Genomic DNA, 121,896 nt, shown 5'->3' with positions numbered 1-121,896 from the left:
AGCTATGGAGATTCAGCACTCGATTTTGATGGATTTGGAGAGGCTTAGTATCAAATTGGTGGAGGAGAGTCCTCAGGAAGTTATTGCCAGCCTAGTGATTCAGCCTACACTATACAAGAGGATTAAAGCAACCCAGGGTGATGACGTAGAGTTGGCAGCAGTGATGGTTAGAGTACGTGATGGGCAGGCTGAGGAGTTCAACATATCAGATAATGGAGCTCTGCGATTTCGTACTAGGCTATGTGTGCCTGTAGATACCGAGATCAGGAGGACTATACTGGAGGAGGCTCACAGATCCCTATACACGATCCATCCCGAAAGTACTAAAATGTACAGGGATCTACGAGAGTATATCTGGTGGAGTGGAATGAAGAGGGAGATAGCTTAATTTGTTCAGTAGTGTTTGACGTGCTAGCAGGTTAAAGTTGAGCACCAGAGACCAGTAGGACAGTTGCAGCCGTTGTTTATTCCGGAGTGGAAGTGGGACCACATTTAGATGGATTTTATTATGGGGTTACCACCGATACTGCAGGGATTGAATGCAATTTGGGTAGTTGTTGATCGTTTGACGAAGACTGCTCATTTCATCCCTATTAAAATTGGTTACTCCATGGACAGACTGGCAGAGATATATGTTCTGGAGATAGTTCGTGTTCATGGAGTACCAATGTCCATAATCTCATACCGAGATCTTCGGTTTACTTCACGATTCTGGAAGAGTTTTCAGGAGGCTATGGGTACGCAGCTAGCTTTTAGCACTGCTTTCCATCCCCAAACTGATGGTCAGACGGAGAGGACCATTCAGATATTAGAAGATATGCTTCGTGCTTGTGTGCTTGATTTTGGAGGCAGTTGGATCCATAACATGCCGTTAGTGGAGTTTGCTTATAATAATAGCTATCAGGCTAGTATCGGCATGGCTCCATACGAAGCATTGTATGACAGGACATGTCGTTCTCCTCTTTTCTGGGATAAGGTAGGTGAAAGGCGAGTTTTGGGTCCAGATATAGTACAACAGACGTCCGACAAAGTCTGGTTAATTAGAGAAAGAATTAAAACAACACAGAGTCGGCAGAAAAATTATGCAGACACTCGTTGCAGAGAATTGGAATTTGATGTGGGAGATCGAGTATTTTTGAAGATAGCTCCTCTGAAGGGAGTTATGAGGTTTGGAAAGAAGGGAAAGTTGAGCCCTAGGTTTATTGGCCCTTTTGAGATACTTGAGAGAATAGGGTCAGTTGCCTACAGGCTAGCTTTGCCACCAGCTTTGGCTCGTATTCATGACGTATTTCATGTTGCCATGTTACGGAAATACGTCCCAGACCCATCCCACATCATCAGTTATGCAGAGATAGAGCTTAAAGATTCGTTGGCATATGAAGAAGTGCCAGTATAGATTTTGGACAAGAAGGTTCAGACTTTACGCACTAAAGAAATACAGTTGGTAAAAGTTTTGTGGAGGAACCACGCTATAGATGAAGCTTCTTGGGAGCTCGAGGAGCATATTAGACAGAGATACCCGCAGTTATTTCCAGAGGTATAGAGGTACTTAGGTAAAGTATAATAGTTAGATAGATTTCCTTTTTGCAGGTACATGTATAAGATTTTAGCTAGTAGATAGTTTTTAATTTTATATGTGTAATCTCCCAGAACATAATATGTAACCACGGTATTCCTCCGCTACAAGTGAGGGCAGGTAATAAAATAAGTAGACCATTTTTCCTCTACGAAATGATAGAGCGTATTGGCAGGGATACAGATAGCAAATTTCGAGGACAAAATTTTATAAGGAGGGGAGAATGTAACGACCCAGAAAAATATTGATATTCAAATATTAAGAGAAAGAGAAATGAACGCAAAAATAGAAAGGAAGCTGCCAAGTTTCGTCGATGAACACAGGGTTTCGTCGACGAAGGCTTTAAGCATTTCGTCGACGAACACAGGACTTCGTCAACGAGAAAATACCAATAGGGGTTCTAAGGCAACCTGAATTTCGTTGACGAATATAGGGCCTCGTCGACGAAATTTGTGAAGGACTCGTTGACGAACACAGGGTCTCGTCGACGAAATATATGCGCAATCCGAGAAATATCTCATTTTAAGAAGTCTCTCTCTCTCTCCTCTCTCTCCCTACGACTTTCTCTCCCTTCTCTCTTCTTTTCCGGCCCCACCAGTCGCCGGATCGACGATCCGAGGCTACCACGACGCTCCTAGTTTAATTCCCTACAAGTTTGCAGGAGCGGATCGTCAAGAAAACGAAATTGGATTTCGTCCCAAATTCTGGATAAGGTCTTTTATTGAATTTTTGGCTTTATGGTAGTTGTAAGAAATGACGTAGGCGGAAAAATAATAATATTTTGTTCTGGGATATTGTGTTTCAGGAGGTTGATCTAAGAATCCTACGGGTATAGAGCCAGATTTTTATAGGAGCTTTTTAAAGTTGAGATAAAAGAAATATGCTATGCTAGGAGTTTTTGTAATGATATTAGAGATTTTATAGATGCATAACTACACCATTTTACTATACAGAATTTTCAAAATATGAGTTTGAAACAATATTTGTTTTAGAATATAAGTTTAAATGCTTGTGTGGCTTAAGTAGATTTTTATAAGATGAAGAAATTTATACAGTTATTATAATATATCATACTATACTGAATTGAGGGACGGTGATATGTAACGCCTCAATCTTAGTGAGAGATTATATAGATTATGCAGATAAGGATACATACATATATATATATATATATATATATATATACAGAGAAATTTACATACATATACTGTTTTTATACGAGTAGTTTCATGAATAGATATTTATATATATGCACATATACATGTATGCATATTTATTCAAATCAGTATGTGTACCACAACTTTATACAGAATTTAGTATACCATGTTTTCTATTACCGTAATATACAGACAGAGATACAAAGGTAGCATCAAGATGCTACAGAGGCAGTATACAGTTTTACAATATATATATAAAATGATAAGAATTTGGAGGTCGTTACACTTTTTCTTGCATATAAAGATGAATCATGTGAGCAATTTATTAAACTTTGTAAGAGAATTCAAAATGAAAAGAGCTATAAAATTACACATATTAGAAGTGATAGGGGAACTGAATTAAAAAATGATGACATAAAAACCTATTGTGACTTAGAGGGTATATCTCATAATTTCTTTACTCCAAGGACCCCACAGCAAAACAGTGTTATAGAAAGAAAGAATAGGTTCTTGCAAGAAATGGGTTGAACAATTAATGAACATAAATTACCCAAATATTTTTGGGCCGAAGCAGTGAACACTGCTTGTTATGTAATGAACATAGTATTAATCAGACCCTCTCTTAATAAGACACCCTATGAATTATGGAATGGTCATACACCAAATATTTTGTATTTTCATGTCTTTGGTTGTAAATGCTTTGTACTTAAGGATAATGAGCACTTAGGAAAATTTGACTCTAAATCTGATGAAGGTATTTTTCTAAGTTATTTACTTAAGAGTAGAGCATACATGATATTTAATAAGAGAACATTAACTGTTATTGGATCTAATCCATTTTCCAAAAGAGACGATGAAGATGATATTGAAATTAGAAAATGATTAGATAAGCTCTCAATTGAAAATAATGTAGACAACAATTCAAAAGTAAATGATAAATCAATTGAAAATGATAAAGTTGAAAGTGAGGTTCAAGAGTTGCCTAGGGATTGAAAATTCATTAGGAACCATCCTTTAGATCAAATCATAGGTGAACCTTCATGTGGTGTAGCCACCCAGTCTTTCGTAAGAAACTTGGTTAGTATTTTTGCATTCTTATCTTAAGAAGAGCCCAAAAATATTAAGGAAACCATAGAGGATGAATCATGGATAATGTCTATGCAAGAAGAGTTAAATCAGTTTGAAAGAAGCAAAGTATGGACCCTAGTTCCTAGGCCCGACGATTGCACTATAATCAGAACTAAATGGGTTTATAGAAACAAAAAGGATGAGAATGGTGCAGTCATTAAAAACAAAGTTAGACTAGTTGCCCCGGGATATAATTAGGAAGAAGGGATAGATTTTGAGGAAACTTATGCTCTCGTAGCTAAAATGGAAGTCATTCGTATGTTACTTGCTTATGCTGCTTTTAAGAACTTTAAATTGTACCAAATGGATGTCAAAATCGCTTTCTTAAATGGTTATATAAATGAAGAAGTATATGTAGAACAATCGCCAGAGTTTGAAAATCATAAATATCCTAATCATGTTTACCGGTTGTCTAAAGTTTTGTAAGGATTGAAACAAACTTTGTAAGGATTGACACTATAATTTTCATCAAATCTAAAAATGATCATATGCTCCTTGTTCAAATATATGTAAATGATATTATCTTCGGAGCAACTAATGATGAATTGTGTAATGAGTTTGTCAAATGCATGCATAGTGAATTTGAAATGAGCATGATGGGTGAATTGAGTTTCTTCCTAGGGCTCTAAATTAAACAAGCTAAACATGGAACCTTTATATGTCAATCTAAATATGTTAGGGACTTAAGAAATTTAATATGGAAGATGGTAAAATTCTGGGAACTCCTATGAGTTCTTCCACAAAACTTGATAAAGATGAGTAAGACATCCCCGTTGATGTGAAACTTTATCATGGCATGATTGGTAGTCTCCTGTACCTTACAGCTAGTCGACCTGATATCATGTTTAGTGTGTGTGTATATGTGCTAGGTTTCAGGTCACTCCTAAGGAGTCTCATTTGTTAGCTGTTAAGAGAATACTTAGGTACTTAGTTGGGATTATTGAATTAGGTTTGTGGTACTCTAAGCATACGTCATTCCATATTGTTAGCTACACGGATGCTAACTTTGCCGGTAGTAAAGTAGATCGAAAGAGTACTAGTGGCACTTGTCATTATTTAGGACAATCTCTGGTTTCTTGGTTCTTTAAGAAATAGAAATTAGTTGCCTTATCCATAGCCGAAACTGAATATATTGCTGCTGGAAGTTGTTGTGCTCAAACGCTGTATATGAAGCAACAACTTATGGATTTTGGGTTGCACTATGATACGGTTCCAATTAAATGTGATAATACTAGTGCAATCAATATTTCAAAGAATCCAATTGCAATCAATATTTCAAAGAATCCAATCTCACGTTTACGAATCAAACATATTGAGATTAGACACCATTTTATTCGTGATCATGTGCTGAAAGGGGATGTGACTCTTAAGTTTGTATGCACTAATGAACAGTGGGCTGTCATTTTAACAAAACCTCTTCAGGAGGATAGGTTTATACAGATTAGACGTGAGTTAGGTCTAATGCATAGTAGAGAGGTCACTTAGAAATATGATTGAGTGCATAATCTTAGGGGGAGCTACTCATCTTAGAAAACTAAGGCTCTGAAAATTTAAATCTATCATGTTATATTTCATACTTTATAAGATTCTCTTTGTTATTTATTGTGCATTGTATGATTATTTTATTGTTTTGAATGCTAAAATTCATATTTTTTGATATGCTAGACTGTTTGAGTTCATTGATGTAGAGTATTGTAAGATATATTGTTGCTATCAAATATATATATATATATTAGAAATGCTCCATTTTCAAAAGGCATGTTGCCAAAATTTCTAAAATTCCGTTTTTTTGGCTATTGCCAAAAGAGGGAGAAGTAAGCAAAACTGGGTAATTGGGCAAATGCTTGAACTTTAAATTTACATTATGCATATTTTCAATGGGAGCCTTTCTTGGCTGTACCTACTTTTGTATAAAGTATTTGTCATCATCAAAAAATGGGGGATTATTAACCTTATAGGTCATATCCCGTTTTGATTATGACAAATACCTTGGTATTTAAAGTTTGCCCTGAGTTTGCATGCAAGATCAATTGGCAGTATCATATGGTGCACATGGACTTGAAGGGAAATGAAGACACAAAGTATTTATTGTTGTAATTTATATTTCAATTAATTCGAGTTGGATTATTAATTATTCAAGGACTGTAATAATTTATGCATGTCATGCATGCTAGGAACTACAAGCTCAAAATGACCTTGGATAGACCCTAGGTCCCTGCACGTAACAATTTAAATTTCCTTTATGCATATTTTCAGGGGGAGCCTTTCTTGATTGTACCACTTTTGCATAAAGTATTTGTCATCTTAAAAAAGGGGGAGATTGTTGACCTTATAGATCATATTCCGTTTTCATTATGACAAATACCTTAGTATTTAACGTTTGCCCTGAGCTTGTGTACATAATCAATTGGCAGTATCATATGGTGCACATTGACTTGAAGGGAAATGAAGACCCAAAGTGTTTATTGTTGTAATTTATATTTCAATTCATTCGAGTTGGATTATTAATTATTCATGGACTATAATAATTGATGCATGTCATGCATGGTAGGAACTACAAGCTCAAAATGACATTAGATAGTCCCTAGAGCCTTGCACGTAACAATACTCAAAATCAGGACCAAAATCTTAAGTGTAAACGAGTTTCAGTCGACCGAATTCAGTGCGTTATAAACGCCTCGATTGACTGAACTGGCCAAAATTCAACTTGTTGACTTCGTTTGGTCGACTATATCTTTTTGAACATGTCTTCCTCAGTCGACCAAACTCGCTCGTGTCTGACACCCAACAGTTCAGCCTACTGAACTTCCAAGTTCATTTATGATTGAGTCGACTGAATCAGATGAATAGCAGACCGAACTCAAATACAGCCGACCGAACCTCAAAGGATTCGTAAATCGCCCTGATTCAGTCGACTATATTCTGTAGTTCAAAAGTGGTTCAGTCGACCGAACTTATAAATATAGTCGACCAAAACTCTCGGGTTATTATATTTTTAATTATGGTAACACGAGATTATTAAGGTTAAATTGGTTTAAAACAAATTTAATAATCCCCTTTGTATCCCAATGGTTATTTTTTTGGGTGAAGCTATATATATGTGTTCATTTGCAAAGATTAACATCTGATTAGCAATTTGATTAAGAAAAATTTTCTCTGAAATATTGAGAGCATTTTCTTCGCATATAAGCCATATACTCTTCCCTTGGTCATCCTATTGCAAAATATTTTTGAGTGAGAGTATTCTAAGTGATCCTACAAGTCTTACCGTTGCTTAAACTCTCATACTTGCAAATTGCTTGTTGATTTTTTTATTGAGAGTTAAGCCCAAAAATTTTCCCCCTTGAGGTAATCAATATTCATTTTGTGGGGAAATCTTTTTATTAGCTTGTGAGTCTTTGCATTTTTTATTGCAAGACTTTTAGGCTTGTCTTGTGCTTCGTAGAAAACTTTTTAACAAGCTTGCTTTGAAAATATTTCTTGTGCTCAATCTTGTGAAAATCATTTTGAGATATTTTTTATTATATTCTTGAAAATTTTTGAAACCCTATTTGTGATTGATATATATTAATATATTGTTTCAAAGATAGATTGATAATACACTCTCACATTTCATTGATTATTGACATTACCTATAGTGTTATTTCACATATTTGCACCGAGCTTCTAGTTCTTATCTATTTGTTGTGCATTGGTTATACTGGTATAAATCTACTTGTTGGAGAAGTACATATTTTATATACGAAATTTATATTGTGAATCTATTGTATTTCAAGCGTGGCATTAGAGGGTGATAATCCAACCCAGAAGGATTGTTTATAAATGTTGAGGTCAGTCTTGAGAATTTGACATAGTTGTATTTGGTGTTGTTCCACTCGTTAAGTGAGTCGTGGTAGAATCCTCTAACTTGTGAGTTAAGGCGGGGATGTAGGCATATTTGCCAAACCTCAATAACACATCTGGCGTCATCTTGCTTTACTGTGCATGCTTGATTAATTTATTTGGACGATTTAATTAGAGCTATATTTATCAATTTATTTTATATTTGCTCTAAATTGACCCTAAGATTGTGAAATACTACTGCTGGATAATTGACATAGGAGAGAAAATTTTCAAAAATCCAATTCACCTTATTCTTGAGATTACACTAAAGTCAACACCATCTCATAACCCTTCTCCCCCTCTTTCATGGTTCCAACTTGAACCTCTCATTAAAGTTTCTCTATTCGTCGGGACGTTCTTTATGTAGTAAAATATTTAAGTTGCATCCATTTGTTTAGAAATGAAAATAATAAAGATATATACTTATTAATTTTGAAACTATTGTAATTAAAATATCCTAGCAAAATTTATTTTTATTTGATGATTGGATTTATTTATTTTTTTTTAATTTTCTTTACTTTTTTTTTTCTCAAACAATCTTATTCAAAGTGGACTATTCACATTCTCTCTCTTTTTGTTTTTTTTTCTTTGGTAGTTGTTAAGGCCCTTTGGAATTTAGAAAATATTAGGGAAAGAAAAGAAAAATATAATTCTCACTTTTATATTTGGTTATCAAGAAAAATGAAAAAGAAAATAAAAAATATATCAAATCTATAAAAAAAAATATTTAATTTTACACATCATTAATATTTTATTTTATTTAAAAAAAAATTTTAATCATTTTAAAATAAATTTTCATTTTTTATAGTTTTTAATATAGAAGGAAAATATAACTGAAAATAAATTTTCTTTCTTCTCTCTCTCCCCCTCCCCCTCCCCCTCCCCCGGTGCCCTCTTTTCTCATATAAAATCCTTAATCCTAATGATCCGGTGTGAAAGGAATCACAGGTCATTGTATGCTCCATTTTACTGTTGCTTTAAAACCATCAGAGTCTACAGATCGACCAAGTTGTTGCCACCATGAAAGTCTCATGTATGTCAAACCATTAAGTGTCCCAGAAAACAAATTATTTACGCATTGACTAATTAAATATCACTTTTACTTCAAAACAATGCCCTTTTTTTTTTTTTTTTGGTAAAAGAGGGTGAGACCTCCTAACTTTATAAGAAAACCCCTCACTTATGGCAGAGGAAAACCGTGGTTACAATTTTGAGACTTTAGGACAACAAAAGCAAATTCCAAAACCCTAAAATTAACTTAACCAACATAAATCAAACCAAAAAACCAAATACCAACAACCAAAAAAACTAAGAAACTAAACGACTAAAAGTATAATAACACAAAACATCATGAATGCAAAGAAGGAAAACCCAACAAGTCCAATCGAATCATTTTCCGAAAAAATAAACATATATGAATTCCATAATATAATATTAAGTGTTCTGTTTCATAATTCAAGGCCTTAAGCATTTGTCTGTTCAAGTGTTCTGTTGCCCTTTTAAAAATAAGGAACGAGCAGAGATAGAATCAGATACATTCCCCAAATGCCTTTTTGAATATTTCTTAATGTCCTGGCTACACACGAAAGGTGAGAAGCAAATGATTCCGGAAGAAATTAAAGAACTTGGAAATCATATAAGATCCATTCCTTCTCTTTCAAAACAAGGAAGATAAATATAGCCCATCAACAATAAATTGTAGTTTGGGCCGTGGATCAACACTAGGCAAACCAAAACCAGCGCTTATTTAATATGCTGTGAAATCATATTCATACCTCACTCCTCATGTCTTCCTTGCTAAGCAAACCACTAGCTACCTGTAAAACAAACGCTCCCCCATACCCATTTGATAATCAGATGCAGGGTGTTCTCCTGCCTACTTGGATTTCGCCCTCTCAACCCACTCCCTCTGAACTTCGCATCTCACTCCCCTCTCAGCCTCACCGTCTCATCTCTCCATAAAACCCACTCTTCCTCCCTCTCCAATCCAACAAAAAACACCCCTCCTCTCCTAGCTCTCAAACCACCAGCCGGCCCACAAGATGCAACACTACAGAAATATGGCAAACCCCCACCTCCTCTCCTCATTTTCAATCCTGCTGCTGGCCCTTCTCCATTCCTCTACAACCCCCGCACAGTCGCAGGCTCCGTCTCCAGCACCTGTTGTGTCTTCCCCACCTCCCCTGGCACCCCTGGCTCCGGCACCTCTGTCACTAGTGCCCATCTCCCCCGTACCCTCCTCAGACTCCACAAACATCACTGCAATTCTTGAGAAAGCTGGCACATTTAACTCCCTGATCCGGATACTTAAAACAACCCAAGTTGACGACCGAATATCCACTTTGCTCAGCGACTCGAGCAACGGCCTCACACTATTTGCACCCACTGATAAAGCTTTCTCCAACCTCAAAACTGGCCTTCTGAACTCTCTCACTGACCAACAGCAGGTTCAGCTTGTGCTATACCACATCCTCACTTCTTATTTCCCTCCCTCACAGTTTGAAGCTGCCAGCAACCCACTAAACACCCAGGCAGGCGACACTGCCAATGGTGAGTACCCTCTCAATGTCTCGACAGCGAGCAAACAGGTGAGCCTACGGACAGGGCTTGTGAACACCACAGTGGCAAAAACAATATATACAGATGGGCAGCTGGCTGTGTACCAGGTGGACGACGTGCTTCTTCCCATGCGTATCTTTACTCCTTTACCCCCTGCTCCTGCACCATCCAAGCACAAGAAGCCAGTAGGTGGCGCTTCAGGTTCTGCTGATGGAAGTCTAGCTGAACGTTCTGAAGCAGGGGCAGCGACCTGGCATTTTCTGGTTTGGTTAGGAGGCGCATTACTGCTTGCTGCAATTTCGTTATGATGAGGAAACGAGGAAGGTGGTTAAGTACTTGGTTTTTGAAGCATCAGTGGTGGCATTGAATTTCAGGGGGTAAAATTAAATGGATTGTGATTATCCATTGTAATGTACTTAAAAGTCTTTGTTTTTGTGTGTTTTCCTTACTCAATGAGAAACAAAAATATCAAAGCTTTTGTCATCTTATTGTTTTTCCTTCAGAAAAATAATGGCAACAGCTTCTCATCTAAATTACACTTGAAACAAAACATTGCTTCACATACTCATCAATTTGTTTATATAATTGTTCCATGCTCTTCTTGATTTACAATGCAAGTTAAACCAACACATTGGTTGATTTGGACAACCAGCTCAAGAATATGCATACCATTTCTGTAAACTAATATTTAATTTGAAATCCCCAACTGCAAGGGCCATCAGGGCAGGGGCAGCCAGGCAAAGGATGTCCCAGAGCAAGCCCATACAGAAATAACTGGTCTTCGTTCTCTATTAATTTGCTAATAAAAGAGAAACCTATACCCACCAGGTACAGGAACACGAGCTGAGAAGCCTATTTCCAACACCATTGTCTATCAAAAATCAACACCACGTGCACCACCTAACAAATTCAAAGTGGAAGTATTAACCTGTCTCTCCTACCACACTGGAGGTATGTATTCAGTCATTTGAAAAACCATGACTATATCATTCTCTATTCTCAGTGCATCTGATATTGAGATGGGGAAACGACTCCATCATGTCAGCAAGCGCCAACTGTTAGTGTTTTCATGTGAAACATTTGATTTTTGTGCCTTCAATTTCTATATCCAAATGGGGCATTTGTTGCAGAAGTTCCGATGTTTAGCTGCAGTGTTGTTCTATGGTGCCTTGTATAATATGTTATTGTCAAAGATATATTGTATTTAATTTCATTTCAGCATGTTGGGTACATGGATTTCAGGGGATTAAAAATAAATGGGTTGCGTTAAGTATTGTAATGATTTTCATTATTTTGTTTACATGTGCTTCCATAACATGTTTGGTAATGAGAAACATGAGGCCAACCAGGCTAAGGCTTTTTTGTCACTTTAAGCTGTTTATTTTATTTTATTTTATTTTATTTTTTTGGGCTCTTTGAAAAGAAAATATTAGCCCCCATTGGATAGAAGCTAGCATGGCTGTATTGTACACCATGTTGATGCTGTTGCTTTATTGTCTGTATATGATTTGTGCAAATTGGCTCTGCTCTAATTGTCTGTCAATGAATTGAGTAAGGTTTTGTTTCATTTTCAAAGCGACCAGCTTAGCATTATGAGCAGTGTTCCTTTGGATATTGTGCAGGTATATTGATCGTAATCCCTAATACTTGAACGGAGATTGCTCAAACTTGGTCTGGTATTTAAAATACCTAAAACAAACCATTGGAGCAACGAAAAAAGAAGTCAACTTATATGAATTCTTAGCAAGAAATAAATACTATAGACTTCATCTTTAAAAGGAATTTCATTCATACGGATGCTTGAAAAACAGTTGATTTTTAACTTTTAAAATTATGATAAACTATTAAACTTTATTTCTAAGAAACTGAAATCATCAATGCTACTTTTTGACTCAAAGCCACTACCAAAACTTGAAGTCAAATTAAAAAGGAGGAGCTAATTTAATAAGTAGATTTTAGGTTTTTTTAGGGTTCCGGACCTTGTAAAGCTCATGTGCAACATGCTACTTTTGACAGTTAAATAGCTCATGATGGCTTCCACAAGATTTCTCTAGGTATTTTGGTGGCGTGCTCGCTAATTATAAGTAATGAAGAACCGTCACTAAAAAGTTAATGAGAAACATCAGTAGCATGTCATTTTTGCTGCTGCTTATCACAGTACATCACATCAGTGTTTTTCCATTTGCACAAATATGTCAATAAAACAGAGCATCAGATTTCTTGGAAAGTGTAAATATGGAGAGTTTCTTCAAAATCTATTTTCTTTACAGAATAACTTCCAGAGATGCTTTTAAATTTAAAAGGTACAGTTGAAACTACAAATGAAATTTAATATAATTTTTTCCCAAATCAAGAGTAGTTTTTGCTTCCAAGGGTGCTTTTGATTTGAACGTTAGATCTGTAAACAATGCATATCGAGGATTTTCCTAATTGAATTTAAACAGCTGGAAAGGCATCATATATTCAGAAAGTATCACTGTCTACAAATTTCAAGTTGAGATATGCTCCTTACCCCTCTTTCTGGTGCCCTTTGTAATGTGCATTAGTTGTCATCTCTGATGCTGCTGCTCTCCACGACACTAGGCATTTTCGCAATAGAGAGCTGCAATCCATCCAAATTCCAATCCTAGTTTTTGGCAATTATGAGGCAAGTAGATGCAACAGCTGCAGCCAACAATTCCCAATTTGTGACAAATTTGTTAAAACAGAAGATTATAACTACTGAAATTATCCAAAGACTTGTGTATTATCCGAATGAAAGCAATGAAATCAATTAAACTGTTGGGCTACTATAGAATTGAAGGACAAAGTGAAAAGTAATTATAAACATACATTTTAAAGAATTGACAAGTAATTACGTGTAGACATTCCCAAAGGCATGTCCACTATTAATGTAAATAAAACAATTCATTATATTTCAGTAACACAAAAACCTCTCCTTCAAATGAGCTGGGACAAGTCAGACAATCAAAAAAGCCATGGCTCCATCCACTAAATTTCCCTCCCTCTAGTCCTTCAATTCAAATCAAAAGTGGAAAAGTAATTAACAAAATAAAAAATTGTGTTCCATTTAAGTTTGCATGCTGTTTTTAAGTAGAAATCATAAGAAATACTATGTTAAATAGAAGTGGCAAAACTCAAATGAAATAATAAAACTCACCTTCGAATTGATACACATTAATTTCAACATGCATTGCGTAATACCAGCAGTCACACACAGAAACTCAACCAATTTCAACTGACAATCATACATTTCAATGACAAAACCAAAAAGGGGCAAGGAAGAAAGCTTGGAATAAGGGCCAGAGACGGAGAAAAGAAAAAACATAGGGGACAAGAACAAGTGAACGATGGGGTTCAAGCGTCAAAGAGAACAATACGGACAGCAGCAAGACAATCTTCATTTCAATTTAGAACCACTGAAATTCATATAAGCATTACTCAAAAAGGAAAAATTATTATGATAATTTTTACAGTATATATACATACATATATATATATATATATATATATATATACACATACATATGATGTGGTAAAAAATTGCACAATTAAACGTCAATTTACTCAATTTTCTCATTAATCAAACTGGAAGTGTGTGGAGGCTCTTTAAACTGGGGATACACTAGGTATGCGCAGAGGGGGAAAAAAAATGCATCCTTTGTCTGTTTACCCTTCTATTAACAACATCAGATATTATAAAATCTTTTTTTGGAAAGGTGGGAGGGGGGGAGAGGAGGTTGAGAGAGAGATAATATCGGCAAGGATGCTGGCGCCTTGGTTCATTTTTCAAGAGAACTAGCCAGCCACCAAACTTAACTAAGAGTAATGAAAGCTCCACATGATTAATTTGGGTATGTTGGAGTGATCCATGCCACACTGAATAAGATCAATTTTCAATTTTGGGGATCCACATTTGAGTTTCACCAGCAGAGCTATAATATACTCTTATCTCTTCAAAATTTAAAGATCCCTTGACCTTATAATTCAAGTGCAATCAACGCTTATTTAAATAAGAGAATTTTGCTAACACTGAAAATAGTAAGCTAAAAATAAAATTATCCCAGGTAAATAATTTTTCAGGAATAAAAATGAAGCAAAATAAAAATGAACAAGAATATAAGCAAGGGAAGCAACAGTGCCCTAATTTTGCACATCAATCAGAACCTCCCACCACAAACACTCAGTAATATGACATACTGTGATATCATACCTTAAAGGCTAAAAGCACTTTCCTGTCTTCCTCCCATGCTAAGCAAACAAGTAGCTGTAACCCCATCCCTCTGTCTCTCTCTCACACTTCAAATGAAGATCAGACCTATATCCAAGTTGTTTTCTTGAAAACTTGGATTTCACCCTCTCAACCCATTCACTCCCACTTCCCACCTCACCACCTCTATATAATGCTCTGCCCTTCAACCACCATAGAATCATCAACAAAAGCCACTTGATCTCCTTTACCTCTCTAAGGACAAAGTTAAGCCTGCCAGAAAACCCCACAGAGACTGCAAAGATGAAGAGCAACCTTCTCTCCTCACTTTCACTCCCACTTCTTGTAATAATCCTCCTCAATTACATTGCAACTGAGTCTCAGGCTCTATCACTGGCAACAGCAGGTGACAGAAACATTACTGCAATCCTTGAAAAAGCTGGTCCATTTAGCAACCTAATCCGGCTACTCAAGGCCACCCAAATGGATGACAGGATCAACACACAGCTCAACAAGTCAAACCAGGGTTTGACAATATTTGCACCCTCCGATGACGGCTTTTCTGGCCTTGCAACTGGCACTCTAAACTCCCTGACATACCAGCAGCAGGTCCAGCTGGCACAGTTCCACGTACTCACCTCATACATCTCTTCCACACAGTTCCAAACTGCGACCAATCCTCTTCACACGGAGGCTGGTGATAGTACTGATGGGCAGTTTCCCTTGAATATCACCACATCCAATGGTCAAGTAAACCTTACTTCAGGGGTTGTTAACGCCACAGTGGGTAACTCTGTGTACACTGATGGCCACCTTGCTGTGTACCAAGTGGACCATGTGCTGCTTCCACAGCAGATTTTTGCTGTTGCAGCCCCTGCCCCAGCCCCTGCTCCTGTTCCTGCTCTGGCTCCTGCACCATCCAAGCACAAGAAGGAGAAGGCAAAGGCAAAGGCAAAGGCATCTTCCCCTTCAGGACTATTATCGTCTCCCCCTCCAAAACAAAGCACTCCGTCAGTTTCTTCAAGTAACCCTTCAGTTGAAGCTTCTGGTGCAGTGCCTTTGGGCTGGAATTCAATCATTTGGTTTGGAGGTGCACTGCTTGCAGCATTTTCCATGTGGTGAGAAAATGATGATAGTGGCGGCGTTTGATGCTCCAATGTTGCTGGTGTGGACTTATTGTGAATTATACAGCCGATGCATTAAAAAGAGTTCCCTTTCCATGTCTGTGTGTGTTTAAAGGAGATGTTTGGTAATGATCGAATATATATAATTTTTTTCTTTAATTTTTTAACATAATGGTATTTCTGTGCACGAATTAGTTGGTTAGCTAAACTATCCTGAAAATGTCAACTTCATCAATTGGAAAATAAAAGGTATTTACAAATTGTATACAATCATCGTGCGTGATGTTTTCAAATTCTAAGCTTCACTCCGATGTTAGAGAGTTTCACAAGGAAAAATCAGCTCACAGGGCACATAGTACTTCTAAAGTAAAACAATGTTCAACTTTATTTCACCCTCAACATTAATGCTTTGATTAAATGTGCTGCTGCTCCCAATCAAAGAATTGTTTGAGTCATCACCCTAGCCTTCAAATGTAGTTCTTCTCATTAATCTAATTAATTTCACCCTTCCTCCCTTCTGACACCTTCACTTTTTTGTCTTCTATTCGGTGACCAAGAAGCTGACAGGTAGAATTTAGAATCATTTTGCAATTTTTTTAATTTATTTTTGTTCTCTCCCCCTACAATGGCTACCTAATGGTAAAATAAAAATCCAAACTGGATTGTAAGCTTAGCAAAGCTGCAACTTGATTAATAGGTGAACTGTCATCCCCTTTCCTTGTACTCGCACCTTCATTAGTCTGAATCCCCCCATCTCCTGGGCCCTAGCACATGGTTCCTATGTTGAGGCATTTAATTTATTAGTATCTATCATCGTTCGTGCAACTTGTTTGATCAAAATTCTCCTAAATACATTAAAAGAGGCACTTTTACTTGTGCAGTTTTATGTCTTTGTTTCCCTTGTTTGATCATCTTTAGAGAACAAAAAACTTCATTTGATCATTTTCTGCAGTACCCTCAGGAAGGATCAACAGTGGTGACAGTGTTGCCATCTCTCTTATATTCTGTTATTCATCGCACCAAGATTCATCATCACAGAGTAAGCCACATGCTTTCCAACCTTTTTGGCACAAACATGAGCCACATTTACCTTAGATGTCAACATAAAGAAACCATAAACAAAGATTGCATATGAATTCAAATTCTTAATGTCCCAAACATGGGAATTTCTCTGCTCTTGGCAGAGATCTCATTAAAGATGCCTGTTCCACAGTTAATTTACAGAGGTTCGTCTAAATAAACTCTCTCTAATGGTGTTACCAAAATGGCAAAAACTCCCTGATGTGACCTCCTGGTTGCACCGGATCTGGTCCCTCAAGGATCAACTAGTGCTAGTTTAAACTAAACTACATGGGGAGTTCAACAAACATGAAACATAGACCATGGCTCTTAATTTACAGTGAAATTAATCAGGATGGACACTAATATTCCACTAATCCAACAAACATTACTGTGTTTAAATAATCAGTACAGCCATCATGGCATCATATATAGAGGTGCCTAGTATGTTGCAAAGGGAGACAAACTGGATAAAACATGCCTTGTTTCCATTTTGTATGTCGTCTACTTGTCCTTAAGGTCCAGTTTTTGCTTTGGGGATGAAATTCATATAGGAATAGCATAAGACACTGGCAAAAAATAAAAGGAATGGACAAGGTGGGGGCAGTGTTTCCTTTGTCACTTGTTAGATCAATTTTGAGAAGCCACTATTGGGTTTAACAGTTTCACCGCCGAAACTGTAATTCTAGATGTATGTCTTTAAATTTAGAAATCTCTTACCCTGACAACTCATATGTGCCAACTCTCATTAAGGAGGAAAATTGTCCCACATATAGTTGCTGATTACCTTCAAAAGTTCAGCTAGAAATTGTCTCAAGCAAACTAGTTTTTCAGGAACAAAAATCAAGAGAAAAAACTATTGAGAAAAGATAAGCACAAGCAAAGCCATAATGTTTGAGGTTTAACTTATCAATTAGTGACTCCTTACCACAAACAATGAATCATGGGAGTTAATATGAAACCATAACACTTCACTTTCCTGCCTATCTACCTTGCCTAGCAAGCCAGCATCTGTAATCCCATTTCATCAATCATTTCCACATCCACATCAAATGAAAGATCAAAGTCATCAGACACAAGGTTCACCTGCCAACCTGGATTTCACACTCCCAGCCCACCTAATCTCATTTCCTACCTCACATCTCCATGAGCTCTATAAAATCCTCTCTCTCCTGTACCATCAGGCACACACATCAAAAGCTACTCTGCCTTCACCTCTCAAAGCCCAAGTAAAATCACATTGAACACTACACTAACAAAAGACATGGAAAACCACCTGTTCTCCACTTCTTCATTGATATTGATCACCACTCTCTACCTCTCAACAACCCAGGCTCAGTCTCAGGCTCCATCCCCAGCACCTGTATTTTCAGCACCTCCAACTCCATTGCCCCCAACTCCAGCACCCCTGGCTCCATCACCTCTGTCTGTAACACCTCTGTCTCCAGCACCACCAGGCCCGACAAATATTGTAGCAATCCTCAATAAATCTGGCATGTTTTCTGCCCTAATCCGACTACTCAAAACTACACAAGTGGATGATCGAATTACGTCACTGCTCAGTGACTCAAAAGGAGGCCTTACACTGTTTGCACCAACTGACAAAGCCTTTGCCAACCTCAAATCTGGCACTCTAAACTCCCTCGATGATCGGCAACAGGTCCAGCTGATCTTATACCATATACTAACTTCATATGTTCCTATCTCCCAGTTTGAAGCTGCTAGCAACCCACTTCACACACAGGCAGGTGACACTGCCAATGGCGAGTATCCTCTCAATGTCACCACTGCTGGCAATCAGATCACCCTAATGACAGGCCTTGTTAACACAAAGGTAACTAAGACAGTTTATACAGATGGCCAACTTGCTGTGTACCAGGTGGATGATGTGCTTCTTCCAATCCGTATCTTTGCCCCATTACCACCTGCTCCTGCACCATCTAAGCACAAGAAGGCAGCAGCGGAAGGTCCTTCAACTCCTTTAAGTTCTTCAGATTCTACCACGGGAGGCACTTCAGTTGTTCCTTCTGGTGCAGTGGCTTTGATCTGGCATTCATTTGTTTGGTTTGGAGGAATAGTAATAGTAGCAGTAGTTTCATTGTGATTGTGATTGTGCAACAGATGTCCTGCAACGATTTTCATTTTTTTTTTTCCCGTTTGTATTTTCAATAAGATGTTTGGTGCTGAGAAACAAGAATGTCAAGGTTTTTTTTCTCTTTTTTTGTATTTTATTTTTTAAATATCAAGGCATTTTGGTGTGCCTTCTTGCCAGTTAAACCATTCTTCAAATACCTTACCAAATTCAGAAATTGAGCCATCAACAAATTAAGTACCATGCTTCCACTATTAAAAGTCTCTTAGATGATGCTTCACTATTCATTTTTTTTTTAATTATGGCTGCTTTTAACTATTTCGGGTACTCTTTTTTTGCCCCCCAAATATAGGGTACACTGTTTTTTCCTTAGCCTTTACACACTTGTGTTTGACTGTATTTAGACTTTTTGATTTTTCTCTTTTACCTTTTTAGGTTTTGGGTGGGTGGTCCGGGTGGGCGGGTGTGGGGGGACTCTGTCAAAACCCGCTTTTATATAACACCAATTAATGATTTTTAGCTTTTCTACAATTTTACCCTCTTTCCTCACAAAATAAAATTATAGTTGCCTCCCACCCCTTCCAAATTTAACCTTTTATTTTATATTTGGGAAAATTACACAAACCTCCTCTGTGGTTTAACTCAAAATACGGAGATACCCTCTGGTTTTATTACTAACATTAAATCCGTTAGTGTTCTTCAAACCTACATTAAGGCACAAATCTCATCAATTTTTATTGAGGATATTAATTGATTTTGATTAATATTCATACAAATACAAGGTTTCCTACTTCCTCTTTAAGGCAAGCACGCCAAAAATCCAATGAAAATGCAGTCAACAGAGTGAGTCCACGAAGAGTGAGGCAACAACAAAGTCTTGTTGATGGAACCATGAGCAATTAATAGACCCACTAGTGTTGTGATCTAAGGTAATGAGGATGCACTCAAAAGGTGGTTAGGGGTTAAACAAACCTTCAAATTTTGCAAATATTAATTTAATAAATTAATATTGTAATTTAATTAATTGTTTTTGAGATTTGGTTTTTTCAGCCCCTTTTGCTAACATAAACACAGCGTGTTACATGGTTTTGGAAAGCACAAGGGGTTCTAGTAATTGTAATAAGATCACATAGTACCTCCTTGCCTTTGAGGCAAAACCACAGGTGACTCTCTCTTTATATTTTGTGTAAATTTTCGATGTGATATTTATTTCGCCCCTACAAGGCATAAACCCTTCGTCCATCACTGGTGTTGATCATACTGTTTTGGGACTGGCATTGAACCCTTCGAGGTTGCTTGGTTGGCATTAAGCAAACATCCCTCACCAAAGTGCACCACATCAACAGTTACATAGCAAATTTCTAAACAAATCAGATCAGATTATAACTTTCTGGGAGATCAAAAGGTTAGAAGATAAGTTCTTTAAACTTTGGAAATTTAAAATTTTAATCGAAGGATAATTTCTTCAAATTCACAGCTACATTTAAAACTAAAAGTAAAGTTTAAAGCAGCTTTGGAGGGTATTTTTGTTCAAAATTACTTTTTCAATCATTTGTTCATCTCTTTTCTACCCCATTTTTAGGCCAAAACAATCAATAATACATTTCTAAATAATTTGAAGAAAAACAAATATTAACATGCAAGCAACCTGGGATTGTAATTCCTCAACCAAAATAGGTGAACAGGGCTCAAGAATCAGGAAACAATTGCTCAAATAGCTTTGGATTTTAAAAGAAAAATGTATACCTATTGTAAACCTTCAACTTGAACTGTTTATGCCAAAGGTTGGTCAAACTAAAATTCATTGGCGGCAAAATATTATTCTTCTAATACATATATGAAGCATTATATTAGTATCATTAATATAAAACCAAATTGCAGATCCATTATCAAGAAAAAACAGTACATTGGTATCATAAATATAAAACCAAATTACAGATCCATTATCAAGCAAGCCTGTTTATATCTCATCAAACTCATCTAACTCTCAGAATTTCATCCTGCTTCTGTTTTGAGTACCCACACGGTATCATGCACTGCAATGATGCAAATCAGATCATATCCTAAACCTAAGGATTCATCCTCAATTCAAGTCAGGACTTCTTGAACTTCTTCTATATTTGTAGTATATCTTCTAGATGAACTTCAAGATTTTTAATATTGTTAACAAAAATTTCTCATACTTGCATAAATTTTCAAAAAATTGGGGTTTACATTAATTTGAAGTAGATATTTAAAAAGCAGAAGTATCTCCAAAGAGAACCATTTATGTGAAGTGTCGATTAACTGCTCACTGAGCCTAAAACATGTGACTTACATGTAAATTGAGTTCTGTAGCTACTAAAATCAAATAGCTACAGGTATAAAATTCTAATTTTGAATTGAGGCGTGTAATAGTAAGTTCTTCCCATTGAACAAAACTTTTACTTGCAATAAGATAACATGTTTCATCCCCATGGTGAATGAAAACCATGAGTAAAAATGCGTCCAAAATCCTTAATGACTCTGTAAAGACATCTCTGCTTTTTCTTGTTTTCCTAAATCACTTAAAAAAAAAATTCATCTAAAGAATGACAAATTCTTCCCAGAAATCAGTTATTCAGGAAGAAAAAGAAAAATAATGCAAGAAGATAGACAGAAGGAGTAGCAACAATGATGAGAATTTTGCTTATTGATCAGTGGCTGCAACGGTCTAGCCACAAAATCTTAATTATTAGGAGTTACTGCAAAATCATACCTCACTTCACTTTCTTTCCTTCCTCCACTGCTAAGCAAACAAGAAGCTGTGATCATCCCATATCTCTCTATTTCTCCCTCTCACATCAACCAAAGATAATTAGATGCAGGGGGTTCTCCAGCCAACTTGGATTTAACCCTCTCAACCCATTCATTCCCACTTCACACCTCACTGCCACTATAAAATCTTCACTCTCTCAAGCTCCATAAGCACAACAACAAAAGACACTTTCATTTCATCTCTCTAAGTGACCACAGAGAAGATACTGCACTAACCAGAGAGATGGAAAACCGCCTCCTTTACTCATTTACGTTACTACTGGTTACCCTTATCCATTTCACAACAACTCTAGCTCAGTCCCAGGTTCCATCCCCAGCACCTCTGTCACCAGCACCACCACTTCCATCACCACCGACTCCAGCACCCTTGGCTCCATCACCGCCAACTCCAGCACCCTTGGCTCCATCGCCGCCAACTCCAGCACCCTTGGCTCCATCGCCGCTGTCCGTGGTACCCCTGTCTCCAGCACCACCAGGCCCCACAAACATTATCACAATCCTTGCTAAACCTGGCATGTTTTCTGCTTTAATTCGGCTACTTAAAACTACCCAAGTGGATGATCGAATCACTTCACTGCTCAGTGACTCAAAAGGCGGTCTTACACTATTTGCACCCACAGATAAAGCCTTCGCCAACCTCAAATCTGGCACTCTAAACTCCCTTGATGATCGGCAACAGGTACAGCTGATCTTATACCATATACTAACTTCATATGTTCCTGTCTCCCAGTTTGAAGCCGCTAGCAACCCACTCCACACACAGGCAGGCGACACTGCCAATGGCGAGTATCCTCTCAATGTCACAACAGCAGGCAATCAAATCACCCTAATGACAGGACTAGTTAAAACCACAGTAAGTAAGGTACTATACACAGATGGCCAGCTAGCTGTGTACCAGGTAGACGATGTGCTTCTTCCAATGCGTATCTTTGCTCCATTACCACCAGCTCCTGCACCATCTAAGCATAAGAAGGCAGCAGAAGGTCCTTCAAGTCCTTTAGTTTCCTCAGATTCTTCCACTGGTAGTGGTGGCACTTCCGTTGTTCCTTCTGGCTCAGTGGCTTTGGCCTGGCATTCAGTTGTTTGGTTTGCAGGACTGGCTGCAGCAATTACTTTGTGCTGAGGAAATAATGGTAGTTGGTTTTCATTAATGCACCAGTGATGCAGTGGTCCTGTGGACTTAAATCAATTGATCACGATTGTGAGGGAAAAATGCTTGTAATGATTTTTATCAATTTGTTTATGTGTGTTTTCCATGACATGTTTGGTGATGAGCAACAGACTTTTTTGTTTTCGATTATTTCTTTGTTATTTCTTTTGGTAACATCATGTCATTCTGCGAAGACTGGATACCACCTTGCTAGCTAAATTATCCAGAAAATACCTACATCAATTGGACAATAAAGCATGCACACAATTTTTACCTGGGAATTCTTCTATTAAGACTAGTTAAAAATTAACGCTCCATTTGGAAGTTGTAAAACATGAAGGAAAGAAAAGGAAAGGAAAGTATAAAGGAAAACATTTTTTCCTTATTCCATTATCAAAGAAAATGAGAGAGATAATAGAAAATAGAGTAAATCAATGAAAAATACATTTGCTTTAACTCTTCATTTTTCTTCATTTTCAGCTACTTTTGAATAATTTTTTTTCATGATAATATTTGAAATAGAAAGAAAATGAAATGGGAAATTATTTTCCTTCTTATTTTCTTCTTTTCATTTCTCTCACTAAATCCTTGATCCAAACAGAGCCAAGAAAAAGGACCTAAAAATGCTATGAAGAAACCCAGGATGCTTTAGTTGGATCAGAAACCTGAATGTCACAAATGTATATAGGAAGCTTTTCATGAGATGGTACAGTTTTGTCCATCAATGCTTATGACAATGTTTTGCAAAGAAACGCAGAAATTTTATTGGTATCACAGCCTTCATGAGCTAATCAAGGATTCAAGATCATGGAGAATTACGTGTTGTAATGCAAACAGCCCTTCTTAAAACTTAGCTTAATTTTCTGCCTATAAGTTAAAGCACATTGCCTTTTGGAAATATCATGCATCTACATTAATTATCCAAATCTCAAGGGATGCTTAGATTTATGACATTTGCCAGATATGCTCATCTGTCGAATAGTCAAAAACTTGCCTTAAAGTAGGAGAGGTAGGCACTTAAAAGAACAACGCCATATTCAACAGAATTTTGGTGCAAAATTCCTAGAACTACAGACTCCGGAGACATGTGGGATATAAAATAACATTATTTTCAAAAATAACAAAATTAACATGAATCAATTGTATGTAAACTTTTTGTAGAAAATTTCTGTAAGAGATCATTTCTCTGTCAAATGTTGAGACGGGCTTTTCTTTGCTTCAGGGGTACAGTACTTTTTCTTCTTTTTATTCTTATTTTTGTTTTTCTTTTGATAAGTAGGCTGTAGGCTGAAGAAATCTGGTTAATGGAAGAAAACCAATCCAAATTCAAGAGGACCATCTAAATTGTGCATTAGACCATGGATTATGATTCTCGTGCTACAAGAAAGAAAATATTAAAGCTCTCTAGAAAAATGTCTCTATAGGGTATTTTTAATGAAAGTAGAAAAAAAAGTTGTTTTTGTCTCTTTTTCCCTTAGGCTAGGGTGGTCTTCTGCTAGGACAAGGGTGGAAGCAGCTAGGAACAGTTGTTCTGTTAAAAAAAAATTCGGCTGTTTTTCTTACAGAATATATTAGGAAATCAAATGCTGATCCACCATTCTTCTCAGAAATATTCTTAACACACTGCTTTCCACTTTTTGCAGGAACTTTTGTGGTTGTCCATTCGCATTATGCCTGTACCCAATACTCTAGGACACTATTCCTATGCAGGGACTGGGTATGGAATCAGCTGATTATGTCATGGAATAAGTTCAATTGCTTCCTTTTCTTTCATGGAAAAAAGAGTAATCTATAATTTAAGCTAGGCCATTGAAGTGTTGTTTGGTGAAAGAGAAAAATGCATACTGAAGTAGTTTTTTACAAAATTCTCCTTGTGAAAGGGAAAGAAAAACAGTTTGCTGCAGTATAGTTTTAAATAACAACAACAACAACAAACCAAAACTTAAGTCCCACTATGTAGGTTCAACTACATGAATTTCCGCCAATTTATACGATCTTAGACAATCTCCTTCAACAAATTCAAGACTATTAAATCCTTATTCACTATCTCATTTCAAGTTATTTTAGGTCTATCCCTACCCTTTCTACTGCCCAGTTACTAACTCACTCTTTCTCACTGACACACTATATGGCCTACATTGGAAGTGGTCAAACCATCTTAATTGTCCGTCCCCTATCTTCTACAAGAGCTAATCTTTGTATCTATTTACATGGACATAGTAGCACTAATCCAATATTTTTGGTTACTCATGCAATTAAGATTATGGTAATAATATATTTTTTTGTATAAAGTTTATAAACTATAAAATTCTTCTATTATAACTATTCTAATGCAATCTGTGAACTAAACGTAAACTTAGACTTTTATAGCTTCATAGAGAAAAATGGCATGAGTACAAGATCATAATAGTTCATTTAATAATTTTTTTTTTTAATTTTTAGAGATAGTTATTTAGAGTGAGCCTAAGATGCCCTCATATCGGAACCTCTTCCATTCATCCTTCTCCAAAGAGAACAAGGTCCTTGGAAACAAAACCAATTTTGGCCTTTCCCATAGCTTGGAGATTATTGAGCTTCATAATTTCCTGGTGGCTCTTAAAATGTTTTTGTTTTTTTTAATGTTATAAGGGAGTCAGCCCAGAGATGTATTTATTAATCTTTTCTTTGTGCTTTTGGCTTTAGCCCGAACGTAAACACCCAAAAATAAATAAATAAATAAAAGAAGAAAAAGAAGAAGCACACGACTCAACAACAAATGCAGCATGCACCCCAATTGATCAAGTAGCTAGGCAGAATATGTTGATTTAAGATTAACCCCAAAAAAAAAAAACCAAAACAAAACAAAACAAAAACAGGAAGAATAAATAAATAAAATAAGTAGAAGAACAAACTGCAAAGATATTTGCAATTTTGCTTATCCATTAGTCACATTAGTGTCTCCAACCTCAAATTCTAAACTTCTCAAATTAAAATGGCATACTGCAAAATCAGACCTCACTCCTCTTTTCCTTCCTTCCTTCCTAAGCTAAAAAAATGTACCTGTAATGCCAATATCCAATCTTCCCCACCACCTCCCCTGCACATAACCCCTCTCTCTCTCTCTCTCTCTCTCTCTCTCTCTCTCATGCACACGCATCAAAAGGGGGTCAGGTGCAGGGTTCCCCTGCCAACTTTTTAGATTTCACCCTCTCAACCCACTCACGTCCACTTCCCCACCTCACCCACCTCCATAGGAACGCCAATGCTATCATCTCACCGTTCTCTCTACTGTTATCCTATCTAGTCCCTAGCACCGTAAACAACTGTGGGCAGGGAGGGGAAGGGAATGACTTAATGGTTTATCCGGATCAGAAAGCAAGAGCAGCTAGGTCTTTTGCACCCAATCAGAAGCATTATAAAGGGAAAATTATATATTGAGAAACACTTTTTTGATAAAAAAAAAAAAAAAACGAAAACAAGAACTAGAAAATTTGTAAGACGCGCTAGCAAATTAAACAGAATAATACAATCCACAAAAGAATATAATTAAGATCACTTGCTTGAGAACTAAAGGTGCTGTGAAGTCAATACCAACGAGTACGTGTAGAGAGAGAGAGAGAGAGAGAGAGAGAGAGCCGCGAATTCGTACCTCACTCTCTTTTCTTGCCCTTCCTCACTTGCTAAGCAAAAAGTACCTGTAATCCAAATGCCTATTCTCCCCTTCCCACCCCCTGTCACCGTCCAATCCATATATCTCCCGCTCTCTTTCTCTGTCAGTCTCCGTCGTCTCAACCGCATATCAAATGAAGATCAGAGGCAGGCAGTGTTCTCTCAAATCTCAACCCAATCATGCATCGCTTTTAGTCATTCACATTCCCCACCCCAGCGCATCTATAAATTCTTCAATTCATCCTCAACCCAAGCACCATAACCCAATCTAATCAAGCTCCAAGTGATCGAACTTCAAACCACTCCAATTATTAGATTCACTTCACAAAATAACCAGCTCAAACATGGAAAACCACATCTTCTCCTCATTCTCACTGCTACTGCTGATCCTCCTCCACTCCATCCCAACCCCATCTCAGTCCCAACCTCCATCTCCGGCGCCCCTGTCTCCGGCACCTCCTTCTCTGGCTCCTCTGCCTCCCACCCCTCCTTCTCTGTCTCCTCTCCCCCTCGTATCCATTTCCCCAACGCCCCTGTCCCCGTCTCCCCTGTCTCCGGCGCCGTCGGCCCCCGCCATTAACATCACCGCAATCCTCGATAAGTCAGGCCGATTCACATCCCTCATCCGATTGCTGAAAACCACCCAAGTGGACGACCGAATCTCCACTCTGCTCTCCGAGTCCAAGCAGGGCCTTACCCTGCTAGCCCCCACCGACAATGCCTTCTCTAAGCTAAAATCCGGCACTCTGAACTCGCTCTCCGTTCAGCAGCAAGTTCAGGTGGTTCTCTTCCATCTCCTCGCTTCCTATTTCCCCATTTCGGATTTCCAATCTGCGAGCAACCCACTTCGCACCCTGGCCGGAGACAATGGCAACGGCGATTACCCTATCAACGTGACCACTTCGAGCAATCTGGTGAAACTCACCTCAGGGCTCGTCAGCACAACAATTGGCAAGACCATATACACTGATGGGCAGCTGGCGGTGTACGAGGTGGACGATGTGCTCCTTCCACCGAGGATCTTCGCCAATTTGCCGCCGGCCCCTGCGCCGACCAAACGCGGAAAGGCGGCGGCGGCGACTGCAGATGATAGTTCTTCGGGGTCTTCCGGTGACGGTGGCTCCGTGGAATTATCTGGCGCGGAGGCTCCGGTCTGGCGCTCCTGGGTTTGGTTTGGCGGCGCAGTGGCTGTGGCAGCGTCTTCTGTGTTCTAAAGAAAAGAAATGAAGTGATGGGCGGAGTGGCAACGTCCCAGGGTTGTCAAAATGTTTAATTTTTTTTTTTTTTTCGTCCTTTTTATTCACGCGTGTTTTCCATTTTACACATGTTTCGTGATGAGAAATTAATGAAAATTTTTTTAAACTTTGTTTAGTTTAAATTTTAATTTTAGAAACAATAATAATAATAATAAATCACCGGAATAGTCCGTTTTTATTTAAATTATTTCTTAATTTAAATTAAAGATAATTAACATAAAATCTCTATAAGTATTATTATTGTTATGATAAGGATTATTCTATCTTCTAATTTAATTTAATCCCATAACCTATAATTTAGATGGCTCCAACGCATGTTTGTCCTAACTACAATTTAAAATTTTTAGGTGTATAGTTTTCTTATTTTATAATTATTTTTATTAAATTTACATTAAATTTTATTTAAGTTTACACAAATCTTAAATTCTAAAACTAATTTTATGTCTCTAAATCAAACTAATTTCGTTAACAAACAACATTCATATCATTCCTCTTTAATCTGTTAACTAAACTCAAGTTTTGGTTTATTAGAAAATACAAAACGAAATCAAACCATTTAAAATGATTTTATTGAAATTTGGTTATCTGATTTTCAAAACAGTATTCAATGGTTAGTTGAACCAAACTATTAACATATGCTTTATAATTTTAAAACTACTAGAAATTATTTTTTTTAATAATAATTAACATGTAAATTTAAAATATTCATCATTCAAATTTGAGCATCAACTTAATATAATACAAAACGGTTTATTGTGATTATTGAATGGATCAAATCAAAATCAAACCGATAAAGAATAAAATTTAAAAATTTGAAAGGAAACCGAATCAAAGAAATTGTTAGCCGATTTTTTTGGCTTGGTTGAATTTGATTTTGTGATTTTTCATGCTTGCCCCTAATTATGATAGTGACTTTTTTTTTTTTTTTTTGTTGAGATTTAGCTCCTTAAAACCAACACCAGAATAACAATTTGGGAATAGGGAGAAGTCACAGGAGATGGTAATGGGCTGGGGCGAGGGCGGCCCGCCGGTCGGCCTACAGCCCAGTGAAAAGGTGGCTAAGGCTTGTGAGCCTTAGGCGTACGCCCATGAGGCTATTCCAATTTCCAGGCCAGAATTTGCAAGCCGAAATTGCCCCACTAATGTATAACCAAATCTACAGCCATTTGAACTCAAATAGAGTTAACAATTCCCCTCACAATATCTGCCTTCGGAATTTAATTTAATGTTTCATTTAGCAATGTTATATACTATATGGGACTAAGCCCTAGCAATCCGAGGTTGGCCTTCTCCTGTATCAATTTATTCTTCATGCATAGTATGAGTTGGGTCAATTTGTTTTCGTTAATTGGGTCTCATAGTTTTGTTTCATGAAAAAATTGAGAACCAATTATTTTTCTTTATAATATAGTTGAGATATTTATAATACACATACTCGATGCGAGATTGTTATTTGATTCTCTTATCTTATCTTAAATGCACTGGTTAGATTAGCCCATACTTTTATGCAAGAGTGACATTTTTATGCAATATCCATCTACATAGAAGTGCAAGACTCACGTCACATCTTTGTGCAAGATCCATCAACGTAGTAATATAGGGTAGTTGAGATATTAAATATAACAGGCTCAACCAAATTTTATCGAGACATTGTTTAAATTTGCCCATTGAATGTTATTTCTTATTGTGATGTAGCTTGAACTTGAGTTTAATTTTATTTTTTTAAAATTTGACTATTGTGGACATTGTTGGGGGAATGAAAGATAGAGAGATCATTTTTTTGTTTGTTTGAAAGATTTAGAGTTCTTAGCACCTTCTATTCTTTCGGTTTTGTAGGAAGCTAAAAATTGCAACTGGAAATCTATTATCATATTTTGTGAACGACATCAAGAAAGGATGGAGTTTTCTTTTGGGAATCTCTTACTACTATTGAGGACACTTATTTGCTCATGAAACAATTTATATTTTTGTCAAGTTGTTTACATGGAAAGGAAGCTAATAGATTGGCTCACTAAGATGCAAAGTGTGCATTGAAGGCTCTTTGCAATTACATTAAGCTTAAGCTCTTTCATCTTTTGAGTTGTATGATACTTCCAGCCTTACCTTTGGGTACAAGCAGTAATAAGAAGTTTTTTACTTTAGTTTCCATTGTTATAATAAAAATGTTTTGTTTCTCTTTTTTATCCCTCAGGCACATTTTCTCCACATCATCCATGCTTGTGACTTTTCAACAAGACAAAAGTCTTTTATGGTTGAAAGATCAATATCACTTTTTTCTTCTATTCTATTTTCCAATTGTAAGATATTATTTGCATTCTAATTAATAGTTTATTTGTTGGATATTTAGAGGCCAAAGTAAGACTCATAAATATGAATGTTAATAATTATCCAAAAGCAATTAGAAGTATAAAACATCCTACAAAGTTGTGTAATCTATAATTTTTTTTGTACCATCATTCTACAACTTACTCTATTAAGTGCGCTCTTTTCATTAGTTTACTTAAAATAATTTAATTTAGGTGAAACTAGTTTTTTTCGTTATTCATTAATTTTTTTAAAGAAAAAATATAAGATGTTTATTGGTTTCTGTCCCATACTCATCTAGTGGGAAGTGTCAATTACTTTCAACTTTCATTGTACTTAATTAAATTCTGAATCTATTTCCTTACTAATATTAGAAATTAGTAAATGCAGTATCGTTGGCATAATCTATTGTAAGAAACTACTCATAAAAATATAATAATTTTTTTACCTGTGCAAGTATGTAGCATAAGACAATGACAATGAATTTAGCTATTTAGAAATTACACACAATTAATGCATCCTCACCACTTCTCCTATGCACAATGACTATATAGAGATGCATGAATGAGATTCTAAATACTAATTAACATATATATTTATGTAAAAATATTAAGTAATATTGTATGCATGTGAGATGTTTAAAAATTATATATTTTTATTAGATATTCAAAAATTGCATTACATGGAAAATAAAGAGAGTTGCAACTCGCAAAGGATCATCCCAATGTGTAACAAATCTGAGCTTGTTCCTGTGTTTATGGTCTGTAATAATGGGGATTTATGACAGGTGATGGAATGAAGTAGAAAAGAAATAAGAGGAATGATAGAATTGTGGAATGATTGTGATGAATTAATGCCAAAAGATTGAAACTATAGGAACTGAGAAAGAGAACAATCAGAGGAGAAAGGAACCAAGCTCTTTCGAGGGAGCATCCTCTAGACCCAGATTTAGCTTAGCCAATTCTAAATGTCGAACGAGTTGGTTCAATTCCCTTGATAAAGGGAACTAACTTTCTCTCTCCTCTAATTGCTGCAAACAGGAAGATTCGTTCTACGTAACTACTAGATGAAATATGGAATATGCATGGGCTAAATTAGGCCAAGGGTTCCAGGTCTGCTTAAAGCATGACCGGCCCAACTGGTCTTTAACAGAGGCCCAAAATAGACACAAAACTAACAAGCCTACTTGTGACATTACCCTCCCCATCAAAACACCTTGCCCACAAGGTGAGGATATTTTGCTGCAATATGATGATAGGGTACCCATGTAGCGTCTTCTTCTGCCTGTCCAACCCACTGTATGAGCACGTCTGTTACGGCCACATGCCCTTGTTTCCTCAACCTTCGATTTAGAACTTTGGCTGGTTCAGGTTTCCGCTGACCCTACGAGTCCACCAGTGGTAAATGCTTGAGTGCTTGCACTGAAGCTCCTATGTGCGGTTTCAGTTGAGACACATGAAAAACTGGGTGAAGTAGAGACCCAACTGGAAGTGCCAACTTGTAAGCGACAGCCCCGATGCATTGAATGACTTTAAATGGTCCATAGAAACGTGGGGATAGCTTCAAGTTCTGCCTCATCTACATAGATAGCTGTCGATACGGTTGGAGCCTCAAGTAGACCATGTCTCCCACACAAAAAAAATCTCTTTCTTTCCTCTTTAAATCAGCATATCGTTTCATTCTATTCTATGCTTCCTGCATGTGCTACTTGAGAGAGTGGAGGAGCTTGTCACGATTCAGCAGTACTTCGTCTACTGTAACTACTTAAGAGAGGCTAGCCGAGTACGGCACAATTCTTGGAGAAGGACTGCCATAAACAGCTTCAAAGGGAGTAATCTTAACGGATGTGTGGAATGATGTATTTTAAAAATATTCTACTATTGCAAGCCACTTCGGTTTGTCACACACATAGCACCTTAGAAAACTTTCTAGGCACTTGTTAACAGCCTTGATCTACCCATTAGTTTGTGGGTGATGTGTAGTACTTAGCTTTTGTTCGGTACCCTGGAACTTGAACAATTCCTGCCAAAACCTGCTAGTAAATGTAGGGTCCCTATCTGACACAATGGAGAGGGGCATTCCATGCAATTTGAACACGTGTTGAATGAATACCTCAGCAACCTTCACAGTTGTATAAGGGTGTGCTAAAGGCATGAAATGAACATATTTGGACAATATGTCCACCACTACAAAAATTACCTCATAGCCATAAGAATTAGGAAGACCGTCCACAAAGTCCATTGAAATATCTGTCCAAACCCTCGGGGGAATGGGTAAGGACTGCAGCAAGCCCGAAGGTAGTGTATGCTCAATTTTAGTTTGCTGACAAACTTGACATTCTCTAATATACTTCCTTAGGTCAGACTTCATACTTGGCCAGTAGAAATTAGCACGAGCCTTCTGCACTAACTTGTCATACCCTGCGTGACCAGATTGTGGTTCATCATGTACCCACTGTAGAACTTGCAATTTTAGGGTAGGGTTTGAGCTGATGTGTAATCTATCTTTATAGTATAATATGCCATCTCTAAAGTTGTATTTGGTAGCCTTTGCATCTGGTTGTTGTAATTTTTGGAGTATCTCTTGGATGAATGAGTCGTGTGCATGAGAGTCCTTCAAATCCTCAAGTTATCCCAGTATTGGATAAGATAGAACCATTAGGGAAGCTTCAACCAGATCTGAGTCCCTTCTACTTACTGCATTTGCCACCTTATTTTCCTACCCCTTCTTATATTGAACAATAAAGTCATACCCCAGGAGTTTGGTGACCCATTTCTGCTGCATTGGGGTGCCAATTTTCTGCTCTATGAGGTATTTTAGGCTCTGCTGGTCAGTTTTGACTATAAAGGGCTTTCCAAGTAAATAGGGTCTCCATTTGCGAATTACCGATACTAGGGCCAGCAGCTCATTTTCATTTGTAGACAACCCTAAAGCCTTCCCCTTTAAGGCCTGATTGTAAAAAGCAATTGGCCTTTTTTCCTACATTAACATAGCTCCAATTCCCACCCTCGATGCATCACATTCAATCTCAAACCTCTTGTTAAAATCTGGTAGTGCCAGCACGGGGGGCTAGTAACAGCCTCCTTTAACCTCTTAAATGCCTCTTCAGCCTCCATATCACTTAAAAGAATTCTTCTTCAATACTGCCGTTAGGGGGGCAGCTATGGTGCCATATCCCCTAATAAACTTTCTATAATACTCGGTAAGGCCTAAAAAGCCCCTCAAGGACTTGAGTGTGGCGGGGAAAGGCCACTCCACCATTGCTCTCAACTTTGAGGGGTCGACTTGCACTCCCTCCTTAGACACCAAATGACCCAAATATTCAACTTGCTTGCATCCAAATCTGCATTTGGATCGTTTTGCATACAGTTGGTGCTATTCCAGCAGCTTCAAAGTCACTTCCAAGTGCCTATTCCTCCATGCTCCTACTATAGATTAGAATGTCATCGAAGAAAACCAAGATAAACCTTCTTAGGAAGCGCCCAAATATCTCATTCATCAACGATTGGAAAGTGGATGGTGTGTTGGTCAACGCAAACGGCATCACTAGGAACTCATAATGACCCTCGTGTGTTCTAAATGCCGTCTTGTGAATATCTTCATCCCTAACCCTAATTTGATGATAACCGAACCTTAAATCCAGCTTAGAGAAAATCTCTGCCCCATTCAATTCATCCAACAATGGGTATCGAAAATTTGTCCTTAATCGTGACTAGGTTCAAGGCCCTGTAATCCACACACATACGCCAAGTACCATCTATTTTCCTTACCAGCAAAACGGGGGAAGAAAATGGGCTTTGGCTTGGCCGAATAGTGCCTAATCCCAACAACTCCCGGACAATCTTCTATATCTCTTCTTTTTGAAAAAATGGGTAACGGTAAGGTCGAACACAAATTGGTTGTGCTCCCTCAATCAAAGGTATGGCATGATTTTAAGCTCTTCTAGGGGGTAACCCTTTAGGTTCTTCGAAGACACGCTGGAATTTGGTCAAAACTGCAGAAATAACATCATCTTTAGCTCCTTTCTCTTCCTCTTTAGCTTGGTCCAGCAACTGTAACGTCACTCCCCTTCTCTCCATGGGATTCTTTTTGTAGAACAAATGATCCTCCAACAAGTTTTTTTATGTTAATCCCTGTAGCACCATCGGTGTATCATTCCAAGTAAACCGCATAGTCCTTTTAGTGAAATCCCATATAATAGGACCCAAAGTGCTAAGCCATTGTACTCCCAGCACCATATCACAACCAGCATATACACATCCACTTTCCCCACGTACCCTTGAAAGGTTATGGGAAGATTCAAACACCTTCCTTCACTAGTCACTTCTTGCCCATTAGCAACCCTCACCTGAATCTGCCCTTGTGCTTTAAATGGCCAATTCAACTTCTCAATGACAGCTAAATCCACAAAATTATGAGTGCTCCCACTATCAATGAGAATTACCACTTGCTCCCCCTTAATTTTCCCCACAAGTCTCATGGTTTTGGGACTAATAGAACCAACCATAGCATGAAGAGTAATTTCAGGTGTGTTTCCTTCATTCGGATCAGCCAGCAATTCATCATGGTTTTCCATTACTCCTTCATCTCCCTCATTCAAAGTTTCCTCCAACATATGCACCTGATCATTCAAGACATTGAGCTCATTGCCTTCCAGAAAAAATAATTTGGGACCCCCACATTTATGACCCGGGTGCCATTTGGCATCACAATTGAAACATAGGCCCTTATCTCTCTTTTCCTTCAGCTGATTTGGAGTCATTTTGGTAATTTGGTGGGTGGTCATGGGTTTAGGCTGTTGTTTTGGGTAATTAGGAGGGTTGTAAGGCTGAGAGTGAGTTGTGGTTGCTGGCTGACGGTGAGTTTTGGGGAATAGTGACTTTTTGAGAGCCCATTGATGCGCCTCTTGTAACTTAGCAATGTCATAGGCTTGTGGAATAGTAAGGGGGTTGAGGGTTTTGACATAAAATCGAATTTCATCCTTCAATCCACCAATGAAACAGCTCAACCTATAGTCCTCGGGTAATCTTCTTAACCTATTAGAGAGGAATTCAAATTGCTCCTTATATGGTTCAACACTAGAGGTTTGCTTAAGTTTGGTCAAAGCCTCTATCGGGTCATCATAATATTGAGGACCAAACCTAGCCAACAAAGCCTTAACAAAAGCCTCCTAACTAGTAAGTAATCTCGAATCCTCCATATCTTGGTACCATACCAAGGCTTTTCCCTCCATGTGAACAGAGGTTAAGAAGAGCTTATGATTCGGAGGGGTTTGCTGAAATTTAAAGTAGTGATTAACCTTGAAAAGCCAACTGGTAGGATCCATACCTTCAAACTTAGGAAATTCAAGCCTAGCTGGTCGGATTTGCACCAAATCATTGTCATCCTTAGTGTCATCATAAGTTGGTGGTGGTCTATAATTGCTTTTGGGTGGGTCTAGCATAGGTGGTTCACGGTGAAGGGCCCTTATCTCAGCTACAAATAAGCTGAAATGTGCAGCCATTTCTACTATAGACTGCCTTATTTCAGCTGTCAAATCTGCTATTGACTTCCTTGTTTCCTCATGTTGTCGATGTTGTTGCTGACTTAATGCTTCTTGTTGCTTCTGCAGGTTGGCCATAGTAGTGCTAAGATCCTTGAGGCGTGTATTATCTGCCATGAGTGGATGAAATACAATCTACTGCCGAGATGAATTGCTAGTGGGTTGAATTGTTGATGAAGATTATTGCCAAGATGAGTGGCTGAATGAAGGTCTGATGATGAAATGGAATGCTGGGAATGGTGGAACTGGCCAGAGAACCGCCGGCTCTAATACCAGTTGTAACAAATCTGAGCTTGTTCCTGTGTTTATGGTCTGTAATAATGGGGATTTATGACAGGTGATGGAATGAAGTAGAAAAGAAATGAGAGGAATGATAGAATTGTGGAATGATTGTGATGAATTAATGCCAAAACATTGAAACTACAGGGACTTAAAAAGAAAATAAGCACAGGAGAAAGGAACCAAGCTCTTTTGAGGGAGCATCCTCCAGACCCAAATTTAGCTTAGCTAATTCTGAATGTCCAGCGAGTTAGTTCAATTCTCTTGATAAAGGGAACTAACTTTGTAATGACCCGAAGAATAATAGCATTTTAATAATAAGAGGGAGAGAAAATGGATACAGAAACAGAAGGAGGTCGTAGACTTCATCGACAACATTGTATTTTGGAGATAATATTAAATAATCAAAATTTCAGAAAATTGTCTAGCTTCGTCGACGAACACAGAGCTTCGTCAACGAGAAAATACCGAGAGAGGTTTCCGGATGCTCTGAATTTCGTCAACAAATTTTATGAAAGACTCGTCGACGAGGTGAAGTGTCTCGTCGACGAATCTGACAGTATATAAGGAGGAAAATCGGGATATTTCTCATTTCTCTCGCCGCTCTCTCTCTCTCTCTCTCTCTCTCTCTCTCCTACGACTCTCTCTCCCTTCTTTCTTAGTTTTCGGCCCCACCAGTCGCTGGATCGACTATCCAAAGCTACCACGACGCTCCTGGCGGAGTTCTCTGCAAGACTGTCAGAGCGGATCATCAGAAAAATGAAGTTAGATTACATCTCAAATTCAGGGTAAGATCTTTTAGTTAGTTTTTGACTTTCTAGTAGTTATAGGAAATGATATAGACGAAAAAATACTGATATTTTGTTCTGGCATATGTTGGTTTCAGGGTGTTTTGTAGGAGGCCCTACGGGTATCGGGTTAGAGTACAGTAGGGGGTTTTCAAAGTTAAAGTAAGGGAAATATGCTATGTTAGGAAATTTCTAAATATGATAGAATTTATTTATTTACAAAAATTATGTATTAAAGTATGGTGTGGCTTGTGAATACGTATGTAGTACGGGGATATGTTTTATGAATTGTAGTTTTATGATTTTTATGAATTTCAGTACCATGATTTTACGGATTTAAGTACTATGATTATGTGAACTTCAGTATCTTTTACAGATTTTAGTGCCATGATTATACAAATTTCAGTATTACGAATATGCAGTTCCATGTTATGATTATTTAGATTTCAGTACGTTTTGCAGCATCATGGTTATTATGATTACTTCAGAATCATGGTAAATCAGATAAATATGTATAGAAATATATTATATGATATCAAACCCTATTAGACGTGCAGCTACAGAGCACGGTACCGTTGCTATAGATACTATATTACTTTATGAGTGCAACCACATATTCGGATAATAAGTGGTAAGGTCGACCACCTAGGCCCTTGAAAAGGTTAGGCTCCCTATCCAGATATGGGTTGAGGTGGGCAGGTTGACTGACGGAGTTCAGTGATTTATTCCTAATTGGCCATCCAGGGTAAATCCAGCCTACGGGCCGTACAACCTTGTCATAAGGGGGTATGTCATGACACACAGATAGCCACAGGGAACAGTTTTAATTACTATTACTTACGTGCGGATTTACAGAAACAAGGACCATATTTATGTACACTAGAAGTACTTTGAATTATAACCATAATACTGTTATGTTAAGCAACAGAGAAAATGGGTGGTGTATTTTATTATTTGTACGGTACTATAGTATTCAGTTATTCATATTTATATGAAAACAGATTTCATGATATATAGTAGTTCATTTGTCACACACTAATAATAGCATATTTCTTCTTACTGAGCGTTGGCTCACCCTAGTGTTGAAACATTTTTTTTCAGGTGATCCATGTAGGCGAGCAGATCAGGCTTGCAAATAGAGGGGCGTCTGTAGTGCCCTATCAGAGAGTGAGTATCATTTTTGGGAACATTTTGTATAGCCCTCACCAGTTGAGGATATTTTGGGAATACAATTATATTTGTAAATATTGGAAAATATTTCAGAACTCTGGTATTGTATATAATGGTTATGATTATGTTTGTATGATTTCCGCTTCTTGCTACTTAGGTTTATGAATGGGTTTTTCCTCAATATGGTATCAGAACATGTAGAAATATTATAATATGGAAAAAAACCAGTTATTTAAGCAGGTTGCTACAGTTTGGTATCAGAGCCTAGGTTTGCTAGGTTCTATAGACTTTAGAGTGCAGCAGAAGTAATACCAGAGTATAGGAAAAGGATTCGAGGTTTATTCTGTGTCTGGGTACAGGATTACGATGGTGGTTTCTATGTTTTTCCTGGGGTGACGATTTCAGGAAAATCATAGTAAACTATTGTCGGGTCATGTGTCTAGGTGACAGAACTGGATATTGGTTAAGGTTAGGGAAGGAAATTAATTGTGAGTTGATACGGGATAGGTCCGTATAGGAGATAAAGTGTTTAAGTGTGTTCTTGTTTTCAGGATGGATCCAGAACGCAGCGGCACGAATGCTGGGGAATACAGGCCAGGACCTTCCAGCATAGGTGGAGGAGATACTAATGTTGTGCTGCACAATGTCACTCAGCAGGTGATGGCTGAGATGGCTAGGAGTTCTGGGGAGTGTGGCTGTTCGATTGAGCAGTTTACGCGTATGAAGCCCCCATCCTTTGTTGGGGGAGATGACCCGACTGTAGCTGAGAATTGGGTCCAGGATATCAAGGAGATATTGGCGGTGCTTCCATGTACAGATGAGCACAAGGTAGCATTTGCCACTTTTAAACTGATAGGGGAGGCGAAGCACTGATGGAGAGCAACGCGTCTGATAGAGGAGCAAAGTCCAGTTCTAGTTCCAGTGACGTGGGATCAATTCAAGGATATGTTTTTCGAACGGTATTTCCCTACTATCGTTCGGAGTGCGAAGGCAGCAAAGTTCCTACATTTAGTACAGGGGCAGATGACTGTATCTCAATACGCGGCTCGGTTTGTTGAGTTGTCGCGTTTTGCTCCACATCTAGCACTTGATGAAGAGAAAAAAGGTGAGGAAGTTTAAAGAAGGATTGAGGCAGAATCTGTTTGAGCAGGCGATTGGTTTCAGGGCTCAGACATTTAAAGAGGTTGTAGAGAGAGCTGCGATTATTGAGAGTGGCATTCAGAAGGGTGTAGCAGCTCAGAGTCAGAGGAAGAGGCCTGCGCCTCAGGGTTTTCAGGCTGGCTCCAGTAGGGGTCCATGGAGAGGTGGTCGCGATAGGGGAGACCAGAGGCAGATGGCAGGACCTCGTGGGAACCAGGGTGCACAGACTTACCCAGTGTGTCAGACATTCGGGAGACATCATTTGGGTGAGTGCCGGGTGGCAAGTGTGTATGTTATCGTTGTGGGAGACCAGGTCACGTGATGCGTGATTGCCCAAGTTAGCAGGACCAGGTCCCAGCACCTAGGCTTTATTAAGGAGGACATCAGGTAGCTCGGGGAGGATACCAGGCGCCCCGGGGTGGCCAGCAAAGGAACATTGCTCCAGCGCGAGTTTATGCCCTAATGCCAGGTGATGCAAAGGCTGCTACGGATGTGGTGATAGGTACATTTATCGTTTTATCATACCCAGTTATTGTTCTTTTTGACTCGGGTGCTACTCATTCTTTCATTTCTACATCTTATGTTAAATTATCTGAAAGTAAGACCCAGTCATTAGATATATCACTGTCTGTAGCTACACCATCAGGGTCAGTGATCAGATGTCAGAAGTTACTTAGAGGTATCCGATAGAAAGTCAGGGAAAAGTATTACCAGCAGATCTTGTTGTGTTTGATATGTGCAGGTTCGATATAATACTTGGTATGGATTGGTTGGCTGCCAATCATTCTAGCATTGATTGCTTCCAGAAAGAAGTAATTTTCAGACCTCCTGGAGAGCAGGAATTCAGATTCGTTGGTTCACGGGTACGTGCTCCAACACAACTAGTGTCCGCCGTGCAGGCGGGCAGGTTACTCTTGGATGGAGCTCAGGGGTTTATAGCATTTGTGAAAGAAGCATCTGAAAATGAATTGAAGATTGACAGCACCTCATTGGTACGGGAATTTCTAGATGTTTTTCCAGAGGAGCTACTAGGGTTGCCTTCTGTGCGCGAGATAGATTTTCCTATAGATTTACCTTCAGGGACTGTGCCGATCTCTAAGGTCTCGTATCGTATGGCTCCAACAAAATTTGGAGAATTAAAGTTGCAGTTGCAGGATTTATTGAACAAGAGATTTATACGACCCAGTGTATCGCCATGGGGAGCTCCAGTGTTGTTCGTAAAGAAGAAAGACGAGTCCCTGAGGATGTGCATTGATTACAGGGAGATAAAACAAAGTTACTATCAAGAATAAATATCATCTACCCCGTATAGACGATTTATTTGATCAACTCCAGGATACACGGGTATATTCAAAGATCGACCTCAGATCTGGGTATCATCAGGTGAGAGTAAAAGCGGAGGACGTCGCGAAGACAGCCTTCAGGACTAGGTACGGGCACTATGAATTTCTCGTTATACCTTTTAGTTTGACGAATGCCCCGGCTGTGTTCATGGACTTGATGAACAGAGTATTTCACCAGTATCTAGATCATTTCCGCTTCTTGCTGCTTAGATTTATGAATGGGTTTTTCCTCAGTATGATATGAGAGCATGTAAAATATTATAATATGGAAAAAAAATCAATTATTTAAGCAGATTGCTACAAACTTTCTCTCTCCTCTAACTGTTGCAAACAGGAAGATTCGTTCTACGTAATTATTAGATGAAATATGGAATATGTATGGGTTAAATCAGGCCAAGGGTTTTAGGTCTGCTTAAAGCATGACCGGCCCAACTGGTCTTTAACAGAGGCCCGAAATAAATACAAAACTAACAAGCCTACTTGTGACACAATGCATGATTAAGGTATAAAACATTTACATTGAAGGAAGAAGTTTTTAATTGGAGATACGGGGTTCGATGGGGAAGATGTTTGATATGATATCGGGGGTGTGCCTAGCTTTTGTAGCACAAGCCAGCTAGCCTATTAAGTGAATCTAATTCCCAATTCAATAAAATAAAATAAAACATTATCAGAGGAGTAAATGTGTGTGTTAATTAAGCAGATTAATTAATTTATGTCTCGTCAGGTCCAACCACAAGCACCCAATCATGAAACAGATATCCTGTGAAATCACACCTTATCTCTCGCCCCATTTCATTTCCTGCGTTGCCCGCTTCCCAAGCAAACTACCTAGCAGCTGCAATCCCATCTCGTCCTCTCTCTCTCTCTCTCTCTCTCTCTCTCTCTCTCTCTCTCTCTCTGTGACACACACACACACACACACACGCCCACGCCCACATCATCATCATCATCATCTGATGGAGATTATTACATGCTCTCTCTCTCTCTCTCTCTCTCTCTCACACACACACACACACACACATTATCACCATCATCATCATCATCATCATCTGATGAAGATTATTGGATTCTCCTGCCAACTTGGATTCCTCCATCTCAACGCACTTCGATCACTTCTCATTATCACTTCCCACCACCACGATCCATGATCCCCCCCCCCCCGCCTCCCACCCCCCAAATACAGTACATGCATGCATGCATAGATATATATATATATATATATATATATATATATATATAACCCCCATCTGCAAAATCCCATTCATTAATATCTTCTCAGTTCGCCACTTGTATATCCATCACCACATACAGCGCACAACTCAATATTACTTCAAACCACCATAACACAAACATGAAAAGCCATCTACTATCCCTGCTCCTCATATGCGTCCCCCTCCTCCACTGCACCAGTACCAGATATTCAACTACTCTAGCCAAGACCCACCCCAAGGCGCCCCACGCCCCCTCCCCCGCTCCTGTCTCTCCGGCTGCCCCCTCTCCCGCCCCCGTCGCCTCTCCCCCTTCCCTTGATACATCCTCCTCCACGGCGTCCTCCCCCTCCGCCCCGCCCGACATTGTCGCTATTCTGAAGAAAGAGGGCGGCTTCTCCGCCTTCATCCGCCTCCTCGGAGCCACCCAAGTCGACGACAGAATCACCAAACTCCTCGGCGACCCCTCCCAAGGCCTCACCCTCTTCGCCCCCAACGACGACGCCTTCTCCCACCTTAGGTCCGGCGTCCTCAACTCCCTCTCCGACCGAGACCAGGTCCAGCTGGTGCTCTTCCACATGCTCAGCTCTTACTTCCCCATGGCCCAGTTCCAGACCTCCAGCAACCCACTCCACACGGAGGCCGGCGACACCGCCAACGGCGACTTCCCTCTCAATGTCACCACAGGCGAAGACCAGGCGATGAACCTCACGACGGGGATCGACTCCGCGGCGGTCACCAAGACGGTGTACACCGATGGCCAGCTGGCGGTGTACGAGGTGGACCAGGTGCTCCTCCCTGCGCAGATCTTTGCGTCTCTGCCGTCGGCATTTGCGCCGCCCAAGCGCCAGGAGGAGGCGCCGGAGCAGACGGCCCCGACTTCTTCCGACGCTGCTTCTGTTACGTTTTCTGTTGCGCTGGGTGTGCTCTGGCATTTGCTGCTTTGTATATAAAACTTTGGTTTGGGGGTGCTGTACGTGGTTGAATGCAGCTGGGCGTAAGTTAGCTGTGTGGAGTTCGACGGAAGGGAACAAGTCAATGGAGTGGATTAATGATTTTCACCTCTTTTGTGTGTCTGACCTGAAAAAAAAAAAAAAAACTTGATGATGTCATTGTTTGATGGGATTTTTTTTCTCTCTTACTTTGTACCATTGTTTGATGTCGTTGAGGATTTGTCTCTCAAAATAAATTTTGTTAAACAAATTACGATGATGCAGTTGCAAAAGCATTTTCTCAAAAGGAATATTGAGAAAAAGATTGATTCTCAAGACCTTGTTTTTGGTACCAAAGCCAAATGAGTTCTAAAACTCAAAATGACTAGTCAATGGAGCATAAATCTAATTTCTAAAATAATATAATAAAACAAGCAATAAGTGCTTCTTTTTTTTTTATATCACATGCATAATATGATTTTTTTTCAAATCTAACAATCTATAACTAATACAAGATTTGTGATCATCGATTTGATTAGTATGAAAGCTTTCTATCAAAATCTTTTAAATCAGAAATTTGAATGAAATTAAATAAAATTTATATAAAATTATATTAGATTGCATCCAAATTCACAATCTCAAAATTGCATTACCAAGAAAGTGAATGTTAGTAATATTTGAATTATGATGACCGATTTACCCTCTAAGTCTTCTCTTAATGATAGTTTACTAAATCACGTTAATTTCGTTGATTTTTATCTTTATATGTGTCAAGTCTTTTTATCAATATAGAGTAAATTTTATGGGTGAGTTTAGATTTATGTAATTCTAGTTAATTGTTAGATCACTTTTAATTTATATTAGTTGCCACCAAAAGCAAAACATTTTAACTCATTGACTTGTTTTACATAGGGATTAAATTTAACACAAAAATCATGTGTTCCACAAGATTTTTACTACAATAAATTGGTATATGAGGACAATAGAATAAGACAACCAAACTTAATTGTGCTCTTAATTATTGAATAAGTAATCCAAGGGAACATGCACTTTTAATCCCCCAGTGTGGTTATAAGAAAAAATAAGGAATGGCTCTCCAAAAATTTTCCATTTGCATGCAACACAAAATTTTCTATCCCATTGTAAATCAATTTCTTTTTTCCTTAGCACAAGACTCTTCCTATTCTTTCTCAGTCATATGGGTTTTTTCATTTCTCACAAATTGCCGGAGGCGTAATTGCTGCGCAAATTGTTATTGAGCAAGCTTTATGCTCAATTTTCACTCAATCTGTAACCTAAGAATAATTTTTCATTTGAAACTATCAAACGATCATTCTCACTCGCTTTCGGCCATAAATTGTTATAAATTGTTAATAATCAAATAAATATCCCTCATCAAGTGCCTAACACACCACTCTCCTCGTCCTTCTCGCTTGTAATGGTGCTCCCCGCCGCCCCCCCTTAAAAAATCAAACTTCATAAACAACGACCGTTGCACTTTCGAAATGTCTCTTATTCCCATGTCTCCCTTTTCCACAGGAACACACAATTTTTTCCAAACCCTCCATTTCATTTTTTATTTTCCATCCTTAAATCTCTAGAAAAAGGAGGCAAACGAGTTACTAAAATTTTAAAATATGATGCTAAGACTTTTAAACTTGAATGAACCCTCTCTCTCTCTCTCTCTCTCTCTCTCTCTCTCTCTGTGTGGCATTATATATACCCGGAACCAAAAACCACATCCAATTCACTCTTCTTCAATTCGTCTGATAGTTGGTGAAAGCCACACATTAATTGTAAGCTGAAACTTGAAAACATGTGCATGGAAGGAGTTTTTTCCCCGTTCATTTATATATATATATATATATATATATATATATATATACACATATATATTAAATAATACTTTTTTGGGAAAAATAATGCACGGAATGACTCTGACGTAATCTCGCTACTTGGTCCAACGAGATTTAAACAAATCTCATTGGACTAAGTAGTGAGATTTAAAAGACAAAGGGAATTCATGTGTTGACGCGTGGCGGCCAAATCTCACTGAATGGAGTAGCGAGATTTAGCAAATCTCGCAAATCTAGCTACTCCATCTAGCGAGATTTGTATTGATTAGAAGAATAAGGTAGTTCATGTGAAGTCAAGGTAAGGTGGTGTACTAGGGGGTGTGTGTGTGTGTAACGACCCGAATAATAATATTATTTGAATAATAAAGAGGAAGAGAATTTTTCAGGGACCTCGTCGACGACACAGGGGATTCGTCGACGAAGGCATAAGAGGATCTCGTCGATGAAGGCAAGATTTAATCAACGAGAAAATACCGAGAGGGGTGTTGGGCCGTCTAAATTTCGTCGACGAGGAGGCAAGGTTCGTCAACGAAATTACTTTAGGACTCGTCAACGAGGTGATGTGTCATTGACAAATCCGGCCCTATAAATAGTGAAAACTCGACTTTTTATCCAATTTTAGCGCCTCTCTCTCTCTCTCTCTCTCTCTCTCTCTCTCTCTCCTACGGTCTCTCTCCCTTCTCTCTTTGATTCTGGTCCCGTCAGTCGTCAGATCGACGATCTGAAGCCACCATGACATTCCTGGCGGAGTTCTCTTCAAGTTTGCCGGAGCAAATCATTGGTGAAACGAAATTGGAATTCATCCCAAATCCAAGATAAGGTCTTATATTCAATTTTTGGCTTTCTAACAGTTATAGAAAATGATGTAGGCAAATAAATACTGATATTATGTTCTGCCAAATGTTGTTTTCAGGGTGTTGTGAAGGAAGCCCTGCGGGTGTTAGACCAGCATATCATAGGGGCTTTCCAGTAGTCAGGTAAGGGAAATATGTTATGTTAGGTAATTTTAAAATATTGTACAGTTTATTAAATTATGAATATTATGTATTAAAGTATTGTGTGGCTTGAGAATATGAAAATAGTACGAAAGTATGTTTTACAGTTTTCAATACCATGATTATACGAATTTTAGTACCATGATTATACGAATTTCAGTACCATGATTATATAGTTTTTAGTTTTATGATTATACAATTCTCAGTACCATGACATACAAATTACAGTTCAATTCAGAGATACAAATGATACAATTACAGTTCATTATAGTTTATTTCATTGTCATGGTTAATACAACTATTTCAGAATCATAGTAAATCATACAGTTATATATATATAGATGTATTATATAGTATCAGACCCTGTTGGACCATACAGTTACAGAGTACGGTACCGTAACTACAGATATTTCAGTTATAAGTGCAACCACCTATTTAGATAATACGTGGTAGTAGGTCGATCGTATAATGTCCTAAACGTGGATAGGCTTTCCATCAGATATGGGTTGAGGAGGGCAGATCAGACCGAGGGACTATAGTGGTTTACCCTGGTCAGCCAGCCAGGGTAAATCCCGCCTACGGGCTACACAACCCTGTCATGAGGGGTTAAATCATAACACACAGTTATCCATAGGAAAAATTTTCAGTTACTATTACGTATATACAAATTTACAAAAATAGGGAATATACTTACGTACATTAGAAGTATTTCGAATAGTAATCTACAATACTATTATGTTAAGCAGCATGGAAAGGGTGGTGGATTTTATTACTTGTACTGTATTTACATATCCAGTTATACATGATTATTTAGAAACAGATTTTCATGGTATTCTACTTATTTGCTACACTAATAATAACATATTTCGTCTTACTGAGCGTTGGCTCATCCCAATTATTTTTACATTTTCAGGTGATCCAAGTAGGCGAGCAGATTAGGCTCGTAGGTAGAGAGGCTTTAGTACTACCCTGTTAGTAGATAGTGAGTATGTATTTGAAGTATTTTTGTATGTCCCAGCCCAGTTGAGGGTATTTTGTGGAACAGTCGCACATGCGTATTTTTGGGAAACAATTTAGCACTCTGATATTATATATATTTACATATGGTTATGTTTATGTGATTTCTACTTCTCGCTGCTTAGGTTGATGATTGGGTTTAACTAGTATGGTATCAGAGCATGTCAAATGTCATAATATATACAAAAAAAAAAACCCCAGTTAAATAGCAGGTCGTTACAGTTTAGTATCAGAGCCTAAGTTGTTAGGTTCTGTAGACTTTATAGTACAACAGAAGCAATACCAGAGTATAAAAAAGGATTTGAGGTTTGTTCTGTGTATGGATACAGGATTACTGTGGTGGTTTTTATGTTTTTCTTCGGGTGACGATTTCAAGAAAACGATAGTAAACTATTGTCGGGTCGAGTGTCTAGGTAATAGAACTAGATATTGAGTTAAGATCAGGGAAGGTAATTAATTTTGAATTGGTACAGGATAGGCCCGTATAGGAGATAAAGTGCTTAAGTGTGTGTCTTCTTTTCAGGATAGATCCAGGAAGTGGTGGAACGAATGTTGGGGAGGATAGGCCAAGACCTTCCAGCATAGGTGGAGGAGATACGAATGTCATTCTACGCAGTGTCACCCAGCAGGTGATGGCTGAGATGGCCATGAGTACTGGGAGCGTAGTTGCTCGATCGAGTAATTTACACAGATGAAGCCCTCATCCTTTGCTATAGGAGATGACCCGATTGTAGCTAAGAATTGGGTCCAGGATATCAAAAAGACATTGGTGGTGCTTCCATGTACGGATGAGCAAAAGGTAGCATTTGCAACATTTAAATTGGGAGGGGAGGTGAAGCTATGGTGGAGATCAGCGCGTCTGATAGAGGAGCAGAGGCCGGTTCCAGTTCCAGTGACGTGGGACCGATTCAAGGATTTGTTCTTCGAGCGATATTTTCCTTCTGTCGTTTGGAGCGCAAAAGTAGCAGAGTTTATGCATCTGGTACAGGGGCAGATGACCGTATCCCAATACACAACTTGGTTTATCGAGTTGTCGCGTTTTGCTTCGCATCTAGCACTTGATGAAGAGAAAAAGGCAATGAAGTTTGAAGAGGGATTGAGGCAGAATTTGTTTGAGCAGGTGATTGGTTTCAGGGCTCAGACATTAACAGAGGTTGTAGATAGAGCTGCGATCATTGAGAGTGGTATTTAGAGGGTTTTAGCAGCTCAAAGTCAAAGGAAGAGGCATGCGCCTCAAGGTTTTGAGGCTGGCATCAGTAGGGGTCCATGGAAAGGAGGTCCCGATAAGGGAGACCAGAGGCAAATGGCAAGACCTCATGGGAACCAGTGTGCACCAACTTACCCGGTGTGTCAGACGTGCGGGAGACATTATTTGGGGGAGTGCCGCGTAGGCAGAGGTGTATGTTATCATTGTGGAAAACCCGGTCACGTGGTACGTGAATGGCCAGGTCAGCCAGATTAGGTCCCAGCTCCCAGGCCCTATCAGGGAGGACATTAGGCAGCTCAGGGAGGATACTAGGAGCCTCGTGGTGGCCAGTAGAGGAATGTGGTCCCAGCGCGAGTATACGCTCTGACGCAAGTGATGCAGAGGCTGTTACGGATGTGGTGACAGGTACATTTACTGTTTTATCATATCTAGTTATTGTTCTTTTTTACTCAAGTGCTACTCATTCTTTCATTTCTACATCTTATGTTAAATTATCTAAGAGTGAGACCCAGTCATTAGATATAGTGCTATCAATAGCTACACCATTAGGGTTAGTGATCAAATGTCAGAGGGTACTTAGGGGCTATCCGAATGAAATTCAGGGGAAAGTACTACCAACAGATCTGATTGTGTTTGATATGTGTGGGTTCGATATAATACTGGGTATGAATTGGTTGGCTGCCAATCACGCTCGCATTGATTGTCGTAAGAAAGAAGTAATTTTTAGATCTCCTGGAGAGCAGGAATTCAGATTTGTTGGTCCACGGGTACGTGCTCCAACGCAGTTGGTATCTGCCATATAGGCGAGCAGATTACTCTTGGATGGAGGTCAGGGATTTATAGTATTTGTGAAAGAAGCATCTGAAAATGAATTGAAGATTGACATCACCTCAGTAGTACGAGAATTTCTAAATGTTTTTCCAGATGAGCTACCAGGATTGCCTCCTATGCGTAAGGTAGATTTTCCTATAGATTTACCTCAAAGGACTGCGCCAATCTCTAAGGTTCCCTATCGTATGACTCCAACTGAATTGAGAGAATTGAAGGAGCAGTTGCAGGATTTGTTGAATAAAGGGTTTATACGACCTAGTGTATCGCCATGGGGAGCTCTAGTGTTATTCGTAAAGAAGAAAGATGGGTCCATGAAGATGTGTATTAATTACAAAGAAATCAACAAGGTTGCTATTAAGAATAAATATCCTCTACCCCATATAGATGATTTGTTTGATCAGCTCCAGGGTACACGAGTATATTCCAAGATTGACCTCAAATCCGGGTATCATCAAGTGAGAGTAAAAGTAAAGGACGTCGCAAAGATAGCCTTCAGGACCAGGTGTAGGCATTACGAGTTCCTCGTTATGCCGTTTGGTCTGACGAATGCCCTAACCGTGTTCATGGACTTGATGAACAGAGTTTTCCACCAGTATCTAGATCAGTTTGTAATAGTTTTCATTGATGATATATTGGTGTACTCGAGGAGTTTTGAGGAGCATGAGGTGCATTTGAGGCAAGTGTTGCAGACTCTCAGAAAGGAGAAGCTCTATGCCAAGTTCAGCAAGTGTGAGTTTTGGCTTGAGAAGGTAGCATTTTTAGGCCATGTGATTTCAGAGACAGTATTTCAGTGGATCCCAACAAGACCGATGCGATGGTAAGTTGGTCTAGACCGAGGAATGTGCAGGAAGTTAGGAGTTTCTTAGGACTGGAAGGTTATTACCGTCGTTTTGTAGAGGAATTTTCAGCTTTGTCAAGACCTCTCACGCGGTTGACTAAGAAAAACGCCAGATTCGTGTGGGATGAAGAATGCAAGCATAGCTTCCAGGAATTAAAACAGCGGCTCGTCACTGCCCCAGTACTGACGATTCCATCGGGAGGTGATAATTATGTTATCCACAGTGACGCGTCTTTGAAAGGGCTCGGTTGTGTGTTGATGTAGCATGGTAGGGTGGTGGCGTATGTGTCTAGGCAGTTGAAGGAATATGAAAAGAACTATCCTACTCACGATTTGGAATTGGCTGCGGTTGTACACGCACTGAAGATCTAGAGGCATTACCTTTATGGTGAGAGGTGTGAGATATTTTCGAATCACAAGAGCCTAAAGTACTTCTTTATACAGAAAGAGTTGAATATGCAACAGAGGAGGTGGTTGGAACTTATTGAGGATTATAACTCTACCATCAGTCACCATCCAGGTAAAGCAAATGTGGTAGCTGATGCTTTGAGACGTAAATCAGGAGACACAGCACAGCTAGCAGCAGTAGTTCAGCACCCGATTCAGATGGACTTAGAGAGACTCAGTGTGGAATTAGTGGAGGACGATCCTCAGGCATTTATTGCCAATTTGATTGTACAACCTACACTTTATGAGAGAATTAAAGCTTCTTAGAGGGATGATCTCGAATGGGCAGAAGTGATAGCTAGAGTACAGGATGGTCAGGGGGAAGAATTCAGTATTTCTGATGATGGGGCTTTGAGATTTCGCACCAGATTGTGTGTGCCAGCAGATGACAGCATGAGGAGGACGATTTTAGAGGAGGCACACAGATCTCTATACACTATTCATCCTGACAGTACGAAAATGTATAGGGATCTACGAGAGTATTTCTGGTGGAGTGGCATGAAAAATGAGATAACAGAATTTGTGCAGCAGTGTTTGACATGCCAGCAGGTTAAGGTTGAGCACCAAAGACTAGTTGGTCAATTGCAGCCATTATTCATTCGCGAGTGAAAGTGGGACCATGTATCCATGGATTTTGTTACTAGGCTGCCGCCGGCGATGTATGGTCAGAATGTCATTTGGGTAATAGTTGATAGGTTGACGAAAACAGCACACTTTCTGTCTATTAAGATTAGCTACCCTATGAACCGGTTAGTAGAGATATATATACAGGAGATTGTTCGACCCCATAGAGTGCTGGTATCCATAGTCTCGAACCGTGATCCACATTTTACATCACGATTTTGGAGGAGTTTGCAGGAGGCATTGGAGACTCAGCTAGCATTTAGTATTGCTTTCCACCCTCAGACCAATGGTCAGACTGAGAGAATAATCCAAGTATTAGAAGATATGTTTTGTGCCTATGTGCTAGACTTTGGAGGTAGCTGGATTCAATTTTTGCCGCTTGTTGAATTTGCTTATAACAACAGTTATCAGACTAGCATCAGCATGACACCCTACGAGGCATTATATGGTAGGAGATGTCGATCTCCTTTTTTTTGGGATGAAGTAGGTGAAAGGCGAGTTTTGGGACTAGAGATAATTCAGCAAGCGTGTGATAAAGTCCGACTTATTCGAGATAAGATTACTGCAGCATAGAGTCGACAGAAAAGCTATGCAGATACTCGCCGTCGGGAACTGGAATTTGGAGTAGGTGATCATGTTTTCCTTAAAATAGCACAATTGAAGGGGATCATGAGGTTTTGGAAGAAGGATATGTTAAGCCCTAGGTTCATTGGTCCATTTGAGATATTCGAGAAGATTAGGTCAGTAGCTTATCGGCTAGCTTTACCACCATCTCTATACAGGATTCATGACGTGTTTCATGTTTCTATGTTAAGGAAATACGTCTCCAATCCTTCCCATATCATCAACTATGCAGACTTGGAACTTAGGGGTGATCTAGCATATGAGGAAGCTCTAATTCAGATCTTAGACAAAAAAGATCAGGAATTGCGTAGTAGGAAGATACCACTAGTAAAAGTTTTATGGAGAAACCACGCAATTAAAGAAGTCTCATGGGAGCTTGAAGATGAAATCAGGCGGAAATATTCTCATTTGTTTGATGAATTATAATATTGATGTATATGCTAAGGTGGTAATTTTTTTTTTTTTTGAGTCCAATGTAATTATAATGTAGAGTATAGGATAGGTAGTATTTTGGTTTTGCGAGAATTTTCTTTTATGATTGTAATCTCCCAGAACTACCTATGTAACTACGGTATTCCTCCGCTATAAGTAAGGGTAGGTAATAAAATAAGTAGACTATTTTCTTTTAAGGGATCATGAGTTACGTGAACAGAAAATTTCGAGAACGAAATTTTATAAAGATGGGAGAATGTAACGACCTGAATAATAATATTATTTGAATAATAAAGAGGAAAAGAATTTTTCAGAGGCCTCGTCAACGAACATAGGGGATTTGTCGATGAAGGCATAAGAGGACCTCGTCGACGAAGGCAAGATTTCGTCAACGAGAAAATACCGAAAGGGGTGTTGGGCTGTCTGAATTTCGTCGACGAGGAGGCAAGGTTCGTCGACGAAATTACTTAAGGATTCGTCGACGAGGAGACGGGTCTCGTTGATGAATCCGGCCCTATAAATAGTGAAAACTCGATTTTTTATCCAATTTCAGCGCCTCTCTCTCTCTCTCCCCACCTTTTCTCCTTTTTTTCCCTCCCTCCTCCCCCTGCCCTCCACCCTTCCTGTCCCCCCCCTCCCCCTTCCCCTTCCCCTTCTTCCTCCCTTCTTTTATCTCCCCCTTTTAGCCTTTCCCTACGTTTCTTCCTGCTCTCTTTCTTGTTCTCCTTCTTTCATCCCTCTACTTTTTCCCTTTTCTCTCTCCCCCCTCCCTCCTCTTTTTCCGTTTCTTTCGTTCTCGTTTTTTTTCTTCCTTTTTTCCTCCGTGTTTTCTTCCCCTCCCCACCCATCCTCCCCCTTTTTCTCTTTCCTCCTTCCCCCCCTCCCCTCCCATTGCCTCTTCTTCACTTTTCCTTTCCTCTTTTTCCCCCCCCCCCTTCTTACCCTTCCTTCTCTTTTCTTCCTTCTTTGCCTCTCCCCTCCCCCTTCCCCCCCCATTTCTTTCTCCTTTCTTTCCTGTTTCCAACCTTCCCCCCCTTTTTTTTGTTTCCCTTTTCCTCCCCCCTTTTGTTCGCCTCTGTCTCTCTCCCTTCTCTCTTCGATTTTGGCCCCGTTAGTCGCCGAATCGATGATCTGAAGCCACCACGACGTTCCTGACAGAGTTCTCTTTGAGTCTGCCGAAGCGGATTGTTGGTGAAACGAAATTGGAATTCATCCCAAATCCAGGGTAAGGTCTTTTATTCATTTTTTGGCTTTCTGACAGTTATAGGAAATGATGTAGAAAAATAAATACCGATATTATGTTCTGGAAAATGTTGTTTCTAGGGTGTTGTGTAGGAAACCCTACGGGTGTTAGACCAGTATATATACCATCGGGGCTTTTCAGTAGTCAGGTAAGGGAAATATGCTATGCTAGGTAATTTTAAAATATTATACAATTTATTAAATTATGAATATTATGTATTAAAGTATTGTGTGGCTTGAGAATATGAAAATTATACGAAAGTATGTTTTACAGTTTTGAGTACCATGATTATACGAATTTCAGTACCATGATTATATAATTTTCAGTATTATGATTATACAGTTCTCAGTACCTTGACGTACAAATTACAGTTCAGTTCAGAGATACAGATGATACAATTACAGTTCATTACAATTTATTTCATTGTCATGATTAATAAAGCTATTTAAGAATCATGGTAAATCAGATAGTTATATATATATGTATTATATAGTATCAGACCCTGTTGGACCATACAGTTACAGAGCACGGTACCGTAGCTTCAGATATTTTAGTTATGAGTGCAACCACCTATTTAGATAATACGTGGTAGTAGGTCGATCGTATAGTGCCCTAGACGTGGACAGGCTCCCCATCAGATATGGGTTGAGGAGGGCAGATCAGACCGAGGGGGCTCTAATCGGCTAACCAGGGTAGATCCCACCTATGGGCCACACAACCCAGTCATGAAAGGTTAAATAATGACATACAGTTATGCACAGGGAAAGTTTTCAGTTACTATTACGTATAAACAAATTTACAGAAATAGGGAATATACTTATGTACATTAGAAGTATTTTGAATAGTAATCTACAATATTGTTATGTTAAACAACATGGAAAGGGTCGTGGATTTTATTATTTATACTATATTTACATATTCAGTTATACATGATTATATAGAAACAGATTTTCATGGTATTGTACTCATTTGTCACACACTAGTAATAGTATATTTCTTTTTATTGAGCGTTGACTCATCCCAATTACTTTAACATTTACAGGTGATCTCAGTAAGCGAGCAGATCAGGCTCGCAGGTAGAGGGGCTTCAGTACCCCTGTCAGTAGATGGTGAGTATGTTTTTGGAATATTTTTGTATGTCCCAGCCCAGTTGATAGTATTTTGGAGAATAGTCGCACATGTGTATTTTTGGAAAATAATTTAGCACTCTGACATTATATATATTTGCATATGGTTATGTTTATGTGATTTCTGCTTCTCACTGCTTAGGTTGATAATTGGGTTTAACCAGTATGGTATCAGAGCATATTAAATGTCATAGTAAAAAAAAACACCAAGTTAAATAGCTGGTTGTTATAGTGTGTGTGCTTCTTCTTCTTTGTTCTGAAACTAGGCAGAGTTGTTGGGGATGGGATCATCGTCGTCTGCCTCATAGGGAGTGCAGATCAGGAAGCAGGTGTCTTCATCGCCGATGCTCCACAGAAAATTAGCCTCAGCTCTTTTTTCTTTTTTTTTTAATTACCCCTCTTCCTCTCTACTAATCAGCTAACTATCTAGTGTTTGCTAGGCTTGTTAATGGCGGACACTACTAGTGGGTCGGCGGCATCCTTAGCAGGCGGCGGCGGAGGGAAGAGACGGTGCTCGGTGTCGGAGAGGGTGCAGCTGCACATGGCGACACTGGCCCTACAGTTCGGCTACGTTGGCTTCCACATCGTCTCCCGAGCCGCCCTCAACATGGGCATGAACAAACTCATCTTCCTCGTGTACCGCAACATCATCGCCTTCCTTCTCCTCCTCCCCTTCGCTTATTTCCTCGAAAAGTAATTCCACATATTTACTAATTTAAATATTAATTTCTCCTAACTTCAAAATTCAACCATTCTTGTAACTAATGATCCATCTTCATTTTTTTTTTTCTTTTGGTGAATTATCAGGAAGGAGAGGCCCGCCATCACTCTTTCTTTTCTTCTTCGGATCTTTCTCCTCGCCCTTGTTGGGTACATATTCCAAAGATGTACATTAATTTATATAACGTGTGAATACAAAATTTTTGTACGAAGAAAGTAACCATATATTCTTTTTGGTCAATATATATACATAATTCACAGAATAACGACAAACCAAGGGTTCTACTTGCTGGCCCTGGACAACACTTCTCCAACTTTCGCATCCGCCATACAGAACTCTGCCCCAGCAATCACCTTCCTCATGGCAGCCATCCTCCGGTAAGACCCTCAATACGATCAGGCACCGCCTGTACTTTCGCCGGAAAACAAATCTAGATATATATTTTTTAACATGTGTATGCGTTTTTTGAATTTTGCAGAATAGAGCAGGTGCGGTTGAACAGGAAAAACAGGGTGGCGAAAGTGGCGGGGACGGTGCTGTGCGTGGCGGGGGCGACGGTGATTACGCTATACAAGGGGCCGACGATAGAGAGTCCGGCGCCGCCGCTGCACCAAACGACGCCGCTTTTCCTGGCACTGGGAGATGCGAAGAGTAAGAACTGGACACTGGGGTGCATATACCTGATTGGGCATTGCCTATCGTGGTCGGGTTGGCTGGTGCTGCAGGCACCGGTGCTCAAGAAGTACCCTATGTCTTATCCTTCTAATTCATGCAAATCTCGCTGGCTATTCTATCCAGCGAGATTTATTTAAATCTCGGAGCAGTAGGAAGATTATGTCAGAAATTATTTTTCTTATTTAATATATTTAAAAAAAAAAAAAGATAAAACGTAAAAAAAAAAAAAAAAAAACTCCACAGCTAGCAGACCAATTCACCCTACCTAGATTTCCTGATTTGCCCTAAGCGGTTGGAGGGGCTAGCTAGCTAGGCTCATTTTAAGCAAGGTTGATTTTCAGCATATATATAATCTTGAGGCGTTTGCACATGCCTTCTTATTTTTCATTGCATGTGTACATATGATTCTTGTTTTAATTTGGTAAAAGAAAATTTGGTACGGATGGATTGGCATGTGCATGCATTATGCATAAATGCTGTAGAGTACATTGTGATGGCAAGGCTCCATAGACTATAGTAGTGTTGGTGACACCCAGACGTAGGCGTTGAAAGTGGAGAAGAAAATCAATGGTTGGAACAATGGTGAAATAAGATGAAAATCAATTAACCATCGTGGAAAATTAGACAGAGAACGGAAGCTCCCATCCTCTCTCCCCCATAATGACCACATCCTCCATCACAATTTTCACCAAGTTCATGAAAGCGACAGCTGCTATCGTCAGTCTGGGGTGAGCTGGCTCCATGTTGAATTGGAGAGAGAGAGAGAGTAAGTGAGTTGGATGTGCGGATTCAACCGCGAAGTGGTTAATTCTGGAAGTAATTAATCTGAAGAGAAAGAGAGGGGAGTTTAATTTAAGTTTGAAAGTCCAAATCTAGTTCGTAGGAGATAAAAGGTCGAACTTCTCTCTCTCTTACACTTTAGAGAGAAGAAATTATTCTAATCTTGTAGCAAGTAGCTTTCCATAGTTTAAAATGAAAAAGTTACATTTGGATTTCCAATTCTAAGAAAGAGCTCATACATTCATGATGAACAATATAAAGATTATTTCAAAGGTCAATGAACACGTTGTTCGCAGTTCAGTTTCAATGACCAAATGGAATCATTCTCACCAAAATCCTCCCGAAGTGTCAAGGAATCGTGTGTGCATGGAGTCCAACCTAACTGCACTCATTCTTATTGATTAAAATGCTCAAAGTGTCCAATCTAGTGGTCAAGTCAATCGCCTTTGAACCAACTAATGTTATTACTAAGGAACCAAGATTTGAATGAAGGGAAATAGCTCATATTCACTAGTTTTGAAGGTAACTCTTGTCGTTTTAGCGCAATCAAGGATTTTAGATGATATTGTCCAACTGTAAAGCCGACAACTAAGGAGAACTTACACACAAATCTTTGGGTCGGAGAGATCTGTGCAATCTCATTCCCCAAATGGATTGTCTCTGGAACTCCTAATCTCACACGAAAGCTCAAGACACTCATCAAGGATATCAAAGGCCCACCTCTAAACACTCCTTAGGGTTGTTCACTTAGTAGTTAGTACATCGGGATATCAAGGGAGGTAGGGTGCACACTTGGTGTTCTCCCAAGAATTATTCTCCAAAGTATTTCCGGTTACATACAAGAAATTACTAGGAATCTAATGTCCATATATCTTAGATTCCAGAATATCATAGTTAGAACTATCCAAACTAACCACAAATATCACAGAAACATACTGAAACTATTTCCATAACAACTACACAATAACGTCTAAGTTAACCAACCATTACCTCCAAATAAATTAATCAAGTATGAAAATAATGTATTAGGGTGGCAAAATTCCAAGACCTTAACACCAAGCCTTATGACCAAGTAAATGATTTCTACTTTTTTCTTCAATACCCATATGCATAGAAAAATATGCCCTAGCTTCATCTTCATCAGCAATATGCTTTATTTTCACCGAACAACTCGTTTCAGAGTTGATAGAAGACAGCAAGTCCCAAATTATATGCTTTACTTTTCCCAAACATGTCAACTCAACCATCAAACAGAGCATGTGATTTTGGGCAAATGAAGAATGAAAGCCAAACATCAAATGAAATTAAAAAAAATTAGTTAATCAATTTTTGGATTTGATTTAGTTCAAATCTACAATTTAGTTCTGTTTTTTTATTTTCCTTACCCAAATGTATGTGTTTGTATGTGTTTACAAAGAGAATTTAATGACAAGGATGACGTTGATGATTGCTATTATTATAATGAAAAGTTAAATAAAAACATTAAATAATAGTATAAAGATTTTATTTTTAAATAGAGGTAGCCAACTAATATTTTGGTATAATAAAATGGCATTTTTGTTGTCAAATCAATTTTAGACAGCCAACTTAATATTTTAAATAAAATAGTTAGCATCTGAATATATTATTAAAACTCACCTATTTTCAACGGATCAATCAGTGTAACAGCTTCTCTAAATTGCTGCAAACCCCTGCGGTTTGTCCGGATCATATATTTTGTTCGGAAAGTAAAGGTAAGAAAAAAAAATTATTTTCCATTACATTTGAACTCTATATCAAATATTAATAAAAATGAAATTTTATTTTAATATAATTAAAAATTAAGAAAATAAAATATTAATAATATGTGGAATCAAATTTTTGTTTATTGATTCAGTATGCCTTTTTATTTTCTTTTTACTTTCTTTGATTATCAAAAATAAAAAATATATTCATTTGTATTTTCTTTTCCTTTTCCCAATGTTTTTCAAGTTCAAAACCAGGCCCTAGTGTCTAGCCAGAAGCTCTCACAAATTACAAATATGAGTTTCAGATATCTTTCATTAGCACTTTTAGGCAGTTACAATCATATTATATATATATATATATATATATATATATATATATAAATGCAATGGTGTTCGAGCCTCTTTGGGCCTTTGATTAATTGACTGGATTCCTAATTGAAAATTCGTAGCTCCAAAACTCGTTCCTGATACCTAATAAAAAAACCCTTAGTTAACCTATAGCAACCAAAAATTATAATTAAATGTCTGCTGAATGTTGTTGTATATGTATATATCCTAATTCTACAGTGCAACTCATAAAGCTCAATACCATGATGAAAATTATTAGATTTGCTTACCTGATCAATGAAGAATTGCAGTCCTAGCAGTGTGGAACTGGAAAACCACACGTATGAAGTACTCCATAATCATAATATTGCAGGCTAGATCATTTTGCAAGCTCTTAGGACTGTCAAAACACCAAATCAAATGTTAATTTTGTACCCACCATTGTATTTTATTGACATCCAGTACCAAAAAACCAACATCATCTATATATATATTCATCAAGTTAGGGATGGACTATACATGACCTTGTACAAAATTAAACTTGAAGAAGCACCAAGAAATTAAAATTTTCATGTCATGTACATACAACTACTAAGATATGATTTATAACCACATGCTTAGTTTTTTGTTTTTTCACAATGGGGCATTCTCATGATCAATCAACTCAGTGGTCAATAATTGGATTTAAAACATTAACTAAACAGTGTTAGATGCCATGGCTTGGTGGGCAGTAACATAGGGATCTTGAACAAGTGGACATTTACCGCGAGGTAGAGACTTCACACAAGACGAGCAATGTTTATGAACATGAGTATTTAAACAGATTTTACATCTTTGGGACATATATTTATATCGTTGAGCAGATTGATAAATTGGTACATTTCAGATGAATAGAAATCGAGGTGCACTTTGATACATCATGTGTTCCAACTATTTCAAAAACATTTTCCCCCACAACCTTCACAGAAAAGTTGACCAAATCGTATTGACCATGCATTCCATCTTTGTAAAGTAGACTCCCTGAATCAGATCCCAAATGCTCCTCCGTCAAGATGCTGCTTGTGGACCATTTTCCTGTAATCTGAAAGGGAAAAAACCAAGATATATACATATCCAGTAAATCAAAGGATGCAAATGGAGCATTTGAAACGAGCAAGAGCATTTATGCGGTAAGGTCAAGGTTCTAAAATCTTTAATTGCCTTAAATCAGACAAAACAACCTTCTTTGTTGTTCCACAATCCTGCAGCGTAACTGTTGAGAGGGCTCTCTGTGTTGGGTTCTGCATGTTATAGACTTAAAATGGTCAGAGAAACATAAACAACAATGCAAAATGAGAGAACTCACTTGTGTGTGAGATGGTAAGAGCAAGCAAACCTCCCAATAGACTTTGAATGGACAAAAGAATAGTTCTGCAATCATAAGCGGAAGACCACTTGTCCTATTGCAAAATAAGAAACAATTGTGTCAGCTTCATAGAATTCAATGCCACTAAGTGAATAATTATTCTTATTTACACGTCATAATATTATATGATGTGCCATCCCCAAAAACATTTTTACATCTCAATTGATACCTGAAGGATGTCAAGACAAATATTGCCAAACTGATCAACATTTGGATGGAAGCACATTGTCTCAAACTTAACTTGCGGTGGCTTGAAAGGGTAGTCCAGGGGGAAACGCAGAGAGAGTTTGTACGACAAACCCTCATACATAGTTCCTTTTCCACCTTCAATTGTGCCAATCCAGGTAAAAATGTTCTCTCCCTCGGGAAAAGCGGACACCCCAAGGTCTTCCCCACTCATCTTTAGAAACAAATGATATGAGATTTGATTAAACAATTGATGAAAAAATAAAGGTTCAGTAGAAGATGCAAGTATTCTTACAGAAGGTATATGCTAGCTTGAAGTAGCACAGTATCTTTACAATCAGAAATTATATGGAAGGTAAATGCTAGCAAAAACTCAAATAGACAACCATATTGCCCCTTAATTTGGAAGATATTGTTATATGCATTTCAACAATAAAATCACAATTTCAAGATAAATGAAATGAACAAAACTTCAAATTAATTTGAACGAGAAGCAAAAGATTGCATCAGACTAGTGCTTCACATAAAAAAGAGTGTTTCTTTATACGTTCACGTACAAATCACTGCAGATTACCTCTTCAACATACAATTTCCATATCAGATTTGTAATGCTTCACTTTCCAACAAAGCAGGAAAGTTTTTTGAATTGACTAATTAGATTTTGGACTCTGCTTATATAACCTATTTGAAATATCTGTGTTAGAATGAAAAATAATAAAAAGAATGAATGAAAATTACACCTAACTTATATGACTTTTTCAAAGAATGTTAGGGACATCACTAAAATAATGTTGATAATCCCTCTGAGGTTTGAAAGAATTAATAAACCTCTCCTTTGCCTCAACTGCCATAACAGGTTTATAGGGACTCTTTCCCCCTTGGGCTGTGCGGACCAGGAGCAGGAAGTAAGGATAACATTGTCATTTTATTAGTCAATAAGTCATATACTTTGAAACTGTCATTTTGGATTGAAACATTATATTTATGGCATTGACACTTCATGTCACTGCACTTGATGGTCCACTAACAGTAACTTAGAAGAGGCCAATGTTACTCAACAACATTACGGAGGTCAATGCAACAATGGCAAAATTCAGAAGTAGATGTAATCCTCTCCACATATGAACCCTCAATGTTTATATAGGCATGTCCTTGAATACACTACACGACCAAGTGCAAATCCACTGGAAAATTATAGCATAAACACATGACAAGTAAATTACAGCATTGACAAACACTTCCTCAACAGCTACGAGTCAAATTGGCAGCAAAACCAAATCCTAGTCACTGGGAAATGGAACCTCATGGAGTGATAGCATGAACAATATGACAAAACCATAATAAACAACAATTTGATGACCACACCTTGTTACCCCCATGAACAAATTCCTGACAGTATAAATCAATTTGTGATGTAAAAAAAAAAACCACCAATAAATGCAACAAGTACCCCTTTTGAATTTGGAAAAGGAGAAAGGGAAATTTAAAGAAAATCATAGCCATGGTTATGAGGATGTCTTGGGTCCTATTCTTGTTGCATATGTCTATTGTGTTGCTAAAAATTATCTTTACTGTGTTTATCTCTCCAAATGCAATTAGGCTGCATGCATTGGGGAGTGTTACGGCTTGATATACATTGCTGGCCCACACCCAATCAGCTTAAGCTAACAATATACCCATGCATTAATGTTTTCCTGCAACTGTTTTAAAGAAAATGGTATATACTAGACCTGCCCATGCCTGAATGATAACACATTTTTAGAAATCCCATCCATTTATTATTTATTAACAACCTTATGATATACATCAATTGTGTGTATATTAGTTGTACAGGCAATTAGTCGATAAGATGACGCAAGAAAATATATAACAGTAAAATGCCTCCTACAATTTTTTATAATACTTACAAAAAATACAAAATGAACATTGACTAAACTAACAAAAACATTAAAGCAATCCCCACAAAGAAGAACAATTCATAGAAAGCCTAAGAATGTTATTAATTAATTCATTAATTTGTTGAGATAATAAGAGCTTATAGGAAAAAATGCAACTCTTTAATTCGTTCATATAAAAGTTATAGCTAAAAGAAAAGTCAAAAATTGAATTTCTGAGACAAAATGCTTCAATATAATATTTTTTTTACTCTGTATAGTTGGACAGAACATATTTTTTAATGAAAATTAATAAGAATACTTTTCAAAAAAATTATTTTTTATTTAGTTTTGCGCAGTGTGCTTAGAGAGATTTTGAAGAAGGTTCAGAGTATATAATCAAGATAAATCCAAGCGCCGGCCTCAATCCAAGAACAACTAGAAATAGAACAATATATAAGAATTCAGGTATATCATAGGTAAAAATGAACAAACTTAATTCAATTTTTCAAAAAAAAAAAAATAAGACAAGAGACAAAGACAAAGGTAAACATACCATTAGAGACATCAGTTCCTTCTGAAGCCTGGAAAAATGGATTTAAACAAAGGATAAATAAGAGCCAATGGAAAGAGTATATGAAACTACAAAAGACCATTCAACACAGTAACATATAAGAGAGGGGAAAGGCCCCTATCTGTTCTTTTCGTGCCGGTTGCAGAGAGAGGAAAGAGGAAACTCCAAGGAAACCCAGCCATAGAAGAAAAAGGGAGGACAAGAAAATGAAATAAAGTTTTTAATTTTGTATTAAATGAAAAATTAAAATCAAAGAAGAGATTCAATTGAGTAAAGGTCGTGTTCTGCTAGTTCCCTATAATAAGTGGAAAGGCTAAAAACCGATAACATTTTCTTTTGGTTTCCAAAATTCTCTCAGCAACCAAACGAGAATCTACAGGAGAATATTCAGAAAAGAAAAGGAATGAAAGAAAAGAAGGGAACCTCCGAGAGACAGAAGCAGTGTCGACAGGGTTTGGGAAAACATTAGGCTGCTTCGACGGCGTTTGATGCCGATGCGGCTGCTGACGCACTGAGGAGCTGTCCGTCGCCCGATCGCGGCCAACTTCCATCAGCGAAAATTGGCGATTCTTAGTCAATCAGCCAATCAATTTAATCAAACAAAGGGAAAGCGATATAATTGATCGATCTATTAACCGCCAGTTGGTGGAAGAAGTAAATTGCGCTTCGATTGTCCTCTAAGTAACGGATTAAAGGTCGTGGCGATGAAATCAGCGACGGCGGGGGCGGCGTTGGCTGGGGTGGTTCTTCCTCTTCCGCTTTTTCTCTTCGTTCTTTCTTCTTGTCACCGGGAATTGAAAATTGGAATACAAAGTCGCTCTTTAACGACTATGTAGGTAAGTGGCCACGACGTTCTATTTTGTTCAACGCAGAACCGGAAAAAAAAAAAAAAAAATACCAAAATGAAAGAGTAAAAGACACGTCATTGGGCTTACCCAATCACCACCAATAAAAAATTAATATTTTTTAAATTAATATATATTCCTTTTTTTGGAGATTAAGTAATTTCCTATTAATTATTTATGGGATTCTTGGAATGAAGTTCACCCAATGAAAAATAGTTTTATATATATTTCTGTTTTTATATTATATTTTATTTATATTTAAATTAAAAGTTTAAATTTCAAATTCGGTAAAAAAAAGCTCACTACAAATTAAAATTTTGAAAGATTATATTTTTTATATAGATGATCAATTTTTTTTTCATTTATAATCTAAGTGCTTGTTTTAAGATCAATATAAATATAAATATATAAATATAAGCACTTAACATAACCCAAAAAAGAAAATAAATTTTAAAATAGATTTAATTACAAACTTGCTAGGGGAGAAATTTCATGGGAATTGCATTCAACTTTACTTATATTATGACTTCACCTGATAAAGAATTACTTAGATAAGGAATAATCTTATGCAACTGGATATTACGACCTAAAGAAATTATTTTTATAATTCAAACATTTACTTATATGATCTAAGTAATATGATCCAATTTTATAGTCAATAGATAGATGATAGGGTTTGATTGAAAAAAAATTTAACCTTCAATAAGTTAGGATCTTGGTTCTACTCGTAAGAAGTGACATGTGATTGCAAATTTTTATTATCGAAAGTTTTTTGTAATGATTTATTAAGTATATTGAAAAAATTGAATCAAACCCTATTTCTTTTTAAAGTTTATCTCAATTTTCTATCTGAGAGCTTTATTATCCTCTTTCCAATCTCGCTGAGTTAGCCCTATATGGTACATGCTATTTTCTATTCATATAATTTATAAACAAAATTTTCACCAAATTATGTGCATTTCAATTGCGTAATTTTTATATAATAAAAATTTATTGTCTATTAGATAGATTTCTCAAAAATTTAGAAGAAAAAAAAAATGAATCACCATAAACTAGCTCTTAAGGTGATTTTGTCATGTACAAAAAAATAATTTAATTAAATTAAATAATATACGCATGACAAAATTATATTAAATTCAATATATATATTCAATATATTTAATAATTTCTCCACACACATAGAACCGTATATTTTGAAGTATAGATTTCATAAATAACTAGATATATAATAAATCTATTTTATATATATACATATAGAACAATTATTTACATGGGATTTGGAACCACTAATTATTAAACATAACATTAATATTTAAACTCACGAGAAGTTTTTTTTTTTTTTTTGGTGAAATTGGGATAATGCAGTCCAATTGAGATAAGATGGGGATAACAAATGAGAGCCACACTTAGAGGGAATAAATGTCAAATCAGATATTATATAATTATTTTTAATTTTAGATAATGGAGTGTAGTTTCAACTAATAAAGTGGTGTTTGTCTTCCACCAATATGTGGAGTGAATTAAAGATGCAAAAGGTCTAAATCTCTACTGACCCAAATCCTTCCCCTCCACTTCTAATTTGTTTGTACATGTAAAATGATGATGATGGTGATTATTATTATTATTATTATTATTATTATTATTATTATTATTATTATGTGCGTATGTTAATTTAAAATAAAATATATAAATAATAAATAATAAATTTATGTGCATAATAAAGTGTAATAATCATAATTATTTGATTAAAAATGTATTATATTGCACATATGAAAAACAGATTTTCCCCTCATCAATACGAGTATATTACTAATAAAAACTATCCATACTTGGCAGTAAGATAATACGATAAAAAGAAAGTACTCAAATATGTGTCCTCACGGCATGGTGCGATTGAAAGGCATCAACAAGTAAGAATGAGTATTAGAGGTTCAATTTTAGGTAGATATTTAAAAAGAAAAGTACTCAAATATGTGTCCTCACGGCATGACGCGATTGAAAGGTATCAACAAGTAAGAATGAGTATTAGAGGTTCAATTCTAGGTAGATATACTCACGGAATGAGCGATACCTGTGAATGGTGAGAGTTTACTCTGTGAGCCAGCAGGGACCATGGATGGTGAGAGTTCGCTCTATAAGCCAGTGGAGACCATGGATGGTGAGAGTTCTCTGTGAGCCAGCGGGGACCATAGATGGTAATGGAGATGTGTCCCGAGAGTTGGGTTGATCGAACATCCAACTGATGCATAGAAGTTGTGTTCGCATCCGGACTTTACCCTGATCAGCGAGACCTGGGGGCATAAGATGCTGATCCGTAGGTTTGGTGCTGCACCAGGGGGCCCAAAGGACTCGTTGGTGACTAGAGTTCTTATGTACTTAAAAAAAAAAGATACTCAAATACATATGAGATAAGTTTTAAAAAAAAAATTAGAAGTTTGAATTATACGTAGGTCACATTAAAATAATTAAGTTTATCTTCAGGAGAACAAAAATTGCTTAAGGATAATAAAGAACTTGAGTTTTGAATTTTGATAATAGATATTCTTTTCAGTTTAATTCTACACCTTTTGCTTTATCTTCTATTCACAAGCCCTTAGATATATGACATTATAAACTAGGACATGTATCTAGTTCAAGATTACACTCTCTCAAACAAATTGATTCTTCTATCACTTTTAGTTGTACAAATGTTTGTGACATATGCCCTTTAGCAAAACAAAGGCGGCTTTCTTTTCCTGTATCATAGAGTAATTCTAATAAAAGTTTTGATTTGATTCATTGTGATATATGGGGTCCTTTTGGCACCACTTCTTACTCTGGTTTTCGATATTTTTTTAACCATAGTTGATGACTTTACAAGGTGTACTTGGGTATATATATATTTAAAGCCAAATCAGAAGTGCCATCTTTAATCAAAGCTTTCTGTAAAATGATACCAAATCAGTTTTCTTCTTCTGTCAAGGCTATACGGTCTGACAATGGTCCAAAATTTTTACTTACAAAATTTTATCATAAATATGGCATTTTACATCAGAAAAGCTGTGTAGAAACTCCACAACAAAAGGGTATTATGGAAAGAAAACATCAACATCTTCTAAACACTGCATGAACTTTAATGTTTCAAGCGAACCTACCATTAATTTTTTGGAGTGACTGTGTCCTTACTGCAGCACACATAATTAATAGAATTCCCACTCCTTTACTTCAAAATAAATCTCCTTTTGAAAGACTTTTTAACAAAACACCTAATCTTTTTCATTTAAGAGTTTTTGGCTGCCTTTATCTTGCATCAACTCTACAAAGTCACAGACAGAAATTTGATTCAAGAGCTCTAAAATGCATATTTCTTGGCTATCCTTCTGATATTAAAAGTTATAAACTCATGGATCTAAGCACCAATAAAATAATTGTTTCTCGAAATGTTATATTTCATGAAACAATCTTTCCTTTCCAAACGTTACCATCAAATCCTGACCATAATTCTTTTATGTTTCCGATTTCACAACCTATTTCAGACTTCTCTTCTAACAGCTCCTTTTTCAATTCATATCAGAATATAGAATCTGCATCATCACATAATAATTCTCCTTTTTTGCACCTCATACACATATGGTTCCAGATTCATCTACTTTACCATCTCCTTCTCATATGACTCCAATATCTGCTTCACCTGCTCAAGAAGTCCTTCAGCCCAAAAAATCAACCAGAATTAAACAGAAACCTTCTTATCTACAGGACAATTATTGTGGTAATATTTCTTCATCTCTATGTGCATCTCAGGCATCTACTTCAACTGATTTCACTAGTAATTTTTACTCTCTTCATCCTTTTCTTTCTACTTGTAGATTATCCACATCATATAAAGCTTTTTTAACTTCTATCAATAACTCTCCAAAACCCAAAACTTATAACCAAGCTTCTAAACTTCCTGAATGGCAAGCTGCCATGAAAAATGAACTTAATGCTTTGGAGTTAAATAAAACTTGGGAGCTTGTTACTCTTCCTAACAATAAAAGGCCTATTGGTTGTAAATCGATATTCAAAGTAAAATATAAAGCTGATGGATCTATAGAAAGATATAAAGCTAGATTGGTCGCCAAAGGATATACTCAGCAAGAAGGTCTAGATTTTTTTGATACCTTCTCTCCTGTGGCTAAAATTACTTCCATTCGATTATTCCTTGCTGTAGTTGCAGCCAAACAATGGCATCTCCATCAACTAGATGTCAATAATGCATTTTTACATGGTGATTTACATGAAGAGGTATACATGGACTTGCCTCCTAGTTTGATTGTCTATGGAGAACAGAAAGTTTGTCGTCTTTTAAAGAGTCTTTATGGCTTAAAGCAGGCTTCGAGGCAATGGTTTGCCAAGCTATCTAATGCTCTCATTTCTTATGGTTTTGTTCAAGGAAATTCTGATTGTTCTCTGTTTATTAAGAAATCTGCCACTTCCTTTACAGCCTTATTAGTTTATGTGGATGATGTCCCCTTGGCAAGTAATAGTATTCAAGAAATTGAAAAGTTGAAGTCTTTTTTAGATGCAAAATTCACCATTAAAGACTTAGGCCAGCTGAAATATTTTCTTGGCTTAGAGGTTGCAAGGTCTAAAACTGGTATATCTTTATGCCAACGAAAGTACATACTTGATTTACTTGTTGACACTGGTTTAACTGGTTCAAAACCTGCTACCTTCCCTATGGAGTCTAGTCTAAAGTTATCTGCAAATGATACCAATTTATATGAAGATCCATTAGGCTATCGAAGACTTATTGGTCGCTTACTCTACTTAACCCTTACCAGGCTTGACTTAGCTTTCTCTGTGCAAGTGCTCAGTCAGTTTTTAGCTAAACCTGCTGTCAGCCACTATCAAGCAGCCATTCGGGTATTGAGGTATCTTAAGGCTACTCCGGGGCAAGGTCTTTTCTTTCCATCTTCTTTAGATTTTCAATTAAAAGGTTTTTTAGATATTGATTGGGCAGGCTGTGTAGATTCTCGAAAGAGTGTTACTGGTTATGCAATTTTTCTTGGCAACTCATTTGTTTCATGGAAATCAAAGAAACAAGTTACTATCAGTCGTTCGTCTGCAGAGGCAGAGTACCGAGCTCTTGCTACTACAACATGTGAAGTCCAATGGCTTTTGTATGCCTTACAAGATCTGCATATCAATCATTCTCAGTCCGTTTTATTATATACTGACAGTAAATCAGCAATGTCTATAGCTACAAATCCTGTTCACCATGAGAGAACGAAGTATATCCAGATTGATTGCCATCTCATTAGAGAAAAATTGCAGCAATATGTCATTAAACTTTTTCATATTCCATCACGGTTACAGCTAGCAGACATATTTACAAAGTCTCTCGGATCTCTATCTTTTCATCATTATCTTCGCAAGATGAACATTCTTAACATCCATGTCCATCTTGAGGGGGGGTGTTGGAGTATTCCATCTCATATTGAGAGTATGGAATTAAAAAGAAAAGAAGAAAGAATTAAAACAGAAAGAAAGAAGGAAGAAACGAATTAGTTAGCATAATCTTGATTAGTTAATTTTGTTTTGTTGTATTATAAATAGATATTGAGACTGATGTAAATCAAGATTATTCATTAATCACATTCAGCATACTTCCAATTTGCCATTTCTATTTCCTTCATTGTACCCAGGTTCTTAACAAACCCAAATATTAAGATCAATCCTAACAATATAAAATTACAATGATATATCATTATAGTATGGAACTTGAATGTAAATACAACTTTATAATTAGTAGATGTGCATACGAAATATACTATTTCATTAAACATTATCTTCAAAACACATAATGCAAATAATATTTAGGTATAACTTTTTTGTGTGTTTTTAGTGAGTTAATTGTCATATATATATATATATATATATGTATGTATGTATTTCGATATTTTTTTTTTTTGATAGTAATATCATAATTTAACACTTTATTTTATATAATTTGTTTAACATAATTAAAAAATATTGATAAATTCAAAAGAATAATATAATATTTATAAAAATTGCATATAGTACATAAGAATTTAAAAATATTATGAACATATACATGTGATATAAATTTATTTGTGACAGATCAATTTAAATGTAAAATTAATTGAGAAAAATGAAATACAGATATAATCATAATGACATAGAATGAGGATTTAAAATGTAAAATTTGAGTAAAATTTAAATTTTTAATTTTGTAAAAAATGGAAAGTTGAATACTTATAAATTATATACATTTATGTATTTATATATATATATATATATATATATATATGTGTGTGTGTGTGTGTGTGTGTGTGTGTGTGTAATGTTTTAATATTAGAACATTACTTATTCTATAATTTTAATGTATATAGTATATGTAACACAGTACATATATTTTTGAGTAATATTAATTAAAATTAATATTAAATTGTGGAAGGTAAGTGAGAAAACAACCACTTATTCTAATTTTAATGTATATAGTATATGTAACACAGTACATATATTTTTATATTTTTGAATAATATAATTAAAATTAATTATAAAATTTTAGAGGAGAAAAATTGTATTATAATGTATATATTATATTAAATATTTTAAGAATGTTTTCAAACATTTATGCTAATTTTAATGTATATAATGTATATAAACAGAAATGTAATATGGTGTATATATATTATATTTTTTTTAATAATATAATTTAAAATTAATTCTATGCTTTTAGTAGATGTAAATATAAATAAATAATAGAGAAAGTACAAACTAATAATTTGAATTAATTTTATAATATAAAAGTATTGATAAAGAAAGTGATGGAAAATTGTTGAGTTGAGATTATTTTTTAAAAAATTATTTACAAAAATTCATTAATGTTGGAAATTGTATATTTTTATTGAATAAAAAAAAGAAAAAATTAAATTTTTTTTTTTAAATAATTAATGGAATCAATGTGAAAAGAGAGGAATTTAGTGGGATTGGCATGGTACCAAAGAGAAAGGAAAGAGTTTAAAAAATACATTTAAAAAATTATTTTAAAAAATTAGTGGGGCCCTAGTGGAGCCTACATGGGCCTCTCTACCTATGCAAAGAGAGAGGAGGGGGAAAAAACATAAGGTGTTATAAAAGATACAGAAAATAAATTGAAAATAAATAGAGACGAGACAGAAATTTTACGTGTTTCAGATATACCTGCTCCAGGGGTGGATGGGATAAAAAATTTCATTATCTCGAGTGGAATTACAAAATGATTTGGAACTGACCTTATACAAAATATCACTTATCTCTTTATCTTTTGTACAAAATATCTTTCTTCACCTTATCTTTCCTCTTATCTTGTCCTCACTTTATGTCTACTTACATGGAAGCATCAAAGGCGTGTGTCCCAAATGAGAAGAGGAGGATGTCCTTTTTATAAGGCAATACGGATAGTTAAGCATTTTTTGGGGTGAAAATCTAAAGGGTGGAAGATGAGGGTGACATACATGTAGAGACTCAGAAAATTAAATTAATTAAAGTAATATAAGAAAGAGAGAGGAAAGGAATAAGAAAAATGAAGGAAATTTAAAAGAGAGATTAGTAGGGATTCGTCAACGAACCCAAGGTCTTCGTCGACGAATGTCCCATAGATTTCGTTGAAGTACACGTGTCTCGTACCAAGAGGATACCGAGAGTTTGTGGATTTCAGTAAAATTTCATGTTCATCGACGAGCTTGCCTCCTTGTCGACGAAGTGTCTTCATGGGTTTGTCGATGAATCACTTGAACTCGTCGACAAATACCGGGTTATAAATATTGAAACCCTCATTTTCAACGCGTGATTCTCTCTCCTCTCACTCTCTCTCTCTCTCTCTCTCTCTCTCTCTCTCTCTCTCTCTAAACCCAGGGTTCTCTCTTTCTCTCTCTTCGATTCCGACTTCGTTATAGCTCGTATTGATAATCAGGAACCGCCACGAGTTCTCTACAACTTTACCGAAGCAGACTTTCAATTTGGAGTTCCAAGGCATCATCCCAAAATCAGGGTAAGTAAGATATTTTTGAGTTTAATGGGTTGTTTGGAGTATTTGAAACCTAAGATGTATTAAACGAAAGTTTTTTTTGGGAAATGAGTTGTTTAACTTGGAAAAAATGTAATTTTTAGGGTTTTGAGTTTCGGATGCCGTGGGCGTAGGAATGGGGTGTTGCAAGCCTCTCATTAAGTCAAGTAAGGGTAATAAATTATAATAGTCTTTTTTGAAAATTATTGGTTGAGAAATATGAGAAATAGAAATATGATATTTTACTTGAAATTTATTATGATATGAATATCATATGAAAATTGTGGGGCATATGATTTATACTGAAATGTATTTGAAATTGAGTTAAATGTTTACATTGAGAATAATGAGTCTATGAAATGTATACTGAAATATGAGATTTGAAAAGTAAAAGATGATAAAAAGTGATACGTAATGAAAAGTACCTTTTGAGAAATGATGAAATATGAAATATGGAAATGTTTTATTGAGAAATGTTGAATAACGTGAAATGAGATATGTATATGTTATTATGAGATCAAATGAGTATTGAATTGATGAAATATCATTGAAATAATGAAATGAGTTGTGAATGCAGGAAATGAAAATATTGAAATGTGAAATCTACAATGTAAATCTTGAGATGAGATTACTGAAAATATGAACATTGCAATGTTAGTGTTGCAATGAGAATGATGAAATGTGAATACTGGTATGTGAATATGAAAATGTGAATATGAGAAATGTGAATATTGTAACGTGAATATTGCAATATGAATGTGAAATGAGAATACTAGAAATGTGAAAAATTGCATTGTGAATACTGCAATTGTGATATATTGAAATGTGGAAATGAAACTCTGAGGGATGGATGTATTATTGAATTGAGCACGATACCGTTGCTATTAAGTGCAACCACACGGACTCGTGGAGAATGTGGCATGACAGTTCGAATAAGCTAGTGTGAAAGGTAGTTTTGCCCCCTAGGTCCGGACCAGGGTATATGGAAGGTCATTCGTACTACAGACGAGCATATGGTATGTTTATTTTGATCTAACTGGGTAAGCCAACTGCGGGTGTAATGACCCGAATTTAAAAATGAAATTTAAATAATAAGGAAAGGGAAATGGAAACCGGAAACAGAAGGAAGCCGTAAACTTCGTCGACGAGAAAATACCGAGAGGGGTTCTGTAACGACCTGCTCCTTTTTCACATATTTTTTTTTTTATATATATATAAATTATCATCACATCATACATCCCAGTTCAGCAGGTCACAATCCACCTGGGCCTGTGGGCACCAGGGATATAACAATACATACAGCAGAAGCCTACGCAGCAGAAAGTATAAAATCATATACATCTCATCATAAAGTGCATAAAACATACCAGAGTCACTACAATTACTATCTCACAGTATATACATCTCAAAAATGAAATCTAGGGACAATCCCCACAAGACCTAACTGTCCCTACCAAAAACTTACCCTTCCAAAGAGGGCAAACAACTGATCTAGATCAACGGGGCTTTTCCCGCTCTCCTATCAGGGGCTCCTGAAAAATGTATAAGATTTAGGGGTGAGACACCTCTCAGTAAGGGAAATAAACTAATACCAGTGTGTGGCAACATGAGTATTATGTGTTCTACATATACCATACATAACATATTCAATACTGTTTATCAAATCTAGGAAAACATACATGTCTCATCTCATACACTAATAATAACATAAAACAATCCTGGTAGGTTAGCTAGCTGTTGTCATGTATTACCCCCATATGACTGGGTTGTGTGGCCCGAAGGCGGGACCTGACAATGGTTGGCTGACCACTGCCAAGTCAAACAGTAGTCTGTAGGTCCGATGGGTCTACCCAGACTAGTCCGTACACTAGGGGCGATAACAGCACACTTCTTGAAAATAACCACATCGACCATCCAATCTCACACCACTCCGTACAGCGGTGTTAACACAGATATCATGATCACGAGGACCATGGACACATAGCAACGGTACCGTGCAAGTGTTAGCCTAGACCAAGCCAACCAGGTTCTGATATCATATACATATACTAAAACCGTGATACATAAATATCTCATATCATTTATTTTCACATCAATCATATCATTTCACATATATACGTGTATCATGAAAATCATCGGCCCGTACGCCGGTATTACACATTTTAACATAGCACGGCCCGTACGCTGGCAAATCACATAGCACAGCCTGTACGCTGGCAAACCACATAGCACGGCCCGTACGCCAGCAAATCACATAGCACAGCCCGTATGCTAGCAAATCACATAGCATGGCCCATACGCCAGCAAATCTCATCCACATAGCACGGCCCATACGCCGGCAAATCACATATACATATAAAAATATCTCAGCCCGTACGCCGGTTTTCCATCATAGAAATCCATATCGTCCCCATTCCAAAAAAAAAACAGTATTTCACAACATTTTTATACTCATGCCACACTAAACAAATTTTCTACGTATTCAACATATCATCATTTAAACAGTATTTTCCAAATATAAATCATATATATAAATATATTTATTTTTCCTGAAACCAGATGCTATATATATATATGCATACATTTTCTTAAAACAAAACTAACTTAGTTTATCCCCTTACCTGATAATTGAAAAACCCCTAAGAAAATCTTCCCTGTACCCACAAGGTTCTCAACTCAACACCCTGAAAATGAAAATTCGCAGAATTAAAGTTTAATATTTTCGTACGTACAACATTTTCTATAACTACCACTAAGTCAAATTCGACTTAAAAAGTCTTACCTCAACTTAGGGATAATTCCCAACGTTCCCAATTAATACCCTGGAACTGAAAATTTCCAGTATTAAAGTTCAATATTTTTATGCGTATATCACTTTCTTCAACTGTCAAAAATCCAAATATTGAATATAAAGCCTTACCTTGGATTTGATGAAATCCAACTTCGTTTCCCTGACGATCCGTTCCGGCAAACTTGTAGAGAACTTTGCCAAGAGCGTCGTGGTGGCTTCGGTTTGTCGATCCGGCGTAAAACTAGCCCGGAATCGAAGAGAGAGAGAGTCGTAGGAGAGAGAGAGAGAGAGAGAGAGAGAGAGAGAGAGAGAGAGAGCACTTCCACAAATATCCAATTTAGCTTCTTGAAGAATCTTCACACTTTATATATATATATATATATATATATATATATATATATATATATATATATACACCTTTAACCTTTATGTTAAATACATATCATAATAACTTACTTATATATATATATATATATATATATACACACACACACACACACACACACACACACACACATATATATATACATGCTTCAATATATATATATATATATATTTTCCTTATCATACTATTCATTTTACTATTTAATTTAATTAATTAATTTTATTTTATTATTTTATTATTATTATATATAAATATATATATTTTTTAAATTAAATTTTATTATTATTATTTTTTTTTCCGGATACTACAGGTTCTGAGGCAGCCTAAATTTCGTCGACGAATACAGGGCCTCGTCGACGAAATTTATGAAGGACTCGTCGACTAATCCCCTATTCTATAAACAGTTGAAATCTGAGATTTTTTATCATTTACCTTCAAGCTCTCTCTCTCTCCTCTCTCTCTCTCTCTCTCTCTCTCTCTCTCTCTCTATGGTTCTCTCTCCCTTCTCTCTACGTTATCGGCCCCACCAGTCGTTAGATCGACGATCCGAAGTCACCATGACGCTCCTGGCGGAGTTCTCTCCAAATCTGCTGGAACGGATCGTGGGAGGAAGCTAGTTGGAAATCATCCCAAAGTTGAAGTAAGGCTTTTTAAGCCATATTTGGTCTTGCGCTAGTTAGAAGAAGTGTCATACGCATAAAAATACTGAAATTTAATACTAGGGGTTTTCAGTTTCGGAGTATTGATCAGGAAACCCCTCAAGTGTTAAACTTGAATGCTTTTGGGTGAAAACTTTCTACCCAATATTTGAGTTTTTAGCAGTTGAGGAAAATATTATATGTTCGAAATACTGAACTTTAATTCTGGGATTTTTCATTTTCAGGGTGTTGAGTTAGGAACCCTGTGGGTGTGGGGCAATTTTATTAGGGGCTTTCTAGGAATCAGGTAAGGGTATAAACTAAGTTAGTATTGTTTTGGAAAAGGTTTATATATATATATATATAGTTATCATTTGATTTATGGAAAATGTATATGATTATATATATATATATATATGTCTTATATTTGCAAAAATACTGTGAAAATGATCGTATGTTGAATATGTGGAAAATCTATTGTGTGGCATGAGTAAAAATGTTGTGAAATGCTGTTTTCTGGGAATGTGGATGAGATGGGTTTTTATGATGGAAAAATCGCGTACGGGCCGAGATGTTTTTAGATATCTATATATATGGATGTGATTTGCCGGCGTATGGGTCATGCTATGTGATTTACCGGCGTACAGGCCGTGCTATGTGACTGTGATTGCCGGTGTACGGGCCGTGCTATGTGATTACTGTTTGCCAGCGTACGGGCTGTGCTATGTGTAGCTGGCGTACGGGCCCAGCTATGTTAAAATGTGTAATACCGGCGTACGGGCCAATGATTTTTATCATACACGTATTTATGTGAAATGATATGATTGATGTGAAAATAAATTATATGAGATATTTATGTATCACGGTTTCGGTATATGTATATGATATCAGAACCAGGTTGGCTTGCTTTAGGCTAGCACTTGTACGGTACCGTTGCTATGTGTCCATGGTCCTCGTGATCGTGATATCTGTGTTAACGCCGCTGTACGGAGTGGTGTGAGATTGGATGGTCGATGGGTTATGTTCGAGGAGTGTGCTGTTATCGCCCCTGGTGTACGGACCAGTCTGGGTAGACCCATCGAACCTACAGACTAGACTATCGACTTGGCAGTGGTCGGCCAACCATTCTCAGGTCCTGCCTTCGGGCCACACAACCCAGTCATGTGGGGGTAATACATGACAACAGTCAGCTAACCCACCAGGATGATTTTTATGTTATTATTATTATGACATGAGTTGAGATATGCTATGAAAATGTAGTCTGTTCTGCCATGTTAATATATGTATATATATCTATATATGTTTTCCCAGATTTGATGAAACAGTACTAAATGTGTTATATATGATATATGTTGAACACGAATTACTCATGTTGCCACATACTAGTATTAGTTTATTTCCCTTACTGAGAGGTGTCTCACCCCTAAACTTCATTAACTTTTCAGGAGCCTCGGATAGGAGAGCGGGAAAAGCCCCGCTAACATAGTGTGGATTATCTGCTCTTTTTGAAGGGTAAGCTTTTGGTAGGGATAGGATTTTTGTGGGAAATGTCCCGAGACTTATTTTTGGGATGTATATACTGAGAGATAGTGTTTGTAGTACTCTGGTATATTATGCACATTATGATGAGATGTATATGATTTTATACTTTCTGCTGCGTAAGCTTCTGCTGTATGTTTTGTTATATCCCTGGTACCCACGGGTCCAGGTGGATGGTGACCAGCTGAGTTTTGATGTTTGATGTTGATATTATTATAAAAAAAAAAATATGTGAAAAATGAGTGGGTCGTGACAGCGGGTAGGTCCAGCCTTCGGACCGCACAACCTTGACCATGGAGGGAAACATGGCGTAGAGTATAGAGTGTGACCTCAACCATGGGGTGAAGCATAGCATGGAAAATATCCTCAGGGTAGCCATGAGTTGCGGATGTATTGGTTACCAAGGACACTCATGAGCTAGATGTGAAAAAAATGGAAATGAAATGGAATTTAAATGGAAATGGAAATGGAAATGAGAAATGAAATTGCGTGAGTTAATAATATAAATAATTAAAGCGAAGTAAAACACTCCACCTAAGGGCTTACTGAGTGAGGTGAGTGCCCTGATAAGTATTAGTTATAGCCAAACCCAAGTTAATCGGGCAAGGATACAAACGATATTAGAGTAGAGGGGATCTACATGTATAGGAGTGTAATCTCCCCTATTCTCAGGAACTTCACTAGTAAATATGGGTTGCGTATGAATGGATTTGGAAATGAAATTAAAAGCTTATGAAAGCTTGTATTTTATATCTATATGATTATGAATGTGGAATTGGTGTATTATTCTCAGAAGATATTATCACTAAAATGAATATATGATATGATATAATGAAATTCATACTGCCACACACTGTAGATAATTTATGTAGTGACCCGAAGAATAATAGCATTTTAATAATAAGAGGGAGAGAAAATAGATATAGAAATGAAGGAGACCGTAGACTTCATTGATGACATTACATTTTGGAGATAATATTAAATAATCATAATCTCAGAAAATTGCCAAGCTTTATTGACGAATACAGGGTTTCGTCAACGAAGGCCTTAAGGATTTCGTCGACGAATACAGGGCTTCGTCGACGAGAAAATACCGAGAGACGGATTTTGGGCCTCTGAATTTCTTCGACGAATACAGGGCTTCGTCTATGAATTTATTGAAAGACTCATCGATGAGGTGACGTGTCTCGTCGACGAATCTAGTCCTATTTAAGTAAGGAAAACTGGATTTTATCACATTTTTCACCGAGCTCTCTCTCTCCTTTCTCTCTCTACGTCTCCCTCTCCCTTCTATCTTCGATTCCAGTCCCACTAGTCGCCCAATCGACGATCCGAAACTACCACGACACTCTTGGTAGAGTTCTCTGCACATCTGCCGGAGTGGATCGTCGGGAAAACAGAGTTGGATTTCATCCCAAATTCAGGGTAAGATTTTTTAGTTAGTTTTTGGCTTTCTGGAGGCCCTGCGGTTGTTAGGCTTGTATTTCCTAGGGGCTTTCTAGTAGTCAGGTAAGGGAAATATGCTATGCTAGGCATTTCTTAAAATATGATACAGTTTATTTAATTAAGAAAATTATGTATTTAGTATGGTGCGGCTTGTGAATATGTATATGGTACGGGAATATGTTTTACGAACTTAGTTTCATGATTTTATGAATTTCAGTATTATGATTATGCGAATTTCAGTACCATGATTTTATGGATTTTAGTATCATGATTATACAGATCTCAATACCATGATTACACGAATTTCAGTATTATGATCATGCAACTTCAGTATTATGATTATTCAGTTCTCAGTATTACGTATGAATTATAGTTACAGTTTATGCAGCATCATGATTATTTAAGTACTTCAGAATCATGACAAATCAGATATATATATATATATATATATATATATACATATAGAAATATATTATATGATATCAGACCCTATTGGACTTGCAGCTACAGAGCACGGTACCGTTGCTACAGATACTATGTTACTTTATGTGTGCAACCACCTATTCAGATAATACGTGATAAAGTCGACCACCTAGGCCCTTGAAGAGGTTAGGCTCCCCATCCAAATATGGGTTGAGGTGGGCAAGTTGACTGACGGAGTTCAGTGATTTATTCCTGGTTGGCCAGCCAGGGTAAATCCAGCCTACAGGCTGCACAACCTTGTCATGAGGGGACATGTCATGACACAGATAGCCACAGGGAACAATTTCAGTTACTATTACATACGTACGGATTTATAGAAACAGGGATTCTACTTATTTACACTAGAAGTATTTTGAATTATAACCATAATACTGTATGTTGAGCAATAGGGAAAAGGGGTGGTGTATTTCATTTTTATATTGTACTTTGTATTCAGCTATTCATGTTTATATAAACACAGATTTCATGATATATATATATATATATATATATATATATATATATATATATATAGTAGCTCATTTGCCACACACTAGTAATAGCATACTTCTCCTTACTGAACGTTGGCTCATCCTAGTATTGATATATTTTTCAGGTGATGCAGGTAGGGGAGCAGACCAGGCTCGCAAATAGAAGGGCTTCAGTAGTGCCCTGACAGAGAGTGAGTATCATTTTTGGGAGCATTTTTGTATTACCCTAACTAGTTGAGGGTATTTTGGGAAAGCAGATATATGTGTATATTTTGAGAAAAACATGGTAGCACTCTGGTATTGATATTGTATGATATAGATATGTTCATTCAATTTATGCTTTTCACTGCTTAGGTTTATGGATGGATTTATCTCAGCATGGTATCAGAGCATGTAAAATATTAGTGTATAAAAAATAAAAATAAAAACCATTTAATTAGGCAGGTCGTGACAATTTATTCCATCTTACTGAGATGTGCCTCACCTAATCTGTAATGACCTCAAAATTCATATCATTTTTTTTTATTTAACATATATATATCTGTGTATCAACATTCATACTTAAGCAATGGAAACACAAATCATACAATCATTTACATATATACAAAACAAAACCAGAATCTAATGTCTACAAACCATAGCCATACAAAAATGCCCTTCTATCATCATCTACTCATAATATACCGAACTCTGTCAAAAACTCACCCTAAACCAGGGTGATCACACACTCTCTCTATCCGCGAGCCTGATCTACTCGCCTAACTGGCTCACCTAAAAAATGTTAGAGTAATGGGGTGAGTCGACGATCAGTAAGTGGAAATATGCTATTACTAGTGTGTGGCAACTAAGTTAAGAATACTTAAAAATAGCAACTAAATTGTAATGCAATAAATAATCTGTAAAGCATATCTTTCTTTCTCAATTTAAAATATATTGTATCGTCTGTATTTTATACTTTTCATACTGATAATATCATACTATACTCATCATATACTGTAAAACTATATACAGATATAACTGTACTTATTCCCTGGAACTCTATACATCATGATTTGACCCCTCATGACAAGGTTGTGCGGCCCGTAGGTGGGACTCTATCTGGTCGGCCCTCAAGATAAGTCAATATACTCTACACTACCTCAGGCCGGCCAAACTGCATCCTCTTTTAGGCACAGAACTGGGCTGCTACCTCATCTAACCGGCCCCCTCTACCCAGCGTACTGGGGAGTTGCATCCTCTCCGAGTACGGTTAGACGGTACCCACACACTATCTAAGATATGTGGTTGCACTCTATCTGTATATAGCAATGGTACCATGCTTTGTAATCTATATCTGTACTGTATCTGTCTGTAATCTTTCCATAGGGATTTGATACTATATACATATATACATATATACTCATTTACTATTTTCGCCATGTTTCCAAAATTACCATCATGCTATCTTTCTGTGCTATAAATACTATAAACTTTGTGTACTGTATCTGTAGCATCTTGATGCTACCTCTATATATATATCTGTTTGTATCACTGTCTATATTCTCTGTTTGTATACTCTGTATGTTATGGTAATAGGAAACATGGCATACTAAACTCTATATATACTGTTATGTACAAAACTGTGATATAAATACTGATCTGAATAACATTGTATACATGTATATGTATATATATATATATATATATATATTTCATGAAACTATTCGCATAAAAGTTGTGTATGCATGTACAATTCTCAGTATAATTTTCTGTGAATATATATCTGTATCTGCATGTTCTGTATAACTCCATACACTAGGAAAAACTATGTAAATTTTATATACATTCTATATAACTTCATGCATTCAGTATAGTATGATATATATATATATATTATAAAAGCTCTATAAATTGCATTGTCACATAAAAGTCTACTTAGGCCACACAAGTATTTAAACTCATAATCTGTAAATACTATATAATAAACTGGTATAAACATGTGTCGATGAAATCTCTAATAGCATTATGAAAACTCCTAGCATAGCATATTTCCCTTACCTTAACTCTGAAAAGCCCCTACAAAATTTTGGCTCTATACCTATAGGGTTCCTAACTAAACATCCTTAAAACACAATCCCCCAGAACAAAACATCAGTATTTCTTAGCTTATATTATTTCCTATAACTGTTAGGAAGTCAAAAACATAATAAAAGACCTTACCCTGAATTTGGGATGAAATCCAACTTCGTTTTCCCGATGATTCGTTCGGCAGACTTGTAGAGAATTTCGCCAAGAGCGTCGTGGTAGCTTCAGATCTTCGATCCGGCGAGAAACGGACCCGAAAACGAAGAGAGAAGTGAGAGAGAGTCGTAGAGAGAGAGAGAGAGAGAGAGAGGGGTGCTGAAAATGATGAAATTTCCTGGTTTCCCTCCATTTATACTGCCAGATTCGTCGACGAGACACGTCACCTTGTCGATGAGTCTTTCATTAAATTCGTCGACGAGTCCCTGTATTCGTCGACGAAATTCAGGCTGCTCCATACCCCCTCTCGGAATTATCTCGTTGACGATGCCCGGTATTCGTCGACGAGTTTCCTTATGCACTCATCGACGAAGCCCTGTATTCGTTGACAAGTTCTGGCAATCTCTTGAATTTATTATTATCTTCAAAATGCGATGTCGTCGACGAAGCCTACTGCCTCCTTCTGTTTTTGTTTCCATTTTCCTCTCTCTTTAATATTTAATATCAATATTTTCTAGGTCGTTACACAATCATTTAAATATTTTAGAAAACCGAGATAGACCAGGTGATAGAGCTCCGAGATAGAGGGGAGCTGATACCCTGAGTAGACAAGGTGAGTATTCTGAGTTAGGGATGAAGGATTCCCCTAGAGTATTTTGTGTTTCTTTTTGGGAATGTGTTAGACATGTATATATGAATGAATTAACACTTTGGTATGTGTATTCGCTGTGGTATGTATATGTAATGACTTCCGCTGTTAAGTTTGTGTATATAAGAATGGTTGTGTACCCGGTACCCACTTCGAGTCAGGTTATGTATTAATGGTATCAAAGGTGTTGACGTGGTCGATATGTGGTTTAAAGATTGGTTATTTATTAAAAAAAATGGTATAAAATATCGAGGCATGATAGTTTGGTATCAGAGCCTAGGTTGCTAAGTTTTGTAGACTTTAGTAAACAACGGAATACAACACCAGAGTATAAGAATGGATTTTGAGGAGAATAAGAGATGGGTAAACTGGGATATGAGTCAATATTGTTAGAGGATGAGATTGGAATTTAGGGTTTCATCTTGTGACTTGGAGGTAGGAGTTCCATGGTTGTTTTTGTGTTTTTCTTGGAGTGACGACTTCTGAAAAATCATGGATACTGGTGCTGGTTCTTGATTCTAAGTGGTAGGATTGAATCTTAAATGGGGATTGAGAATGTTAAGAGAAATGTTTGTAGCGGAATATCTTATGGGTTTTAGTATGCTGGGTGTGTTAGTGAGTTATGATGATAGAGTTCTAAGACAGTTTTATACCATTTTCAGGATGGATCTAGGGAGTAGTAGTGCTCAGGCTGAAGGGAATGTTGCAGGGCCTTCCAGTATAGGCGGCGGAGATCCTGATGCTGTACTACGTAGCATCACCCAGCAGGTGATGGCAGAGATGGCTAGAGGTTCAAGGGAGAAACGCTGCATGATTGAGCAATTCACGCGTGTGAGACTCCCATCATTCTCTGGAGGAGCTAACCCACTTGTGGCTGAGAACTAGGTCCAGGATATAGAGGATATGTTGGAAGTTCTCCCGTATACAGATGAGTAGAAAGTATTGTTTGCGACATTTAAGCTGACAAGGGAGGTAAAGCGCTAGTGGAGATCGGCGAGACTGTTGGAGGAGCAGAGACCTGACCCTGTATGTAGTAACCCGAACCTAGAAAATAAAATAAAATAAATTAAAAAAGGAAAAAAGGAAAAATAAAAGAAAGGGAACAGAAATTTAAAAAGGGTATCAACCAAGGACTCGTCGACGAATTTGTTCTCCTTGTCAACGAACATCCTTTTGGGTTTCGTCAACGAGTACACATGTCTCCAAGTCGGGCTGTAGTATGTTATGATTCCTGACAATTCCTGCACGAACAGGGCTCGATCAGTGGTTTCTTATCGCACAACCCTTGCCACGGGGAGTTACTAGCATAGTTATGATAGTTTCAAGTTGAATGGTGTTCTAAATATGCATATACATGATTTAAAAGTTTTAATGGGCAAAGTCACAGGTTTGAGTACCGGGTGGAGGGCTTGTATAGTGTATGGGCCTGTACCCTACCCTAACCTCGGGAACTCTCACTTGTAATGATGCTAAGTTATCTGCAACCTATGCAACCTATCAAGAATTTACATATGTACTATATATTAGTATTGAGAATGTGCAACCTATGTAACTGTTTTCCAACAAGAATATAACTGTACAGTCACACACTGATGTAATATCTTCCTCCTTACTAAGAAGTGTCTCACCCCGAATATACAACCTTTGTTTCAGGTCCTGCAGGGCGATAACTTTAGTTGGTAGTGGGCCTTTGGAGCGAAGTATTGTTGTTAGTTACGTAAGTGTTTTGTTTATGTATTGGATTTTAGCTCAGAGTGACTTTTGGGAATGTAATATAGTTTATGTTTTACGTATGTGTGAATGTATGTAAAGGATAGTTAGGTACTTTGGTATGTCTATTAGAATCCATATGAATATTTATGTTTTCCGCAATATATGAGAGTACAGATCATTATGAAATACTCGTATGTCCCTATTTAGGGCAGGTAGATATGTATGTTATCAGGATTTGTACAGATTATGTATGTATAGTAGCACTCTGGGGCCGTATAAAGGGCCGAGGCATTACAATTTAGTTATACTCTTTTATGGGTTTGTATATATGTATATAGAACTCTGGTATTAAATTTGAGGTTGTTTAAATAGTTCTGCTGCGTAAATGGTATTAGAGACACGTGATTGGTCTCATAACACCTTGGACCCCACTTGGCGGATTCGGGGCGTTACAAGTGGTATCAGAGCTTTAGGTTATAGATTCTGCAGACTTTAGAAGGATTAAAACCACAGTACAGGTTTGAGTTGGATGAGGATAGGAACGGGTAGATTAAGGTATTGATAGGAATTTGAGTTTAATTTGTAGCATGGAGGTAGAAATTCCTTGACGGACTTCTGTGATTTTCTGAATCAGTCGACAGTTTTTGAAAATCACAGTAAATCCATCGACGGTGATCTTTCCAAGAAGAGAGATTGAAACTTGGAATTAGAATTTGAAGGTTAAAATGATCGTGGATAGATGGGTGTTGGATGTTTAATTGAGGATTTGAATATTAGTTTGGTTTCCTGTTTTATGAATATGTTAGTTATGTTAAGATGTAGAAATTTTAAATTTGCCTCTGTTATATATTCAGGATGAATCCTAGAGGTAAAGGCGTAGACAATAGAGGAGGAAACGAGTTGGGGGCTTACAGTGGAGATGAGATTGAAACCTCCCGACTGTTGCAAGGTATAGCTCGTCAGGTTAGAGATGAGATGAGATGAGATGAGATTTGGGGGAATCGAGCTACCCACCAATGAACTAGGGCTGTACGATTGATCAATTCACTCGCTTGAAATCCTTATCTTTTGAGGGTGGCACTGAGCCAATCATGGCCAAGACTTGGATGCAAGAGATGGAGAAAATATTAGCAGTGTTGAATTGCACTGAAGAGCAGAAAATTATTTTCGCCACCTTCAAGTTGACCGGAGAAGTTGAATGGTGGTGGCAAGCAGTGAAGTTGTTGGAAGAGCAGCGAGCAGTATTGATAGCGATGACTTGGGATCGTTTCAAGCAGGTCTTCTACAATTAATATTTTCCCTCCACCACAAGGAATACAAAGACGGAGGAATTATTCAACTTAACTCAGGGGCGCCTCACAGTTTGGCAGTATGATGCTAGGTTCCTGGAACTTTCCCGTTTTGCACCTTTTATGGTTCTGGATGAATATCAAAAGGTGAGATGGCTTGAAAGGGGCCCAAATCAGAGGATTCATGAGCATATGACATGTTTGCAGTTACAGGACTTCACAAAACTAGTGGATATAGCCACCATTGCAGAGTCAAGTCTGTAGAGAGGTGTAGAGATGTCAAAACGGAGGAAGAGACTCATTTCTCCCAGCCTCCATGCAAATGTCAGACAGGGGTCCTGGAGGGGAGATAGAGATACTGCGAGTCAGAGGTCATAAAGGAATGATCAAGGACAATAGGGCGATTTGTCACGCCCCCATTGTTCTAAATGCAATCAAAGGCATTGGGGTGAATGTCGGAGTAGGGGTATTGTGTGCTACAGGTGCGGCAGATATGGCCATATAGTCCAAGAGTGTTGAGGACTGCCGAACAACACACCCGCTCCATATCATAATCGGAGGAACAACCCCATACCTTATGGTGGCGGCAGCCCAATGCGTGTGTATATGCTTAGCACGACTGAGGAGGACACTACTAGAGGCGTAGGTAACGTGTTTATGTTGAGATAAGTAATAAGTTTTATTTAACTTTGGGTGATGCGATTGTTTACATAATTGAAATTGATTAAATTATGTGAAAGTGGTTAATAAGCTTTTAAGTCGTGAAAATGATAGATTAACGAATTTCGAGGACAAAATTTTATTAGGAGGGAGAATGTAGTAACCCGAACCTGAAAAATAAAAGAAAATAAATAAAAGAATAAAAAAATGAAAAATAAAAGAAAGGGAAGAGAATTTTAAAAAGGGTATCAAGCAGGGACTCGTCAACGAATTTGTTCTCCTCGTCGACGAACATCCTTCTAGGTTTCGTCGATGAGTACACGTGTCTCATCGACGAGGAATTACCAAGAGCAAGGAAAATTCAGGTTGTTAAACACTTTGTCAATGAACATGATGACCTCGTCAATGAATGTTTTTCGTGGCTTCGTTGACTAACCTTTTAAGCTCGTCAACGAAGGCTAGGGTATAAAGTGACCCTTGATCATTTCTTCCGCGAAAATTCTCTTTCCTCTCATTTTCTCTTTCTAGGGTTCGGCCCTACCACCTATTTTCTTCGAATACAGACCAGATTTAGCCCGATTCGACGATTGAAAACCACAATGAGATCCCTAGGAAGATTCTCTGCAACATAGGCAAAGCAGATTTTTAGTTTGGAGTACTTGGGCACCACTCCAAAACCAAGGTAAGTAGGGTATTTTCAATATTAAATTAAGTATTGGGAGTGTTTGGGCCTAAGAGATGATAAATGATAAATATCCTGGGGTTAAACTAATTAAGTTAGAATTTTTGGAATACAGGGTTTCGTTTTCCGTTCAGTTTAGGCTGAATCTCAAGGAGTAGGTAAGGGGAAAACGTTATAGCAGTTTTTTTTTAATTAATTTTAAACCAGCTAAATTTGAGTATATAATTATATATATATATATATATTTATGTATAATTTTCTAAATGGTTAGACTTTTGGATCAAAAAATGATTTTTATTATATATCGTATCTTGGAAAAATCATGTGGTATGAAAATAACTTTCGTAATTAAATGGTTGCAAGTACTGCGTGATTATGATTATTGTTTGCTTGTGGTTACTGTTTGGGTAGTAAATTCTGCTTGGTTGTGAATATTGTTTGGCTGAGAATACTATCTGATTGTGTATACTGTGGTGAATGTGTTGATGTGTCTAGATGATTGGTTATGTCATGTGTAGAAACCTGAACCCCAATAATAAAAGAAAATAAATATAAAAGAGAGAAATAAAGGAAAATAAAAGAAAAAGGAAAGAACTAAACTAGCAGGACCAAAATCGTGGACGATTTTTGAGCTGGGCTGCCCACCTATAAATAGAAGTGAGCTCATTTTTTCAAGAAATTCTAAAATTCTCTCTTTTGAAGCTCTGCTTTCGTCAAAAGGCTCCTACGGGCTCCCATGTGCTCCCGGATCACTCTCTCACCTTTCGGCCCATAGGATCTCGTAGTTTCATCAGTTCGAAAAGCTAGGGTTTTGAGTTTTTGGTCTGTTTCGATTTTCGTTTCAGAAACAGCTAAGGGGATCATGTTAATGCAGCGTTTTTACAATTTTGAACCGACGAAAATGTTTATGGAGTAGTTATATTTATGTTTTCAGCTAAGGTTTCAAATCAACCGTTCAAAAGTCCCATTTTCAAACCTAGGATATATAATATGATATTTTGAGTAGAAATGAACGGTGGAAAGTTTGGTTTGATCCTACAAACCATTTATACGATGTTCTTATTGCTTGCTTACGGGTTATGTTTTAAATATGGAAAATTGTGTGGCAGGTGAATACTATTTTGAGAGATGTGGAAATACCAAAAATGGGAGTGTTTGTATAATAATGAACTTTTTGCAAAACATACTGGAACTGTTTGATTAATATAGGGATTTATATGATGGTCGCGAGGGCCTAGTTTTACCAGACGTCCATGGGTCGGATTTTTATTCAATGGTTAAGAGCCGAGTTGTAACAAAGGCCCGAGGTCCAAGTTTGTAGTAAACGACACGAGGTCGAGGTTTATAAAATTGCAAATTTTATGTGAAATGACTTTAAAGTACAGTTTTAATTACTTAAATTGCGTGATTGATTACGCGTCAAAACTATGTAATTTGGCACTTTAATCCGGTCTTTACGGCTTATATTTTTAATTGAATGCCCAAACTTGTCCAATATTTTAATAAAGTGCCAAATTTATCATTCTTGAGTTTGATTGCACAATTTATGAATTTTTTGTAATATTTTATCGCAGGAAAATTCTCGGGAATCAAAACTGACTCCTGTTCGTATTTCGTACATAACTTTTCCGTACAAGCTCCGATCGAGACAATTCAAATTTATGGAGAAATATAAAAGGATAATATACAACTTTTGTGTGTCGAGTTTTGTGATAAACAGGCTCCAGAAGGGTCAAATTTGGCAATGAACAGAGAATGGAAAAATGAAAAAAAGAAAAAAAAAAAAAACATATACCAATTGTTGATGTGACCCAGCCATGCAAGCCGGGTCGGGTTGCCTTTGCTGGGTCTCCAGGTCTAGGGCAAGCCTCCCCTCTCCTTTATTTAAATTTCCTATTCTCCATCTTTTCCCCTGTTAGGCGTTGCCCCCAGCCGAGGGCTCCCCATTCTCTCCTTCTCTTCCTCTTCTCCTTCTTCTTCTTCTTCTTTTTGCTATCTCTCTTTCCCTTAGCTTCTCTCCTTTGACTCTCTCTGTTTTTCTTCTGTCTCTATTCTCACCTTTTCCTTCTTCCCCTGCTCTTCCTTTCTCTCTTACTCTTTTATTCTCTCAACTCCCAACCTCTCCTCTTCCCTGCTACACACCCGGCAGCCATCACCCGAGAACTGCCATGTGATGACCCAAAAATATATATATATGATTAAAGTACAATAATAATAAAATAATAAAAATAGTCATTAAGTTAATATCAATACAGAAGTGTTTTTCTGTAGGATCCTTGATTCCATGTTTGATGCCTAAGAAAGACCTTGTCTTAGCGAGTGCTCAGAGACCATTGCGGCTCAGTCGCTCCCTGGAGGTCGGCCTGGTCAAAATGGAATTTCATAGGATAAACAGGATAGATACTGTTTGTATACGTAAATAAGTATATATACATAAAATAGTGTTTTGACAAACATAATTTGTAGAAATACATAATAAGATGATAATAATATAGGTATCATATGTGGGGCCCACAAGACTATGTGGGGTCCACATGAGTCCCGGAGCCACAAGACACTGTTTATATACGTAAATGAGTACATAAAATAATGTTTTAACTGATATAATTTGAAGAAATATATGATAAAATAATAATAATATAGGTATCCTATGCGGGGCCCACAAGACTGTGTGGGGCCCACATGAGTCCCGAAACCGTATGAAGGTTTTCACAAGTCTCAAAAACTATGCAGGATGCATAAAATCGTATATGAGTTATTGGAATTACGTACGATCCATTTGGGTCTCGAAATTGTGTGGGGCCCACAAGACTACATGGGGCCCACAAGACCATGTGGGGCCCACATGAGTTTTTTAAAATTTAAATTTAATTCTTGTTCAAAAATAAAATAAAATAAAATAAATACTAAATATAGTTTAAAATTAATAACAATGATAATAATAATGATTAAGAAAAATAATAAAATAATAAAATAATTAGTTAGGTAATGGATTAATTAATAAGGTAAGTAATTAATTAAAAATTTATTTAGTGAGAATAGTGGCAAGCACTCCCAAATGGCCTCCACTCAAGTTTAAAATTAATAACAATGATAATAATAATGATAATAATGATTAAGAAAAATAATAAAATAATAAAATAATTAGTTAGGTAATGGATTAATTAATTAGGTAAGTAATTAATTAAAAATTTATTTAGTGGGAATGGTGGCAAGCACTCCCAAATAGCCTCCACTCAACCCATACCTTGCCCATTCTTTAATTTTTAAAATTATGATTTCACCAATCTCCCCACACTTTTATAAATTCTATTTCTTCCCCAAAATTTTCCTATAAATAGGGAGCTCTCAACCTTCATTTTTCACAACAATTTTCCAAGGAAGAGAAGGATTAGTGAGTGAAAGAATTTGTGGTGGAGAGAGAATTTTTGAATAAATTCTTAATCACCCACTTTTTCTGATCTCATTTCTTAAAGATAATTATTGTGTTCGTAGCACACGGTAAAAGAAGAAGGTAAGTAAATTTTGATTATGTTAGTTTCTTTTTATTTTAAATTCATACCCGAGTTTATTTTGTACGTAAATTTTAATTATGTCAATTAGTTCCACAAAATTTTCATGAATTTATTTTCACGCATATTTAATTATACCAGTTCTATCTTTAATATACTTGCATCTATTTTTGGGTTAAGAAATGTTCCAATCCCCTCGGGTAAATTTTCAGCATTTCTTTCTATTCAAAAATAAAATTATATATATATATTTTTAACACAAAAATTGTGTGGCATGAGTTTATTTCTACGTTACATTTTTTTTATGTAAATATGAGTAAAGATGAGATTTTCACGATATTATTTTAAATTGCATAAATGATAATAAGATGATTTTCAAACCCCTTATGGCAACGAAAGTTCAAAGTTACAGATGCTCGGTACCGCAGCTTAAAGTTTATACGGATCAGAGTGCACCCACACTGTTTACAGAGTGGTTATTTATGTTAGTGGATTTCTCCTGAGTGCACACCTGGTTTAAGTCCAGGACTTAATAAGGAAAATCTCACTTAAAGTTTACGTACGTTGATTTAGTTTGGTAGGCCAGCCAGCTAAGTCCAGTCTTCGGACCGCACAACCCAGTCATGGGGGTAAACATGACTTACGGCAAACAGGCCTAAGGGTGGTTTTTACAATATATGTTTATACATATTTAATTACGTGTACAAAGTTACTGATGATTTGAAGGAAAAGTGTAAGTTTACGTGAAAAGGATCATTTTGGTGCTTAAATGACGATCTAAGGAAAACGTACAAGGAAAAGTATATGTATGTTTATCATTAAGTATTTTTACAGTTTTAAAGTTAAAAGTTTAATTTAACAGTTATAGTATATGATTGTAAAAATTTATTATTGAAATTTATGACAAAAGTTTTATGCAGAAATTTTTAAATTTATATTTATTCTAAAAGCAGTCTTGAAGTTGTATTAAATATTGTTTTACGAAATTCTTTAAAAGCTCATTTTGGCCACACACTAATAATAATCTTATTTACTTACTGAGCGTCGTCTCACCCCAATCATATTTTATTTCAGATAACTCTGAAGGACATGTCGGAAATCAGGCTTAGCAAGCATGCGGGTGGGGATTAGAAAAATAAAGATTAATTAGAAATATAGTATGATTTCAGATATTTACGTTTGTGTAATTTTCTTCTTTTGAAATAAGTGATTGTAACATGAATAATTAGCGCTCTGGTTTGAATAAAATTTGAGTTTATTTGCTTCCGCTGTAAATCAGTAGTAAAAAGTTAATATCCCAGGCCCCTCGGGGTCGGGGTGTTACATGCCAGCAGCTGGAACTCCTTTGTAGAAACACACAGCACAGCTCTTGGCCACCTCTACCTCTCGGCCTCCACAACAGATTAGAGCACCAACCACCTACAGCCATCCTCTACAACTCTCCCAACGGCCACTCCACCACAGTTCTTCCAGACCAGTAGACCTCTAGCAGCAACCCGAGCCTCCACAACAACACCAGGAACTCTACGGCAACACCAATAGTAGCATACATGGCTCTTTGCATTCTCTCTCTTTATCTCTCCTCTCTCTCTCTCTCTCTCTCTCTCTCTCTCTCTCTCTCCCTCTCTCACTCTTTTATTTATTTTTGTTTAGTCTTTAAATACTAAATAAAGTTTAGTTTTTTAATGTTATTTGAAATTTCTTTTTAAGTTGGACATTGTTAGGGGGAGTTTTAATTTAGTCTTTTTAATTAAGTCTGGTTTGATTTCTCATGTTTTTATTATTATTTTTTTGTTATCGTTTATGTGTTAAATTTTTGTTTGTTTCGTGTTTAAATTGTGATTGTGGTATAAGTTATTGTTTTGGTTAAAGATCCAATTTTTAGTGTGTGTGTGTTAAATCCGATTAAGTTTCCATTGCGTATTTTAATTCCATGTTTAAAGTTTTCATTTTTAGTTACTGTGCTCTGGTGTTTCCTTAAGTAGACTAGGGTTTCCATTATTGTTATTTAATTCCGTGCGTGCTAATTTTAGGACTTTAATTTGCATGTGTATTTAATTTGAGTTTCCATAATTTTGAAAATCCTGAATCCGAATTGAGTTCAGTAACCTTTTGTTTTCGATTGGAAAAACATAAAATCTGAGATTAAATGCATTCCCTAAGGAGACAATATAGCCCTTTGGCTGAATATTACACGACGTAACTCCTATACTTGGGATAGCTTCCAAGCTGCTCATTTTTCGAGTGAGTCAAGTTTTTGGCGCCGTTACCGGGGAATGTCGGTCTTAGTCTCAAATTTGCATTTTTCCCGTCATTTTTATTAGTTTTATGAAAAAAAATAGAAAAAGAATAGAAAAAAAAAATTGAGTTTTGAAAAATGGCTACACCTGCACCGCGCACGATAGTGGACTTTTTGCAGTTTGAATATGCCACTGCATCCTCTTCCACTGTTTTGCTTTATGACGAGCTTAATTTCATGATGCAGCGCGGGAGGACGTCATTACTACCCGAATTCTACGGGATAGAATCTGAGTGCCCCTATCAGCACCTAGCAGAGTTTGAGTTAACCTGCAAAATGTTTTTCTCTCATGCTAGAACTAACAAATCTATTAGACTGAATTTATTTCTTGTTACTTTGCAGGATAGGGCACTAATCTGGTTTCATTCCTTAAGACCTCACTCTATCACTAATTGGGTTGATATGGAGCGTGAATTCCTACATGCATTTTGTCCCTCACAGAAAACCCAATTTTTGTAGGAACAAATTCTCAATTTTATGCAGCAAGATGACGAGACATTTCGGGCTTGCTGGAAACGATTCAAGGATCTGCTAAGTACTTGCCTACATCATGGGTTTGACTCATGGAGGTTAGCTGATTATTTTTATACTGCTCTTACCCCTGATTGCAAGTATTTTGTCCATACCATGTGCAATGGAGAACCCGTCAGCGAGGATCCAGATCAAGTATTATCATTCTTTGATTACTTAGCTAACAATGTCCCACAGTGCAACACACGATACACTCAGGCACCCATGACTGTACACCCTATCAGCACAATTAGTGGTGGTGATGCATATGAACCGCCAAACTACCTAGATATTCCTCCGCCTTATTACCAACCACAACAGATCCCTCAGAGCTGTATGCCGTCAGAATTTTTGGAGGCTAGCATAACACAGATGGCGAACATGCTCTAGCGGTTCATGCAAACTCAAGTCGATCATAATAATGAATTTAGGGACACCATTAATGCGATAAGCACGTAGTTGGACATCTTAGAAAACGAAGAATTGCCCATGATATGCTCTAGGAACCCTGAGGACCCAGTTGTTATGAGCACGGTACCGTAGCTAAAGAGTGTTTCACTATTTAATTACTTAAATTGCGTGATATGCTCTAGGAACTCTGAGGACCCAGTTGTTATGAGCACAATACCGTAGCTAAAGAGTGTTTCACCATTTGATCGTGTGTGCCCACACTGTACTACGAGAGTGGTGTTGGGTGGTCCTAGCCGATTGACCCAGGTAGAGGTGTTACCTTCCTTGGAAGTAGGTACAGGAAGTGGTAAGGCGATCAGACCCACAAGCGCGTTGTGGAAGCTTGCAGACATAGTTAGCAGGGAGTGACTTGGCCTCGGTTGATCATCCAGGTTTTAGTCCAACCTTCGAGCAGCACAAGCCTGGTCGCGAGGGTTTATACATGGCGTATAGTTCTAGGGGGAGTCTTTTAAGCATATATGTAAACGATGTAATTGTTTTCAGTACTATTTTATACTATGAGAAATGAGAAGTGAGCATACATACTATTTTCAATAAAAGAGAGATCTATGATTTCGTATACACTGAAATACATGCTGACCACACAACGTCATTAACTTAATCTTCCTTACTGAGAGGTGTCTAACCCCTTATACAACATATCTTTTCAGGGATTCACAGAGATCGATTTTAGTAGAACCAAGGGAGTGGAAATTGTTAGCTTTGGTGCAACCCCAATAGGGGGGGTGAATTGGGTATTTAAAATTTATTGCCTAGGTCAATCCACTAATCAACATTATTACACAAGCCTAAGGTCAATCTAGTGCATGTAAAATAAATCAATGCAAATATACAATGGAATTTAAACTGCAATAGAGATTTAATCAAGCATGCACAATAAAACAGTAAAAATGATGACACCTAGAAATGTTATCGAGGTTCGGCGAAATTGCCTACGTCCCCGCCTTGCCTAACAAGCACAAGGATGACCACTATAGGCTCACTTAACGGGTAGAGTAGCACCTAAACAATCAGGTCAATTAGCACAGGGCTGACCTCAACCTTTACAATCAGGTCAATTAACACAGTGCTGACCTCAACCTACACAATCCTTATCGGGCTAGATTACCGCCCCCTTAGGCCACGCCTGGAAATACAACAATATTCACTCAATTAAATGGTACAGTGATTGTGCTTTCACGTAAAGCAGATATGTACCCAATATGCGCAAGTAATAATCATTTCGCACCAAACATGTATGAACTATAAGCTTAGTGGTGTATATGTGCAATCTACACTCAATATAATATAATCAGTATAATGCTCAAGAGTGTTCAATACAAGCAATAGCTTGGAATCTAAGCAAAGTACTTCAATAGCAAATCAATATTCCAAAGATACGAATTAGATAATCAAACTAGTTCAAAAGGGTTTTCTTCAATGTAATATGCACAATACTAGTTTGAAAATATTTGCTTGTTTGAAAAAATATTTGCACAAACAAAAACCAAGCTATTGGACACTTGCAACAAAGTGCAAATATCGTAAGCTTACTTAGTTTATCCCCACACAAGATTTATCAAGTTAAATCCGTAAGATAAACTATGTCAAACTCCCCAAAATCAATATCAAATATTCAAGCAAGGCAATGGGAGTATTAGCAATACCTAATAAGTACTAGCACACAAAATATACTCACAATGCTAAGATTTATCAAGGGAATGAGTATATGTGAGTATTAGGAGTGGAATAGGCTAAAATAGGTTTTTGAGATTGAGAGGATTTTTACTAATTATTTTGGCTAATTTCTTACTAATTATTGCAAATGAAACCCTATATATAGAGATAGGAAAAATTATAGCCATTAGGACATGTAGGGTATTATTATATTCGTTTTAAAACATTATAACCCTATTTTAAAAATTAAATCGCTGTAAAAAATAGGTCCAACCCGAAGGCACCGGTCGACCAGAAACAGTTTTGGTTGACCCAAGTTCTTGGGGTTCGGCCAACCAGGCTAAAAATGAACTATCCTCTCGGTCGACCGGACATGTATGTCTGAGGCGATTTTTTGGTATGTCTGAGGTTCGGTCGACTAGGGTGAAAATGAACTAGGCCTGTCGGTCGACCAGACCATTGGGTTCCCACACGTGGGAACTCGGTCAACCAAGTTGGTGCTATACAAATTCTTCTCGGTCGACAAAGAGGTCAAAATGTTGACTTCCTAGGAGTTTGGTCGATCGGGGTCAATTGAACTGTCATATCTCGATCAATCGGGTTGTGGTCAACCGATTGACTCAGATCGGTTTGGTTGACCGGGGGGAAGAATGAACTGCACAGATCGGTCGACCGAAGGTGCACATTTTGTGCATTTCGATCCTGTTTCATTCTACAATCACCCTATTCAAGTGATCATTTATATACGTGCATAAGTAAGTGTCCTAGGGTCATTTATAGGTCCTTTGGAAGGCACCAAAAAAATTCTATGTCAGTCGACTGAAGGGTGTTCCCTAAGGTCTTTCTATGGTTATTTGATTTTCAAGACATGTGTAGGGACCTAGTGTCATTCTATGGACTTTGAGCTTTGTAGTTCTACATGCATGATATGCAGATTATTACAAACCTTTTATTAATTAAATATTAAAGACTCGAATGGAAATTACAACAATTAAATTATAACTAGGTTCTTCAGGGTCTTCATTTTCCTCCGGATCTCCAAGTGCCATCATATGATACCGCTAAGATAAACCTACACATTAACTCGGCAGCCATTAAATACCTGAGTGTTTGTCATAATCAAAATAGGGTATGACCCATAGGGTCAACAGAGACTAGTATAGTTTCTTTTTGTCTGCAAGAACTCATCTGTGAGATGTTTATGTTGTACGCCTCAGGGCTTGTATTATAGTCATATGGACCAAGTTAGTTGACTTTTTTAGTTTGAGATGTAATATAGGAATGGGAAAACTTTGTTGGATGTTGATGGTTAAACTCTGGTAATGGACTATGGAGAATGTTTTACTTATTCCGCTTCATGTTTTATATTATGAGATGGTATCAGGTACACAGACATTACTAAAGTAGCACCCCGGGCCCGCGATGGGTTCAGTGCGTTACAAGCGGTATCAAAGCTTAGGTTTGCTAGGTTCTGCAAACTTTGACGGCTAAGGATTACCAGAGTATAGGTTGAGATGAGTTGAGGATAAGGGTCATTAAGTTAGGCGAGTTTTTAGTTTGGAGGCTTGGAGGCGGATTTCCTTTGACAGTCTTCCGTACTTTTTCTGGAATGACGATTTCAAGAAAACCATGGTAAATCCATCAATGGTTTCTTTTCGAGGTTAAGAGGCTAGAACTCGGAATCCAAGTTGAAATGTTAGGTTAAGTGAGTATGTAATTGTCCCAGAGTAGGGATTTGAATCCTATATTCTTATACAACTAAGTGTGTACATGTATTAGAAAGAGAGATGGTTTGAGAATGGCAAACCGTCGATGGTTTTCTGAGAGGAATACAAAACCGTCAACGGTTTTGTGTCAGGGTTGCTTGACATGTTCTTTTAATTTGAGAATTTACATGTCATGGTATTTCTTCATCTAATAATTGTGTTCCACATGACAAGAATGGAATATTGAGTTGGTTTCTATTCCTTTTACAGGATGGACTCCAAGGGAAAAGACGTGGATCTCATAGGAGATATGTAACACCCCGACCCCGAGGGGTCTGGGATATTAACTTTTTACTGCTAATTTACAACGGAAGCAAAATAAACTCAATTTTTATTAAACTAGAGCGCTAATTATCCATATTAAAATCATTTATTTCAAAAGAAGAAAAATTACACAAACATAAATATCTAAAACCATATTAATATTTCTAATCAATCTTTATTTTTCTAATCCCCACCCGCATGCTTGCTAAGCTTGATTTCCGACATGTCCTTCAGAGTTATCTGAAATAAAATACGATTGGAGTGAGACGACGCTCAGTAAGTAAATAAGATTATTATTAGTGTGTGGCCAAAATGAGTTTTTAAAGAATTTCGTAAAACAATATTTAATACTATAACTTCAATACTGCTTTTAGAATAAATATAAATTTAAAAATTTATGCATAAAACTTTTGTCATCAATTTCAACAGTAAATTTTTTATAATCATATACTATAACTGTTAAATTAAACTTTTAACTTTAAAACTGTAAAAATGTTTTATGATAAACATACATATACTTTTCCTTAGATCGTCATTTAAGCACCAGAATGATCCTTTTCACGTAAACTTATACTTTTCCTTCAAATCATCAGTAACTTTGTACACATAATTAAATATGTATAAACATATATTATAAAAAAAATCACCCTTAGGCCTGTTTGCCGTAAGTCATGTTTACCCCCATGACTGGATTGTGCGGTCCGAAGACTGGACTTAGCTGACTGGCCAACCAAACTAAATCAGCGTACGTAAACTTTAAGTGAGATTTTCCTTATTAAGTCCTGGTCCGGAACCAGGTGTGCACTCAGGAGAAATCCACTAACATAAATAACCACTCTGTAAACAGTGTGGGTGCACTCTGATCCGTATAAACTTTAAGCTGCGGTACCGAGCATCTGTAACTTTGAACTTTCGTTGCCATAAGGGGTTTTAAAATCATCTTATTATAATTTATGCAATTTAAAATAATATCGTAAAAATCTCATCTTTTCTCATATTTACATAAAATTGTAATGTAGAAATAAACTCATGCCACACAATTTTTGTGTTAAAAATATATATAATTTTATTTTTGAATAGAAAGAAATGCTGAAAATTTACCCGAGGGGATTAGAACATTTCTTAACCCAAAAATAGATGCAAGTATATTAAAGATAGAACTGGTATAATTAAATACGCGTAAAAATAAATTCATGAAAATTTTGTGAAACTAATTAACATAATTGAAATTTACTAATAAAATAAACTCGGGTATAAATTTTAAATAAAAAAAAACTAACATAATCAAAATTTACTTACCTTCTTCTTTTACCGTGTGCTACGAACACAAAAACTATCTTTAAGCAATGAGATCGGACAGAGTGGGTGAGTGAGAACTTACTCAAAATCTCTCTCCACCACAAATTCTTTCACTCACTAATCCTTCTCTTCCTTGGAAAATTGTTGTGAAAAATGAAGGTTGAGAGCTCCCTATTTATAGGAAAATTTTGGGGAAGAAATGAAATTTATAAAAGTGTGGGGAGATGGGTGAAATTATAATTTTTAAAAATTAAAGAATGGGCAAGGTATGGGTTGAGTATGGGATGGGGATGGAGGCCATGTGGGAGTGCTTGCCACCATTCCCATTAAATAAAATTTTAATTAATCACTTACCTAATTAATTAATCAATTAGTTAATTAATTATTTTATTATTTTATTATTTTTCTTAATCATTATTATCATTGTTATTAATTTTGAACCATTTTTAGTATTTATTTATTTTATTATTTATTTTTGAATAAGAATTAAATTTGAATTTTGAAAACTCATGTGGGCCCCACACAGTCTTGTGGGCCCCACACAACTTCGAGACCCGAATGGATCCTACGTAACTCAAATAATTCTTATACGATTTTATGCATCCTAAATAGCTTTGAGACTCGTGTAAACCTCCATACGGCTTCGGGACTCATGTGGACCCTACACAGTCTTGTGGGCCCCGCATAGGATACCTATATTATTATTTTATCATATATTTCTATAAATTATATCAGTCAAAACATTATTTTATGTACTTATTTACGTATATAAACAGTGTCTACCCTGTTTTATCCTATGAAATTCCATTTTGACCAGCCCGACCTCCAGGGAGCGACTGAGCCGCAATGGTCTCTAAGCACTCGCTTAGACAAGGTCTTTCTTAGGCATCAAATATGGAATCAAGGATCCTAACAGAGAAACACTTTCTTTTTTAATACTAACTATTATTATTATTATTATTCATTTTTTTTTCTTGGGTTATTACAAGATAGCCATGTGGACACATCCAAAGAGGACGATGTTGATGCTTCGACGGTGCTGCACAGTATAGCGCAGCAGGCTAGGAAGGAAACCCGGAGGGATTCTAGATAGTAGAATCAGCCAGTGGCTGACAGGGGCTACACGTTCCAAAAGTTCACCTAGACGAATCCATCGGCGTTTTTAGAGGCCAGAACCCGATTGCAGCGGAGGACTAGGTTCAAGAGATGGAGGAAGCACTGGGGGTGCTGAAATGCACCAAGGAGTAGAAGGTTCAGTTTTCCTCCTTCAAACTCGTGGGGGAGGCAAAGAAGTGGTGGAGATCGGCCATGTTAGTGGAGGAGCAGCGTCCAGGGGATGAATCTATCACCTTGAGCTGTTTTAGAGAGATCTTATTTAGCAGATACTTCCCTATTTCCACTTGGGAGGTAAAGGCTAAGGAGTTCTTGCGTTTGACTCAGGGATCCATGATTGTACAGCAATATGCAATCCGATTTGTGGAGCTATCCCGATTCGCTCCACATATGGTCCCGGATGAGTCAAAAAAGGCTCGGATGTTTGAAAGAGGGCTGAGACAGGTAATACATGCGCAGGTGGTGGCATTATTGGTCCAAAGCTTTACTAATCTGGTGGACAGAGCCATGGCGGCGGAGGCCAGTATTCAGGAAGGGGAGAGAGAGGCAAATCAGAAGAAGAGGCCTTTATCTCAGAGCTTTCAGTCCAATACCAACCAGAGTTCATGGAAGCAACCTAGTAGTTTATCAAACCAGCGACAGGTGACGGGACCTTCAATCCCTCAAGGGAATTCTTAGCACTTTACCTATCCCAAATGCCATAAAAAGCATGCGGGTGGGTGCAAGACTGGTTTTACGAGCTGCTACTAGTGCGGTGGTGCGGGACATTAAGTGAGGGATTGTCGCGCAATATTAAACTACGCGCCTTCACAGCAGCAGTATGGTGGAAGTAGTCAGGCACCCAAAGGTGGTCACCAGGGGGCACCGCGTAGGCGCGGGTGTACTCATTGACGTCGGGCAATGCAGAGAACGCTGACAATGTGGTGACTGGTACGATTTTAGTTTTCTCATATAATGCTATTGTGTTATTTGACTCGGGTGCGACCCAGTCGTTTGTATCCTAGGGATTTTCTAGTGTATATGAATTTGAAACTCAGTTATTAGGGATTGAGTTAGGTGTGGTCACGCCGATAGAGTCGGTTATTGTATGCAATAAGATGGTTAGAGACCACCCAGTGGAGATTCAGGAGAAGAATTGCCTGCTAGTCTAATTATTCTAGAGACGCATGAATTTGACATTATTTTGGGGATGGATTGGTTATCATCAAGCTATGTGAGCATAGATTGCCGAAAGAAAGAGGTAATGCTTAGACCTCTGGGGGAGCAGGAGTTTAAATTCGTTAGGTCGTGTTTGCGCTCTGCACCACAAATCCTCTCAACGATACATGCAAGAAGGTTACTCCTGGACGACTACCAGGGGTACTTAGCATGTGTGAAAGAGGTACCAAAGGAGGGACTAAAGCTAAAGGATATTCCAGTGATACAGGAGTTCCCGGATGTGTTTCCCGATAACTTACCAGGATTGCCTCCAGATCGTGAAGTGGAGTTTGCTATTGAGTTAGCACCAGGGACGACACCAATCTCTAAGGCACTATACAGAATGGCTCCAGCAGAACTAAAGGAGCTGAAAGAGCAATTGCAGGGACTTCTTGATAAGGGGTTCATTAGACCGAGCGTATTCGCTAAATTCAAGAAATGCGAGTTCTAGTTAGAACAGATTGCATTTTTAGGGAATGTAGTGTCTAGGGAGGTAATATCAGTGGGCACAAGCAAGGTAGAGGCGATAGTTGACTAGGCAAGACCGTGAAACATGCATGAGGTTTGAAGTTTCTTAGGTCTGGCCGGGCACTATCGCTGGTTTGTCAAGGGCTTTTCTAAACTATCAGATCCTCTGACACAGTGTATGAAAAAGAATAGTAGGTTTTAGTGCACTGGAGAGTGTGACCAGAGTTTCCAGGAGTTAGAGCAACGTTTAGTCTCTGCTGCAGTATTGACCATTCCATCAGGGGATGGTTGTAACAACACAAAAAATTTTGACTATTTAAAATAATAAGAAAGATAATAAAAGGAAAAAAGGAAATTAGGAGAAAATGGAAAATAAATATTGAAGGAAAATAAATTGGCGCTTGTTTACGAGTTGGACTTTCTCGTCGATGAGCAACTTGTAGAGCCTCATCGTCAAGCATGCTTGTTTTATTGATGAGGGTTTACCAAGAGAGGGTTTGAATACCTGAATTATGTCGACGAGATCTCAGTCTCGTCCATGAGTGGTGTACTTGGGCTCGTCGACGAGTCCTGACATCTCGTCAACGAGGTCACGTGGCAAGTTGCCTATAAATAGGCAAAAATCAGATTTTCAGTAGAGAATTTCATTTCTTCTCTTGTTTCTCTCTCTACCCACGACTCCTCTACCTTCTCTCTTCGATTTTGGGCCAAATTTATCCCGGTTTGTGGATCGAAAGCTACCACGAGACTCCTGGAAAGATTCTTTGCAATATAGATAGAGCAGATTTTCGATTTGAGAAGTTTGGGAAACATCCCAAAACCAGGGTAAGTAAAATAATTTATTATTTTGAGGTATTTGGAGCCTAAAAAATATTATATGGGCGCTTTACTAAGATTTGAGGAATTTGGGATTTTTGGAATACAGGGCCTCGTTTTGTTTGGATTTTGAGCAAGAATCTCGAGGAGCAGGTAAGGGGAAATATTTTATAATAGTTTTTAATAATTTTAAACGACTAATTTTGGGGTATAATTTCTACATATTCAGGTATAATTTTTCTAAAACATACTCGTATTGAAAATACTGATTATATATATATATTGGTAAAAATTGTGTGGTTGAAACCATTCTTGTTAATTAAATGACTGTGAGCATTATGGAATGGTGAATCATTGAGACTGTGAATATTGTTTGGTTGTAATTCTTGCCTAGTTGAATATACTGGATTTGTAACGACCTGCTTAACTTACCACATAATTAATCACATTAGACACCCTGATACCACTAACTAATCATATGATAAAGTTAACCTTAACCCGTGGGTAACGGGGACACATCTGTCATATACAGCAAAAACCTAAGTAGCAGTAAATATAAATTTCATTCACCAAACCATAAGATACATGTGTAGAAACCCAAACCCGAATAATAAAAGAAAATAAATATAACAGAGAGAAATAAAGAAAAATAAAAGAAAAAGGAAAGAACTAACCTAGCAGGACCAAAACCATGGATGATTTTTTAGATCAGGAGCAAACCGTCACCGCTTTTGAGTCAATAGGGTAAGTCAACCACAAAACCGGCGATGCTTTTGTGGATACAAAGAAAACCGTTGCCAATTTTCTCCTGAGCTGCCCACCTATAAATAGAAGTGAGTTCATTTTTTCAAGGAATTCTAAAATTCTCTCTTTTGGAGATCTACTAGGGCTTCGTGATTTCTTAGTCAAAAGGCTCCTACGAACTCCCATGTGCTCCTGGATCACTCCCTAACCTTCTGTCCCATAGGATCTCATAGTTTTACCGGTTTGAAAGCCTAGGGTTTTGAGTTTTCGATCCATTTCAGTTTCTATTTCGGAAACAGGTAAGGGGATTATGTCATCGTTTTTATAATCTTGAACCGATGGAAATGTTTATGGAGTAGTTATATTTATGTTTTCATTTGAGGTTTCTAAAACCAACCATTCAAAAGTTTCGTTTTCAAACCTAGGATATATGATATGATATTTTGAGTAGAAATGAATGGTGGAAAGTTTGGTTTGATCCTACAAACCATTTTATACGGTGTTCTTATTGCTTGCCTAGGCGTTATGTTTTAAATATGGAAAATTGTGTGGCAAGCGAATACTATGTTGAGAGATAAGGAAATATCAAAATTGGGAGTGTTTGTGCAATACTGAACTGTTTACGAAACATATTGGAAATGTTTGATTAATGCAGGGATTTATACGATGGTCATGAGGGCCGAGTTTTACCAGATGGCCAAGGGAAAATCGTTGCCTACCTATAAATAGAAGTGAGCTCATTTTTTCAAGGAATTCTAAAATTCTCTCTTTTGGAGCTCTACTAGGGCTTCGTGATTTCTTAGTCAAAAGGCTCCTGCGGGCTCCCACGTGCTCCTGGATCACTCCCTAACCTTCCGTCCCATAGGATCTCATAGTTTTACTGGTTTGAAAAGCTAGGGTTTTGAGTTTTCGGTCCGTTTCGATTTCTGTTTCAGAAACAGGTAAGGGGATTATGTTAATGCATCGTTTTTATGATTTTGAACCGATGGAAATGTTTATGGAGTAGTTATATTTATGTTTTCAGTTGAGGTTTCTAAAACCAACCATTCAAAAGTTCCGTTTTCAAACCTAGGATATATGATATGATATCTTGAGTAGAAATGAACAGCAGAAAGTTTGGTTTGATCCTACAAACCATTTTATACGGTGTTCTTATTGCTTGCCTACGGGTTATGTTTTAAATATGGAAAATTGTGTGGCAAGTGAATACTATGTTGAGAGATATGGAAATATCAGAATTGGGAGTGTTTGTGTAATATTGAACTGTTTATGAAACATACTGAAAATGTTTGATTAATGCAGGGATTTATACGATGGTCGTGAGGGCCAGAGTTTTACCAGATGGCCAAGGGCCAGAGTTTTATTCAGTGGCTGAGAGTCGTGTTGTAACATAGGGCCAAGGCCCGAGTTTGTAGTAAACGGCGCGAGGTCGGGGTCTATAAAATGATAGATTTTATGTGAAATGAGTTTAAAGTACAATTTTAATTACTTAAATTGCATGATATGATCTAAGAACCTTGAGGACCCGTTTGTTATGAGCATGGTACCATAGCTAGACATTATTTCACCATTTGACCATGTGCGCCCACACTGAGAGTGATGTTGGATGGTCTTAGTCGATTGACCCAGGTAGAGGTGTTACCTTCCCTAGAAGTACGTACCAGGAAGTGGTAAGGTGATCAGAACCACAAGAGAGTTCCGAAAGCCTACAGACGTAGTTAGCAAGGAGCGACTTGGCCTGGGTTGATCCCCTAGATTTTAGTCTAGCCTTCGGACAGCACAACCCTAACCACGAGGGTTTATATATGGCGTATAGTTCTATGGGAGTCTTTTATGCATATCAGTATATTTAGGTAAATGATGTAATTGTTTTCAGTACTGTTTTATACTATGAAAAATGAGAAGTGAGTATACATACTATTTTCAGTAAAAGAGAGATGTATGATTTTGTATAAATTGAAACACATGCTGACCACACACTATAATTAAGTTAATCTTCCTTACTGAGAGGTGTCTCACCCCGTATACAACATATCTTTTTAGGGAATCATAGAGATCGAGTTTAGCAAAACCAGGGGAGTGGAGACTAGTATAGTTTCTTTTTGTGAGTGTCTGCAAGAACTCATATGTGAGATGTTTATGTTGTATGCCTTAGGGCTTGTATTATGGTCGTGTGGACCGAGTTAGTTGACTTTTTAGTTTGAGATGTAATATGAGAATGGGAAGACTTTGTTGTATGTTGATGGTTAGACTCTAGTAATGGACTATGGATAATGTTTTACTTATTCCACTGCATGTTTTATATTATGAGATGGTATCAGGTACACAAACGTCACTAAAGTAGCACCCCGAGCCCGCGAGGGGTTTGGTGCGTTACATCATGGATGTGTATTGTTCTATGGTTCATGTAAATTGCGATATAGCGTTGGCAGTGGTATGAGGAGGTTGTTATATCGTACCTTATATAAATCGCCATATAACGTTGGCAGTGGTATGAGGATCATTACATAGGCATTTATATTAAGGCGGTAAAACATTGGCAGTGGAATGAGGAGTTTGTTTTACTGATTTACTATGAACGAGGTTGTGTGTGTGGATTTGTAACCTATGTGGTTGGGAAGCTTGTGTAGTAACCTATATGGTTGTGAGTCCTGTGGGGATGATATTCCTATGTGGATGTGAGTCCTGTGTGGATTGTATTACTTGTGTGGGTATGGATCTTTTGTGGGTGTGAATGAAGAATGTGTGTATTTTGTGTGAATGGGTTGTGATATGCATGTATACGTGGATCTCTGTGAAATGATTAGCATTGGATGCGTGTAAATTTAATTACAGAAGTATTTATGGCAAAGTGAAAATTCTCCGCCGAGGGCTTCTTGAGAAGGGTGAGTGCCCTGGTAATTTTCTATTGGTACCAAAGCAGAGGGAAGCTACTTGTATGGGCGGGTAATCTTTCCTATTCTTGAAGACTTTGCCTGGATACATAACTCAGGGGCTTACTGAGTAAGGTGAGTGCCCTGATATTAGTACTAAAGCAGAGAAAAGCTACTTGTATAAGCGAGTAATCTTCCCTATTCTCAGGAATTATCACTAAAAATAATTATGTATATGTGTATGATATCAGATGTCAGTGATATTATTAATGATGTGTCTTCTCAGCTTCTATTGATATTGAATAACATATGAGTATATTTTTGTATGTATTAAACTCTCTTCCACACATTGTTATAGCTTATTCTTCTTTACTGAGAGGTGTCTTGTCCCGATGATTCATTATTCTTTTCAGGTCCTTTAGGTGATCGAACTTAGAAAGCTCCGAGACGGGGTTTAGTTTTTGTGAGTGGTTAAAAGAACAGATATAAGTAAACTTTTAGGTTTAATTTCTTTTCTTTACTGGATATGTAATATGAAGAATTTGGTTATACTCTTTTATGGGTTTGTATATATGTATATAGAACTCTGGTATTAAATTTGAGGTTGTTTAAATAGTTCTGCTGCGTGAATAGTATCAGAGACGTGTGATTGTTCTCATAACACCCTGGGCCCCACTTGGCGGGTTTGGGGTGTTACACTATAGTAGTGACGTGGAACCGCTTCAGGGAGATTTTTTTGAGAAATATTTTCCCGCTACTGTCATAAGTGCAAAGGTAGCGGAGTTTTTGCACTTGATGCAGAGAACAATGACAGTACAACAGTATGCAGTTAGATTTATTGAGCTGTCTCAGTTTGCTCCATATTTGATACCAGATGAGGGAAGGATGGTGAGGAAGTTCGAGGAGGACTTGAGACAGAGTTTGTTTGAGCAAGTTATAGGCTTTCGGGCCCAGACATTTGCAGAGATAGTGGATAGAACTACAGTGATTGAGAGTGGTCTTCAAAGAGGCGCCGCAACGCAGAGCCTAGGAAAGAGGCTCGTGCCTCCAAATGTTCAGGTAGGGTCCAGATGAAGGCCTTGAAGGAGGCAGGATAATAGAGGAGGGCAGAGATAAGGATTGGGAGATCAAGTAGTATAGGGCAGACAGATGCCCCCTTCTTGTCCTATATGCTACAGGAGACCCTCGGGAGAGTGCCGAATCAAAGAGGTTGTGTGCTATCTATGTCATCAGCCTAGGCATATGGCGAGGGATTACCGAGCACTGCCAATTGTTGCGCATGCTTATATACCATACCGAGGAGGTCACCAGGCACCCCGAGGCGGATAGTAAAGGAATGTTGCCCCAACACGAGTCTATACATTGACACCGGGGGATGCTGAGGCAGCAGGAGATGTCGTGACTGGTGCTGTTTCAATTCTATCATTTATAACTGCTGCTTTTTTTTTATTCGAGGGCGACTAATTCTTTTATCACCCGAGAGTTTGATAAATTTTGTGGGATAGAAACACAACAGTTGGGTGTCAGTTTGTTTGTGGCTATGCCGACAGGGGCTGTAGGGATATGTAAAAAGATACTTAGGAATTGTCCAGTCTACATTCAGGGGAAGTTTTTGTTAGCTAATCTGGTGGTCTTAGATATGCATGGGTTTGGGGGTGATATTGGGGATGGACTGACTAACTACCCACTATGCCAGTATTGATTGCAATTAGAGAGAGATAGTGTTCAGACCTCCAGGAGGACAGGAGTACAGATTCGTGGGGTCTTGTGTGCACACCCCATCACAGCTATTATCCGCCATTTAGGCGAGGCAGTTGTTGTTAGAGGGTTGTCAGGGATATGTGACCTATGTGAAGAAGATATCAGAAGGGGAGCTGAGGTTAGAGGATATCCCGATAGTGATAGATTTTCTTGATGTTTTCCCCAAGGATTTGCATCAGCTCCATGAGAAGTGTATGACCTCTTCATGGGCTCAAGCTCATGCATGCATGGCTCGGTTTCTCTAATGCACGACCCACACACATTTTAATTTCGGTTTTAATTCTATAAAATTATCCTACAATAATAAAACACAAATGCTCATAAATTTTCAACAAAAATAAGATAATTATAAAAAAATTATCAAATGAGCTCACTGATTAAAATATGAGACATAATTAAGTATTTAATTAAAATAGTGACATTTAATTAATGCATTTAAATACTTAATTACGCAACTTTGACACGTAATCAAATGTTTTAAGTTATTAAAAGGCTTTTTGACAAAAATAGAGTAATCATCGACTAACGTAGTACACCTTAAGTCGTGAACACCCTTCAGTATTTAGGGCATAATTTTTGCTAGAAAATTCCAAAAAAGACGATCTTGGTGTCTATGGAAAGTTAAGAAAAAATTCCACAACTTTTATGTTGATGACTTTTCTAATTCAGGGCACTAGTTGACCAAACTAGGGGATTGGTCGACCAGACTATTCCAGTAACTAAAATACATCTTTCTGCCAGTGACTAGTAGACCAATGCAGGGGACTGGTTGACCAGTGGGGTGACTAGTCGACCAAAGGCCTCGAGCCCAATGCTCCAACGGCTAGAACTCAAGCCAACAAAATGAGATTTGCTCCCAACAGCTAGTTAACGTTCATATTGGCTCTTTAACTATAAATACAAGCTATTAGACTTGTTTAGACATGGTTTTGGATGGTTTTTCATTATTATTATTACAAGCATTTAGTGAAAAAAAAATATCTTTGAATCCAAAACCCAACACTTTGCATTTAGATCATATTCCCAAGTGCTCATCTCTCTTGCTCACTTATCTTGGATGGTTTTTCATTATTATTATTACAAGCATTTAGTGAAAAAAAAATATCTTTGAATCCAAAACCCAACACTTTGCATTTAGATCATATTCCCAAGTGCTCATCTCTCTTGCTCACTTATCTTGGATGATTCATTCCTTGAGAGATTAAGTGTGAGGTTTGCTTTGTATTTGATATTTGCTCAATCAAGGAGCATTTTCATTATAATCATTTTCTTCTTGTAAAGGTTTTTTGTGAACCATTGTGAAGGTTTTTGGTGAACCACTTGGTGAAGGCTCTTGGTGAGCGTGGTAGGGGTTTGTTCCTGAATGTAGGGTTTGGTACCTAAGTTATAAGGCTTGCTCCATCGTTGAAGGAGTTTTATAGTGGATTGTGAAATCCTTGACATGGTGCTAAGGCATGGACGTAGGCTTGGGGCCGAACCATGTTAAATCTCCGGTGTTAAGCTTTCTTTCCCTTCACTTTTTTATTTATGTCTTGTGCTTGAATTTACTTTATATATTATGATATAATTTTTGCATTCTTACGAAGTATTTTATTTTGTAGATAAAATTCAAATACGCAAAAAGAGTTCATTCCCCCCCTCTTGGACTCTAGTGTACACTGTCAAGGCTGGGACGACTAACAATATTCTTGTGGAGTAAAACTTAACTACATGAAATGAATAAATTAAATAAGAATTAAAGAAATAACTCAGTTGGTTAGAGTCTCATGCTGATAACGTGTTATAAAAGATGTAGAAAATAAATAGAGACGAGATAGAAATTTTACGTGGTTTGGATATACCTACTCTACGAGCGGATGGGATAAAAAATTTCACTATCTTGGGTGGAATTATAAGATGACTTGAAACCGACCTTGTACAAATTATCATTTCTCTCTTAATCCCTTATACAAAATATAACGACCTGCTTAAATATTCATATAATAAAACATAATTAATAACAAAGTCAACCCGAACCTGTGGGTATCGGGGACACCTATCATACACAGCGGAAACCTAAGTAACAGTCAATTTAAATCACATTTTCGTAACCATAAAATCCAAATACTAGAGTTAACTACATTCCCAAATATTTGTGTTTATATATACAATCTCCAAAAATACAAAATATATTCATATCTAGGAACCCACCACACCAATCTATGGCTCCTAGATCAAAAACTTACCCTCCTAACAAGGTAGAACTACACTATCTCAACGACGGCCTCGATCCGCCGGTCCTCCTGGGTTTCCTGAAAATTATTTAGGGTCGGGGGTGAGACACTTCTCAGTAAGAAAAAATAAACTAAATACAGTTGTGTGGTAATATGAACATTTAATGCAAATATACATATACAGTAAATTTCATATAGCTGTAAACATTCGTCATAACATACTTAATAATCATATACTTTCGTATTTTCTAATAAATCATTTCGTTCATAAAATGTCTGTTATAGCTAATAATACTGAAAACATACCAAAGATGAATAGCTACCTTATGTCATGTATTACCCCCCATGACGGGTTGTGCAGCTCGAAGGCGGGACCCGACAATGGCTGGCTGACCACTGCAGAGTTAAAAATGTCTGTAATTACGATGGGCCCGCCACACCCTGATCCGGACTATCAGGTGGACGTCTACAACTCTACACTGAAAGCCACATCGACTATCCATCTTCCACCCCCTCGTGGGGTGGTTAGCACCAATCTAAATATAGATATCTAATCTATATAACTACGGTACCGTGCTCTTGGAACTAAACTAAATTAACATCCGAGTTATGATAACATATAATACATGATAATATAGCGTTTAACATAAAGGAATTGATAGTTTTTTCTATAATTTCATAAATACGGTCTCGGGCCGAACATTTCATAAATACGGTCTCGCACCAAACATTTCATAAATCCGGTCTCGCACCGAACATTTCATAAATACGGCCTTGCACCGATCATTTCATAAATACCATTTTGAATAAATAAATCAATTATCATGTATTTTCAAAATCATAATGTACTTTATTATTTTATAATTCCTGAAAAGATGCTTTACTCGTAAAATTGCTATAGTATAATACTTATCATGTAAAATAATGTTCATGCCACACAATGTTCAGTAAAATCATACATTTCATTCTAAAATTTCATTTCCTATATAACAACAATGTTTTCCCAAATATGCATTTTATCAACAATATTCAAATATATTACATGCTTTCCTAAAAATTAATTTGTTGATAAATAATACTAATTTACATGAAAAATTAACTGTTTTAATTTATTCCCTTACTTGACACTAGAGAGAAACCCCTTAAAAATTTTGGTCCTGCACTCGCAGGGTTCCTTATTCAACTCCCGAAAAACAATAACTCCTAGAACTAAAGTTTAGTATTTTCACATGCGTATCATTTCCTATAACTGCGAAAAGATCAAATTTGACATAAAAAGCCTTACTTCAACTCGGGGATGAACTCTAACTTGCTTCCACCAACGATCCACTTCGGCTGATTTAGAGAGAACTTCCCCAGGAGCGTCATGATGGCCTCAGATCGTCGATCCGGCGAACGATGGAGCCGAAATCGAAGAGAGAGGAGAGAGAAACCGTAGGGAGAGAGAGAGAGAGAGGAAGTGATTTTCAGATTTTGCTGCGTTTAAATTCAAGTTTTAGGCTATTTATAGAGTCGAATTCGTCGACGAGACACGTCACCTCGTCGACGAGTCCCTAAAGAGTTTCATCGACGAACCTTCACCATTCGTCGATGAAATTCAGAATTGCCAAAAATTCTCTCTTGGTATCTTCTTGTCAACGAAACTTGTATTCGTCGACGAGGCCCTCTTGTACTCTCGTTGACGAATCTCCTGTGTTCGTCGACGAGGACCTGATAAATTTTTTTGGGTCATTGCATCCCAAAGTGCAACGTCGTAGACGAAGTTGGCTGCCTCCTTCTGTTACTGTTTCCATTTCCCTCCCTCTCTATTTAAATATCATTATTATTCGGGTCATTACACAAAATATCTTTCTTCACTCTATCTCTACTCTTCTGTTATTCTTACTATATGTCTACTTACATGAAAGCATAAAATGTGTGTGACCCAAATGAGAAGAGGCGGGTGTCCAATATGAATAGTTAAGCATTTATTAGGGTGAATATTTAAGGGGTGGAAGATGGGATGACACACATATATTTCATAACATAGGGTTAAAAAAAAATGTAGGAGCTGCGTGGGCCTGTGTATGCCATAGAGGTGTTTTTTTTAAATATTGGAGCCCACATGGGACCCTTTCCGTTGTCTAAGGTATAGTAGCAAACAAAAAACAAAAATTCAGTGTCACGTGTTAATGCTAAATTGAATCTCGAGGCTAAAAAATTTAATATATAAGGCTAATTATGATAATGATAAATTATTTCCTCACTTTAGATGGTATAAACTTTCTATCTTATTATTTTTTATTTGTCCTTTGTCGGCTCAGATCCACTGAAAGCCTTTAAAAAGGTTTTTTTTTTTTTTTAAATTAAAAAAACAAGCTTGGGTTCAGGCCCGAGCCCACTTGGCCTTAAATGCTAATGGACCCAAATCCAAATTAGATTTGGGTCTTAGGTCTGCGATTCCTCAAAGTGGGTCTTAAGTTCGTGGATCCTTAATTTTTTTTTTTTTTTTATATGTTTGAAGTCAAATATTTAAAACAATATTCACAAAAAATCATTGAGTAATTAAAAGACTTGTTAAATTCAAATTTGGAATAATTTTTAATTAATTGATGACTGGACTCTCTAATATCCCTTGCAACTCCCTATATTTTTGTTTGCCTCCTTATATTTCTGTGTATTTTTGTATTTCCCCTACATTTCTCTTTATTTCCTTGCATTATGGTGTATTTCCCTGTATTATGCTGTATTTCCCTGTATTTGTTATAGATATTAATAAAAATCTTGTTTTATTTAAGGTTCGGTTAAAATTGAGGAGTCTACATCCTTGATTTATAGTGTTTGTCAAATTATATGAATTTTAATGAAAATAATTTACTCTTGAAAAATTTAAAAGAAATGTTGCTCACCGCTTTCAAAATCATTTTTAATAATTTCAGTTAATTTTCAGATTAGAAAGATATATAAATTAAAAATTATACAATTACTCACTCACATAGGAAGAGAGAGAGTCCAATCAAAATAGGTTATCAACCTGTTATAATATATAAATTTTGCTATCTTTTATAGCAATGTTTTTAGAAAAATTAAAAATAAAGTTTATTAAATAGATTCTTATGTTGATTTGGGATTATAACATGAAAATCGCAATAAATAAAATTTTTTTGATGGTTGGAATGATATGTTATCTAAGTAGATGGAAGGCAAGAATTTTTACAATAGAAGTTGAAAGTTGTTTAATTTTAAAAAAAAACTGTTTTTTTAAATATATTTATAAATATAAAGTACTTTAAAATTACTTTTACAAAATTAATATAATCTACACAAAAATGAACCAAAATATTATAAATAGTGGGTTACAAAGTGACATAATCATGTATAAGCAAATGTGAAGCAGTATTCCTCAAACCTATAAATTAATTCCTCTCTTTTCAAACGAGAAATCCTTAATGTCAATTTCACGCTGATTAGTCGGCGCGGTGCGATTTGTCGCCTGGCGCGATGACACGGCGGAGCTAAGCTCGACCCAGTGCTCGTCGCCGCCGCCTTCGCAAAGAGGAGGTGAAGGTGAGCCATCGGCGTCCAAACATCGATCATTAATATTGTGACAATTGGAGACGCGGGGAGACGTTTGATTGCTGTCGAGCGTTTGGGGGAAATTGTGGAGAAGGTGAACGGGGGACATGCGGTCCGTCGAAGTCGACGGCCTGGCAGAGTACGATGTGCCGGAATGACCGTGCTTGGCTTGCTTCTTGGCCGAGTGGTACCAGCTCTGGAGTCCCGTCGCGACGCGGTCGGTGAAAATGGTGGGTCGCATCGTTGAACCCATCTGCAAATCCAAAGCACAAACAATTACTTGCATATTTTTTTTTTTCCCCTACTGTGGGCTTTTATATTTCTTGATGGGTTGTTTTGGCTTTATTGAGCTAATTCTATGGAAAGTTAAAAAAATTTTTGGTATTAATATAAAAAATGTAAAAAAAAAACGAAAAATTAACATGATAATCGAAAATTTGAAATAAAAAAAAAATTTAGAAATCAACAACTTATTTAATAAATATTTATAAAATTGATTTAAATTTTAAATTTTAATTAAAAATGCTCATTTTTATTTTTAAATCAAATAATATTGTAAAAATATAATTAAAATAATAAAATTACAAATAATCTACATTCAAAAAAATACTATAATAAAAATAAAAATTATTTTGATTATTTTACTTAATTGTTATATTTTCATATTTTACTTATACTTTCATATTTTACTTTACAATAAAACAAATTATATTATGTATATGATTACCTTTTTTCCAATTTATATGAAGGCCCAGATGAGAATATGCCAAAGGTTTGACATTAAGACCTCCAAAAACAGAAGGAATATGCGTAGTAATAACAAATTTGCTTTTCAATTTTATTACTCACCTGTGTTACCAAAGCATATAGTGGAAGAGTGACATAACTGCATATAAATTGTATGATAACCCTGAGAAAAATCTCCGTTAGTATCGCATTATGTTAGAAAATTTCAAACATTTTTCATAATATTTGACAAAGTAATACTATCTCTTTAATTTGTCATGAAACTCACCCCATAGATATTCTAATGATTATGTCTTCAAGGCGTTCGTGAAAGCAAGATCTCCATCCAAATTCATACTGAAAAAAAAAATATAATGTAAGTGAAAAAAAAACAGTAAATTAGAATAGAAAATTGAAGAAAATTCTTCACTCTCTATAATAACATTTCAATCCAACTATAGCATATAATGTGCATGTGTTATATAAAATTCTAACATTGTGTTTGGAAGTTTGGGATTTCAGTTTTTTAATGTAGATTTAATAAAAAAATGATATAAATGATATTAAATTTTATTAAACTCACACAAACTTAAAATATTTAAGACCCAAAATCAATCTAACATCCCAAACACAATCTAAATAATTTTTGAGCTCTAGGGCAAATTACATACCGTGCTCCATACAAAGAAAGCCAGCTGAAATGCATTCTGCAAAGAGGGAAAAGATGCATCAAGGGCAGCATATATAATTTGAAAGGAAGGTTCAAAAGATACACAGCACAACTATAAGGTTGATAAAAATGTTGAGTAATTTAAACAGTAAGGTATATATAAATGAGAATGTTATTATGATGAGTATATATATAAGTTTAAGAGATAAACACATTTAATTCATATATAGTCTTTATAGAAGATAAAATAAGAGAAAGAATGGTTAAAAATATTTTGAAGAGGGCAGTAGAGACAGAATGACATGAACCAAAATAATTCTCTTTAATTATCTACAATATATGCCGCATCAATTTCTTAGGTATTGATCTAAATTTTTTGTACCAACATAACTCAAGAATGAAAAATGACAAAAAAAAAAAAAAAGTATTATCGCCCTTATATCATTAATAATTTGTCAAAAAATAAAATTTCAAGCAGAAATTACTAAAAATATTGAAGTACCTGAAAGAGAACAAAGTGAATCAAAAAGAGAATGAAGCGAGGGCTACCGAACCAAAAGAAATTATCATCTGGCTGGACCACTGGGGCGCCCTTCACAATGTCACCTCTCTCTTGAATCCTCAGCCCCATCTTGGTTATGCTCACCTGTAGTTTTGCTCCCACCACCAGGATGATCTGCATTAGTCATCCAGTCCATTAATTCTCCGCCGTTTCATCTTCTTTAATTCAAATCCAAATGAATCAACTCCCAATCCCACTCAAAAACTATAATAAAAATTTTTAAAAGAAATATTGAACGGCACTTAGTTAATTTGCTTACAATTAGTGGGATAAACGGTAGCCACAGGTAGGAATACCATCCTGCATGTTCAATAATGAAAAGGATTAATTAATGCTTTGTGATGATCATCCATGACTTACAATTACAAGCCTTACATAATTCATTTTAATCAATTCGATGGCCAAAGTCGATATTAGGATTAATGATTAAACTTATTAATTAATTAATTAGAATTGTGCTAATTACATATGACCCCCACATTATAAACAAAATCTAGCTTACCATGCACATTGGAAAGTAGGAACAACATTGCAAAAAACCATATTATGGGACTGCATAATTAAGAAAAATACAAAGTTCGTGAGTTTGAAATTATCACCAATAACTAAAAGAAAATGACAGCAGGAACACAAAATAAATACCTGATCCCCACCACGACTTTGAAATCCTCATCAAGTGACCTACTTATGTACTTTCGAAAATCAAATTTTGCTTCGCTCCCCGGCGCCAAATGTGCCTATAATAAAAATAATTGAATAGCATTACATATAGTATTAGATTGTGTAGCTGTTTTTGATTAATGTAAATGTGAGATCCATTATATATAATGTGCAATTGATGAACAAAAATAAATTAAATTAAATAAACATATATAGCACTTTCTTACCGCAATAAATCCATGCCTTAGTGTCCAGTAATCGATCTTAGTAACTGATCTGAAGAATTGTCTGAAGAAGCACATCTAATTTTGGGTTCAAAAAATAGATAGAAATATAAGTGCACAATTAAGTTGTAATTGATTGCAAAATGGTGGATGGTGGTCCTTACCATCCAAAGGAGAACAGTTGATTGACTCCAAAATTTTAAATGCCTGCGCCCAAATGTTGTGTTCCTTGCGAACCTAAACCTCTCAGGATCTGCGACACATGCATAAAATTATAAGCTACTAAATCGTTTTAATCCATTAATCAGAGTTTTGAGATATATATATATATATATATATATATATATACACGTAATGAAACTCACCATTCGAGTACTGGTATTCAATTGTCTTTGTCTCATTTTCCCAGGACTTCCATTTTCTCATCTGCATTTATATTCATGTATCCAAACAGTACCAATTGGTTGAGATCATGTACAGGCGCATAGAGAGAGAGAGAGAGAGAGAGAGAGAGAGAGAGTACCTTGGCTCTGCCTAAAGCCAAAGTGGTAATACAGTACAGCACGTGAACGACTGCTAGCACAAAAATGAAAATGTGGAGTTGGTGAATCCCGTCCTTAGACACCAATGCAACTTTGCCCTGCACAAAAATAAAAAATTTAATTTAAAAATCCTAAACTTCAAGGTCATGTGCAGTGTTTGTGTAAGGAATGAAATAAAATGAGAGGCAACATAATTAAACAAATTTAGTGACGAAGTTAATTTTATTATTAAACTTGTAAAGAGTTCATTCTATGAAAGGAAATTTAAACGTTCAACTCATCAATATTCCACTTTGTTTAAACCGAGCGCACTTTTATCTTTTTCTAAATCCAATTTGCATTTTTTTGATACTTCTTTAATGGGTGTGTGGGCGCGCACCTTGTCCAAGCATTTGTCAGTATATCCACCGGCTAAGATGCGGCGAGTGCTTGTGGGGCCGCCGGAATATTGGAACAGGCCGAGAAGCTTGCGGCGGCGGTCCTCCTGACCGGAATTATCTGATTCTTCGGCGGCCTTCTTGTCGCAGGGATGCCAGGTGTCCCCTGCACTCTTCGGAATGCAGATTTTTGAAATTTCTCCTTGCAATACCGTCAGCAGCAACGATATGAATCCCAACAGCATCAGCTCTAGGAATATCACCCATAAATCGAAGCATACACTCGTTAATATTATTCTTCTGATGATCCTCATCATGATGAATTAAACCAACCCATATATTATGCGTAATTAAATTCGAGTTAATTATATAACTACAATTTTTTAATTAATTACCTGCTTTGACCTTTTCGAGTGCTTCGTAGAGGGCGATTTTGTGCTTCTTTTTAAACCACTGCAAATATGTATATATAAGAATGTCAGTCCAGGAGGAGGCGAAATATAATTTCTTTAATTAAAGAAATTAAAGATATGTATGGTATGTGAGCATACTTACATGTCCGATGAGGTGAATGACATACTCAATGACAATGGAAACAGCAATCAACACGACGAAGACTGCCGCCACCGCCCACGTCGGCGTCTCTTCCAACGACCGCCCTAATTTATCCTCCTCCCCTGCCATGTTCTCTTTTCTTAATTTATTCCTTCGGAAAACTCCACCCAGATATGATATGATATGCTATGAGAGAGAGAGAGAGAGAGAGAGAGAGAGAGAGAGAGATGCAGTTAAATTAAGTTAAGCAGCAAAGACGTCACTCCTCATATTTATGCTGCCACTCAAGAGTTTGAGAGGTCTAGCTTGATGGCCAAAACCAATGTCAGGCAGAAAGAAGAGACTTTGACTTTGTCATAGAGAGAGAGAGAGAGAGCTGGAGAAGGGGCTCGTGAATCGTGACCATTCAATTTCATATCATATATGGTACATCCCTATGATTCTACCAACAAATTAATTTAGGATTAATTGATCTTATATATTTAATTACACAAATTAATTGAGATATCATTTGTTCTATTCCTCGTGACTTGCAATTCTTGTGTGGCAGATAAAGCTAAGATAGAAGGTTGGGTAGGTAAATTGACTTGACAAGTAGGGTGTTTTGTTCCACGAGTAAATGATTTTAATTATCTGCGTCGTTCCCGTATGCATTGCACCTATTCCATTTTTCCTCTCCAAAAGAAATGGATTGGTTCTTGGAAAACAAAAATTAATACCCACAGTTCCTTTCACGACAAGAAAATGGTCCATAACTAGGGTGTTATATATTAATATCAAGAACAAAATTATATGAAATGACAAAAGTCACACACATATATTGGAAGGATCGTTCAACTAACGTTAATTTTGACTATCTGAAAGCATCCTTTTCTAGAGACTGAAACGGTACCGGGCGGCAGGCCGGCGACTACATCCCGGAAAGTTTCGTGGGTGCTGAGGAGGTTGACGGATGCATACATCATGGGTCGCCGCCATATTGATTGACCCTATATACAATCAATCATCCACCGAGTGCAGGGAAAAAGCCCATGGGCCTAAGGAGTGTGTAAACAACCAATCTGACCAAATTCTGTTAAATAATCAAATTTTTTTATTAATAATAATTTTTAATGGATCCAAATCGAATTAGGTGATGTAATCAAATCTATCAGAATGAACCAACTCTTCACATAATTAAAAAATTTAAAATTAATTATAAAAATAAAATATGATTGTAAATTTTAAAATTAATTATAAAATTAATACTTATCTTTCTTTTAATTATAAGAGGTGAATTAGGAAAATGACATTAATTTAATAAATAAATTTAAAAAATTAAATAACTATATGATATATAATATATTAGTTATATTTAATATTTTTAATTTATATTTATATTTAAATTAATTAGTAATTTTGGTTATTCAGTTAATCGATTGAAAATTCTCCATACCCGAACAGAAAATTAAATATTCGAAATTATTCAAATTTATAACTAAACCAAACCCAACCTCTATATTAATTGAAAAACGTAACAAGCTTGATCAACTAATATGCTCACTTGTAGGGCACAAGGCCGTGTCCCCACCTAATGGCCAAGCATTGTGGTCCATGGGAAAGTCATATTCAACTATTTATGACCCCACACGCTTCTGTTCATCATATGCATACACACCTCTGATGAACCATCGGTTGCGTGTATAGACTATAGCTAGTTAATGCTCATTTTTGTATGGAGACATTTCAAAGACCTTTACTCTGGCCCTCCTAATAATTAATTAAACATCTTACTTAATTTTATTAATTATTATAAAACAGTTTTGACATTTTTGTGCGGTTTTCTGCTCATTTTATGATCATTTTGTAGCTGTTTTATAATAATTAATTTTATAATTATATCTCGATTGGTCATTTTATATATAAGTATATCTCAATTGGTGAGTGTATATTTTTTTTTGGATTACGCACTGGGTATCCACGTGTCCGTTTTACGGTTCACGTGACTAATCTTGCGCCCCTTGAAGTTGATCCCACAACTTCAAAGGGAAGGTAAATTCAGGAATCCAGGAGCGAAAAAGAATCCGAGAGGGTTTGAACACCTGACATCGTGAAATGCACTCTTGCAGTCGGCACTACCACCTGAACCACACCCTGGGGGTAATTGGTGAGTGTATATTGATGGGAAGGGTTGTTTTATTCAAAGAGTATATCCCAACAAATCTTTTGTATTAATTTTTCAAAACAACAGTACTATGTATGTCTCGACTGAAATTTTTTTAAAATTTAATTTTTCACAACTTATCTTTATATTCTTTTTTCAACACAATTAACTTTCAAATTTTAAAAAATTTATAATAATAATAATAATAATAACAATAATAATAATAACCTGGGCGATGGGTCAAGCCAACGCGCCCAAAAGAATTGTTGATCATGAATTCATACGAGCAAGGGCAGCTTAAAAGTCAAAACAGAGCAGAAACAGAGCATGCAAGCATGGTGAGAATTTCAGAGTGCGTTTGGAAGGCGGAGTAGTAGTCTTGGATTTTTTATTAATTGGAAGGTTGGTTTAAAGGCCTGCCCAACTTGACTGCAGAAACGTAAGAAAGGTCAGAAACTCAGTGGGACGTAAGAAAGGTCAGAGGGATTAGTAATTCAATAATTGTGAAGCGGGTCTCCACCGGCTAGCTTCCGACGGGATCTCGGTTTTGTCACCATAAGCATATATATACGACGGGGTCTCTGTTTATGCTAGCTGGTATATACTAAGAAAGGTCGGAGGAAATAGTAATACAATAATTATAAGCGGGTCTCTACCGGCTAGGGGTTTCTGTTTGTCACCATAAGCATATATGTAAGTGGCCCATTATTAAAATTTTGTCCGTGTGGCTATGGATGGATGGACCACACTGGTCCCGGCTTGGCTGAATTTTTTATTACTTTAGCTTGGTTTGGGTGCGTATGGTTCCGCGTCGAATCTTTAATTGAACTGAAGTTTCGACTCTCTAAAAAAGATGAACTACAATTAAATTATTTAAAATGATTAATTGAAATTTGGTTAACTAGTTTTAAAATTAATATCTATTGATTAACTAAATTAAACCATTAAACATAATTTAAAATTTTAAGGTCACCATAAGTGATATTTTCTTTCATAAAAATCAATATATAAATTTAAAATATTCAAAATAAAAAATTTGGGCATGAATGTTAGATCAATATAATTTTTTTTAAATTTAAATTATTTAAATTTTATATATATTATAAATAATATTTATTTTCTAAATATATTATAGTATATTGCATCGATTTGATTAATTGTGATTATTGAATGGACCAATCTGAAACCGAACTAATAATTGAAAAAATAAAATTCCCGAACCTAAACTGAATTGAAAAAATGGTGAACTGATTTTTCAGTCCGATTCGAATCAATTTTTTATTTTTCTTACCCATCCGTACAGTTTGGTAACTTTCCCCGAAAATGTATATCAATGCCAATCTTGAAATTAAACCAAGAAAGATTATTTTTTGGTTTTATTCTTTATCGAATAGAATGAAAAAGAAATATCTATTCTAATATTATTGAAAATTAAGAAAATAAAATATTAATGAAACCTATAATTAAATTTGTTTCACTGACATATTATATATTTTACTTTCCTTCCTACTTTTCTTGATACTTAAACACAAAAAATGATTTTTTTGCATTTAATTTATATATATTATTAAATTTTGATATTTTCTTAAGCTCAAAACGGTCCAAAAGTTTAGAATTTTTATATTAAAGATCTCATATTCAAATATTATGAGAGATATGAAAAGATAATGAAATAAAGCATGGACTGCATCTCATCCTCACATTGTATAATTGGATTCAGAAATTCGAAAAATAAAAAAAGAGATGAAATTGTAATAAAAATTACACATGAAAATAATCATTTAAAAAAATCAAATCATGCATCATCCAAGATGGACGGCTCAGATAAGAACAAGTATTTTTATTATGAAATTCAAAAATAAAATGTCTTTATTTATTTTATGTTATGATTCGTAAAGATTTATGCGAATAAAAGAAAGAAAATGGATTGCAAGAAAAATAAAGAGAAAAACATAGTCTTATAGATGAAAAATGATAAAAAAAAAAAACTTTGTATTGCATTTTTTGCGTAAATTTTACATGAATCATTCATCTATTTATATATATGTATTGATAATAAACTAACATAACTAATAACTAACTAACATACTGATAACTAATAACTAATTAAAAGGCTGAAAATCATCGATAGTTTCTTTCGGAGGCTAAACCGTCAATGTAACCGTGCGCTGACGGTTTCTTTCCGAGGCTAAACTAGTGATATAACCGTCAACCAAACTGTCGACAGTTCCTTGCTAAAACCCAGTTTCCTTTTTTTTTTTTCCTCACCATGCTTTCCGTATACATTAATATGAGTCACAAATTTAATAAGATTTGATATTACATTCGTTTTATGATAACAATATATCATGTTTTTGAAACAACTAAATCGTCCCATTACATATCTCCTTTACTCAAACGATATTTCATAAATCAAACATTATCTAGTATAAAACATAAAATGTATAAAAAAATTGTTAGAATTGTTAATTTAATCCTTAATCACTTAATTATATATATATATATATATATGAAGTGTTTCTCTTGAAAATATTTATTAAAATTTAAAATCAATAAATAATGTTGATTTTTATTAAAATTTATGCAATTGGAACTAATTAATTAATTGAGCTAGCTTCGATAAGAGCCGTAATATGTCTGCAAGCTACGAATATAAAAATTTTAGTCGTTTTCTCATTGAAAACTAAGATGTATTAATGGCTATTCCATATGGCCCATTTTGACAAACACCTCATCCAGGCAAGTCATACTTCTATTCTTAGCCACTTCCTTTCACTTATCCGCCTTAGCACGGCGCTATCATAAGTAGCCATTATCATTTCTTAATTTTTGCGTGATCTTGACGTATTCATTTCAATAAAAATTGAGATTAAGGATTTAGTTATATAAGTCTTTTTTTTTTTTTTTTTAAAGAAGGGCGTCACCTCTATTTATTTATTGATATATCCTCACTTTTAACAGAAGAATACCATGGTTACAAGACAAGTAATGAGAAATTACATATAGAAAAAAAAATTTAAAGACCTCCCAAAAACAATATCAACATCTAACCAAAACAGGACTACAAGTCCAAACAAATCTAAACAAGGACCTATTAACCAATAAACTATCTCACGTATCAAATCAATAAAAGAAATAAAATAAAATAAATATATACCAATACCAAAAGGAAACCAACTAAATATACCTCATAAAAGTTGTACCCATCTTTTCCAATTAATA

At 36.8% G+C, this 121,896-nt stretch overlaps 9 protein-coding genes across 16 annotated transcripts; 7 read left to right on the top strand and 2 right to left on the bottom strand.

Moving 5' to 3' along the window:
• Positions 1 to 9,172: 9,172 nt before the first annotated feature.
• Positions 9,173 to 62,732, bottom strand: LOC131165629 (uncharacterized). 8 transcript variants are annotated; one of them, XR_009139616.1, is made up of 10 exons: positions 62,280 to 62,680; positions 61,839 to 61,866; positions 59,392 to 59,622; positions 59,193 to 59,256; positions 59,038 to 59,097; positions 58,776 to 58,898; positions 58,108 to 58,217; positions 12,815 to 12,966; positions 11,128 to 11,202; positions 9,173 to 10,593 (listed from the first exon to the last, which is right to left on the bottom strand). XR_009139616.1 is itself a non-coding variant. In XM_058123576.1 (6 exons), exons 1-6 carry the CDS (start codon positions 62,405 to 62,407, stop codon positions 58,843 to 58,845), a joined length of 567 nt encoding a protein of 188 aa, XP_057979559.1. In that variant the 5' UTR covers positions 62,408 to 62,732; the 3' UTR covers positions 58,596 to 58,842. The 8 variants fall into 8 exon arrangements, 1 of the variants encoding a protein (XP_057979559.1); XR_009139617.1 differs by having other exon boundaries at positions 9,173 to 10,552; XR_009139614.1 differs by lacking the exon at positions 11,128 to 11,202.
• LOC131165627 (fasciclin-like arabinogalactan protein 12) lies at positions 9,612 to 10,778 on the top strand. Its single transcript, XM_058123574.1, has one exon. It carries the CDS (start codon positions 9,786 to 9,788, stop codon positions 10,608 to 10,610), a length of 825 nt encoding a protein of 274 aa, XP_057979557.1. The 5' UTR covers positions 9,612 to 9,785; the 3' UTR covers positions 10,611 to 10,778.
• On the top strand, positions 14,816 to 15,634 carry LOC131166519 (fasciclin-like arabinogalactan protein 12). Its single transcript, XM_058125115.1, has 2 exons — positions 14,816 to 15,435; positions 15,535 to 15,634. Exons 1-2 carry the CDS (start codon positions 14,816 to 14,818, stop codon positions 15,632 to 15,634), a joined length of 720 nt encoding a protein of 239 aa, XP_057981098.1.
• Positions 15,645 to 19,129, top strand: LOC131165626 (fasciclin-like arabinogalactan protein 12). Its single transcript, XM_058123573.1, has one exon. The coding sequence runs from the start codon at positions 17,960 to 17,962 to the stop codon at positions 18,797 to 18,799; it is 840 nt and encodes a 279-aa protein (XP_057979556.1). The 5' UTR covers positions 15,645 to 17,959; the 3' UTR covers positions 18,800 to 19,129.
• Positions 21,807 to 22,706, top strand: LOC131166518 (fasciclin-like arabinogalactan protein 12). The gene has a single exon (XM_058125114.1). It carries the CDS (start codon positions 21,807 to 21,809, stop codon positions 22,704 to 22,706), a length of 900 nt encoding a protein of 299 aa, XP_057981097.1.
• On the top strand, positions 26,410 to 27,821 carry LOC131165625 (fasciclin-like arabinogalactan protein 11). Its single transcript, XM_058123572.1, has one exon. It carries the CDS (start codon positions 26,726 to 26,728, stop codon positions 27,593 to 27,595), a length of 870 nt encoding a protein of 289 aa, XP_057979555.1. The 5' UTR covers positions 26,410 to 26,725; the 3' UTR covers positions 27,596 to 27,821.
• LOC131166517 (fasciclin-like arabinogalactan protein 11) lies at positions 41,558 to 46,909 on the top strand. Its single transcript, XM_058125113.1, has 2 exons — positions 41,558 to 42,345; positions 46,738 to 46,909. Exons 1-2 carry the CDS (start codon positions 41,558 to 41,560, stop codon positions 46,907 to 46,909), a joined length of 960 nt encoding a protein of 319 aa, XP_057981096.1.
• LOC131165628 (protein WALLS ARE THIN 1-like) lies at positions 53,859 to 55,354 on the top strand. Its single transcript, XM_058123575.1, has 5 exons — positions 53,859 to 53,916; positions 54,028 to 54,280; positions 54,395 to 54,457; positions 54,569 to 54,685; positions 54,787 to 55,354. Exons 2-5 carry the CDS (start codon positions 54,036 to 54,038, stop codon positions 55,118 to 55,120), a joined length of 759 nt encoding a protein of 252 aa, XP_057979558.1. The 5' UTR covers positions 53,859 to 53,916; positions 54,028 to 54,035; the 3' UTR covers positions 55,121 to 55,354.
• Positions 62,733 to 111,954: 49,222 nt separating the features above from the next.
• On the bottom strand, positions 111,955 to 117,186 carry LOC131165624 (MLO-like protein 12). Its single transcript, XM_058123570.1, has 15 exons — positions 116,532 to 117,186; positions 116,372 to 116,429; positions 115,979 to 116,226; positions 115,581 to 115,697; positions 115,423 to 115,483; positions 115,222 to 115,310; positions 115,061 to 115,135; positions 114,816 to 114,910; positions 114,676 to 114,725; positions 114,433 to 114,473; positions 114,114 to 114,287; positions 113,613 to 113,648; positions 113,231 to 113,298; positions 113,065 to 113,125; positions 111,955 to 112,468 (listed from the first exon to the last, which is right to left on the bottom strand). The coding sequence occupies exons 1-15, from the start codon at positions 116,658 to 116,660 to the stop codon at positions 112,049 to 112,051; spliced, it is 1,722 nt and encodes a 573-aa protein (XP_057979553.1). The 5' UTR covers positions 116,661 to 117,186; the 3' UTR covers positions 111,955 to 112,048.
• Positions 117,187 to 121,896: the final 4,710 nt, after the last annotated feature.

The sequence above is a fragment of the Malania oleifera genome, chromosome 10 (genome assembly GCF_029873635.1).
Source record: "Malania oleifera isolate guangnan ecotype guangnan chromosome 10, ASM2987363v1, whole genome shotgun sequence".
NCBI classification, from domain to species: domain Eukaryota; kingdom Viridiplantae; phylum Streptophyta; class Magnoliopsida; order Santalales; family Ximeniaceae; genus Malania; species Malania oleifera.
This window is presented reverse-complemented; position numbering and strand designations above follow the sequence as displayed.

Bases quoted from the DNA above. Each gene is read 5' to 3' on its own strand.
- LOC131165627 (XM_058123574.1), top strand. From the start codon at position 9,786: ATGCAACACTACAGAAATATGGCAAACCCCCACCTCCTCTCCTCATTT.
- LOC131166519 (XM_058125115.1), top strand. From the start codon at position 14,816: ATGAAGAGCAACCTTCTCTCCTCACTTTCACTCCCACTTCTTGTAATA. The intron at 15,436-15,534 runs GCACAAGAAGGA...GTCAGTTTCTTC, and splicing joins CTGGCTCCTGCACCATCCAA to AAGTAACCCTTCAGTTGAAG.
- LOC131165626 (XM_058123573.1), top strand. From the start codon at position 17,960: ATGGAAAACCACCTGTTCTCCACTTCTTCATTGATATTGATCACCACT.
- LOC131166518 (XM_058125114.1), top strand. From the start codon at position 21,807: ATGGAAAACCGCCTCCTTTACTCATTTACGTTACTACTGGTTACCCTT.
- LOC131165625 (XM_058123572.1), top strand. From the start codon at position 26,726: ATGGAAAACCACATCTTCTCCTCATTCTCACTGCTACTGCTGATCCTC.
- LOC131166517 (XM_058125113.1), top strand. From the start codon at position 41,558: ATGAAAAGCCATCTACTATCCCTGCTCCTCATATGCGTCCCCCTCCTC. The intron at 42,346-46,737 runs GCATTTGCTGCT...TCTTCTTTTCAG, and splicing joins GTTGCGCTGGGTGTGCTCTG to GATAGATCCAGGAAGTGGTG.
- LOC131165628 (XM_058123575.1), top strand. From the start codon at position 54,036: ATGGCGGACACTACTAGTGGGTCGGCGGCATCCTTAGCAGGCGGCGGC. The intron at 54,458-54,568 runs GTACATATTCCA...CATAATTCACAG, and splicing joins TTTCTCCTCGCCCTTGTTGG to AATAACGACAAACCAAGGGT. The intron at 54,686-54,786 runs GTAAGACCCTCA...TGAATTTTGCAG, and splicing joins CTCATGGCAGCCATCCTCCG to AATAGAGCAGGTGCGGTTGA.
- LOC131165629 (XM_058123576.1), bottom strand. From the start codon at position 62,407: ATGGAAGTTGGCCGCGATCGGGCGACGGACAGCTCCTCAGTGCGTCAG. The intron at 59,623-61,838 runs GTATGTTTACCT...TTGTTTCTAAAG, and splicing joins AGGAACTGATGTCTCTAATG to ATGAGTGGGGAAGACCTTGG. The intron at 58,899-59,037 runs GTTGTTTTGTCT...TTTCCCTTTCAG, and splicing joins ATTGTGGAACAACAAAGAAG to ATTACAGGAAAATGGTCCAC.
- LOC131165624 (XM_058123570.1), bottom strand. From the start codon at position 116,660: ATGGCAGGGGAGGAGGATAAATTAGGGCGGTCGTTGGAAGAGACGCCG. The intron at 114,726-114,815 runs GTATTTATTTTG...TTAATTATGCAG, and splicing joins AAAGTCGTGGTGGGGATCAG to TCCCATAATATGGTTTTTTG. The intron at 113,649-114,113 runs GTACTTCAATAT...CCCTCTTTGCAG, and splicing joins TTCACTTTGTTCTCTTTCAG to AATGCATTTCAGCTGGCTTT.